Below are 121,896 nucleotides of genomic sequence, written 5' to 3'. Positions count from 1 at the left end.
TCTGCCAAAGTTTGAATATTAGTGCCGAATGAGTCAGAGAATCGTAAGCGCATTTCAAATCAAGTGTAACCAGTATACCGATTTCCTTATTTTGAAAGTTTTTTTGAATAAGAAATTTCATATCGCAAAGTAGAGACAAAGTTCCACTTTTTGGTTTGAATGCATATACGTAGGTTTTTAGGGAAAATCTTGTATTGTGTAGAAATCCAATTAAGTCGTCGAATGATAATACGTTCAAAAATCTTCATGAAACTATTAGTTAATGTTAAGGGTCGATAAGATGTAGCAAATTTTGTGTCCTTGTTGGGTTTCAAAAGAAAAATAATTTTACTCTTTTTCCAATCGATTGGAATTTGACCGGTATCCCAAATATTAAATTCACGACAAAGATTCTGAATACCTTCATAGGATGTGTTTGTATGCTGTAGCGGGAATATGATCTGGTCCCAGTGAATTACTAGGTAAGTGTTGTACTGCCCAAAACACAGCTCAGTATATGTGATCGGTGCATTTACGCAATCCGAAAATTCGTTAGCTGTACTTGCATGGTTCAGAAACTCTCTTTGTAATGGGGTTTTAAAAAGTGAATTTTTCAGTTCTTCGCACTGCCGTTCTGGCTCTGTAACGCTCACTTATACCATTAACATTGAATGTTAAGTGACTTTCCTCATATATTTTAGATGTAATAATTTTAAGACGACGGAGTATTGTATAAATTTTCGGATATGAAGAAAATTTGAAAAATTTGTTTGCCTCATATTCAAGTTTTTTCTGATTTGATTTTTTCGAAAAACCGCATTTGAGTTCTTATAACTTATCCAACAATTAAGACACGGGCATGCAAGGTATCGACGAAATGCTCGTTTTTTATCAATGAGAAGTTTACGCAAATGTTGATCAAAATAATGATATTTGAAACGAGGCACTTCACAGTTGCAAGTATTCTGTTGATATGTTTTAGAAATAAGATAATAAATTAGAAAAAGGAATCGACTGATCAAAGTTACTTAATTCATTGCGGAAATTTTGCCAGTTTGTAATGTTCCTTTTCAGTGAGATTTTTGGGTCGGGATTTTCATCATTAATGGGATAGGTAGATGATCACTACCATACAGTAAATCTTCATTTTCTTATCCATGAAATATACTGATAAAGGCACTCACTACTGAAACAGAGATCAATAGTATTGCAAGACAAAGAGGTAAAAAAGAGAGAGAGATTTGAAAAATAAACGTTAGCTATTGTAATGCTCTTCTGACGGAAAAAACCTGCACAATTAGAATCTCCACTCCTGTGGATAGTTACATTTAAAAGTTATTTGAGATGAAAAATTACTTCGAACACCAATCAGTACACCACCCCGCCTCGGTTCCTCTGTCACATCGAAATATTTGAAAGTTTGGTAAATAAAAATCATCGGATATTGACAGAAACGTTTCCTGTATACAAATAATTTCATATTCATGAATAAATCGTAATATTGAATCTTTTTGTTACGAATGCTTTGAGTATTCCACTGCAATATATTAGCAAATTGACCCATTATAATCAATATATAAATAAATTTTACAGTTTTTGTCCACTTACTGTTCACTTTGAGACCCAACTTCATCTGAAACGTCCATATTATAGACAGTGTTGTTCAAGTTCTTTGAACCACCAATATTCTGGGTCAAAGAAGCAGAAGTATCTACAGTAGGAGGAATTGTAGTTCCATACATGTTTGATTTTTTTTCCCTTGGTGGAGTGAGATTATCGTGTAAGTTCCGAATTTCGCCTACACACGATTCAATAATCGCTTTCGTGTTTGTAGCAATTTCCGACTTCAATGTGTGTGATTCAAACAGTTCATTAAGTTCACTTTTAGTTATAAACGAGCAGAAATTATTTGTGATCGGTGAATTCTCGATATTCACACCTAAATCGTCACGCAACTTGGGAAACATGTCTGTGATCTCAGCTTTGGTGATCCAATTTGACGTATCTGGGTGTATATTGCTTTGCTGTATCGATGATAATTTTGCGCTTTAGGATTTTTGAAGGTCGAAAAAACTCTCAAGTGCATTGGCTAATGTGATACGATTGACACACTTGAAATCCAAAATTTTTGTTCCTATTCAAAGAAATTCCATGATCTGTCACTCACTGCGTGCTCTTCCATGCAATTACTACATTTCAATTTTTGAGAAACACAAATTTCGGTGGGATGGCTTTCTGAACATTATCCACACACAGCAATAGCAGCAGAACAATGCTTCATTGCATGTGTATATTTGTGGCATTTTCGGCATTGTCGAGGATTATCAATAAACAGTATTATGTTGTGGCGTTCAAGCTATAAAATTATTTTTTCTGGAAGGCAATGGCCCAACGATTGAATGAGTATTGTGGTTGTTGGCTTACCTTTATACTTGAACGACGTATCGATAGAACCATCATATCGTTTTTTTTCCCTCAATTTCGTCAACAACATTTCCTAGATCTTCATCAACTTCAACGTTACGCCAGAGAAATCTTGGTGACAATTCCTCCAGCATGAATTTTGGTTTAACTGCAATACCAAAGATTGATTTCAAGTCTAGGAGGTCACTTGCTGTATTAATGTTCATTGTTTCGATTATTGGGTCGCCCTTTGCTTTGTATTTCACGGCCTGTAAATCTTTCGATGATCGAACGCTTTCGGATAATGCCTGGCTGAAGACTTTTGGTTTCGACTTCGGAAACACTTGTTACCAATCGGAACTAACATGATATGAAACGTAGAAAATCCAAGAAAGTCAGTTTTTTTTCAAAATGTCCATATTTGAATGATTGGTTTGGAAACATAACATACGTAACATAATTTATGTTATGTATGAACAATAATAACTCCCCCCGGGGGTATGAACAAAGGTGGATGTATGGCTTTGCCGTCTGCGGGCTATTAAAATTTAGCCGTCCTTCTCCCATTCTAATTCCCATTCGCGCTATAGCTCGCTCAGCCACCTCGTTGGGCATTTTGCCTGTTTTGGCGTTGTATTTGAAGTGACTGCTATTGATAAAGACAAACGTGTAGAGCAGTGGTTCTCAACCTTTTTTTGCCCATGGCCCCCTTTCAACCATCTCTCATTCCTGTGGCCCCCTTGCGAACATGACTAATTTTCTGCTCACCATTTCTCCCCCCCCCCACATTTTCCCATTAGAAGATAGTTATTCAAAAATTGTCTGAAGTATAAATATTTTTGAATTTAATTTGATTAATTTTTAATTTATGAAAATAACGAAAAAGCAAAATAAACATAATAGAATACAGTAAAAATAGAATAAATCCCTTGGGGTCACAAAGTGTCTATCATCGTAATGTTACTTTTTGTGAAGTTTATTGTTTGGTGTTTTTCTCAGTTTGATTTGTATGTTTTATGTGTTGTGTCAGTCCAATTTAAAAAAATATATATTTTCAATCAATATAAACTCTGCGCTTGAAGACGGCACAATGTCATCAAGTCACTGTACTGGATGAAATTTTTATTATTTCCAAATTAGTTTTTTCGTGTAAAAGATTATGGTTTCATTGAGAAATGTCAGGCAACTCTAATTTTAACAAATATCATTATAAGGGAAAAAATATCGTTTCAACGAAAACTTTTCTAATCCCTCGGATACGTTTACATAGGAACAATATAAAAATCTGGAATTCCTTTGTAACGAAATTTCGTTATTACAAAGTGATTTCTCGGGTCTCTTGGAGTTCCGGTCTAATGGGGTTTGACCAAAGCGTATTAATAAAGGGTCTTTAATACGCTTTGGGTTTCACTGTATTTCCCGCCAAAAAAAATCTGACGTTTTTGCAGTAAAGTAATTGAACTTCGGCAATTTGATCTGAAAACAGTCCTTTTTATAATGATTATGTCCTTTTTACTTTTATAAATTTAGGAAGGAAACAAAAGGAAGAAAGGGTGGGGAGAAAAAGGAAAATGTCAAAGAGACGGGCTCGGTTGTGCGTAAATGCCTCGAAATTCCACTTGTGAGCAAGGGGATTCGTGCCTCACTCTCAGTTTTATGACAAAATTTCACATTTATGAGACTTTTGACTGCTGGCATGATTAATCTCTATATATATATAGCTTTCAATATTAAAATATTTAATTTATACGAAGCACAATTTCAATTATTTGACATTTTCATTTTGATTCGAACTCCAAATCTTTGGCATTTAGACATCATTTCCAACTATCAAATCCAAGCAGATTTTGCAGATTGTGAAAACGCGTCGCTGAATTGGTTTTGCATGCGTGTTATCAACACTAAAAACCATAAATTTTAGGTTGACAGATACAAAGAGACGCATTGAGCGGGTTATGGACATTTCAAAGTGAAGACTTACGTGAGAATTTATTGCACTTTTTTAGAAATCAGCAGACGCAGTGAGTCTCTAATAAACGGATTTAAATTGCTTTAAATGTAGTCATACGCCTTTTTAGATTTTTTTTTCTAATGTCCACACAACATTGTTCGTGTAGGATAGGAAAATTGCATTGAAATTATTTAGGATGCTGCAGGCCAGTAGTAGGGCAGTTAAAAGGAAGCATTACAGTATCGATTAAAAAAACTTTAAAGATGTGGTGTCAATCTTGGAGGAAGTCCCAATACAGGGGCGGCTCGAGCTTGCCGCCCGGGTGCGAAGCCTCATGTGCCGCCCCTACTGGCGACCCTGCCAGGAGGCTGATAGGGCTTCGGTGAAGGGCACGTGGAGATAAACCTGATTTTTTTTCACAAGAAAATCGCACATCATTGTTTACAGTGCAAAATCTGCGTGACCATACGTCCCGCTTTTGAAGTAGAAAATTTTTGTCTTTGTTTATGTGTTCTAGAATTATTTTACCATTCTTAATAAATGCCAGATAACTTAATCCTTGAAAGAGCACTTATTTTTGTGAGCCATCATCATGATGATATCAAGATTATATTTAACGGGGTAATTTTTATTAAGAACATTTTTTCAAAGGTGTTTCTGGTATTCCAGGGGCCGGACAAGTGAAAAACCAAATTTTTCCCTGGCCTTCATTTGACTATTGTGGATCAAATTCTAAGTGAGGGTATGGTCCCCTAGGCTGGGATCTTTTGCAGGCCCTCTCATAGTCAGATTTCTCACGGCCCCTTCTATAGTTAATTTATAGCCTGAAAAAGCCAAACAATTATGAGAATTATTCCGGGCTCTTGTGGGGGCCATGGGGAGGGAACCAAAATGCACACATGGTCCTTGTAGAAGAGTACAGGGGTAGCGCTTGGCCATGCGACCCATTGCGGCCACACGGGGCACCGCTTAAGAGGATGCTAAATCCGGGGTGAATGGGTAAAAAAAAAATTCCATTGGCCAAAAAAAACCAAACTGTCGGCTCTGGAGGGGCGCAAAATCCGAAATGAAGGGCCGAAAAAAATGTTTTGTTAGGAATTGTTTGGATAAATTGTGTGGGTGGGGCATGACCTTCTAAGGGTAGGGCTGACAGGGCTCCAGCTTGAGGCCCGGGACAAAATCCTTATAACTTTTCTTTTCTCACTCTATAAATTAACTGTAGAAGGGGCTTCGTGGAAAATCGGGCATGGGCCCCACGAAAGATTCCCTGACGCAGGAGGTAGGGGCTATGGAGGGAGCAATAAGTAGGAGGCGAAAAAAATAAGTCCCTCACGGGTACAGATTTTGTCTCGAGCAGCCCAGATAGCTTACATTCTTGTTTCTGGTATTACGACCAGAGGCCTTGTCTATTTTCTCAACGTTTCCGTTGTCGAGACTCAAAAGCGTGATGTGAATTTTTACTGTGTTAAATTTTGTTGTCTTAAGTAAAGTCTACGCTGCCGCCCCTTACAACCTGTTGCCCGGGTGCGCCGCACCCCTCGCACAAACTGCCCCGTCCCAATACATTATCACAGCAATGTAGTTTTAAAAAATTAAATTTCGCGGGTATTTTTCCCCATGTATGATTTGATCTCTTGGAGTTCGTTATAACTGAATTCGACTTTATTTCTTTTCAGCAGAGGTAATGGATTGGCACCCCCTTTCAAAATTCATAAAAAATACCCCAGAGCAATCATTCGCTCTATTCGATTTTTATAAATATATTCCCCATCAGACCACTCAGTGCTGGCTGAAGATAGCTTTGTTCTAAACTAGATGGCTATCCGTCTGTAATTGCATGAAAACGATGGGTTTTTTTACAATTTAGCTTTCATTTTTCATCCATCTACTTCTTGGATTACATTTACTACCAGCACTGAAAAGAATGTCAATGAATGATCAATAAATCTTTGTGGCAACCCTCTTTGAATGAAAAGTCTGAACACACAATTTTCTGTCTTTACAGTTACTCCATTTTGCTTAAACCTCTTCTATAGTTTGTGTCAGGGCCTACTGTCACCCCCAAGTCGTAAAACCACCGAGATTACATGAACCACTTTTTTTTATTTCCTTCCTCATGTTAATGTTACTTGGATGGGGAAAAGTTACGAAAAAGATATTCTATGCATTTTGTTTGAAATTAAATTTTTTTAGTCAGAGTGACTAAAAAAAATTTAATGTCACAAATTTCTTCGTGGCCCCCGTATCAGTAGCCGTGGCTCCCCTTTTGCAAGATTTTCATCCGTGGGCCCCCCTGGAATATCCTAGGGCCCCCCTGGGGCCATATGGCCCCCGGTTGAGAACCACTGGTGTAGAGTACTGTTTATGGTTTCACGAATTTGTTCGCGGTAATCAGGGCCCGAAATCCCCCAATTTTGCACATCGTTTGATTCATTGATGAAGTATGGTTCTCCACTTTTCGAGATAAGTGAACGCTCACGACATTCCATGATTTGAGCAATTGTAAACCATGAGATTTTTGAATCACCAGTACAACCGGAAAAAATGTGGGGGCTCAGTATTTTTGGTTTACAAATCAATTCATCTTTTTCCAACAAAACGTGAACACCACTACCGTGTTTTTGAATGCATGGAACACTTGAATGCATGGAACACTTGAATGATATGGACTCACACAGGGATTACTTTCAGCAAGATTCGGCAACCTGCCACACGTCCAAAGTGTCCATGAAACTGATTGAGAGCTTATTTTCCCAATGCGTCATACCAAATCTTATGATATCGGGCGCTACATAGATCTGAGTAATTTCAGTATATTGACACTGCTCAGACCTATATAGCGCCCGTTCTGGAGGACGTAAACCATTGAAACTTGAGATAACTGGCTTATATATCCTATATGGGAACAAAGACGGGACCATGTCGGGTTTCTTTAATACAGTAAAACCTCTCTTTTGTAGACAACGGCAGGACAAAAAAATTCATCCGTAAAAGAGGAGTGACCGTTAATTATGAGTTTGAAATTCATACTTTTATTTTTCAAGGGGAAATTATTTGTCCGTAAAAGAGGGGTGTCCGTTAAGAGGGGTTTTACTGTATTAGCAGTGTCCCCATAGATCGCTATGCATTTATCCGCTTATTAATGTTAATACGTACTTTGTTATTTTAGAAGCCGTTTCATTTAGCAAGGATCAAGTTCAAGTAACTTTACAGTCATACGATTCTTATGATTCTGTGATTTGTGATGATTTCTGATACATTTTTGATGATTTTTCACCGTGATTTTTGATGCATTTAATCTAGCTGGGAACACATCTGTGAGGTTGTTGGGGTGTCGTTGAAACGACGTCTCGCAAGACTTTTCTCGAGCCGCCGCTGCTAGGGACCCTCTTTGCCATTAAGATGAAGCCTTGGGACCCTTTACAGAATAATATCCATAAACAAATCAGTTAATATTTTTCTCGTTTGAGCTCGCTGACTCCCCGAAACTCCCTGACTGCTGGCTAAGAAGCACTCACTTAGGGTTACCAGCAAGTGCGGATCTAGGGTGATGTGTTGGGAGGGGTGATTTATTGTTTAGGTTCGTTGAATCGTCCCGTATTTTACGGGACATAACTTTTCCCCTCATTTTTGGCTCTTGAGAGGGGTGATTACCCCATCGCCCCACTCTGATCCACGCATGAGCTGATCCGTGGCTTTGGTCAGTGGGGGACAGAAATTCGGAAAAGCACACATTTTTTGTTCCTGCTTTTAGGCGCAAACATAAAATTATGCATTAGTAGAAAGAACTTGAAATTTTTTAATTTAAAAAATCAAATTAAATTTATTTTGTTTTCTCAGTTGATGTTATTTTTCAAATTGAACTAATTACGTTTCAATTCGTTAATTCATTTTAATTTTTTAATGAATTTAAAAAATGTAAATTACATTTCACGTTTTCTGTACTTATTAATGCAAACACCAAAACAAAACTGGGAAATCGCCCAAAAATGTTGTTGGAAAAAAATTAATTAAAATATGAAAAATGATGGAAAAATAAAAATAAATATTTTCTCTCTTTCTAAAATTAATCCAAGATATGAAAGTGCAGAGACATCTTAATACTTTTATCCAATTGCTTTCATCATGTTACAATGTTATCGTAAGCACATATTTACTTCTACTACTCAATCGAACGTGTTCTTCCAAAACATTTCTCTCATATAATTTCGGGTAAGTGCTGGCAAACCGCACGACGGCAGTCTGTATTAGTAAGTATCGTAAGCCCTCGGATAAGTACTAATTGAAAAACACTGATCTAGATAATCTTTTAAGAATAGACTCAACATTTCGCGAGTACTTTTTGTTTTTCTAAAATAGTATACGTATGTATCTTCAGTTATTTTTAAACTTCCCACGTAATTAATTCATGAGTACAGCCAAGCCCGGTCCGGGTGCTTCAAGTGTAAAAAAGACTTCATGAAGATGAGATTCTGCTAAAATTTGCGAGAGTATATATATACTGTTAAGCAGGTGTTTCTAAAGACGATGATTCTCTCTCTCTCTCTCTCTCGGAGAAAGTCACTTTTTCAACACAAAGTTATGCATTACCAACGTATAATACAGTACAATATAGAGATGACTGTAATTTCCTCTCTCATTCTCTGCATTTCAGAGCGCTATTAACCCAAGATCAGAAGTTTTTTATTTCACAGCCCACCTTTAACAAAAACTCTTCCAGAACCCCTTTTGTGTTTTATCTTGACTGTTTTAGGGCTCAAAAGCTTAGAGCTGTTTTCCAAATTTTCCTAGTTCTTTGACACTGCCTACACAACCTAGTAGCTCTTGCCACGGCACCTGAAGATCACGGGGCATTTCTAAGAACTCTAAATCTATCCAAGTCTCCTTACATAAGGTGGTATTTCTAGGAGCTCGAATCCTACCTATTACTTCATAGATATTTAGAGGTCTCTCTACAATAGGTTCCCGCGCCTAATTTCTTCAGAAGGTGCCTTAATCAAAGCTGTCGATGGCCTTTCACAACAAAACGAGCATTTGGTGAGCACCATATTTCTCAGAACTGAGGCACCTACGAAAGTTATTTCTAAGAGCTCTACCGAGAACGACCCGTAGCGGGGGGGGGGGGAATTACAGCAAGACGCGGGCAAGATTTTGTCCTGTAATAAAGGTGGGAACAAGGCTGCTCTAAACATGCTTCCAGATGAAGAGCTTAAGAGCAATTTTCAAAAATGGTAATTCAATGGTCAATTTAAAATGGTAATTTTGCTTATCTCAAATGAATAGTACAAACCTAATCAATGTGAAACTGCAAGAGGCACATATATAAATGAAGATTTTTATTTTTCATTTTTCTCACTCATCATTTTAGTCAATAAAGGTAGAAAATGAAAAATTCAATGTTTTTTTTTTCATCAAATTTTTTTTCAGATCAAAAGTCATTTAGGAGAATAGGCGCCAATGTATACAAAATTCTAATTAGGGGAGCAATCGCTCTCCCTACTCCCCCCCACCTGGCTACGCCAATGGAGCCAAGGTAACAACTTCAGCTACGAATAAGGCCTGGGCAGATATCTTCAGCAATAGGCGTACGCAGAATTTTCTCTGGGGAGGGGAGATTTTCAGATTTTTTTTCCTTCTGAGGGGGGGGTTTACTTTTTTTCCGGCAAAATAACACTATAATATTGGCTCGGGGGGGGGGGTCCACTTGCGTACGCCAATGTCTCCAGCTACGAATGAAGCGGAGACGGACATCATTAGTAGCAAATTAAGCGGAGGCAGACACCTTCAGCTGGGAAGTAGGTGTAGGCAGACACTACCAGGCGTGAATTAGCCGAGGCAGATATCTCCTGCTCCAAATGGAGTTAAGGCAGACATATTCATCATCGAAATAAATTGAGGTCGTAAATTGAGATACATCGTCAGCTGTGAATAAAACTGGAGATGTCTGCACACAATTAGGTTCGTTTAATCGTATGAGATATCTAATATGAGAAATTTCAGATATTTTTGAAAAGTCATTTTAGAAATATATAAAATGGAAAAAAATGAAGTAAAAATGCGCAAAAGAGTCGCGTAGTAATCTTCAAAGAAACCCGGTTTCAAAAACCAGGGGGGACTATAAGATCTTAAGTCAAACATCTTCTAGCCGAGCTATTTCGGCGGAATACAACCGTAGAAAGAAATGAGTCGCACAGTATTCTCTGCCCAAAACCCGGGATCGGGCCAGGGGTCTTTAGATCTTCAGTCTAACGCTCGCCCAACTGAACAATTTTTGCGAAATTATGGGACGAAATGAATATCTAAAATAAAAAAATATATAAATAAAAAATATATATAAAATTTAAAAAATAAATATATTTTTAAATAAATATCTCAAATAAAAAATTCCACAGCAAAAAATGCGTCAGAAGGTAAAACAAAGTCGTAAAATACACTCTGCCGAATCCCGGGATCGAAACAGCTACCTTTAAATCTTCAAACTAACGCTTTCCCATTTGAGCTATTTCGGCGGAAGGGCTATTTTGCGTTTCTGGATTGCATTTTTCAAGTTTCATAAAATAACTTTTATCAAACTTTTATAGTATAATCCCGGCCTAAAACAAAAAGAAGGAAATTCTACAGTGAAAAATGCATCAGAATGTTAAAAAAGAGTCGCGAAGCATTCTCGGCTAAAACCCGGGTTCGTGATGCAAACAGGTGAATTAATAGTTATTCAAGAGCCTACACTAAAATTTATCATCTTCAACTTATATCGATCACATTCATTCCCAGCAATACTATGTGTTGATGAACTTGATGCAATTTTAATAAATATTAAATGCAGAGATGTGTTATATTAATTGGCGATATAAACATACATTCTTAACACAGGTACTGGTATTCAATCCGATTATCAGGATATGCTATCCAATCACGGATTCACTCCTTCAATACTACAAATTGCATGACCTGACCATAGACGGAGATAGACTTGGAAGTCTGGAGGATACGATGATGATGATGTCAGTTCATCTATACATATATGCATTAGATCAGTCGACTTCACCTTTGATGCTGGGGGAGGGGGCAATGCCTCCCCCCGTATATCCGCCCATGGACCTGACTCTAACTCTTGCATCAATCACATCTTCATTTGTAACTCAATTAAAATAAAGGAAATTTCTTCAACTTTTCACACACACACAGAGAGAGAGAGAGAGAGAGATCGTTATCCAATTTTATGCAAACTGAAATTTTTATCGATTAATCCCAATACTGATTATACTAACAAGAGAAACACTTCAAAAAAACTAATCTGACAGGTATTTCTGATTATCTACAACATTATAATTTTGTTTTTACAAGTGAAGGTCCAGGATTTGTTTTTGATGAAATGATCTTTAAACTTGAAACCATAGTTAATAATCACACAGTATACCCTCAAATTAACCCAACTAAAAAGCAAACATATATCTTGGATTACCCCAGAATTAGTTGATCTGACTACGATAAAACAAAAATGTTTTTTAAAATCTAAAAATTAGTGTAGACCGGGGCTAGTTTACACTCGGCTTATAGTTCACATACCGTTTGTCACAGCATGCCACCAGTCGGGTCAAGAGAATCGCCTCGGACGCCATTTGCACTCACGCCAGTCTGGAGTCAGTCACTAGGCAGTGAAGTGGACAACTTTTACTGATTTTTTACCACGTAAGTAAATTTTCACCCTTATTTATTGGCTTTAATAGAGCTCGTGCTGTTAGAAAATTATAACTTATTATGGATTATTCTTTTAGATTGTTGTTTTGCGGTTATTTTAAGCTATTTAATTGATTATTTGACTTATGAATAAAGCTTATGCTCTGAGTTATAACAAAAAAAATGGCGATGGGGCAAGTTTATACATAGCAGACGGGGCAGTATCAGCATATCACCTATCTGTATAAACCTGCCCTCTTCGTAATACACTGCTCAAAACAATTAGGGGAGCAAGCAAAAAAGTGAAGAAAACCGTGCGAGACAGCCACGTATTGGCATACAATGGATAGTACACGCGTATCAATGCGCAGTACAGAAAAAAGACGTAAAAAAATTTGGAATTAAGCTTTAGTTCTTTGAAAATATGGAAAAAACATGAAAAGATGATTTAGGGCAACAATTTGGTTACATGTAAACGATAAAAAAAAAGTACTGTTTAGACATAATACATGAGTTTTAATAGGGCGTGTGGTCTCCTCGAACAGCTAAGACTGCCGCACACCTGTTTGCCATGGATGCGATGAGGTTATCGATCAGACTTTGGGGAATACTGTTCCACTCCTCAAGAAGTGCAATCTGCAAGTCTCGGACAGTAACAGGCGGCCTTGGTCGCGCAGCAATGCGTCGTCCGATGATTGGATTCAGGTCAGGAGAGCACGCTGGCCATTCCATACGCTGTATTGTTTCAGCTTCAAGCATGTTCTCCACCAGACGAGCTCTATGCGGTCGGGCATTATCATCCTGGAAAACAAAGGAATCTCCAATGGCTCCAGCGTAAGGGATGACATGAGGTCGCAGTATCTCGTCTGCATACCTTCGGGCCGTCAAAGTGCCATTCCGAATGATATGCAGGTCCGTACGTCCGCCTATGCTGATTCCACCCCATACCATCCAACCAACTCGTCTGTATTGTGACCTTTCACGAACGAATGCGGGGTTATTTCGAGTGCCCCTGTCCCTCCATACCAGAACACGTCGGGTGTCACACTCCAGACTGAATCGGGACTCGTCTGTAAACAGCACTTGGCTCCAATCATGTTGCTCCCAATCTCGATGTTCAGCAGCCCATCTTCTTCGGGCCGCACGGTGGCGTGGGGTCAACGGAATGCAGACCATTGGCCTACGTGCATAGAGCCCTCCCTCATGAAGCCGATTACGTACTGTTTGGCTGGACACCCTTCGTCCTGTTGCCAAGAGCAACCGTCTTTGCAGCTGCGTAGCATTCTCTGTTCTGTTTTGACGGGCTGTTAACCGTACATACCGGGTTGACGTCTAACATTTCCTGTTTCTTGGAATCGATTCCACAGCCTTGCAACAACACTTCTGGCGACTCCAACAGCGTCCGCGACACTACGTTGTGTTTGCCCGGATTTCAGTCTGCCTATAACACTCTCTGCCTTTAATAAATGAAAAAAATTCTCAGGAAAGATTTTAGCTTCCACATTCCTGAATTTTATAATAAAATTCACACTCCTCAAATTCACACTTCCTTTGCTACAGATTCATCTCCCGCTCCAACCGGTTAAGTTCTTACTTAAAATTCCCTTGCTATCAACTCTGCTGTATTATTTCAAATCACATTATATAATCTCATGTTGGTTTAAAAATTTTTTTTATAGAAGTAATAAGCCACCCCCCTGCCCGTTGCATCATTTTATTGTATTATGTCTCTTATGCATTATATGTGTGTGTGTATATTTTAATTTTTTCATGATTTTTTTTCTTTCTCCAAAATTACCAAACACTGTAATTATATTTTACATTGTATGACAATAGTAGTGTTTATAAATTAATTATATTGTAACAACCACAGTATGGGACCTAGGCGTCTCCTTGGTGGTTTTCATTAATCAAATGTAATATTTTTTATTAACCTCATATATTAAAAGGATTATTTGATCATTTTTGCCGCACCACGATCATTTTCTGAACACGAGGGCTAATTAGACCGGGACCTACAATTCATTGCCGATTCCGAACGGCAGGCTTGTTTTTATACTCATCGAAAGGTTGGTGCGCTAAACCCTTGATGGGGGACTCCCTGCGGTAGCAATTTTTTTTTTCGGTCATGTCGCCGTTTCTGTTGTACCCCTGTGTAAGGAAAGTTTTCTGACAAAGACAAACCGGTTTTATCGAACTCGCGACACCTTTAAACATCCTTTGAGACACTGGGCTAGTATCTTATCGACCTAGACTACCGGCCCTTAAAACAACTATTATAATAAAATACAATAAAAAGGGGGACCTTTAAATCTTGTCTAAGGCTCTCCCAACTGAGCTATTTCAGAAGCATGAATGAATGAACGCCAGGGTCTCTGCCACCGGACTTATCCCGTTGCCGAGATCTCTTCCAGCCCAGCTTCGTGGCAGAGTCTGGAACAAAGTGAGTGAGTGCACCTAACAGTCTGAGTGTGTAGCGTATGATATTTCAGTGCTGCCATCTATACTTCAAATTGTGAGTGAAGTGTAATGATTGAATATTTGTAACGTTGTAGGCCTGTTGCTCTCTGTGGCGAGACTTTTTAATGGGGAGATCGGCTCGCATTCGCTCCTCGAAGTTGGGAACCACAGAAAACCAACTTCAGCCGACCACCACTGTGGGGTTCGAACCCGGATCCTCGCATCGCGAGTCCGTCACCATGACCACCACAGCGGCCTATTCAGCGGCAGCAAGAAATTGAAAGAAATATATAAAATTTGAAAAAAACGAAATTCTAAAGTAAAGAATGCGACAGAATGTTAAATTGTGTCGCGAAATATTCACTGCCGAAACCCGGGACTTTTAGATCTTCACTCTAACGCTCTCCCAACTGAGCTATTTCGGGGAAAGAGAGTGTCCAAAGATATACCTAAAATAAAAACAACGAAATTCTCTACAATAAAAAATGCGTCAGAATGTGAAAAAGAGTACACAAATGTTATCGGCCGAATCCCAGAACCTTTAGATCTTCAGACTAACGCTATCTCAACTGAGTTATTCCAGTGCAAGGAGGGCGTACAAAGAAATATCTTATATATAAATGTGAAAGTATGTCTGTCTGTATGTATGTCTGTTCCTTATACAAATCTACAGTTTTAGACCGATCGTCGCCAGATTTTGCATATATACAAAACAGGACCGGGATTGAACCATGGGCTATTTTAAAAGTTCGTCAGAGCTAGGCAAATGCTCGAAATGGGCGAAAAAAACTGTCGGGCAACAATGGTTTTGGGGCCTCAACAATTACTTTCGGAACGTTTACTTTGGTTACCGTGGTTTCCAACAATGCGTTTCAGACGTGTATATGTGCCTTTACAATGGTTTGTCACACTTTTAATTCTGTTATTATAACAGTTTATTCCTTTATAACGGTTTGTAACTTTTCCAATCCTCCCAGTAATTGAAGAAAACCCGGGAAGAGCGCCGGGTAAGAGGGGGTTTCAGATTTTTTTTCCGTCTAAAGGGGGGTTTTTACTTTTTTTCCTGCAAAGCAACACTATAATCTTTACTCGGGAGGGGGGGGGGTTGCCAACCTACCCCCTCCCTGCCGTACGCCAATACTAACAACAGACAACAACTACGACGACAAAACTGAGAATAAAAATGTTCAACGCCAGCTGATGAACTCAATGCTTGCCTCAAATCATCAACACTCTGGCACTAAGTTAAAAAATTATCATTATCCACCAACATGCGAGTTCAACTGCAAAATGACTCAGCACTGCTATCATTTTCACATCAGTTGATCAAACTTGGCAATGGAAGAATTCCCGTAGACCCAAGCACTGGACTGATTACGTTCCCAAATGGATTTTGCCAGTTGTTATAAACTCAGTTCAAGAACTTGTAGACAAAGTCTTCCCAAACATTCAACAAAACAATGAGAAAAACAAAAACCGAACCAACAAAACACCGAAACCATGAGTGGCTTTGTGAGAAAGCGATTCTGGCACCGAAAAATGACAGTGTGAACAAGATCAACGACAAGATCCTAAAAGTCATTCCGGGAGACTCCACATCTTACAAATCGGTTAACACTGTCACAGACACAGCGCAGACAGTTCTATATTCTGCAGAATTTCTGAACTCTTTAGATATTCCGGGTGTGCCACCGCCAACTTGACCCTCAAAGTCGGAGCACCTATAATTCTTTTGAGAAATTTGGAGACACAGAGACTGCAATGGCACCAGACTTTGCGTGAAGAAATTGCGCAATTACATCATTGAAGCAACGATTCTAATTGGATGTGCCAAAGGAGACATCTTCATTCCACGTATCCCAATTATCACTGAAGAAATGCCATTCAGTTTCAGGCGATTACAGTTCCCGATTCATTTAGCTTTTGCCATGACAAAGCGCAAGGCCAGTCGTTAGAAGTGGCAAGTATCAACCTACTTGAGCCCTGTATTTCTCACGGACAGCTTTTCGTCGCCTGTTCGCGTGTTGGTAATCCCAAAAATTTGTACATCTACACACCAGATGGAAAAACAAAAAATCCACAAGTGACTGCCCGAAGTTTTTAATTAAAATATTTAAAAGTTAAAGTAATTTTTTCTTACTTGATGCAGAATTTTTTTTTATTAAGAAATAATTAATAAGCTATATACATTTTTTACGGGGCGGGCAACGTCGCCGGGTATCAGCTAGACTAAAATAAGAAATAGGAAATTCTACAGTAAAGAATGCGCCAATATGTTAAATTAAGTCGCAAAATAACCACTGCCGAAACCCGGGACCTTTAGATATTCAGTCTAACGCTATTGCAACTGAGCTATTTAAGCGGAAAAAAAGGCGTATAAAGATATATCTCAAATAGAAAAAAGAAAATTCTACAGAAAAAAATCAGTGAGAATTTGTGAAAAGAATATACAAATATTCTCTGCCGAATCCCGGGACCTTTAGATCTTCAGACTAACGCTCTCTCAACGCAGTTATTTGAGTGAAACGGGGGCGTACAAAGAAATATCTGAAATAGGAAATTCTACAGTAAAGAATACGTCAGAATATTAAATTTAGTCACGAAAAATCCACCGAAGAAACCCGGGAACTTCAGTCTAACGCTCTACCAATTGAGGTATTTCGGAGCAGGCAGAGAGTCCAAAGATATTTCTAAATAAAATCATGAGAATTCTACAGAGAAAATGCGTCTGGAAAAGAGTATACAAATATGTATCTGCCAAATCCCGGAACCTTTAGATCTTCACAGACTAACGCTCTCTCAACTGAGTTATTTCAGTAAAAGGAGGGCGTACAAAGAAATATCTGAAAAAGGAAATTCTACAGTAAGGAATACATCAGAATATTAAATTTAGTCACGAAATATACACTGCCGAAACCCGGGACCTTCAGATCTTCAGTCTAACGCTCTCCCAACTGAGCTACTTCCGCGAAAGACACTCGTCCAAATACATATCTAAAATAAAAACAAGATAATTCTGCAGTAAAAATGCGCCTGAATAATTGTATGCAAAAGTTATCTGCCGAATACCGGGACCTGTAGATCTTCAGATTAACGCTCTCAACTGAGTGATTTCACTGAAAGGAGGGTAGTACAAAGAAATATCTGAAATAATAACTAGGAAATTCTCTACAGTAAAGATTTCGCCAAAATCCGGAATTATGTCGCGAAATATACACTGCCGAAACCCGGGATCGAACCAGGGAGCTTTAGATCTTTAGTCTAACGCTCTCCCATCTGAGCTACACTGCTGGCCACCGTAAATGCGACACCCTGAAGGAAGCATGCAAATAATATGAAATTTACAACATGCATTAGCGGGGGTGAGATATGCAAATGATTAGAATTTCAGCGCAGACGCACATCACGCGCGCCTGTGGCGCCACTTCAAAGCGCTATTTAAGGCTTGGAGATTTCGACGATTTGAAGTACGGCAATTGCGTTTTTCTTGTGGTTTTTTCAAAAAAACGATAAATTATGCCTCGTAGAAAACAGCGATCATCTTTTGATCAAGTATCCGAGTTCGACAGAGGAAGAATAATGGCCTACCGAGCTTGTGGATTATCTTTCAGGGAAATCGGTAGTCGTGTTGGGCGAAACCAAACAACTGTAATGCGTATATGTGATCGTTGGATGCAGGAGTGTATGACGGACCGACGTGTTCGATCGCATCCACCTCAGTGCACCACTTCACGTGATGACAGGCGTATGGCAGTGACGGATCGCTCAGCCACATCACGAACCATAGCACAGCACATTCAGTCCGTACCGCATCATCCAGTGTCTGCGCGTACCATTCGACGCCGTTTACAGCAGAGTGGTCTGTCCGCAAGGCGTCCATTGCTTCGTCTACCCTTGACGCAGAACCACAGATGTCTCCGCCGCCAATGGTGCGATGAAAGAAGGATGTGGACGGCACAATGGAATGAAATTGTCTTTACTGACGAGTCACGCTTCTGTCTGCAACACCACGATGGTCGGATTCGAGTCTGGAGACACCGTGGAGAGAGGATGCTGAACAGCTGCGTTATGCACCGCCACACTGGTCCTGTACCGGGTATTATGGTATGGGGCGGTATTGGATATCACTCTCGCACTCCTCTAGTACGCATTGCCGGTACTTTAAAAAGCCAGCGCTACATCTCCGAGGTGTTGGAACCAGTTGTCCTTCCTTACCTTCAGGGCTTGCCCACAGCCATATTTCAACAGGATAATGCGCGACCACACGTGGCACGCATTGTCCAAAGGTTCTTCGTCAATCGCCAGATTGAATTGCTTCCCTGGCCAGCTCGCTCTCCGGATCTTTCGCCAATAGAAAACATGTGGTCCATGGTTGCTCAACGATTGACCCAGATTACATCCCCAGCTGCGACACCAGACTTTGGCAACGCGTGGAAGCTGCTTGGTCTGCTGTACCCCAAGAACACATCCAAAGTCTCTTTGAATCAATGCCGAGGCGTGTGGCAGCGGTGATCTCCAACAATGGCGGCTACTCTGGCTACTGATTTTGGCAGGAACCACACTTCACAGAAGTCTATAAATTTAATCATTTGATGCTTGGTCAACATGTTATCTACAAAATAAATATTGTTGCGATATCTCTTGTCTTTAATGGTGTTGCAATTTGGGTGGCCAGCAGTGTATTTTCGGAAAGCATGCTCGTCCAAATACATATCTAAAATAAAAACAAGAGAATTCTGCAGTAAAAATGCGTCGGAAATATTGTATGCAAAATTACCTGCCGAATACTGGGACCTGTAGATCTTCAGATTAACCCCCCGGGATCAAATCAGGGACCTTTAGATCTTCAGTCTAACGCTCTCCTAACTGAGCTATTTCGGCTAAAGACATTTGTCCAAATACATATCTAAAATAAAAACAAGAGAATTCTGCAGTAAAAATGCGCCTAAAAAAGTGTATGCAAAAGTTATCTGCCGAATACCGGGACCTGTAGATCTGCAGATTAACGCTCTCCACTAAGTGATTCCACTGAAAGGAGGGTGTAAAAATAAATATCTGAAATAATAAATAGGAAATTCTCTACAGTAAAGATTTCGCCAAAATTCGGAATTATGTCGCGAAATATACACTGCCGAAACCCGGGATCGGATCGAACCAGGAACATTAATATCTTCAGTCTAACGCTCTCTTAACTGAGCTATTTCGGCGAAAGACATTCGTCCAAATACATATCTAAAATAAAAACAAGAGAATTCTGCTGTAAAAATTCGCCTGAAAAATTGTATGCAAAAGTTATCTGCCGAATACCGGGACCTGTAGATCTGCAGATTAACGCTCTCCACTAAGTGATTCCACTGAAAGGAGGGAGTACAAAGAAATATCTGAAATAATAAATAGGAAATAAATTCTCTACAGTAAAGATTTCGCTAAAATTCGGAATTATGTCGCGAAATATACGCTGCCGAAACCCGGGACCTTTAGATCTTCAGTCAAACGGTCTCCCAACTGAGCTATTTCGACGAACGACACTTGTCCAAATATATATCTAGAATAAAAACAACAGAATTCTGCAGTAAAAATGTGTCTGAAAAATTGTATGCAATATTACCTGCCGAATACCGGGACCTGTAGATCTACAGATTAACGCTCTCCACTAAGTGATTCAACTGAAACAAGGGAGTAAAAATAAATATCTGAAATAATAAATAGGAAATTCTCTACAGTAAAGATTTCGCTAAAATTCGGAATTAAGTCGCGAAATATACCCTGCCGAAACCAGGGATCGGACGACGGACCTTTAGATTTTCAGTCTAACGCTCTCCCAACTGAGATATTTCGGCAAACGACACTCGTCCCAATATATATCTAGAATAAAAACAAGAGAATTCTGCAGTAAAAATGCGTCTGAAAAATTGTATGCAATATTACCTGCCGAATACCGGGACCTGTAGATCTACAGATTAACGCTCTCCACTAAGTGATTCCCCTGAAAGGAGGGAGTACAATGAAATATCTGAAATAATAAATAGGAAATAAATTCTCTACAGTAAAGATTTCGCTAAAATTCGGAATCATGTCGCGAAATATACGCTGCCGAAACCCGGGATCGAACCAGGGACATTTAGATCTTCAGTCTAACGCTCTCCCAACTGAGCTATTTCGGCGAACGACGCTCGTCCAAATATATATCTAGAATAAAAACAAGAGAATTCTGCAGTAAAAATGTGTCTGAAAAATTGTATGCAATATTACCTGCCGAATACCGGGACCTGTAGATCTTCAGATTAACGATCTACACTAAGTCATTCCACTGAAACGAGGGAGTGCAAAGAAATATCTGAAATAATAAATGGGAAATAAATTCTCTACAGTAAAGATTTCGCTATAATTCGGAATTATGTCGCGAAATAAACCCTGCCGAAACCCGGGATCGAACCAGGGACCTTCAGACGTTCAGCCTAACGTTTTCCCAACTGAACTATTTCGCGAAAGACATTCGTCCAAATACATATCTAAAATAAAAACAAGAGAATTCTGCAGTAAAAATTCGCCTGAAAAAGTGTATGCAAAATTTATCTGCCGAATACCGGGACCTGTAGATCTGCAGATTAACGCTCTCCACTAAGTGATTCCACTGAAAGGAAGGAGTACAAAGAAATATCTGAAATAATAAATAGGAAATAAATTCTCTATAGTAAAGATTTCGCTAAAATTCGGAATTATGTCACGAAATATACGCTGCCGAAACCCGGGATCGAACCAGGGACCTTTAGATCTTCAGTCTAACGCTCTCCCAACTGAGCTATTTCGGCGAACGACACTCGTCCAAACATATATCTAGAATAAAAACAAGAGAATTCTGCAGTAAAAATGCGTCTGAAAAATTGTATGCAATATTACCTGCCGAATACCGGGACCTGTAGATCTACAGATTAACGCTCTCCACTAAGTGATTCAACTGAAACGACGGTGTAAAAATAAATATCTGAAATAATAAATAGGAAATTCTCTACAGTAAAGATTTCGCCAAAATTCGGAATTATGTCGCGAAATATACATTGCCGAAACCCGGGATCGAACCAGGAACCTTAAGATCTTCAGTCTAACGCTCTCTTAACTGAGCTATTTCGGCGAAAGACATTCGTCCAAAAACATATCTAAAATAAAAACAAGAGAATTCTGCTGTAAAAATTCGCCTGAAAAATTGTATGCAAAAGTTATCTGCCGAATACCGGGACCTGTAGATCTTCAGATTAATGCTCTCCACTAAGTGATTCCACTGAAAGGAGGGAGTACAAAGAAATATCTGAAATAATAAATGGGAAATAAATTCTCTACAGTAAAGATTCCGCGATAATTCGGAATTATGTCACGAAATATACCCTGCCGAAACCCGGGATCTTCAGATCTTCAGCCTAACGTTCTCCCAACTGAGCTACCACGGCGAAAGACAGTCGTCCAAATATATATCTAGAATAAAAACAAGAAAATTCTGCAGGAAAAATGCGTCTGAAAAATTGTATGCAAAAGTTATCTGCCGAATACCGGGCCCTGTAGATCTTCAGATTAACGATCTACACTAAGTCATTCCACTGAAACGAGGGAGTACAAAGAAATATCTGAAATAATAAATAGGAAATAAATTCTCTACAATAAAGATTTCGCTAAAACTCGGAATTATGTCGCGAAAAATACGCTGCCGAAACCCGGGATCGAACCAGGGACCTTTAGATCTTCAGTCTAACGCTCTCCCAACTGAGCTATTTCGGCGTAAGACATTCGTCCAAATATATATCTAGAATAAAAACAAGAGAATTCTGCAGTAAAAATTCGCCTGAAAAAGTGTATGCAAAAGTTATCTGCCGAATACCGGGACCTGTAGATCTGCAGATTAACGCTCTCCACTAAGTGATTCCACTGAAAGGAGGGAGTACAAAGAAATATCTGAAATAATAAATAGGAAATAAATTCTCTACAGTAAAGATTTCGCTAAAATTCGGAATTACGTCGCGAAACATACCCTGCCTTAAACAGGGATCGAACCAGGGACCTTTAGATCTTCAGTCTAACGCTCTCCCAACAGAGCTATTTCGGCGAAAGATATTCGTCCAAATACATATCTAAAATAAAAACAAGATAATTCTGCAGTAAAAATTCGCCTGAAAAAGTGTATGCAAATGTTATCTGCCGAATACCGGGACCTGTAGATCTTGAGATTAACGATCTACACTAAGTGATTCCACTGAAACGAGGGAGTAAAAATAAATATCTGAAATAATAAATAGGAAATTCTCTAAAGTAAAGATTTCGCTAATATTCGGAATTACGTCGCGAAACATACGCTGCCGAAACCCGGGATCGAACCAGGGACCTTCAGATCTTCAGTCTAACGCTCTCCCAACTGAGCTATTTCGGCGAAAGACGATCGTCCAAATACATATCTAAAATAAAAACAAGAGAATTCTGCAGTAAAAATTCGCCTGAAAAAGTGTATGCAAATGTTATCTGCCGAATACCGGGACCTGTAGATCTTGAGATTAACGATCTACACTAAGTGATTCCACTGAAACGAGGGAGTAAAAATAAATATCTGAAATAATAAATAGGAAATTCTCTAAAGTAAAGATTTCGCTAATATTCGGAATTACTTCGCGAAACATACGCTGCCGAAACCCGGGATCGAACCAGGGACCTTCAGATCTTCAGCCTAACGTTCTCCCATCTGAGCTACTTCGGCGAAAGACAGTCGTCAAAATATATATCTAGAATAAAAACAAGAGAATTCTGCAGTAAAAATGCGTCTGAAAAATTGTATGCAAAAGTTATCTGCCGAATACCGGGCCATGTAGATCTTGAGATTAACGATCTACACTAAGTCATTCCACTGAAACGAGGATTAAAAATAAATATCTGAAATAATATATAGGAAATTCTCTACAGTAAAGATTTCGCTAAAATTCGGAATTATGTCGCGAAACATACCCTGCCAAAACCCGGGATCGAACCAGGGACCTTTAGATCTTCAGTCTAACGCTCTCCCAACTGAGCTATTTCGGCGAAAGACATTCGTCCAAATACATATCTAAAATAAGAACAAGAGAATTCTGCAGTAAAAATTCGCCTGAAAAAGTGTATGCAAATGTTATCTGCCGAATACCGGGACCTGTAGATCTTGAGATTAATGATCTACACTAAGTCATTCCACTGAAACGAGGGAGTAAAAATAAATATCTGAAATAATATATAGGAAATTCTCTAAAGTAAAGATTTCGCTAATATTCGGTATTACGTCGCGAAACATACCCTGCCGAAACCCGGGATCGAACCAGGGACCTTTAGATCTTCAGTCTAACGCTCTCCCAACTTAGCTATTTCGGCGAAAGACGTTCGTCCAAATACATATCTAAAATAAAAACAAGAGAATTCTGCAGTAAAAATTCGCCTGAAAAAGTGTATGCAAACTTATCTGCCGAATACCGGGACCGGTAGATCAACGCTCTCCACTAAGTGATTCCACTGAAAGGAGGGAGTACAAAGAAATATCTGAAATAATAAATAGGAAATAAATTCTCTACAGTAAAGATTTCGCTAAAATTCGGAATTACGTCGCGAAACATAACCTGCCTTAAACCGGGATCGAACCAGGGACCTTTAGATCTTCAGTCTAACGCTCTCCCAACTGAGCTATTTCGGCGAAAGACATTCGTCCAAATATATATCTAGAATAAAAACAAGAGAATTCTGCAGTAAAAATGTGTCTGAAAAATTGTATGCAATATTACCTGCCGAATACCGGGACCTGTAGATCTACAGATTAACGATCTACACTAAGTCATTCCACTGAAACGAGGGAGTAAAAATAAATATCTGAAATAATAAATAGGAAATACTCTACATTAAAGATTTCGCCAAAATTCGAAATTATGTCGCGAAACATACACTGCCGAAACCCGGGATCGAACCAGGGACCTTTAGATCTTCAGTCTAACGCTCTCCCAACTGAGCTATTTCGGCGAAAGACGTTCGTCCAAATACATATCTAAAATAAAAACAAGAGAATTCTGCAGTAAAAATTCGCCTGAAAAAGTGTATGCAAATGTTATCTGCCGAATACCGGGACCTGTAGATCTACAGATTAACGATCTACACTAAGTGATTCCACTGAAACGACGGAGTAAAAATAAATATCTGAAATAATAAATAGGAAATTCTCTAAAGTAAAGATTTCGCTAATATTCGGAATTACGTCGCGAAACATACCCTGCCGAAACCCGGGATCGAACCAGGGACCTTTAGAGCTTCAGTCTAACGCTCTCCCAACTTAGCTATTTCCGCGAAAGACATTCGTCCCAATACATATCTAAAATAAAAACAAGAGAATTCTGCAGTAAAAATTCGCCTGAAAAATTGTATGCAAAAGTTATCTGCCGAATACCGGGACCTGTAGATCTGCAGATTAACGCTCTCCACTAAGTGATTCCACTGAAAGGAGGGAGTACAAAGAAATATCTGAAATAATAAATAGGAAATTCTCTACAGTAAAGATTTCGCTATAATTCGGAATTATGTCGCGAAATATACCCTTCCGAAACCCGGGAACGAACCAGGGACCTTCAGATCTTCAGCCTAACGTTCTCCCATCTGAGCTACTTCGGCGAAAGACAGTCGTCAAAATATATATCTAGAATAAAAACAAGAGAATTCTGCAGTAAAAATGCGTCTGAAAAATTGTATGCAAAAGTTATCTGCCGAATACCGGGCCCTGTAGATCTTGAGATTAACGATCTACACTAAGTCATTCCACTGAAACGAGGATTAAAAATAAATATCTGAAATAATATATAGGAAATTCTCTACAGTAAAGATTTCGCTAAAATTCGGAATTATGTCGCGAAACATACGCTGCCGAAACCCGGGATCAAACCAGGGACCTTTAGATCTTCAGTCTAACGCTCTCCCAACTGAGCTATTTCGGCGAAAGACATTCGTCCAAATATATATCTAGAATAAAAACAAGAGAATTCTGCAGTAAAAATGTGTCTGAAAAATTGTATGCAAAACTTATCAGCCGAATACCGGGACCTGTAGATCTACAGATTAATGCTCTCCACAAAGTGATTCCACTGAAAGGAGGGAGTACAAAGAAATATCTGAAATAATATATAGGAAGTAAATTCTCTACAGTAAAGATTCCGCTATAATTCGGAATTATGTCGCGAAATATACCCTTCCGAAACCCGGGAACGAACCAGGGACCTTCAGATCTTCAGCCTAACGTTCTCCCATCTGAGCTACTTCGGCGAAAGACAGTCGTCAAAATATATATCTAGAATAAAAACAAGAGAATTCTGCAGTAAAAATGCGTCTGAAAAATTGTATGCAAAAGTTATCTGCCGAATACCGGGCCCTGTAGATCTTGAGATTTACGATCTACACTAAGTCATTCCACTGAAACGAGGATTAAAAATAAATATCTGAAATAATATATAGGAAATTCTCTACAGTAAAAATTTCGCTAAAATTCGGAATTATGTCGCGAAATATACCCTGCCGAAACCCGGGATCGAACCAGGGACCTTTAGATTTTCAGTCTAACGCTCTCCCAACTGAGCTATCTATATCTAGAATCAAAACAAGAGAATTCTGCAGTAAAAATGCGTCTGAAAAATTGTATGCAAAAGTTATCTGCCGAATACCGGGACCTGTAGATCTTCAGATTAATGCTCTCCACTAAGTGATTCCACTGAAAGAAGGGAGTACAAAGAAATATCTGTAATAATAAATGGGAAATAAATTCTCTACAGTAAAGATTTCGCTAAAATTCGGAATTATGTCGCGAAACATACCCTGCCGAAACCCGGGATCGAACCAGGGACCTTTAGATTTTCAGTCTAACGCTCTCCCAACTGAGCTATTTCGGCGAAAGACATTCGTCCAAATACATATCTAAGATAAAAACAAGAGAAATCTGCAGTAAAAATTCACCTGAAAAATTGTATGCAAAAGTTACTGCCGAATACCGGGACCTGTAGATCTTCAGATTAACGATCTACACTAAGTCATTCCACTGAAACGAGGGAGTAAAAATAAATATCTGAAATAATATATAGGAAATTCTCTACAGTAAAAATTTCGCTAAAATTCGGAATTATGTCGCCAAATATACGCTGCCGAAACCCGGGATCGAACCAGTGACGTTAAGATCTTCCGTCTAACGTTCTCCCAACTGAGTTATTTCTGCGAACGACACTCGTCCAAATATATATCTAGAATAAAAACAAGAGAATTCTGCAGTAAAAATGCGTCTGAAAAATTGTATGCAAAAGTTATCTGCCGAATACCGGGACCTGTAGATCTTCAGATTAACGCTCTCCATTAAGTGATTCCACTGAAAGGAGGGAGTACAAAGAAATATCTGAAATAATAAATAGGAAATAAATTCTCTATAGTAAAGATTTCGCTAAAATTATAAATCATGTCGCGAAATAAACCCTATCGAAACCCGGGATCGAACCAGGGACCTTCAGCCTAACGTTCTCCCAACCGAGCTACTTCGGCGTAAGACAGTCGTCCTAATATATATCTAGAATAAAAAAAAGAGAATTCTGCAGTAAATATGCATCTGAAAAATTGTATGCAAAAGTTATCTGCCGAATACCGGGACCTGTAGATCTTCAGATTAACGATCTACACTAAATAATTCCACTGAAACGAGGGAGTAAAAATAAATGTCTGAAATAATAAATAGGAAATTCTCTACAGTAAAGAATTCGCTTAAATTCGGAGCATGGTCGCAAAACATACACTGCCGAAACCCGGGATCGAACCAGAGACCTTTAGAACTTCAGTCTAACGCTCTCCCAACTGAGCTATTTCGGCGAACGACACTCATCCAAATATATATCTAGAATAAAAACAAGAGAATTCCGCAGTAAAAATGCGTCTGAAAAATTGTATGCAAAAGTTATCTGCCGAATACCGGGACCTGTAGATCTTCAGAATGACGATCTACACTAAGTCATTCCACTGAAACGAGGGAGTAAAAATAAATATCTGAAATAATAAATGGGAAATAAATTCTCTTCAGTAAAGACTTCGCTAAAATTCGGAATTAAGTCGCGAAATATACCCTGCCGAAACCCGGGATCGAACCAGGTACCTTTAGATCTTCAGTCTAACGCTCTCCCAACTGAGCTATTTCGGCGAAAGACGATTGTCCAAATACATACCCAAAATAAAAACAAGAGAATTCTGCAGTAAAAATTCGCCTGAAAAAGTGTATGCAAAAGTTAGCTGCCGAATACCGGGACCGGTAGATCTGCAGATTAACGCTCTCCACTAAGTGATTCCACTGAAAGGAGGGAGTACAAAGAAATATCTGAAATAATAAATAGGAAATAAATTCTCTACAGTAAAGATTTCGCTAAAATTCGGAATTATGTCGCGAAACATACCCTGCCGAAACCCGGGACCTTTAGATCTTCAGTCTAACGCTCTCCCAACAGAGCTATTTCGGCGGAAGACATTCGTCCAAATACATATCTAAAATAAAAACAAGAGAATTCTGCAGTAAAAATGCGTCTGAAAAATTGTATGCAAAATTATCTGCCGAATACCGGGACCTGTAGATCTGCAGATTAACGATCTACACTAAGTGATTCCACTGAAAGGAGGGAGTACAAAGAAATATATGTAATAATAAATGAGAAATAAATTCTCTACAGTAAAGATTTCGCTAAAGTTCGGAATAACGTCGCGAAACATACCCTGCCGAAACCCGGGATCGAACCAGAGACCTTTAGATCTTCAGTCTAACGCTCTCCCAACTGAGCTATTTCGGCGAAAGACATTCGTCCAAATACATATCTAAAATAAAAATAAGAGAATTCTGCAGTAAAAATTCGCCTGAAAAAGTGTATGCAAAATTATCTGCCGAATACCGGGCCCTGTAGATCTTGAGATTAACGATCTACACTAAGTCATTCCACTGAAACGAGGGAGTAAAAATGAATATCTGAAATAATAAATAGGAAATTCTCTACAGTAAAGATTTCGCTAGAATTCGGAATTATGTCGCGAAACATACCCTGCCGAAACCCGGAACCTTTAGATCTTCAGTCTAACGCTCTCCCAACTGAGCTATTTCGGCGAAAGACATTCATCCAAATATATATCTAAAATAAACACAAGAGAATTCTGCAGTAAAAATTCGCCTGAAAAAGTGTATGCAAAAGTTATCTGCCGAATACCGGGACCTGTAGATCTTCAGATTAACGCTCTCCACTAAGTGATTCCACTTTAAGGAGGGAGTACAAAGAAATATCTGAAATAATAAATAGGAAATAAATTCTCTACAGTAAAGATTTCGCTAAAATTCGGAATTATCTCGCGAAACATACCCTGCCGAAACCCGGGACCTTTAGATCTCAGTCTAACGCTCTCTCAACTGAGCTGTTTCGGCGAAAGACATTCGTACAAATACATATCTAAAATAAAAACAAGAGAATTCTGCAGTAAAAATTCGCCTGAAAAAGTGTATGCAAATGTTATCTGCCGAATACCGGGACCTGTAGATCTGCAGATTAACGATCTACACTAAGTCATTCCGCATAAACGAGGGAGTAAAAATAAATATCTGAAATAATAAATGGGAAATAAATTATCTAAAGTAAAGACTTCGCTAAAATTCGGAATTAAGTCGCGAAATATACCCTGCCGAAACCCGGGATCGAACCAGGTACCTTTAGATCTTCAGTCTAACGCTCTCCCAACTGAGCTATTTCGGCGAAAGACGATTGTCCAAATACATACCCAAAATAAAAACAAGAGAATTCTGCAGTAAAAATTCGCCTGAAAAAGTGTATGCAAAAGTTAGCTGCCGAATACCGGGACCGGTAGATCTGCAGATTAACGCTCTCCACTAAGTGATTCCACTTTAAGGAGGGAGTACAAAGAAATATCTGAAATAATAAATAGGAAATAAATTCTCTACAGTAAAGATTTCGCTAAAATTCGGAATTATCTCGCGAAACATACCCTGCCGAAACACGGGACCTTTAGATCTCAGTCTAACGCTCTCTCAACTGAGCTGTTTCGGCGAAAGACATTCGTCCAAATACATATCTAAAATAAAAACAAGAGAATTCTGCAGTAAAAATGCGTCTGAAAAAGTGTATGCAAAATTATCTAACGAATACCGGGACCTGTAGATCTGCAGATTAACGATCTACACTAAGTCATTCCGCATAAACGAGGGAGTAAAAATAAATATCTGAAATAATAAATAGGAAATTCTCTACAGTAAAGATTTCGCTAAAATTGGGAATTAAGTCGCGAAATATACGCTGCCGAAACCCGGGATCGAACCAGGGACCTTCAGATCTTCAGTCTAACGCTCTCCCAACTGAGCTATTTCGGCAAAAGACATTTGTCCAAATACATATCTAAAATAAAAACAAGAGAATTCTGCAGTAAAAATTCGCCTGAAAAAGTGTATGCAAAAGTTATCTGCCGAATACCGGGACCTGCAGATTAACGATCTACACTAAGTGATTCCACTGAAAGGAGGAAGTACAAAGAAATATCTGTAATAATAAATGGGAAATAAATTCTCTACAGTAAAGATTTCGCTAAAATTCGAAATTACGTCGCGAAACATACCCTGCCGAAAACCGGGATCGAACCAGGCACCTTTAGATCTTCAATCTAACGCTCTCCCAACTGAGCAATTTCGGAGAAAGACATCCGTCCAAATACATATCTAAAATAAAAACAAGAGAATTCTGCAGTAAAAATTCGCCTGAAAAATTGTATGCAAAAGTTATCTGCCGAATACCGGGACCTGTAGATCTTCAGATTAACGCTCTCCACTAAGTGATTCCACTGAAAGGAGGGAGTACAAAGAAATATCTGAAATAATAAATAGGAAATAAATTCTCTACAGTAAAGATTTCGCTAAAATTATAAATTATGTCGCGAAATATACCCTATCGAAACCCGGGACCTTCAGATCTTCAGCCTAACGTTCTCCCAAATGAACTACTTCGGCGCAAGACAGTCGTCCTAATATATATCTAGAATAAAAACAAGAGAATTCTGCAGTAAAAATGCGTCTGAAAAATTGTATGCAAAAGTTATCTGCCGAATAATGGGCCCTGTAGATCTTCAGATTAACGATCTACACTAAGTCATTCCACTGAAACGAGGGAGTAAAAATAAATATCTGAAATAATATATAGGAAATTCTCTACAGTAAAGATTTCGCTAAAATTTGGAATAATGTCGCGAAATATACGCTGCCGAAACCCGGGATCGAACCAGGGACCTTCTGATCTACAGCCTAACGTTTTCCCAACTGAGCTACTTCGGCGAAAGAGAGTCGTCAAAATATATATCTAGAATAAAAAAAAGAGAATTCTTCAGTAAAAATGCGTCTGAAAAATTGTATGCAAAAGTTATCTGCCGAATACCGGGTCTGTAGATCTTGAGATTAACGATCTACACTAAGTCATTCCACTGAAACGAGGGAGTAAAAATAAATATCTCAAATAATAAATAGGAAATTCTCTACAGTAAAGATTTCGCTAAAATTCGGAATAATGTCGCGAAACATACCCGGCCGAAACCCGGGATCGAACCAGGGACCTTTAGATCTTCAGTCTAACGCTCTCCCAACAGAGCTATTTCGGTGAAAGACATTCGTCCAAATACATATCTAAAATAAAAACTAGAGAATTCTGCAGTAAAAATTCGCCTGAAAAAGTGTATGCAAAATTATCTGCCGAATACCGGGCCCTGTAGATCTTGAGATTAACGATCTACACTAAGTCATTCCACTGAAACGAGGGAGTAAAAATGAATATCTGAAATAATAAATAGGAAATTCTCTACAGTAAAGATTTCGCTAAAATTCGGAATTATGTCGCGAAACATACCCTGCCAAAACCCGGGACCTTTAGATCTTCAGTCTAACGCTCTCCCAACTGAGCTATTTCGGCGAAAGACATTCATCCAAATATATATCTAAAATAAACACAAGAGTATTCTGCAGTAAAAATTCGCCTGAAAAAGTGTATGCAAAAGTTATCTGCCGAATACCGGGACCTGTAGATCTGCAGATTAACGATCTACACTAAGTCATTCCACTGAAACGAGGGAGTAAAAATAAATATCTCAAATAATAAATAGGAAATTCTCTACAGTAAAGACTTCGCTAAAATTCGGAATTAAGTCGCGAAATATATCCTGCCGAAACCCGGGTTCGAACCAAGGACCTTCAGATCTCAGTCTAACGCTCTCTCAACTGAGCTGTTTCGGAGAAAGACATCCGTCCAAATACATATCTAAAATAAAAACAAGAGAATTCTGCAGTAAAAATGCGTCTGAAAAATTGTATGCAAAAGTTATCTGCCGAATACCGGGCCCTGTAGATCTTCAGATTAACGATCTACACTAAGTCATTCCACTGAAACGAGGGAGTAAAAATAAATATCTGAAATAATAAATGGGAAATAAATTCTCTACAGTAAAGATTTCGCTAAAATTCGGAATTATGTCGCGAAACATACCCTGCCGAAACCCGGGATCTTTAGATCTTCAGTCTAACGCTCTCCCAACTGAGCTATTTCGGCGAAAGACATTCGTCCAAATACATATATAAAATAAAAACAAGAGAATTCTGCAGTAAAATTTCGCCTCAAAAATTGTATGCAAAAGTTATCTGCCGAATACCGGGACCTGTAGATCTTCAGATTAACGCTCTCCACTAAGTGATTCCACTGAAAGGAGGGAGTACAAAGAAATATCTGAAATAATAAATAGGAAATAAATTCTCTACAGTCAAGATTTCGCTAAAATTATAAATTATGTCGCGAAATATACCCTATCGAAACCCGGGATCGAACCAGGGACTTCCAGATTTTCTGCCTAACGTTCTCCCAACAGAGCTACTTCGGCGCAAGACAGTCGTCCTAATATATATCTAGAATAAAAACAAGAGAATTCTGCAGTAAAAATGCGTCTGAAAAATTGTATGCAAAAGTTATCTGCCGAATAATGGGCCCTGTAGATCTTCAGATTAACGATCTACACTAAGTCATTCCACTGAAACGAGGGAGTAAAAATGAATATCTGAAATAATAAATAGGAAATTCTCTACAGTAAAGATTTCGCTAAAATTCGGAATAATGTCGCGAAACATACCCTGCCGAAACCCGGGATCGAACCAGGGACCTTTAGATCTTCAGTCTAACGCTCTCCCAACTGAGCTATTTCGGCGAAAGACGTTCGTCCAAATACATGTTTAAAATAAAAACAAGAGAATTCTGCAGTAAAAATTCCCCTCAAAAATTGTATGCAAAAGTTATCTGCCGAATACCGGGACCTGTAGATCTTCAGATTAACGATCTACACTAAGTCATTCCACTGAAACGAGGGAGTAAAAATAAATATCTGAAATAATAAATGGGAAATAAATTCTCTACAGTCAAGATTTCGCTAAAATTATAAATTATGTCGCGAAATATACCCTATCGAAACCCGGGATCGAACCAGGGACTTCCAGATTTTCTGCCTAACGTTCTCCCAACAGAGCTACTTCGGCGCAAGACAGTCGTCCTAATATATATCTAGAATAAAAACAAGAGAATTCTGCAGTAAAAATGCGTCTGAAAAATTGTATGCAAAAGTTATCTGCCGAATACCGGGCCCTGTAGATCTTCAGATTAACGATCTACACTAAGTCATTCCACTGAAACGAGGGAGTAAAAATAAATATCTGAAATAATAAATAGGAAATACTCTACAGTAAAGATTTCGCTAAAATTCGGAATTATGACGCGAAACATACCCTGCCTTAACCCGGGATCGAACCAGGGACCTTTAGATCTTCAGTCTAACGCTCTCCCAACTGAGCTATTTCGGCGAAAGACGTTCGTCCAAATACATGTCTAAAATAAAAACTAGAGAATTCTGCAGTAAAAATTTGCCTGAAAAAGTGTATGCAAAATTATCTGCCGAATACCAGGTCTGTAGATCTTGAGATTAACGATCTACACTAAGTCATTCCACTGAAACGAGGGAGTAAAAATAAATATCTGAAATAATAAATAGGAAATTCTCTACAGTAAAGATTTCGCTAAAATTGGGAATTAAGTCGCGAAATATACCCTGCCGAAACCCGGGATCGAACCAGGGACCTTCAGATCTTCAGTCTAACGCTCTCCCAACTGAGCTATTTCGGCAAAAGACATTTGTCCAAATACATGTCTAAAATAAAAACAAGAGAATTCTGCAGTAAAAATTCGCCTGAAAAAGTGTATGCAAAAGTTATCTGCCGAATACCGGGACCTGCAGATTAACGATCTACACTAAGTGATTCCACTGAAAGGAGGAAGTACAAAGAAATATCTGTAATAATAAATGGGAAATAAATTCTCTACAGTAAAGATTTCGCTAAAATTCGAAATTACGTCGCGAAACATACCCTGCCGAAAACCGGGATCGAACCAGGCACCTTTAGATCTTCAATCTAACGCTCTCCCAACTGAGCAATTTCGGAGAAAGACATCCGTCCAAATACATATCTAAAATAAAAACAAGAGAATTCTGCAGTAAAAATTCGCCTGAAAAATTGTATGCAAAAGTTATCTGCCGAATACCGGGACCTGTAGATCTTCAGATTAACGCTCTCCACTAAGTGATTCCACTGAAAGGAGGGAGTACAAAGAAATATCTGAAATAATAAATAGGAAATAAATTCTCTACAGTAAAGATTTCGCTAAAATTATAAATTATGTCGCGAAATATACCCTATCGAAACCCGGGACCTTCAGATCTTCAGCCTAACGTTCTCCCAAATGAACTACTTCGGCGCAAGACAGCCGTCCTAATATATATCTAGAATAAAAACAAGAGAATTCTGCAGTAAAAATGCGTCTGAAAAATTGTATGCAAAAGTTATCTGCCGAATAATGGGCCCTGTAGATCTTCAGATTAACGATCTACACTAAGTCATTCCACTGAAACGAGGGAGTAAAAATAAATATCTGAAATAATATATAGGAAATTCTCTACAGTAAAGATTTCGCTAAAATTCGGAATAATGTCGCGAAATATACGCTGCCGAAACCCGGGATCGAACCAGGGACCTTCTGATCTACAGCCTAACGTTTTCCCAACTGAGCTACTTCGGCGAAAGAGAGTCGTCAAAATATATATCTAGAATAAAAAAAAGAGAATTCTTCAGTAAAAATGCGTCTGAAAAATTGTATGCAAAAGTTATCTGCCGAATACCGGGTCTCTAGATCTTGAGATTAACGATCTACACTAAGTCATTCCACTGAAACGAGGGAGTAAAAATAAATATCTCAAATAATAAATAGGAAATTCTCTACAGTAAAGATTTCGCTAAAATTCGGAATAATGTCGCGAAACATACCCTGCCGAAACCCGGGATCGAACCAGGGACCTTTAGATCTTCAGTCTAACGCTCTCCCAACTGAGCTATTTCGGCGAAAGACATTCGTCCAAATACATATCTAAAATAAAAACTAGAGAATTCTGCAGTAAAAATTCGCCTGAAAAAGTGTATGCAAAATTATCTGCCGAATACCGGGCCCTGTAGATCTTGAGATTAACGATCTACACTAAGTCATTCCACTGAAACGAGGGAGTAAAAATAAATATCTGAAATAATAAATGGGAAATAAATTCTCTACAGTAAAGATTTCGCTAAAATTCGGAATTATGTCGCGAAACATACCCTGCCGAAACCCGGGATCGAACCAGGGACCTTTAGATCTTCAGTCTAACGCTCTCCCAACTGAGCTATTTCGGCGAAAGACATTCGTCCAAATACATATCTAAAATAAAAACAAGAGAATTCTGCAGTAAAATTTCGCCTGAAAAATTGTATGCAAAATTATCTGCCGAATACCGGGCCCTGTAGATCTTGAGATTAACGATCTACACTAAGTCATTCCACTGAAACGAGGGAGTAAAAATGAATATCTGAAATAATAAATAGGAAATTCTCTACAGTAAAGATTTCGCTAAAATTCGGAATTATGTCGCGAAACATACCCTGCCGAAACCCGGGACCTTTAGATCTTCAGTCTAACGCTCTCCCAACTGAGCTATTTCGGCGAAAGACATTCATCCAAATATATATCTAAAATAAACACAAGAGAATTCTGCAGTAAAAATTCGCCTGAAAAAGTGTATACAAAAGTTATCTGCCGAATACCAGGACCTGTAGATCTTCAGATTAACGCTCTCCACTAAGTGATTCCACTTTAAGGAGGGAGTACAAAGAAATATCTGAAATAATAAATAGGAAATAAATTCTCTACAGTAAAGATTTCGCTAAAATTCGGAATTATCTCGAGAAACATACCCTGCCGAAACCCGGGACCTTTAGATCTCAGTCTAACGCTCTCACAACTGAGCTGTTTCGGCGAAAGACATTCGTACAAATACATATCTAAAATAAAAACAAGAGTATTCTGCAGTAAAAATTCGCCTGAAAAAGTGTATGCAAAAGTTATCTGCCGAATACCGGGCCCTGTAGATCTGCAGATTAACGATCTACACTAAGTCATTCCGCATAAACGAGGGAGTAAAAATAAATATCTGAAATAATAAATGAGAAATAAATTATCTAAAGTAAAGACTTCGCTAAAATTCGGAATTAAGTCGCGAAATATATCCTGCCGAAACCCGGGTTCGAACCAAGGACCTTCAGATCTCAGTCTAACGCTCTCTCAACTGAGCTGTTTCGGAGAAAGACATCCGTCCAAATACATATCTAAAATAAAAACAAGAGAATTCTGCAGTAAAAATGCGTCTGAAAAATTGTATGCAAAAGTTATCTGCCGAATACCGGGCCCTGTAGATCTTCAGATTAACGATCTACACTAAGTCATTCCACTGAAACGAGGGAGTAAAAATGAATATCTGAAATAATAAATAGGAAATTCTCTACAGTAAAGATTTCGCTAAAATTCGGAATAATGTCGCGAAACATACCCTGCCGAAACCCGGGATCGAACCAGGGACCTTTAGATCTTCAGTCTAACGCTCTCCCAACTGAGCTATTTCGGCGAAAGACGTTCGTCCAAATACATGTTTAAAATAAAAACAAGAGAATTCTGCAGTAAAAATTCCCCTCAAAAATTGTATGCAAAAGTTATCTGCCGAATACCGGGACCTGTAGATCTTCAGATTAACGATCTACACTAAGTCATTCCACTGAAACGAGGGAGTAAAAATAAATATCTGAAATAATAAATGGGAAATAAATTCTCTACAGTAAAGATTTCGCTAAAATTCGGAATTATGTCGCGAAACATACCCTGCCGAAACCCGGGATCGAACCAGGGACCTTTAGATCTTCAGTCTAACGCTCTCCCAACTGAGCTATTTCGGCGAAAGACATTCGTCCAAATACATATCTAAAATAAAAACAAGAGAATTCTGCAGTAAAATTTCGCCTGAAAAATTGTATGCAAAAGTTATCTGCCGAATACCGGGACCTGTAGATCTTCAGATTAACGCTCTCCACTAAGTGATTCCACTGAAAGGAGGGAGTACAAAGAAATATCTGAAATAATAAATAGGAAATAAATTCTCTACAGTCAAGATTTCGCTAAAATTATAAATTATGTCGCGAAATATACCCTATCGAAACCCGGGATCGAACCAGGGACTTCCAGATTTTCTGCCTAACGTTCTCCCAACAGAGCTACTTCGGCGCAAGACAGTCGTCCTAATATATATCTAGAATAAAAACAAGAGAATTCTGCAGTAAAAATGCGTCTGAAAAATTGTATGCAAAAGTTATCTGCCGAATACCGGGTCTCTAGATCTTGAGATTAACGATCTACACTAAGTCATTCCACTGAAACGAGGGAGTAAAAATAAATATCTCAAATAATAAATAGGAAATTCTCTACAGTAAAGATTTCGCTAAAATTCGGAATAATGTCGCGAAACATACCCTGCCGAAACCCGGGATCGAACCAGGGACCTTTAGATCTTCAGTCTAACGCTCTCCCAACTGAGCTATTTCGGCGAAAGACATTCGTCCAAATACATATCTAAAATAAAAACTAGAGAATTCTGCAGTAAAAATTCGCCTGAAAAAGTGTATGCAAAATTATCTGCCGAATACCGGGCCCTGTAGATCTTGAGATTAACGATCTACACTAAGTCATTCCACTGAAACGAGGGAGTAAAAATAAATATCTGAAATAATAAATGGGAAATAAATTCTCTACAGTAAAGATTTCGCTAAAATTCGGAATTATGTCGCGAAACATACCCTGCCGAAACCCGGGATCGAACCAGGGACCTTTAGATCTTCAGTCTAACGCTCTCCCAACTGAGCTATTTCGGCGAAAGACATTCGTCCAAATACATATCTAAAATAAAAACAAGAGAATTCTGCAGTAAAATTTCGCCTGAAAAATTGTATGCAAAATTATCTGCCGAATACCGGGCCCTGTAGATCTTGAGATTAACGATCTACACTAAGTCATTCCACTGAAACGAGGGAGTAAAAATGAATATCTGAAATAATAAATAGGAAATTCTCTACAGTAAAGATTTCGCTAAAATTCGGAATTATGTCGCGAAACATACCCTGCCGAAACCCGGGACCTTTAGATCTTCAGTCTAACGCTCTCCCAACTGAGCTATTTCGGCGAAAGACATTCATCCAAATATATATCTAAAATAAACACAAGAGAATTCTGCAGTAAAAATTCGCCTGAAAAAGTGTATGCAAAAGTTATCTGCCGAATACCGGGACCTGTAGATCTTCAGATTAACGATCTACACTAAGTCATTCCACTGAAACGAGGGAGTAAAAATAAATATCTGAAATAATAAATGGGAAATAAATTCTCTACAGTAAAGATTTCGCTAAAATTCGGAATTATGTCGCGAAACATACCCTGCCGAAACCCGGGATCGAACCAGGGACCTTTAGATCTTCAGTCTAACGCTCTCCCAACTGAGCTATTTCGGCGAAAGACATTCATCCAAATATATATCTAAAATAAACACAAGAGAATTCTGCAGTAAAAATTCGCCTGAAAAAGTGTATGCAAAAGTTATCTGCCGAATACCGGGACCTGTAGATCTTCAGATTAACGCTCTCCACTAAGTGATTCCACTTTAAGGAGGGAGTACAAAGAAATATCTGAAATAATAAATAGGAAATAAATTCTCTACAGTAAAGATTTCGCTAAAATTCGGAATTATCTCGCGAAATATACCCTGCCGAAACCTGGGACCTTTAGATCTCAGTCTAACGCTCTCTCAACTGAGCTGTTTCGGCGAAAGACATTCATCCAAATATATATCTAAAATAAACACAAGAGAATTCTGCAGTAAAAATTCGCCTGAAAAAGTGTATGCAAAAGTTATCTGCCGAATACCGGGACCTGTAGATCTTCAGATTAACGATCTACACTAAGTCATTCCACTGAAACGAGGGAGTAAAAATAAATATCTGAAATAATAAATGGGAAATAATTTCTCTACAGTAAAGATTTCGCTAAAATTCGGAATTATGTCGCGAAACATACCCTGCCGAAACCCGGGATCGAACCAGGGACCTTTAGATCTTCAGTCTAACGCTCTCCCAACTGAGCTATTTCGGCGAAAGACATTCATCCAAATATATATCTAAAATAAACACAAGAGAATTCTGCAGTAAAAATTCGCCTGAAAAAGTGTATGCAAAAGTTATCTGCCGAATACCGGGACCTGTAGATCTTCAGATTAACGCTCTCCACTAAGTGATTCCACTTTAAGGAGGGAGTACAAAGAAATATCTGAAATAATAAATAGGAAATAAATTCTCTACAGTAAAGATTTCGCTAAAATTCGGAATTATCTCGCGAAATATACCCTGCCGAAACCTGGGACCTTTAGATCTCAGTCTAACGCTCTCTCAACTGAGCTGTTTCGGCGAAAGACATTCGTACAAATACATATCTAAAATAAAAACAAGAGAATTCTGCAGTAAAAATTCGCCTGAAAAAGTGTATGCAAAAGTTATCTGCCGAATACCGGGACCTGTAGATCTGCAGATTAACGATCTACACTAAGTCATTCCGCATAAACGAGGGAGTAAAAATAAATATCTGAAATAATAAATGAGAAATAAATTATCTAAAGTAAAGACTTCGCTAAAATTCGGAATTAAGTCGCGAAATATATCCTGCCGAATCCCGGGATCGAACCAAGGACCTTTAGATCTTCAGTCTAACGCTCTCCAACTGAGCTGTTTCGGCGAAAGACATTCATCCAAATATATATCTAAAATAAACACAAGAGAATTCTGCAGTAAAAATTCGCCTGAAAAAGTGTATGCAAAAGTTATCTGCCGAATACCGGGACCTGTAGATCTTCAGATTAACGCTCTCCACTAAGTGATTCCACTTTAAGGAGGGAGTACAAAGAAATATCTGAAATAATAAATAGGAAATAAATTCTCTACAGTAAAGATTTCGCTAAAATTCGGAATTATCTCGCGAAATATACCCTGCCGAAACCTGGGACCTTTAGATCTCAGTCTAACGCTCTCTCAACTGAGCTGTTTCGGCGAAAGACATTCGTACAAATACATATCTAAAATAAAAACAAGAGAATTCTGCAGTAAAAATTCGCCTGAAAAAGTGTATGCAAAAGTTATCTGCCGAATACCGGGACCTGTAGATCTGCAGATTAACGATCTACACTAAGTCATTCCGCATAAACGAGGGAGTAAAAATAAATATCTGAAATAATAAATGAGAAATAAATTATCTAAAGTAAAGACTTCGCTAAAATTCGGAATTAAGTCGCGAAATATATCCTGCCGAAACCCGGGATCGAACCAAGGACCTTTAGATCTTCAGTCTAACGCTCTCCAACTGAGCTGTTTCGGCGAAAGACATTCGTACAAATACATATCTAAAATAAAAACAAGAGAATTCTGCAGTAAAAATGCGTCTGAAAAATTGTATGCAAAAGTTATCTGCCGAATACCGGGACCTGTAGATCTGCAGATTAACGATCTACACTAAGTGATTCCACTGAAAGGAGGGAGTACAAAGAAATATCTGTAATAATAAATGGGAAATAAATTCTCTACAGTAAAGATTTCGCTAAAATTCGGAATTATGTCGCGAAACATACCCTGCCGAAACCCGGGATCGAACCAGGGACCTTTAGATCTTCAGTCTAACGCTCTCCCAACTGAGCTATTTCGGCGAAAGACATTCGTCCAAATACATATCAAAAATAAAAACAAGAGAATTCTGCAGTAAAAATTCCCCTCAAAAATTGTATGCAAAAGTTATCTGCCGAATACCTCGACCTGTAGATCTTGAGATTAACGATCTACACTAAGTCATTCCACTGAAACGAGGGAGTAAAAATAAATATCTGAAATAATAAATAGGAAATTCTCTACAGTAAAGATTTCGCTAATATTCGGAATTATGTCGCGAAACATACCCTGCCTTAACCCGGGATCGAACCAGGGACCTTCAGATCTTCAGTCTAACGCTCTCCCAACTGAGCTATTTCGGCGAAAGACGTTCGTCCAAATACATGTCTAAAATAAAAACAAGAGAATTCTGCAGTAAAAATTCCCCTCAAAAATTGTATGCAAAAGTTATCTGCCGAATACCGGGACCTGTAGATCTTCAGATTAACGATCTACACTAAGTCATTCCACTGAAACGAGGGAGTAAAAATAAATATCTGAAATAATAAATGGGAAATAAATTCTCTACAGTAAAGACTTCGCTAAAATTCGGAATTATCTCGCGAAACATACCCTGCCGAAACCCGGGACCTTTAGATCTCAGTCTAACGCTCTCTCAACTGAGCTGTTTCGGCGAAAGACATTCGTCCAAATACATATCTAAAATAAAAACAAGAGAATTCTGCAGTAAAAATTCGCCTGAAAAATTGTATGCAAAATTATCTGCCGAATACCGGGACCTGTAGATCCGCAGATTAACGATCTACACTAAGTGATTCCACTGAAACGAGGGAGTACAAAGAAATATCTGTAATAATAAATGGGAAATAAATTCTCTACAGTAAAGTTTTCGCTAAAATTCGGAATTATCTCGCGAAACATACCCTGCCGAAACCCGGGACCTTTAGATCTCAGTCTAACGCTCTCTCAACTGAGCTGTTTCGGCGAAAGACATTCGTCCAAATACATATCTAAAATAAAAACAAGAGAATTCTGCAGTAAAAATTCGCCTGAAAAATTGTATGCAAAAGTTATCAGCCGAATACCGGGACCTGTAGATCTTCAGATTAACGCTCTCCACTAAGTGATTCCACTGAAAGGAGGGAGTACAAAGAAATATCTGTAATAATAAATGGGAAATAAATTTTCTACAGTAAAGATTTCGCTAAAATTCGGAATTATGTCGCGAAACATACCCTGCCGAAACCCGGGATCGAACCAGGGACCTTTAGATCTTCAGTCTAACGCTCTCCCAACTGAGCTATTTCGGCGTAAGACATTCGTCCAAATACATATCTAAAATAAAAACAAGAGAATTCTGCAGTAAAATTTCGCCTGAAAAAGTGTATGCAAAATTATCTGCCGAATACCGGGCCCTGTAGATCTTGAGATTAACGATCTACACTAAGTCATTCCACTGAAACGAGGGAGTAAAAATGAATATCTGAAATAATAAATAGGAAATTCTCTACAGTAAAGATTTCGCTAAAATTCGGAATTATGTCGCGAAACATACCCTGCCGAAACCCGGGACCTTTAGATCTTCAGTCTAACGCTCTCCCAACTGAGCTATTTCGGCGAAAGACATTCGTCCAAATATATATCTAAAATAAACACAAGAGAATTCTGCAGTAAAAATTCGCCTGAAAAAGTGTATGCAAAAGTTAACTGCCGAATACCGGGACCTGTAGATCTTCAGATTAACGCTCTCCACTAAGTGATTCCACTTTAAGGAGGGAGTACAAAGAAATATCTGAAATAATAAATAGGAAATAAATTCTCTACAGTAAAGATTTCGCTAAAATTCGGAATTATCTCGCGAAACATACCCTGCCGAAACCCGGGACCTTTAGATCTCAGTCTAACGCTCTCTCAACTGAGCTGTTTCGGCGAAAGACATTCGTACAAATACATATCTAAAATAAAAACAAGAAAATTCTGCAGTAAAAATTCGCCTGAAAAAGTGTATGCAAAAGTTATCTGCCGAATACCGGGAACTGTAGATCTTCAGATTAACGCTCTCCACTAAGTGATTCCACTTTAAGGAGGGAGTACAAAGAAATATCTGAAATAATAAATAGGAAATAAATTCTCTACAGTAAAGATTTCGCTAAAATTCGGAATTATGTCGCGAAACATACCCTGCCGAAACCCGGGATCGAACCAGGGACCTTTAGATCTTCAGTCTAACGCTCTCCCAACTGAGCTATTTCGGCGCAAGACGTTCGTCCAAATACATATCTAAAATAAAAACAAGAGAATTCTGCAGTAAAAATTCCCCTCAAAAATTGTATGCAAAAGTTATCTGCCGAATACCTCGACCTGTAGATCTTGAGATTAACGATCTACACTAAGTCATTCCACTGAAACGAGGGAGTAAAAATAAATATCTGAAATAATAAATGGGAAATAAATTCTCTACAGTAAAGACTTCGCTAAAATTCGGAATTATCTCGCGAAACATACCCTGCCGAAACCCGGGACCTTTAGATCTCAGTCTAACGCTCTCCCAACTGAGTTATTCCGGCGAAAGACATTCGTCCAAATACATGTCTAAAATAAAAACAAGAGAATTCTGCAGTAAAAATTCCCCTCAAAAATTGTATGCAAAAGTTATCTGCCGAATACCGGGACCTGTAGATCTTCAGATTAACGATCTACACTAAGTCATTCCACTGAAACAAGGGAGTAAAAATAAATATCTGAAATAATAAATGGGAAATAAATTCTCTACAGTAAAGACTTCGCTAAAATTCGGAATTAAGTCGCGAAATATACGTTGCCGAAACCCGGGATCGAACCAGGGACCTTCAGATCTTCAGTCTAACGCTCTCCCAACTGAGCTATTTCGGCGGAAGACATTTGTCCAAATACATATCTGAAATAAAAACAACAGAATTCTGCAGAAAAAAATTGCCTGAAAAAGTGTATGCAAAATTATCTGCCGAATACCGGGTCTGTAGATCTTGAGATTAACGATCTACACTAAGTCATTCCACTGAAACGAGGGAGTAAAAATAAATATCTGAAATAATAAATAGGAAATTCTCTACAGTAAAGATTTCGCTAAAATTGGGAATTAAGTCGCGAAATATACCCTGCCGAAACCCGGGATCGAACCAGGGACCTTTAGATCTTCAGTCTAACGCTCTCCCAACTGAGCTATTTCGGCGAAAGACGTTCGTCCAAATACATGTCTAAAATAAAAACAAGAGAATTCTGCAGTAAAAATTCCCCTCAAAAATTGTATGCAAAAGTTATCTGCCGAATACCGGGACCTGTAGATCTTCAGATTAACGATCTACACTAAGCCATTCCACTGAAACGAGGGAGTAAAAATAAATATCTGAAATAATAAATGGGAAATAAATTCTCTACAGTAAAGACTTCGCTAAAATTCGGAATTATCTCGCGAAACATACCCTGCCGAAACCCGGGACCTTTAGATCTCAGTCTAACGCTCTCTCAACTGAGCTGTTTCGGCGAAAGACATTCGTCCAAATACATATCTAAAATAAAAACAAGAGAATTCTGCAGTAAAAATTCGCCTGAAAAATTGTATGCAAAATTATCTGCCGAATACCGGGACCTGTAGATCCGCAGATTAACGATCTACACTAAGTGATTCCACTGAAACGAGGGAGTACAAAGAAATATCTGTAATAATAAATGGGAAATAAATTCTCTACAGTAAAGTTTTCGCTAAAATTCGGAATTATCTCGCGAAACATACCCTGCCGAAACCCGGGATCGAACCAGGGACTTCCAGATTTTCTGCCTAACGTTCTCCCAACAGAGCTACTTCCGCGCAAGACAGTCGTCCTAATATATATCTAGAATAAAAACAAGAGAATTCTGCAGTAAAAATGCGTCTGAAAAATTGTATGCAAAATTTATCTGCCGAATACCGGGACCTGTAGATCTGCAGATTAACGATCTACACTAAGTGATTCCACTGAAAGGAGGGAGTACAAAGAAATATCTGTAATAATAAATGGGAAATAAATTCTCTACAGTAAAGATTTCGCTAAAATTCGGAATTATGTCGCGAAATATACCCTATCGAAACCCGGGATCGAACCAGGGACCTTTAGATCTTCAGTCTAACGCTCTCCCAACTGAGCTATTTCAGCGAAAGACGTTCGTCCAAATACATGTCTAAAATAAAAACTAGAGAATTCTGCAGTAAAAATTTGCCTGAAAAAGTGTATGCAAAATTATCTGCCGAATACCGGGTCTGTAGATCTTGAGATTAACGATCTACACTAAGTCATTCCACTGAAACGAGGGAGTAAAAATAAATATCTGAAATAATAAATAGGAAATTCTCTACAGTAAAGACTTCGCTAAAATTCGGAATTAAGTCGCGAAATATACGTTGCCGAAACCCGGGATCGAACCAGGGACCTTCAGATCTTCAGTCTAACGCTCTCCCAACTGAGCTATTTCGGCGGAAGACATTTGTCCAAATACATATCTGAAATAAAAACAACAGAATTCTGCAGAAAAAAATTGCCTGAAAAAGTGTATGCAAAATTATCTGCCGAATACCGGGTCTGTAGATCTTGAGATTAACGATCTACACTAAGTCATTCCACTGAAACGAGGGAGTAAAAATAAATATCTGAAATAATAAATAGGAAATTCTCTACAGTAAAGATTTCGCTAAAATTGGGAATTAAGTCGCGAAATATACCCTGCCGAAACCCGGGATCGAACCAGGGACCTTTAGATCTTCAGTCTAACGCTCTCCCAACTGAGCTATTTCGGCGAAAGACGTTCGTCCAAATACATGTCTAAAATAAAAACAAGAGAATTCTGCAGTAAAAATTCCCCTCAAAAATTGTATGCAAAAGTTATCTGCCGAATACCGGGACCTGTAGATCTTCAGATTAACGATCTACACTAAGCCATTCCACTGAAACGAGGGAGTAAAAATAAATATCTGAAATAATAAATGGGAAATAAATTCTCTACAGTAAAGACTTCGCTAAAATTCGGAATTATCTCGCGAAACATACCCTGCCGAAACCCGGGACCTTTAGATCTCAGTCTAACGCTCTCTCAACTGAGCTGTTTCGGCGAAAGACATTCGTCCAAATACATATCTAAAATAAAAACAAGAGAATTCTGCAGTAAAAATTCGCCTGAAAAATTGTATGCAAAATTATCTGCCGAATACCGGGACCTGTAGATCCGCAGATTAACGATCTACACTAAGTGATTCCACTGAAACGAGGGAGTACAAAGAAATATCTGTAATAATAAATGGGAAATAAATTCTCTACAGTAAAGTTTTCGCTAAAATTCGGAATTATCTCGCGAAACATACCCTGCCGAAACCCGGGATCGAACCAGGGACTTCCAGATTTTCTGCCTAACGTTCTCCCAACAGAGCTACTTCCGCGCAAGACAGTCGTCCTAATATATATCTAGAATAAAAACAAGAGAATTCTGCAGTAAAAATGCGTCTGAAAAATTGTATGCAAAATTTATCTGCCGAATACCGGGACCTGTAGATCTGCAGATTAACGATCTACACTAAGTGATTCCACTTTAAGGAGGGAGTACAAAGAAATATCTGAAATAATAAATAGGAAATAAATTCTCTACAGTAAAGATTTCGCTAAAATTCGGAATTATGTCGCGAAACATACCCTGCCGAAACCCGGGATCGAACCAGGGACCTTTAGATCTTCAGTCTAACGCTCTCTCAACTGAGCTGTTTCGGCGAAAGACATTCGTCCAAATACATATCTAAAATAAAAACAAGAGAATTCTGCAGTAAAAATTCGCCTGAAAAATTGTATGCAAAATTATCTGCCGAATACCGGGACCTGTAGATCCGCAGATTAACGATCTACACTAAGTGATTCCACTGAAACGAGGGAGTAAAAATAAATATCTGAAATAATAAATGGGAAATAAATTCTCTACAGTAAAGACTTCGCTAAAATTCGGAATTATCTCGCGAAACATACCCTGCCGAAACCCGGGACCTTTAGATCTCAGTCTAACGCTCTCCCAACTGAGTTATTTCGGCGAAAGACATTCGTCCAAATACATGTCTAAAATAAAAACAAGAGAATTCTGCAGTAAAAATTCCCCTCAAAAATTGTATGCAAAAGTTATCTGCCGAATACCGGGACCTGTAGATCTTCAGATTAACGATCTACACTAAGTCATTCCACTGAAACAAGGGAGTAAAAATAAATATCTGAAATAATAAATGGGAAATAAATTCTCTACAGTAAAGACTTCGCTAAAATTCGGAATTAAGTCGCGAAATATACGTTGCCGAAACCCGGGATCGAACCAGGGACCTTCAGATCTTCAGTCTAACGCTCTCCCAACTGAGCTATTTCGGCGGAAGACATTTGTCCAAATACATATCTGAAATAAAAACAACAGAATTCTGCAGAAAAAAATTGCCTGAAAAAGTGTATGCAAAATTATCTGCCGAATACCGGGTCTGTAGATCTTGAGATTAACGATCTACACTAAGTCATTCCACTGAAACGAGGGAGTAAAAATAAATATCTGAAATAATAAATAGGAAATTCTCTACAGTAAAGATTTCGCTAAAATTGGGAATTAAGTCGCGAAATATACCCTGCCGAAACCCGGGATCGAACCAGGGACCTTTAGATCTTCAGTCTAACGCTCTCCCAACTGAGCTATTTCGGCGAAAGACGTTCGTCCAAATACATGTCTAAAATAAAAACAAGAGAATTCTGCAGTAAAAATTCCCCTCAAAAATTGTATGCAAAAGTTATCTGCCGAATACCGGGACCTGTAGATCTTCAGATTAACGATCTACACTAAGCCATTCCACTGAAACGAGGGAGTAAAAATAAATATCTGAAATAATAAATGGGAAATAAATTCTCTACAGTAAAGACTTCGCTAAAATTCGGAATTATCTCGCGAAACATACCCTGCCGAAACCCGGGACCTTTAGATCTCAGTCTAACGCTCTCTCAACTGAGCTGTTTCGGCGAAAGACATTCGTCCAAATACATATCTAAAATAAAAACAAGAGAATTCTGCAGTAAAAATTCGCCTGAAAAATTGTATGCAAAATTATCTGCCGAATACCGGGACCTGTAGATCCGCAGATTAACGATCTACACTAAGTGATTCCACTGAAAGGAGGGAGTACAAAGAAATATCTGTAATAATAAATGGGAAATAAATTCTCTACAGTAAAGATTTCGCTAAAATTCGGAATTATGTCGCGAAATATACCCTATCGAAACCCGGGATCGAACCAGGGACTTCCAGATTTTCTGCCTAACGTTCTCCCAACAGAGCTACTTCCGCGCAAGACAGTCGTCCTAATATATATCTAGAATAAAAACAAGAGAATTCTGCAGTAAAAATGCGTCTGAAAAATTGTATGCAAAATTTATCTGCCGAATACCGGGACCTGTAGATCTGCAGATTAACGATCTACACTAAGTGATTCCACTGAAAGGAGGGAGTACAAAGAAATATCTGTAATAATAAATGGGAAATAAATTCTCTACAGTAAAGATTTCGCTAAAATTCGGAATTATGTCGCGAAATATACCCTATCGAAACCCGGGATCGAACCAGGGACCTTTAGATCTTCAGTCTAACGCTCTCCCAACTGAGCTATTTCAGCGAAAGACGTTCGTCCAAATACATGTCTAAAATAAAAACTAGAGAATTCTGCAGTAAAAATTTGCCTGAAAAAGTGTATGCAAAATTATCTGCCGAATACCGGGTCTGTAGATCTTGAGATTAACGATCTACACTAAGTCATTCCACTGAAACGAGGGAGTAAAAATAAATATCTGAAATAATAAATAGGAAATTCTCTACAGTAAAGATTTCGCTAAAATTGGGAATTAAGTCGCGAAATATACCCTGCCGAAACCCGGGATCGAACCAGGGACCTTTAGATCTTCAGTCTAACGCTCTCCCAACTGAGCTATTTCGGCGAAAGACGTTCGTCCAAATACATGTCTAAAATAAAAACAAGAGAATTCTGCAGTAAAAATTCCCCTCAAAAATTGTATGCAAAAGTTATCTGCCGAATACCGGGACCTGTAGATCTTCAGATTAACGATCTACACTAAGCCATTCCACTGAAACGAGGGAGTAAAAATAAATATCTGAAATAATAAATGGGAAATAAATTCTCTACAGTAAAGACTTCGCTAAAATTCGGAATTATCTCGCGAAACATACCCTGCCGAAACCCGGGACCTTTAGATCTCAGTCTAACGCTCTCTCAACTGAGCTGTTTCGGCGAAAGACATTCGTCCAAATACATATCTAAAATAAAAACAAGAGAATTCTGCAGTAAAAATTCGCCTGAAAAATTGTATGCAAAATTATCTGCCGAATACCGGGACCTGTAGATCCGCAGATTAACGATCTACACTAAGTGATTCCACTGAAACGAGGGAGTACAAAGAAATATCTGTAATAATAAATGGGAAATAAATTCTCTACAGTAAAGTTTTCGCTAAAATTCGGAATTATCTCGCGAAACATACCCTGCCGAAACCCGGGACCTTTAGATCTCAGTCTAACGCTCTCTCAACTGAGCTGTTTCGGCGAAAGACATTCGTCCAAATACATATCTAAAATAAAAACAAGAGAATTCTGCAGTAAAAATTCGCCTGAAAAATTGTATGCAAAAGTTATCTGCCGAATACCGGGACCTGTAGATCTTCAGATTAACGCTCTCCACTAAGTGATTCCACTGAAAGGAGGGAGTACAAAGAAATATCTGTAATAATAAATGGGAAATAAATTTTCTACAGTAAAGATTTCGCTAAAATTCGGAATTATGTCGCGAAACATACCCTGCCGAAACCCGGGATCGAACCAGGGACCTTTAGATCTTCAGTCTAACGCTCTCCCAACTGAGCTATTTCGGCGTAAGACATTCGTCCAAATACATATCTAAAATAAAAACAAGAGAATTCTCCAGTAAAATTTCGCCTGAAAAAGTGTATGCAAAATTATCTGCCGAATACCGGGCCCTGTAGATCTTGAGATTAACGATCTACACTAAGTCATTCCACTGAAACGAGGGAGTAAAAATGAATATCTGAAATAATAAATAGGAAATTCTCTACAGTAAAGATTTCGCTAAAATTCGGAATTATGTCGCGAAACATACCCTGCCGAAACCCGGGACCTTTAGATCTTCAGTCTAACGCTCTCCCAACTGAGCTATTTCGGCGAAAGACATTCGTCCAAATATATATCTAAAATAAACACAAGAGAATTCTGCAGTAAAAATTCGCCTGAAAAAGTGTATGCAAAAGTTAACTGCCGAATACCGGGACCTGTAGATCTTCAGATTAACGCTCTCCACTAAGTGATTCCACTTTAAGGAGGGAGTACAAAGAAATATCTGAAATAATAAATAGGAAATAAATTCTCTACAGTAAAGATTTCGCTAAAATTCGGAATTATCTCGCGAAACATACCCTGCCGAAACCCGGGACCTTTAGATCTCAGTCTAACGCTCTCTCAACTGAGCTGTTTCGGCGAAAGACATTCGTACAAATACATATCTAAAATAAAAACAAGAGAATTCTGCAGTAAAAATTCGCCTGAAAAAGTGTATGCAAAAGTTATCTGCCGAATACCGGGACCTGTAGATCTTCAGATTAACGCTCTCCACTAAGTGATTCCACTTTAAGGAGGGAGTACAAAGAAATATCTGAAATAATAAATAGGAAATAAATTCTCTACAGTAAAGATTTCGCTAAAATTCGGAATTATGTCGCGAAACATACCCTGCCGAAACCCGGGATCGAACCAGGGACCTTTAGATCTTCAGTCTAACGCTCTCCCAACTGAGCTATTTCGGCGCAAGACGTTCGTCCAAATACATATCTAAAATAAAAACAAGAGAATTCTGCAGTAAAAATTCCCCTCAAAAATTGTATGCAAAAGTTATCTGCCGAATACCTCGACCTGTAGATCTTGAGATTAACGATCTACACTAAGTCATTCCACTGAAACGAGGGAGTAAAAATAAATATCTGAAATAATAAATGGGAAATAAATTCTCTACAGTAAAGACTTCGCTAAAATTCGGAATTATCTCGCGAAACATACCCTGCCGAAACCCGGGACCTTTAGATCTCAGTCTAACGCTCTCCCAACTGAGTTATTTCGGCGAAAGACATTCGTCCAAATACATGTCTAAAATAAAAACAAGAGAATTCTGCAGTAAAAATTCCCCTCAAAAATTGTATGCAAAAGTTATCTGCCGAATACCGGGACCTGTAGATCTTCAGATTAACGATCTACACTAAGTCATTCCACTGAAACAAGGGAGTAAAAATAAATATCTGAAATAATAAATGGGAAATAAATTCTCTACAGTAAAGACTTCGCTAAAATTCGGAATTTAGTCGCGAAATATACGTTGCCGAAACCCGGGATCGAACCAGGGACCTTCAGATCTTCAGTCTAACGCTCTCCCAACTGAGCTATTTCGGCGAAAGACATTTGTCCAAATACATATCTGAAATAAAAACAACAGAATTCTGCAGAAAAAATTTGCCTCAAAAAGTGTATGCAAAACTTATTTGCCGAATACCGGGACCTGTAGATCTGCAGATTAACGATCTACACTAAGTGATTCCACTGAAAGGAGGGAGTACAAAGAAATATCTGTAATAATAAATGGGAAATAAATTCTCTACAGTAAAGATTTCGCTAAAATTCGGAATTATGTCGCGAAATATACCCTATCGAAACCCGGGATCGAACCAGGGACTTCCAGATTTTCTGCCTAACGTTCTCCCAACAGAGCTACTTCGGCGCAAGACAGTCGTCCTAATATATATCTAGAATAAAAACAAGAGAATTCTGCAGTAAAAATGCGTCTGAAAAATTGTATGCAAAATTTATCTGCCGAATACCGGGACCTGTAGATCTGCAGATTAACGATCTACACTAAGTGATTCCACTGAAAGGAGGGAGTACAAAGAAATATCTGTAATAATAAATGGGAAATAAATTCTCTACAGTAAAGATTTCGCTAAAATTCGGAATTATGTCGCGAAATATACCCTATCGAAACCCGGGATCGAACCAGGGACCTTTAGATCTTCAGTCTAACGCTCTCCCAACTGAGCTATTTCAGCGAAAGACGTTCGTCCAAATACATGTCTAAAATAAAAACTAGAGAATTCTGCAGTAAAAATTTGCCTGAAAAAGTGTATGCAAAATTATCTGCCGAATACCGGGTCTGTAGATCTTGAGATTAACGATCTACACTAAGTCATTCCACTGAAACGAGGGAGTAAAAATAAATATCTGAAATAATAAATAGGAAATTCTCTACAGTAAAGATTTCGCTAAAATTGGGAATTAAGTCGCGAAATATACCCTGCCGAAACCCGGGATCGAACCAGGGACCTTCAGATCTTCAGTCTAACGCTCTCCCAACTGAGCTATTTCGGCAAAAGACATTTGTCCAAATACATATCTAAAATAAAAACAAGAGAATTCTGAAGTAAAAATTCGCCTGAAAAAGTGTATGCAAAAGTTATCTGCCGAATACCGGGACCTGTAGATCTGCAGATTAACGATCTACACTAAGTGATTCCACTGAAAGGAGGAAGTACAAAGAAATATCTGTAATAATAAATGGGAAATAAATTCTCTACAGTAAAGATTTCGCTAAAATTCGAAATTACGTCGCGAAACATACCCTGCCGAAAACCGGGATCGAACCAGCGACCTTTAGATCTTCAATCTAACGCTCTCCCAACTGAGCAATTTCGGAGAAAGACATCCGTCCAAATACATATCTAAAATAAAAACAAGAGAATTCTGCAGTAAAAATTCCCCTCAAAAATTGTATGCAAAAGTTATCTGCCGAATACCTCGACCTGTAGATCTTGAGATTAACGATCTACACTAAGTCATTCCACTGAAACGAGGGAGTAAAAATAAATATCTGAAATAATAAATAGGAAATTCTCTACAGTAAAGATTTCGCTAATATTCGGAATTATGTCGCGAAACATACCCTGCCTTAACCCGGGAGCGAACCAGGGACCTTTAGATTTTCAGTGTAACGCTCTCCCAACTGAGCTATTACGGCGAAAGACGTTCGTCCAAATACATGTCTAAAATAAAAACAAGAGAATTCTGCAGTAAAAATTCCCCTCAAAAATTGTATGCAAAAGTTATCTGCCGAATACCGGGACCTGTAAATCTTCAGATTAACGATCTACACTAAGTGATTCCACTGAAACGAGGGAGTACAAAGAAATATCTGTAATAATAAATGGGAAATAAATTCTCTACAGTAAAGATTTCGCTAAAATTCGGAATTATCTCGCGAAACATACCCTGCCGAAACCCGGGACCTTTAGATCTCAGTCTAACGCTCTCTCAACTGAGCTGTTTCGGCGAAAGACATTCGTCCAAATACATATCTAAAATAAAAACAAGAGAATTCTGCAGTAAAAATTCGCCTGAAAAATTGTATGCAAAAGTTATCTGCCGAATACCGGGACCTGTAGATCTTCAGATTAACGCTCTCCACTAAGTGATTCCACTGAAAGGAGGGAGTACAAAGAAATATCTGTAATAATAAATGGGAAATAAATTCTCTACAGTAAAGATTTCGCTAAAATTCGGAATTATGTCGCGAAACATACACTGCCGAAACCCGGGATCGAACCAGGGACCTTTAGATCTTCAGTCTAACGCTCTCCCAACTGAGCTATTTCGGCGAAAGACATTCGTCCAAATACATATCTAAAATAAAAACAAGAGAATTCTGCAGTAAAATTTCGCCTGAAAAAGTGTATGCAAAATTATCTGCCGAATACCGGGCCCTGTAGATCTTGAGATTAACGATCTACACTAAGTCATTCCACTGAAACGAGGGAGTAAAAATGAATATCTGAAATAATAAATAGGAAATTCTCTACAGTAAAGATTTCGCTAAAATTCGGAATTATGTCGCGAAACATACCCTGCCGAAACCCGGGACCTTTAGATCTTCAGTCTAACGCTCTCCCAACTGAGCTATTTCGGCGAAAGACATTCATCCAAATATATATCTAAAATAAACACAAGAGAATTCTGCAGTAAAAATTCGCCTGAAAAAGTGTATGCAAAAGTTAACTGCCGAATACCGGGACCTGTAGATCTTCAGATTAACGCTCTCCACTAAGTGATTCCACTTTAAGGAGGGAGTACAAAGAAATATCTGAAATAATAAATAGGAAATAAATTCTCTACAGTAAAGATTTCGCTAAAATTCGGAATTATCTCGCGAAACATACCCTGCCGAAACCCGGGACCTTTAGATCTCAGTCTAACGCTCTCTCAACTGAGCTGTTTCGGCGAAAGACATTCGTACAAATACATATCTAAAATAAAAACAAGAGAATTCTGAAGTAAAAATTCGCCTGAAAAAGTGTATGCAAAAGTTATCTGCCGAATACCGGGACCTGTAGATCTGCAGATTAACGATCTACACTAAGTGATTCCACTGAAAGGAGGAAGTACAAAGAAATATCTGTAATAATAAATGGGAAATAAATTCTCTACAGTCAAGATTTCGCTAAAATTCGAAATTACGTCGCGAAACATACCCTGCCGGAAACCGGGATCGAACCAGGCACCTTTAGATCTTCAATCTAACGCTCTCCCAACTGAGCAATTTCGGAGAAAGACATCCGTCCAAATACATATCTAAAATAAAAACAAGAGAATTCTGCAGTAAAAATTCGCCTGAAAAATTGTATGCAAAAGTTATCTGCCGAATACCGGGACCTGTAGATCTTCAGATTAACGCTCTCCACTAAGTGATTCCACTGAAAGGAGGGAGTACAAAGAAATATCTGAAATAATAAATAGGAAATAAATTCTCTACAGTAAAGATTTCGCTAAAATTATAAATTATGTCGCGAAATATACCCTATCGAAACCCGGGACCTTCAGATCTTCAGCCTAACGTTCTCCCAAATGAACTACTTCGGCGTAAGACAGTCGTCCTAATATATATCTAGAATAAAAACAAGAGAATTCTGCAGTAAAAATGCGTCTGAAAAATTGTATGCAAAAGTTATCTGCCGAATAATGGGCCCTGTAGATCTTCAGATTAACGATCTACACTAAGTCATTCCACTGAAACGAGGGAGTAAAAATGAATATCTGAAATAATAAATAGGAAATTCTCTACAGTAAAGATTTCGCTAAAATTCGGAATAATGTCGCGAAACATACCCTGCCGAAACCCGGGATCGAACCAGGGACCTTTAGATCTTCAGTCTAACGCTCTCCCAACTGAGCTATTTCGGCGAAGACATTCGTGCAAATACATATCAAAAATAAAAACAAGAGAATTCTGCAGTAAAAATTCGCCTGAAAAATTGTATGCAAAAGTTATCTGCCGAATACCGGGCCCTGTAGATCTTGAGATTAACGATCTACACTAAGTCATTGCACTGAAACGAGGGAGTAAAAATATATATCTGAAATAATAAATGGGAAATAAATTCTCTACAGTAAAGATTTCGCTAAAATTCGGAATTATGTCGCGAAACATACCCTGCCGAAACCCGGGATCGAACCAGGGACCTTTAGATCTTCAGTCTAACGCTCTCCCAACTGAGCTATTTCGGCGAAAGACATTCGTCCAAATACATATCTAAAATAAAAACAAGAGAATTCTGCAGTAAAATTTCGCCTGAAAAACTGTATGCCAAAGTTATCTGCCGAATACCGGGACCTGTAGATCTTCAGATTAACGCTCTCCACTAAGTGATTCCACTGAAAGGAGGGAGTACAAAGAAATATCTGAAATAATAAATAGGAAATAAATTCTCTACAGTCAAGATTTCGCTAAAATTATAAATTATGTCGCGAAATATACCCTATCGAAACCCGGGATCGAACCAGGGACTAACAGATTTTCTGCCTAACGTTCTCCCAACAGAGCTACTTCGGCGCAAGACAGTCGTCCTAATATATATCTAGAATAAAAACAAGAGAATTCTGCAGTAAAAAGGCGTCTGAAAAATTGTATGCAAAAATTATCTGCCGAATACCGGGCCCTGTAGATCTTCAGATTAACGATCTACACTAAGTCATTCCACTGAAACGAGGGAGTAAAAATAAATATCTGAAATAATAAATAGGAAATACTCTACAGTAAAGATTTCGCTAAAATTCGGAATTATGACGCGAAACATACCCTGCCTTAACCCGGGATCGAACCAGGGACCTTTAGATCTTCAGTCTAACGCTCTCCCAACTGAGCTATTTCGGCGAAAGACGTTCGTCCAAATACATGTCTAAAATAAAAACTAGAGAATTCTGCAGTAAAAATTTGCCTGAAAAAGTGTATGCAAAATTATCTGCCGAATACCAGGTCTGTAGATCTTGAGATTAACGATCTACACTAAGTCATTCCACTGAAACGAGGGAGTAAAAATAAATATCTGAAATAATAAATAGGAAATTCTCTACAGTAAAGATTTCGCTAAAATTGGGAATTAAGTCGCGAAATATACCCTGCCGAAACCCGGGATCGAACCAGGGACCTTCAGATCTTCAGTCTAACGCTCTCCCAACTGAGCTATTTCGGCAAAAGACATTTGTCCAAATACATATCTAAAATAAAAACAAGAGAATTCTGCAGTAAAAATTCGCCTGAAAAAGTGTATGCAAAAGTTATCTGCCGAATACCGGGACCTGCAGATTAACGATCTACACTAAGTGATTCCACTGAAAGGAGGAAGTACAAAGAAATATCTGTAATAATAAATGGGAAATAAATTCTCTACAGTAAAGATTTCGCTAAAATTCGAAATTACGTCGCGAAACATACCCTGCCGAAAACCGGGATCGAACCAGGCACCTTTAGATCTTCAATCTAACGCTCTCCCAACTGAGCAATTTCGGAGAAAGACATCCGTCCAAATACATATCTAAAATAAAAACAAGAGAATTCTGCAGTAAAAATTCGCCTGAAAAATTGTATGCAAAAGTTATCTGCCGAATACCGGGACCTGTAGATCTTCAGATTAACGCTCTCCACTAAGTGATTCCACTGAAAGGAGGGAGTACAAAGAAATATCTGAAATAATAAATAGGAAATAAATTCTCTACAGTAAAGATTTCGCTAAAATTATAAATTATGTCGCGAAATATACCCTATCGAAACCAGGGACTTTTAGATCTTCAGTCTAACGCTCTCCCAGCAGAGCTATTTCGGCGTAAGACATTAGTCCTAATATATATCTAGAATAAAAACAAGAGAATTCTGCAGTAAAAATGCGTCTGAAAAATTGTATGCAAAAGTTATCTGCCGAATAATGGGCCCTGTAGATCTTCAGATTAACGATCTACACTAAGTCATTCCACTGAAACGAGGGAGTAAAAATAAATATCTGAAATAATATATAGGAAATTCTCTACAGTAAAGATTTCGCTAAAATTCGGAATAATGTCGCGAAATATACGCTGCCGAAACCCGGGATCGAACCAGGGACCTTCTGATCTACAGCCTAACGTTTTCCCAACTGAGCTACTTCGGCGAAAGAGAGTCGTCAAAATATATATCTAGAATAAAAAAAAGAGAATTCTTCAGTAAAAATGCGTCTGAAAAATTGTATGCAAAAGTTATCTGCCGAATACCGGGTCTGTAGATCTTGAGATTAACGATCTACACTAAGTCATTCCACTGAAACGAGGGAGTAAAAATAAATATCTCAAATAATAAATAGGAAATTCTCTACAGTAAAGATTTCGCTAAAATTCGGAATAATGTCGCGAAACATACCCGGCCGAAACCCGGGATCGAACCAGGGACCTTTAGATCTTCAGTCTAACGCTCTCCCAACAGAGCTATTTCGGCGAAAGACATTCGTCCAAATACATATCTAAAATAAAAACTAGAGAATTCTGCAGTAAAAATTCGCCTGAAAAAGTGTATGCAAAATTATCTGCCGAATACCGGGCCCTGTAGATCTTGAGATTAACGATCTACACTAAGTCATTCCACTGAAACGAGGGAGTAAAAATGAATATCTGAAATAATAAATAGGAAATTCTCTACAGTAAAGATTTCGCTAAAATTCGGAATTATGTCGCGAAACATACCCTGCCGAAACCCGGGACCTTTAGATCTTCAGTCTAACGCTCTCCCAACTGAGCTATTTCGGCGAAAGACATTCATCCAAATATATATCTAAAATAAACACAAGAGAATTCTGCAGTAAAAATTCGCCTGAAAAAGTGTATGCAAAAGTTATCTGCCGAATACCAGGACCTGTAGATCTTCAGATTAACGCTCTCCACTAAGTGATTCCACTTTAAGGAGGGAGTACAAAGAAATATCTGAAATAATAAATAGGAAATAAATTCTCTACAGTAAAGATTTCGCTAAAATTCGGAATTATCTCGCGAAACATACCCTGCCGAAACCCGGGACCTTTAGATCTCAGTCTAACGCTCTCTCAACTGAGCTGTTTCGGAGAAACACATTCGTACAAATACATATCTAAAATAAAAACAAGAGTATTCTGCAGTAAAAATTCGCCTGAAAAAGTGTATGCAAAAGTTATCTGCCGAATACCGGGACCTGTAGATCTGCAGATTAACGATCTACACTAAGTCATTCCGCATAAACGAGGGAGTAAAAATAAATATCTGAAATAATAAATGAGAAATAAATTATCTAAAGTAAAGACTTCGCTAAAATTCGGAATTAAGTCGCGAAATATATCCTGCCGAAACCCGGGTTCGAACCAAGGACCTTCAGATCTCAGTCTAACGCTCTCTCAACTGAGCTGTTTCGGAGAAAGACATCCGTCCAAATACATATCTAAAATAAAAACAAGAGAATTCTGCAGTAAAAATGCGTCTGAAAAATTGTATGCAAAAGTTATCTGCCGAATACCGGGCCCTGTAGATCTTCAGATTAACTATCTACACTAAGTCATTCCACTGAAACGAGGGAGTAAAAATGAATATCTGAAATAATAAATAGGAAATTCTCTACAGTAAAGATTTCGCTAAAATTCGGAATAATGTCGCGAAACATACCCTGCCGAAACCCGGGATCGAACCAGGGACCTTTAGATCTTCAGTCTAACGCTCTCCCAACTGAGCTATTTCGGCGAAAGACGTTCGTCCAAATACATGTTTAAAATAAAAACAAGAGAATTCTGCAGTAAAAATTCCCCTCAAAAATTGTATGCAAAAGTTATCTGCCGAATACCGGGACCTGTAGATCTTCAGATTAACGATCTACACTAAGTCATTCCACTGAAACGAGGGTGTAAAAATAAATATCTGAAATAATAAATGGGAAATAAATTCTCTACAGTAAAGATTTCGCTAAAATTCGGAATTATGTCGCGAAACATACCCTGCCGAAACCCGGGATCGAACCAGGGACCTTTAGATCTTCAGTCTAACGCTCTCCCAACTGAGCTATTTCGGCGAAAGACCTTCGTCCAAATACATATCTAAAATAAAAACAAGAGAATTCTGCAGTAAAATTTCGCCTGAAAAATTGTATGCAAAAGTTATCTGCCGAATACCGGGACCTGTAGATCTTCAGATTAACGCTCTCCACTAAGTGATTCCACTGAAAGGAGGGAGTACAAAGAAATATCTGAAATAATAAATAGGAAATAAATTCTCTACAGTCAAGATTTCGCTAAAATTATAAATTATGTCGCGAAATATACCCTATCGAAACCCGGGATCGAACCAGGGACTTCCAGATTTTCTGCCTAACGTTCTCCCAACAGAGCTACTTCGGCGCAAGACAGTCGTCCTAATATATATCTAGAATAAAAACAAGAGAATTCTGCAGTAAAAATGCGTCTGAAAAATTGTATGCAAAAGTTATCTGCCGAATACCGGGCCCTGTAGATCTTCAGATTAACGATCTACACTAAGTCATTCCACTGAAACGAGGGAGTAAAAATAAATATCTGAAATAATAAATAGGAAATACTCTACAGTAAAGATTTCGCTAAAATTCGGAATTATGTCGCGAAACATACCCTGCCTTAACCCGGGATCGAACCAGGGACCTTTAGATCTTCAGTCTAACGCTCTCCCAACAGAGCTATTTCGGCGAAAGACGTTCGTCCAAATACATGTCTAAAATAAAAACTAGAGAATTCTGCAGTAAAAATTTGCCTGAAAAAGTGTATGCAAAATTATCTGCCGAATACCAGGTCTGTAGATCTTGAGATTAACGATCTACACTAAGTCATTCCACTGAAACGAGGGAGTACAAAGAAATATCTGAAATAATAAATAGGAAATAAATTCTCTACAGTAAAGATTTCGCTAAAATTATAAATTATGTCGCGAAATATACCCTATCGAAACCCGGGATCGAACCAGGGACTTCCAGATTTTCAGCCTAACGTTCTCCCAACAGAGCTACTTCGGCGCAAGACAGCTGTCCTAATATATATCTAGAATAAAAACAAGAGAATTCTGCAGTAAAAATGCGTCTGAAAAATTGTGTGCAAAATTTATCTGCCGAATACCGGGCCCTGTAGATCTTCAGATTAACGATCTACACTAAGTCATTCCACTGAAACGAGGGAGTAAAAATAAATATCTGAAATAATAAATAGGAAATACTCTACAGTAAAGATTTCGCTAAAATTCGGAATTATGTCGCGAAAGATACCCTGCCTTAACCCGGGATCGAACCAGGGACCTTTAGATCTTCAGTCTAACGCTCTCCCAACTGAGCTATTTCGGCGAAAGACGTTCGTCCAAATACATGTCTAAAATAAAAACAAGAGAATTCTGCAGTAAAAATTCGCCTGAAAAAGTGTATGCAAAAGTTATCTGCCGAATACCGGGACCTGCAGATTAACGATCTACACTAAGTGATTCCACTGAAAGGAGGAAGTACAAAGAAATATCTGTAATAATAAATGGGAAATAAATTCTCTACAGTAAAGATTTCGCTAAAATTCGAAATCACGTCGCGAAACATACCCTGCCGGAAACCGGGATCGAACCAGGCACCTTAAGATCTTCAATCTAACGCTCTCCCAACTGAGCAATTTCGGAGAAAGACATCCGTCCAAATACATATCTAAAATAAAAACAAGAGAATTCTGCAGTAAAAATTCGCCTGAAAAATTGTATGCAAAAGTTATCTGCCGAATACCGGGACCTGTAGATCTTCAGATTAATGCTCTCCACTAAGTGATTCCACTGAAAGGAGGGAGTACAAAGAAATATCTGAAATAATAAATAGGAAATAAATTCTCTACAGTAAAGATTTCGCTAAAATTATAAATTATGTCGCGAAATATACCCTATCGAAACCCGGGACCTTCAGATCTTCAGCCTAACGTTCTCCCAAATGAACTACTTCGGCGCAAGACAGTCGTCCTAATATATATCTAGAATAAAAACAAGAGAATTCTGCAGTAAAAATGCGTCTGAAAAATTGTATGCAAAAGTTATCTGCCGAATAATGGGCCCTGTAGATCTTCAGATTAACGATCTACACTAAGTCATTCCACTGAAACGAGGGAGTAAAAATAAATATCTGAAATAATATATAGGAAATTCTCTACAGTAAAGATTTCGCTAAAATTCGGAACAATGTCGCGAAACATACCCTGCCGAAACCCGGGATCGAACCAGGGACCTTTAGATCTTCAGTCTAACGCTCTCCCAACTGAGCTATTTCGGCGAAAGACATTCGTCCAAATACATATCTAAAATAAAAACTAGAGAATTCTGCAGTAAAAATTCGCCTGAAAAAGTGTATGCAAAATTATCTGCCGAATACCGGGACCTGTAGATCTTGAGATTAACGATCTACACTAAGTCATTCCACTGAAACGAGGGAGTAAAAATAAATATCTCAAATAATAAATAGGAAATTCTCTACAGTAAAGATTTCGCTAAAATTCGGAATAATGTCGCGAAACATACCCTGCCGAAACCCGGGATCGAACCAGGGACCTTTAGATCTTCAGTCTAACGCTCTCCCAACTGAGCTATTTCGGCGAAAGACATTCGTCCAAATACATATCTAAAATAAAAACAAGAGAATTCTGCAGTAAAAATTCGCCTGAAAAATTGTATGCAAAATTATCTGCCGAATACCGGGCCCTGTAGATCTTGAGATTAACGATCTACACTAAGTCATTCCACTGAAACGAGGGAGTAAAAATGAATATCTGAAATAATAAATGGGAAATTCTCTACAGTAAAGATTTCGCTAAAATTCGGAATTATGTCGCGAAACATACGCTGCCGAAACCCGGGACCTTTAGATTTTCAGTCTAACGCTCTCCCAACTGAGCTATTTCGGCGAAAGACATTCATCCAAATATATATCTAAAATAAACACAAGAGAATTCTGCAGTAAAAATTCGCCTGAAAAAGTGTATGCAAAAGTTATCTGCCGAATACCGGGACCTGTAGATCTTCAGATTAACGCTCTCCACTAAGTGATTCCACTTTAAGGAGGGAGTACAAAGAAATATCTGAAATAATAAATAGGAAATAAATTCTCTACAGTAAAGATTTCGCTAAAATTCGGAATTATCTCGCGAAATATACCCTGCCGAAACCTGGGACCTTTAGATCTCAGTCTAACGCTCTCTCAACTGAGCTGTTTCGGCGAAAGACATTCGTACAAATACATATCTAAAATAAAAACAAGAGAATTCTGCAGTAAAAATTCGCCTGAAAAAGTGTATGCAAAAGTTATCTGCCGAATACCGGGACCTGTAGATCTGCAGATTAACGATCTACACTAAGTCATTCCGCATAAACGAGGGAGTAAAAATAAATATCTGAAATAATAAATGAGAAATAAATTATCTAAAGTAAAGACTTCGCTAAAATTCGGAATTAAGTCGCGAAATATATCCTGCCGAAACCCGGGATCGAACCAAGGACCTTTAGATCTTCAGTCTAACGCTCTCCAACTGAGCTGTTGCGGCGAAAGACATTCGTACAAATACATATCTGAAATAAAAACAAGAGAATTCTGCAGTAAAAATGCGTCTGAAAAATTGTATGCAAAAGTTATCTGCCGAATACCGGGACCTGTAGATCTGCAGATTAACGATCTACACTAAGTGATTCCACTGAAAGGAGGGAGTACAAAGAAATATCTGTAATAATAAATGGGAAATAAATTCTCTACAGTAAAGATTTCGCTAAAATTCGGAATTATGTCGCGAAACATACCCTGCCGAAACCCGGGATCGAACCAGGGAACTTTAGATCTTCAGTCTAACGCTCTCCCAACTGAGCTATTTCGGCGAAAGACGTTCGTCCAAATACATGTCTAAAATAAAAACAAGAGAATTCTGCAGTAAAAATTCCCCTCAAAAATTGTATGCAAAAGTTATCTGCCGAATACCGGGACCTGTAGATCTTCAGATTAACGATCTACACTAAGTCATTCCACTGAAACGAGGGAGTAAAAATAAATATCTGAAATAATAAATGGGAAATAAATTCTCTACAGTAAAGACTTCGCTAAAATTCGGAATTATCTCGCGAAACATACCCTGCCGAAACCCGGGACCTTTAGATCTCAGTCTAACGCTCTCTCAACTGAGCTGTTTCGGCGAAAGACATTCGTCCAAATACATATCTAAAATAAAAACAAGAGAATTCTGCAGTAAAAATTCGCCTGAAAAATTGTATGCAAAATTATCTGCCGAATACCGGGACCTGTAGATCCGCAGATTAACGATCTACACTAAGTGATTCCACTGAAACGAGGGAGTACAAAGAAATATCTGTAATAATAAATGGGAAATAAATTCTCTACAGTAAAGTTTTCGCTAAAATTCGGAATTATCTCGCGAAACATACCCTGCCGAAACCCGGGACCTTTAGATCTCAGTCTAACGCTCTCTCAACTGAGCTGTTTCGGCGAAAGACATTCGTCCAAATACATATCTAAAATAAAAACAAGAGAATTCTGCAGTAAAAATTCGCCTGAAAAATTGTATGCAAAAGTTATCTGCCGAATACCGGGACCTGTAGATCTTCAGATTAACGCTCTCCACTAAGTGATTCCACTGAAAGGAGGGAGTACAAAGAAATATCTGTAATAATAAATGGGAAATAAATTTTCTACAGTAAAGATTTCGCTAAAATTCGGAATTATGTCGCGAAACATACCCTGCCGAAACCCGGGATCGAACCAGGGACCTTTAGATCTTCAGTCTAACGCTCTCCCAACTGAGCTATTTCGGCGTAAGACATTCGTCCAAATACATATCTAAAATAAAAACAAGAGAATTCTGCAGTAAAATTTCGCCTGAAAAAGTGTATGCAAAATTATCTGCCGAATACCGGGCCCTGTAGATCTTGAGATTAACGATCTACACTAAGTCATTCCACTGAAACGAGGGAGTAAAAATGAATATCTGAAATAATAAATAGGAAATAAATTCTCTACAGTAAAGATTTCGCTAAAATTCGGAATTATCTCGCGAAACATACCCTGCCGAAACCCGGGACCTTTAGATCTCAGTCTAACGCTCTCTCAACTGAGCTGTTTCGGCGAAAGACATTCGTACAAATACATATCTAAAATAAAAACAAGAGAATTCTGCAGTAAAAATTCGCCTGAAAAAGTGTATGCAAAAGTTATCTGCCGAATACCGGGACCTGTAGATCTTCAGATTAACGCTCTCCACTAAGTGATTCCACTTTAAGGAGGGAGTACAAAGAAATATCTGAAATAATAAATAGGAAATAAATTCTCTACAGTAAAGATTTCGCTAAAATTCGGAATTTTGTCGCGAAACATACCCTGCCGAAACCCGGGATCGAACCAGGGACCTTTAGATCTTCAGTCTAACGCTCTCCCTACTGAGCTATTTCGGCGCAAGACGTTCGTCCAAATACATATCTAAAATAAAAACAAGAGAATTCTGCAGTAAAAATTCCCCTCAAAAATTGTATGCAAAAGTTATCTGCCGAATACCTCGACCTGTAGATCTTGAGATTAACGATCTACACTAAGTGATTCCACTGAAACGAGGGAGTACAAAGAAATATCTGTAATAATAAATGGGAAATAAATTCTCTACAGTAAAGTTTTCGCTAAAATTCGGAATTATCTCGCGAAACATACCCTGCCGAAACCCGGGACCTTTAGATCTCAGTCTAACGCTCTCTCAACTGAGCTGTTTCGGCGAAAGACATTCGTCCAAATACATATCTAAAATAAAAACAAGAGAATTCTGCAGTAAAAATTCGCCTGAAAAATTGTATGCAAAAGTTATCTGCCGAATACCGGGACCTGTAGATCTTCAGATTAACGCTCTCCACTAAGTGATTCCACTGAAAGGAGGGAGTACAAAGAAATATCTGTAATAATAAATGGGAAATAAATTTTCTACAGTAAAGATTTCGCTAAAATTCGGAATTATGTCGCGAAACATACCCTGCCGAAACCCGGGATCGAACCAGGGACCTTTAGATCTTCAGTCTAACGCTCTCCCAACTGAGCTATTTCGGCGTAAGACATTCGTCCAAATACATATCTAAAATAAAAACAAGAGAATTCTGCAGTAAAATTTCGCCTGAAAAAGTGTATGCAAAATTATCTGCCGAATACCGGGCCCTGTAGATCTTGAGATTAACGATCTACACTAAGTCATTCCACTGAAACGAGGGAGTAAAAATGAATATCTGAAATAATAAATAGGAAATAAATTCTCTACAGTAAAGATTTCGCTAAAATTCGGAATTATCTCGCGAAACATACCCTGCCGAAACCCGGGACCTTTAGATCTCAGTCTAACGCTCTCTCAACTGAGCTGTTTCGGCGAAAGACATTCGTACAAATACATATCTAAAATAAAAACAAGAGAATTCTGCAGTAAAAATTCGCCTGAAAAAGTGTATGCAAAAGTTATCTGCCGAATACCGGGACCTGTAGATCTTCAGATTAACGCTCTCCACTAAGTGATTCCACTTTAAGGAGGGAGTACAAAGAAATATCTGAAATAATAAATAGGAAATAAATTCTCTACAGTAAAGATTTCGCTAAAATTCGGAATTTTGTCGCGAAACATACCCTGCCGAAACCCGGGATCGAACCAGGGACCTTTAGATCTTCAGTCTAACGCTCTCCCTACTGAGCTATTTCGGCGCAAGACGTTCGTCCAAATACATATCTAAAATAAAAACAAGAGAATTCTGCAGTAAAAATTCCCCTCAAAAATTGTATGCAAAAGTTATCTGCCGAATACCTCGACCTGTAGATCTTGAGATTAACGATCTACACTAAGTCATTCCACTGAAACGAGGGAGTAAAAATAAATATCTGAAATAATAAATGGGAAATAAAGACTTCGCTAAAATTCGGAATTTTCTCGCGAAACATACCCTGCCGAAACCCGGGACCTTTAGATCTCAGTCTAACGCTCTCCCAACTGAGTTATTTCGGCGAAAGACATTCGTCCAAATACATGTCTAAAATAAAAACAAGAGAATTCTGCAGTAAAAATTCCCCTCAAAAATTGTATGCAAAAGTTATCTGCCGAATACCGGGACCTGTAGATCTTCAGATTAACGATCTACACTAAGTCATTCCACTGAAACAAGGGAGTAAAAATAAATATCTGAAATAATAAATGGGAAATAAATTCTCTACAGTAAACACTTCGCTAAAATTCGGAATTATGTCGCGAAATATACGTTGCCGAAACCCGGGATCGAACCAGGGACCTTCAGATCTTCAGTCTAACGCTCTCCCAACTGAGCTATTTCGGCGAAAGACATTTGTCCAAATACATATCTGAAATAAAAACAACAGAATTCTGCAGAAAAAATTTGCCTGAAAAAGTGTATGCAAAAGTTATCTGCCGAATACCGGGACCTGTAGATCTGCAGATTAACGATCTACACTAAGTGATTCCACTGAAAGGAGGGAGTACAAAGAAATATCTGTAATAATAAATGGGAAATAAAATCTCTACAGTAAAGATTTCGCTAAAATTCCGAATCATGTCGCGAAACATACCCTGCCGAAACCCGGGATCGAACCAGGGACCTTTAGATCTTCAGTCTAACGCTCTCCCAGCTGAGCTATTTCGGCGAAAGACATTCGTCCAAATACATATCTAAAATAAAAACAAGAGAATTCTGCAGTAAAATTTCGCCTGAAAAATTGTACGCAAATGTTATCTGCCGAATACCGGGACCTGTAGATCTTCAGATTAACGCTCTCCACTAAGTGATTCCACTGAAAGGAGGGAGTACAAAGAAATATCTGAAATAATAAATAGGAAATAAATTCTCTACAGTCAAGATTTCGCTAAAATTATAAATTATGTCGCGAAATATACCCTATCGAAACCCGGGATCGAACCAGGGACTTCCAGATTTTCTGCCTAACGTTCTCCCAACAGAGCTACTTCGGCGCAAGACAGTCGTCCTAATATATATCTAGAATAAAAACAAGAGAATTCTGCAGTAAAAATGCGTCTGAAAAATTGTATGCAAAAGTTATCTGCCGAATACCGGGCCCTGTAGATCTTCAGATTAACGATCTACACTAAGTCATTCCACTGAAACGAGGGAGTAAAAATAAATATCTGAAATAATAAATAGGAAATTCTCTACAGTAAAGATTTCGCTAAAATTCGGAATTATGTCGCGAAACATACCCTGCCTTAACCCGGGTTCGAACCAGGGACCTTTAGATCTTCAGTCTAACGCTCTCCCAACTGAGCTATTTCAGCGTAAGACGTTCGTCCAAATACATGTCTAAAATAAAAACTAGAGAATTCTGCAGTAAAAATTTGCCTGAAAAAGTGTATGCAAAATTATCTGCCGAATACCGGGTCTGTAGATCTTGAGATTAACGATCTACACTAAGTCATTCCACTGAAACGAGGGAGTAAAAATAAATATCTGAAATAATAAATAGGAAATTCTCTACAGTAAAGATTTCGCTAAAATTGGGAATTAAGTCGCGAAATATACCCTGCCGAAACCCGGGATCGAACCAGGGACCTTCAGATCTTCAGTCTAACGCTCTCCCAACTGAGCTATTTCGCCGGAAGACATTCGTCCAAATACATATCTAAAATAAAAACAAGAGGATTCTGCAGTAAAAATGCGTCTGAAAAATTGTATGCAAAAGTTATCTGCCGAATACCGGGACCTGTAGATCTGCAGATTAACGATCTACACTAAGTGATTCCACTGAAAGGAGGGAGTACAAAGAAATATCTGAAATAATAAATAGGAAATAAATTCTCTACAGTCAAGATTTCGCTAAAATTATAAATTATGTCGCGAAATATACCCCATTGAAACTGGGATCGAACCAGGGACTTCCAGATTTTCAGCCTAACGTTCTCCCAACAGAGCTACTTCGGCGCAAGACAGTTGTCCTAATATATATCTAGAATAAAAACAAGAGAATTCTGCAGTAAAAATGCGTCTGAAAAATTGTATGCAAAAGTTATCTGCCGAATACCGGGCCCTGTAGATCTTCAGATTAACGATCTACACTAAGTCATTCCACTGAAACGAGGGAGTAAAAATAAATATCTGAAATAATAAATAGGAAATTCTCTACAGTAAAGATTTCGCTAAAATTCGGAATTATGTCGCGAAACATACCCTGCCTTAACCCGGGATCGATCCAGGGACCTTCAGATCTTCAGTCTAACGCTCTCCCAACTGAGCTATTTCGGCAAAAGACGTTCGTCCAAATACATATCTAAAATAAAAACAAGAGAATTCTGCAGTAAAAATTCGCCTGAAAAAGTGTATGCAAAAGTTATCTGCCGAATACCGGGACCTGTAGATCTTCAGATTAACGCTCTCCACTAAGTCATTCCACTTTACGGAGGGAGTACAAAGAAATATCTGAAATAATAAATAGGAAATAAATTCTATACAGTAAAGATTTCGCTAAAATTCGGAATTATCTCGCGAAACATACCCTGCCGAAACCCGGGACCTTTAGATCTTCAGTCTAACGCTCTCCCAACTGAGCTATTTCGGCGAAAGACATTTGTCCAAATACATATCTAAAATAAAAACAAGAGAATTCTGCAGTAAAAATTCGCCTGAAAAATTGTATGCAAAAGTTATCTGCCGAATACCGGGACCTGTAGATCTTCAGATTAATGCTCTCCACTAAGTGATTCCACTGAAAGGAGGGAGTACAAAGAAATATCTGTAATAATAAATGGGAAATAAATTCTCTACAGTAAAGATTTCGCTAAAATTCGGATATATGTCGCGAAACATACCCTGCCGAAACCCGGGACCTTTAGATCTCAGTCTAACGCTCTCTCAACTGAGCTATTTTGGCGGAAGACATTCGTACAAATACATATCTAAAATAAAAACAAGAGTATTCTGCAGTAAAAATTCGCCTGAAAAAGTGTATGCAAAAGTTATCTGCCGAATACCGGGACCTGTAGATCTGCAGATTAACGATCTACACTAAGTCATTCCGCATAAACGAGGGAGTAAAAATAAATATCTGAAATAATAAATGGGAAATAAATTATCTAAAGTAAAGACTTCGCTAAAATTCGGAATTAAGTCGCGAAATATATCCTGCCGAAACCCGGGATCGAACCAAGGACCTTTAGATCTTCAGACTAACGCTCTCCCAACTGAGCTATTTCGGCGAAAGACGTTTGTCCAAATACATATCTAAAATAAATACAAGAGAATTCTGCAGTAAAAATTCGCCTGAAAAATTGTATGCAAAAGTTATCTGCCGAATACCGGGACCTGTAGATCTTCAGATTAATGCTCTCCACTAAGTGATTCCACTGAAAGGAGGGAGTACAAAGAAATATCTGTAATAATATATGGGAAATAAATTCTCTACAGTAAAGATTTCGCTAAAATTCGGATATATGTCGCGACACATACCCTGCCGAAACCCAGGATCGAACCAGGGACCTTTAGATCTTCAGTCTAACGCTCTCCCAACTGAGCCATTTCGACGAAAGACATTCGTCCAAATACATATCTAAAATAAAAACAAGAGAATTCTGCAGTAAAAATGCGTCTGAAAAAGTGTATGCAAAAGTTATCTAACGAATACCGGGACCTGTAGATCTTCAGATTAACGATCTACATTAAGTCATTCCACTGAAACGAGGGAGTAAAAATAAATATTTGAAATAATAAATGGGAAATAAATTCTCTACAGTAAAGATTCCGCTATAATTCGGAATCATGTCGCGAAATATACGCTGCCGAATACCGGGACCTGTAGATCTTCAGATTAATGCTCTCCACTAAGTGATTCCACTGAAAGGAGGGAGTACAAAGAAATATCTGTAATAATAAATGGGAAATAAATTCTCTACAGTAAAGATTTCGCTAAAATTCGGATATATGTCGCGAAACATACCCTGCCGAAACCCGGGACCTTTAGATCTCAGTCTAACGCTCTCTCAACTGAGCTATTTTGGCGGAAGACATTCGTACAAATACATATCTAAAATAAAAACAAGAGTATTCTGCAGTAAAAATTCGCCTGAAAAAGTGTATGCAAAAGTTATCTGCCGAATACCGGGACCTGTAGATCTGCAGATTAACGATCTACACTAAGTCATTCCGCATAAACGAGGGAGTAAAAATAAATATCTGAAATAATAAATGGGAAATAAATTATCTAAAGTAAAGACTTCGCTAAAATTCGGAATTAAGTCGCGAAATATATCCTGCCGAAACCCGGGATCGAACCAAGGACCTTTAGATCTTCAGACTAACGCTCTCCCAACTGAGCTATTTCGGCGTAAGACATTCGTCCAAATACATATCTAAAATAAAAACAAGAGAATTCTGCAGTAAAAATTCGTCTCAAAAATTGTATGCAAATGTTATCTGCCGAATACCGGGACCTGTAGATCTTCAGATTAACGCTCTCCACTAAGTGATTCCACTGAAAGGAGGGAGTACAAAGAAATATCTGAAATAATAAATAGGAAATAAATTCTCTACAGTAAAGATTCCGCTATAATTCGGAATCATGTCGCGAAGTATACGCTGCCGAAACCCGGGATCGAACCAGGGACCTTCTGATCTTCAGCCTAATGTTTTCCCAACTGAGCTACTTCGGCGAAAGACAGTCGTCAAAATATATATCTAGAATAAAAAAAAGATAATTCTGCAGTAAAAATGCGTCTGAAAAATTGTATGCAAAAGTTATCTGCCGAATACCGGGCCCTGTAGATCTTGAGATTAACAATCTACACTAAGTCATTCCACTGAAACGAGGGAGTAAAAATAAATATCTGAAATAATAAATAGGAAATTCTCTACAGTAAAGATTTCGCTAAAATTCGGAATAATGTTGCGAAACATACCCTGCCGAAACCAGGGATCGAACCAGGGACCTTTAGATCTTCAGTCTAACGCTCTCCCAACTGAGCTATTTCGGCGAAAGACGTTCGTCCAAATACATATCTAAAATAAAAACAAGAGAATTCTACAGTAAAAATTCCCCTGAAAAATTGTATGCAAAAGTTATCTGCCGAATACCTCGACCTAAAGATCTTGAGATTAACGATCTACACTAAGTCATTCCACTGAAACGAGGGAGTAAAATAAATATCTGAAATAATAAATCTGAAATAAATTCTCTAAAGTAAAGACTTCGCTAAAATTCGGAATTAAGTCGCGAAATATATCCTGCCGAAACCCGGAATCGAACCAGGGACCTTTAGATTTTCAGTCTAACGCTCTCCCAACTGAGCTATTTCGCCGGAAGACATTCGTCCAAATACATAACTAAAATAAAAACAAGAGAATTCTGCAGTAAAATTGCGTCTGAAAAATTGTATGCAAAATTATCTGCCGAATACCGGAACCTGTAGATCTTCAGATTAATGATCTACACTAAGTCATTCCACTGAAACGAGGGAGTAAAAATAAATATCTGAAATAATAAATGGGAAATAAATTCTCTACAGTAAAGACCTCGCTAAAATTCGGAATTAAGTCGCGAAATATACCCTGCCGAAACCCGGGATAGAACCAGGGACCTTTAGATCTTCAGTCGAACGCTCTCCCAACTGAGCTATTTCGGAGAAAGACATTTGTCCAAATGCATATCTAAAATAAAAAAAAGAGAATTCTGCAGTAAAAATGCGTCTGAAAAAGTGTATGCAAAAGTTATCTGCCAAACACCGGGACCTGTAGATCTTCAGATTAATGATCTACACTAAGTCATTCCACTGAAACGAGGGAGTAAAAATAAATATCTGAAATAATAAATGGGAAATAAATTCTCTACAGTAAAGACCTCGCTAAAATTCGGAATTAAGTCGCGAAATACACCCTGCCGAAACCCGGGATAGAACCAGGGACCTTTAGATCTTCAGTCGAACGCTCTCCCAACTGAGCTATTTCGGAGAAAGACATTTGTCCAAATGCATATCTAAAATAAAAAAAAGAGAATTCTGCAGTAAAAATGCGTCTGAAAAATTGTATGCAAAAGTTATCTGCCGAATACCGGGCCCTGTAGATCTTGAGATTAACGATCTACACTAAGTCATTCCACTGAAACGAGGGAGTAAAAATAAATATCTGAAATAATAAATAGGAAATTCTCTACAGTAAAGATTTCGCTAAAATTCGGAATAATGTTGCGAAACATACCCTGCCGGAACCCGGGATCGAACCAGGGACCTTTATATCATCAGTCTAACGCTCTCCCAACAGAGCTATTTCGGCGAAAGACGTTCGTCCAAATACATATCTAAAATAAAAACAAGAGAATTCTGCAGTAAAAATTCCCCTCAAAAATTGTTCGCAAAAGTTATCTGCCGAATACCTCGACCTGTAGATCTTGAGATTAACGATCTACACTAAGTCATTCCACTGAAACGAGGGAGTAAAATAAATATCTGTAATAATAAATGGGAAATAAATTCTCTACAGTAAAGATTTCGCTAAAATTCGGATATATGTCGCGAAACATACCCTGCCGAAACCCGGGATCGAACCAGGGATCTTTAGATCTTCAGTCTAACGATCTCTCAACTGAGCTACTTCGGAGTAAGACAGCCGTCCTAATATATATCTAGAATAAAAACAAGAGAATTCTGCAGTAAAAATGCGTCTGAAAAATTGTATGCAAAAGTTATCTGCCGAATACCGGGACCTGTAGATCTGCAGATTAACGATCTACACTAAGTGATTCCACTGAAACGAGGGAGTACAAAGAAATATCTGTGATAATAAATGGGAAATAAATTCTCTACACTAAAGATTTCGCTAAAATTCGGAATTATCTCGCGAAACATACCCTGCCGAAACCCGGGACCTTTAGATCTCAGTCTAACGCTCTGTCAACTGAGCTACTTCGGCGCATGACAGTCGTCCTAATATATATCTAGAATAAAAACAAGAGAATTCTGCAGTAAAAATGCGTCTGAAAAATTGTATGCAAAAGTTATCTGCCGAATACCGGGTCCTGTAGATCTTCAGATTAACGATCTACACTAAGTCATTCCACTGAAACGAGGGAGTAAAAATAAATATCTGAAATAATAAATAGGAAATTCTCTACAGTAAAGATTTCGCTAAAATTCGGAATTATGTCGCGAAACATACCCTGCCTTAACCCGGGATCGAACCAGGGACCTTTAAATCTTCAGTCTAACGCTCTCCCAACTGAGCTATTTCGGCGAAAGACGTTCGTCCAAATACATGTCTAAAATAAAAACAAGAGAATTCTGCAGTAAAAATTCCCCTCAAAAATTGTATGCAAAAGTTATCTGCCGAATACCTCGACCTAAAGATCTTGAGATTAACGATCTACACTAAGTCATTCCACTGAAACGAGGGAGTAAAATAAATATCTGAAATAATAAATCTGAAATAAATTCTCTAAAGTAAAGACTTCGCTAAAATTCGGAATTAAGTCGCGAAATATATCCTGCCGAAACCCGGAATCGAACCAGGGACCTTTAGATTTTCAGTCTAACGCTCTCCCAACTGAGCTATTTCGCCGGAAGACATTCGTCCAAATACATATCTAAAATAAAAACAAGAGAATTCTGCAGTAAAATTGCGTCTGAAAAATTGTATGCAAAATTATCTGCCGAATACCGGAACCTGTAGATCTGCAGATTAACGATCTACACTAAGTGATTCCACTGAAACGAGGGAGTACAAAGAAATATCTGTAATAATAAATGGGAAATAAATTCTCTACAGTAAAGTTTTCGCTAAAATTCGAAATTACGTCGCGAAACATACCCTGCCGAAACCCGAGATCGAACCAGGGACCTTTAGATCTTCAGTCTAACGCTCTCCCAACTGAGCTATTTCGGCGAAAGACATTTGTCCAAATGCATATCTAAAATAAAAACAAGAGAATTCTGCAGTAAAAATTCGCCTGAAAAAGTGTATGCAAAAGTTATCTGCCAAACACCGGGACCTGTAGATCTTCAGATTAATGATCTACACTAAGTCATTCCACTGAAACGAGGGAGTAAAAATAAATATCTGAAATAATAAATGGGAAATAAATTCTCTACAGTAAAGACCTCGCTAAAATTCGGAATTAAGTCGCGAAATACACCCTGCCGAAACCCGGGATAGAACCAGGGACCTTTAGATCTTCAGTCGAACGCTCTCCCAACTGAGCTATTTCGGAGAAAGACATTTGTCCAAATGCATATCTAAAATAAAAAAAAGAGAATTCTGCAGTAAAAATGCGTCTGAAAAATTGTATGCAAAAGTTATCTGCCGAATACCGGGCCCTGTAGATCTTGAGATTAACGATCTACACTAAGTCATTCCACTGAAACGAGGGAGTAAAAATAAATATCTGAAATAATAAATAGGAAATTCTCTACAGTAAAGATTTCGCTAAAATTCGGAATAATGTTGCGAAACATACCCTGCCGGAACCCGGGATCGAACCAGGGACCTTTATATCATCAGTCTAACGCTCTCCCAACAGAGCTATTTCGGCGAAAGACGTTCGTCCAAATACATATCTAAAATAAAAACAAGAGAATTCTGCAGTAAAAATTCCCCTCAAAAATTGTTCGCAAAAGTTATCTGCCGAATACCTCGACCTGTAGATCTTGAGATTAACGATCTACACTAAGTCATTCCACTGAAACGAGGGAGTAAAATAAATATCTGTAATAATAAATGGGAAATAAATTCTCTACAGTAAAGATTTCGCTAAAATTCGGATATATGTCGCGAAACATACCCTGCCGAAACCCGGGATCGAACCAGGGATCTTTAGTCTAACGATCTCTCAACTGAGCTACTTCGGAGTAAGACAGCCGTCCTAATATATATCTAGAATAAAAACAAGAGAATTCTGCAGTAAAAATGCGTCTGAAAAATTGTATGCAAAAGTTATCTGCCGAATACCGGGACCTGTAGATCTGCAGATTAACGATCTACACTAAGTGATTCCACTGAAACGAGGGAGTACAAAGAAATATCTGTGATAATAAATGGGAAATAAATTCTCTACACTAAAGATTTCGCTAAAATTCGGAATTATCTCGCGAAACATACCCTGCCGAAACCCGGGACCTTTAGATCTCAGTCTAACGCTCTGTCAACTGAGCTACTTCGGCGCATGACAGTCGTCCTAATATATATCTAGAATAAAAACAAGAGAATTCTGCAGTAAAAATGCGTCTGAAAAATTGTATGCAAAAGTTATCTGCCGAATACCGGGTCCTGTAGATCTTCAGATTAACGATCTACACTAAGTCATTCCACTGAAACGAGGGAGTAAAAATAAATATCTGAAATAATAAATAGGAAATTCTCTACAGTAAAGATTTCGCTAAAATTCGGAATTATGTCGCGAAACATACCCTGCCTTAACCCGGGATCGAACCAGGGACCTTTAAATCTTCAGTCTAACGCTCTCCCAACTGAGCTATTTCGGCGAAAGACGTTCGTCCAAATACATGTCTAAAATAAAAACAAGAGAATTCTGCAGTAAAAATTCCCCTCAAAAATTGTATGCAAAAGTTATCTGCCGAATACCGGGACCTGTAGATCTTCAGATTAACGCTCTCCACTAAGTGATTCCACTGAAAGGAGGGAGTACAAAGAAATATCTGAAATAATAATTAGGAAATAAATTCTCTACAGTAAAGATTTCGCTAAAATTATAAATTATGTCGCGAAACTTACCCTGCCGAAACCCGGGATCGAACCAGGGACCTTTAGATCTTCAGTCTAACGCTCTCCCAGCAGAGCTATTTCGGCGTAAGACATTCGTCCAAATACATATCTAAAATAAAAACAAGAGAATTCTGCAGTAAAAATTGGTCTCAAAAATTGTATGCAAATGTTATCTGCCGAATACCGGGACCTGTAGATCTTCAGATTAACGCTCTCCACTAAGTGATTCCACTGAAAGGAGGGAGTACAAAGAAATATCTGAAATAATAAATAGGAAATAAATTCTCTACAGTAAATATTCCGCTATAATTCGGAATCATGTCGCGAAATATACGCTGCCGAAACCCGGGATCGAACCAGGGACCTTCTGATCTTCAGCCTAATGTTTTCCCAACTGAGCTACTTCGGCGAAAGACAGTCGTCAAAATATATATCTAGAATAAAAAAAAGAGAATTCTGCAGTAAAAATGCGTCTGAAAAATTGTATGCAAAAGTTATCTGCCGAATACCGGGCCCTGTAGATCTTGAGATTAACAATCTACACTAAGTCATTCCACTGAAACGAGGGAGTAAAAATAAATATCTGAAATAATAAATAGGAAATTCTCTACAGTAAAGATTTCGCTAAAATTCGGAATAATGTTGCGAAACATACCCTGCCGAAACCCGGGATCGAACCAGGGACCTTTAGATCTTCAATCTAACGCTCTCCCAACTGAGCTATTTCGGCGAAAGACGTTCGTCCAAATACATATCTAAAATAAAAACAAGAGAATTCTACAGTAAAAATTCCCCTGAAAAATTGTATGCAAAAGTTATCTTCCGAATACCTCGACCTGTAGATCTTGAGATTAACGATCTACACTAAGTCATTCCACTGAAACGAGGGAGTAAAATAAATATCTGAAATAATAAATGGGAAATAAATTCTCTAAAGTAAAGACTTCGCTAAAATTCGGGATTAAGTCGCGAAATATATCCTGCCGAAACCCGGAATCGAACCAGGGACCTTTAGATCTTCAGTCTAACGCTCTCCCAACTGAGCTATTTCGGCGAAAGACATTTGTCCAAATACATATCTAAAAGAAAAAAAAGAGAATTCTGCAGTAAAAATGCGTCTGAAAAATTGTATGCAAACTTATCTGCCGAATACCGGGTCCTGTAGATCTTCAGATTAACGATCTACACTAAGTCATTCCACTGAAACGAGGGAGTAAAAATAAATATCTGTAATAATAAATGGGAAATAAATTCTCTACAGTAAAGATTTCGCTAAAATTCGGAATAATGTTGCGAAACATACCCTGCCGAAACCCGGGATCGAACCAGGGACCTTTAGATCTTCAATCTAACGCTCTCCCAACTGAGCTATTTCGGCGAAAGACGTTCGTCCAAATACATATCTAAAATAAAAACAAGAGAATTCTACAGTAAAAATTCCCCTGAAAAATTGTATGCAAAAGTTATCTTCCGAATACCTCGACCTGTAGATCTTGAGATTAACGATCTACACTAAGTCATTCCACTGAAACGAGGGAGTAAAATAAATATCTGAAATAATAAATGGGAAATAAATTCTCTAAAGTAAAGACTTCGCTAAAATTCGGGATTAAGTCGCGAAATATACCCTGCCGAAACCCGGAATCGAACCAGGGACCTTTAGATTTTCAGTCTAACGCTCTCCCAACTGAGCTATTTCGCCGGAAGACATTCGTCCAAATACATATCTAAAATAAAAACAAGAGAATTCTGCAGTAAAAATGCGTCTGAAAAATTGTATGCAAAATTATCTGCCGAATACCGGGACCTGTAGATCTGCAGATTAACGATCTACACTAAGTGATTCCACTGAAACGAGGGAGTACAAAGAAATATCTGTAATAATAAATGGGAAATAAATTCTCTACAGTAAAGATTTCGCTAAAATTCGGAATTACGTCGCGAAACATACCCTGCCGAAACCCGGGATCGAACCAGGGACCTTTAGATCTTCAGTCTAAGGCTCTCCCAACTGAGCTATTTCGGCGAATGACATTTGTCCAAATGCATATCTAAAATAAAAACAAGAGAATTCTGCAGTAAAAATTCGCCTGAAAAAGTGTATGCAAAAGTTATCTGCCAAACACCGGGACCTGTAGATCTTCAGATTAATGATCTACACTAAGTCATTCCACTGAAACGAGGGAGTAAAAATAAATATCTGAAATAATAAATGGGAAATAAATTCTCTACAGTAAAGACCTCGCTAAAATTCGGAATTAAGTCGCGAAATACACCCTGCCGAAACCCGGGATAGAACCAGGGACCTTTAGATCTTCAGTCTAACGCTCTCCCAACTGAGCTATTTCGGCGAAAGACATTTGTCCAAATACATATCTAAAAGAAAAAAAAGAGAATTCTGCAGTAAAAATGCGTCTGAAAAATTGTATGCAAAAGTTATCTGCCGAATACCGGGTCCTGTAGATCTTCAGATTAACGATCTACACTAAGTCATTCCACTGAAACGAGGGAGTAAAAATAAATATCTGAAATAATAAATAGGAAATTCTCTACAGTAAAGATTTCGCTAAAATTCGGAATTATGTCGCGAAACATACCCTGCCTTAACCCGGGATCGAACCAGGGACCTTTAGATCTTCAGTCTAACGCTCTCCCAACTGAGCTATTTCAGCGAAAGACGTACGTCCAAATACATGTCTAAAATAAAAACAAGAGAATTCTGCAGTAAAAATTCCCCTCAAAAATTGTATGCAAAAGTTATCTGCCGAATACCGGGACCTGTAGATCTTCAGATTAACGCTCTCCACTAAGTGATTCCACTGAAAGGAGGGAGTACAAAGAAATATCTGAAATAATAAATAGGAAATAAATTCTCTACAGTAAAGATTTCGCTAAAATTATAAATTATGTCGCGAAACTTACCCTGCCGAAACCCGGGATCGAACCAGGGATCGTTAGATTTTCAGTCTAACGATCTCTCAACTGAGCTACTTCGGCGTAAGAAAGTCGTCCTAATATCTATCTAGAATAAAAACAAGAGAATTCTGCAGTAAAAATGCGTCTGAAAAATTGTATGCAAAAGTTATCTGCCGAATACCGGGACCTGTAGATCTGCAGATTAACGATCTACACTAAGTGATTCCACTGAAAGGAGGAAGTACAAAGAAATATCTGAAATAATAAATAGGAAATAAATTCTCTACAGTAAAGATTTCGCTAAAATTCGGAATTATCTCGCGAAACATACCCTGCCGAAACCCGGGACGTTTAGATCTCAGTCTAACGCTCTCTCAACTGAGCTGTTTCGGCGAAAGACATTCGTACAAATACATATCTAAAATAAAAACAAGAGAATTCTGAAGTAAAAATTCGCCTGAAAAAGTGTATGCAAAAGTTATCTGCCGAATACCGGGACCTGTAGATCTGCAGATTAACGATCTACACTAAGTGATTCCACTGAAAGGAGGAAGTACAAAGAAATATCTGTAATAATAAATGGGAAATAAATTCTCTACAGTCAAGATTTCGCTAAAATTATAAATAATGTCGCGAAATATACCCTATCGAAACCCGGGATCGAACCAGGGACTTCCAGATTTTCAGCCTAACGTTCTCCCAAAAGAGCTACTTCGGCGCAAGACAGCTGTCCTAATATATATCTAGAATAAAAACAAGAGAATTCTGCAGTGAAAATGCGTCTGAAAAATTGTATGCAAAAGTTATCTGCCGAATACCGGGCCCTGTAGATCTTCAGATTAACGATCTACACTAAGTCATTCCACTGAAACGAGGGAGTAAAAATAAATATCTGAAATAATAAATAGGAAATTCTCTACAGTAAAGATTTCGCTAAAATTCGGAATTATGTCGCGAAAGATACCCTGCCTTAACCCGGGATCGAACCAGGGACCTTTAGATCTTCAGTCTAACGCTCTCCCAACTGAGCTATTTCGGCGAAAGACGTTCGTCCAAATACATGTCTAAAATAAAAACAAGAGAATTCTGCAGTAAAAATTCCCCTCAAAAATTGTATGCAAAAGTTATCTGCCGAATACCGGGACCTGTAGATCTTCAGATTAACGCTCTCCACTAAGTGATTCCACTGAAAGGAGGGAGTACAAAGAAATATCTGAAATAATAAATAGGAAATAAATTCTCTACAGTCAAGATTTCGCTAAAATTATAAATTATGTCGCGAAATATACCCTATCGAAACTGGGATCGAACCAGGGACTTCCAGATTTTCAGCCTAACGTTCTCCCAACAGAGCTACTTCGGCGCAAGACAGTTGTCCTAATATATATCTAGAATAAAAACAAGAGAATTCTGCAGTAAAAATGCGTCTGAAAAATTGTATGCAAAAGTTATCTGCCGAATACCGGGCCCTGTAGATCTTCAGATTAACGATCTACACTAAGTCATTCCACTGAAACGAGGAAGTACAAAGAAATATCTGTAATAATAAATGGGAAATAAATTCTCTACAGTAAAGATTTCGCTAAAATTCGGAATTATGTCGCGAAACATACCCTGCCGAAACCCGGGACCTTTAGATCTTCAGTCTAACGCTCTCCCAACTGAGCTATTTCGGCGAAAGACATTCATCCAAATATATATCTAAAATAAACACAAGAGAATTCTGCAGTAAAAATTCGCCTGAAAAAGTGTATGCAAAAGTTATCTGCCGAATACCGGGACCTGTAGATCTGCAGATTAACGATCTACACTAAGTCATTCCGCATAAACGAGGGAGTAAAAATAAATATCTGAAATAATAAATGAGAAATAAATTATCTAAAGTAAAGACTTCGCTAAAATTCGGAATCAAGTCGCGAAATATATCCTGCCGAAACCCGGAACGAACCAAGGACCTTTAGATCTTCAGTCTAACGCTCTCCCAACTGAGCTATTTCGGCGAAAGACATTTGTCCAAATACATATCTAAAATAAAATCAAGAGAATTCTGCAGTAAAAATTCGCCTGAAAAAGTGTATGCAAAATTATCTGCCGAATACCGGGCCCTGTAGATCTTGAGATTAACGATCTACACTAAGTCATTCCACTGAAACGAGGGAGTAAAAATGAATATCTGAAATAATAAATAAGAAATTCTCTACAGTAAAGATTTCGCTAAAATTCGGAATAATGTCGCGAAACATACCCTGCCGAAACCCGGGATCGAACCAGGGACCTTTAGATCTTCAGTCTAACGCTCTCCCAACTGAGCTATTTCGGCGAAAGACATTCGTCCAAATTCATATCTAAAATAAAAACAAGAGAATTCTGCAGTAAAAATTCGCCTGAAAAAGTGTATGCAAAATTATCTGCCGAATACCGGGCCCTGTAGATCTTGAGATTAACGATCTACACTAAGTCATTCCACTGAAACGAGGGAGTAAAAATGAATATCTGAAATAATAAATAGGAAATTCTCTACAGTAAAGATTTCGCTAAAATTCGGAATTATGTCGCGAAACATACCCTGCCGAAACCCGGGACCTTTAGATCTTCAGTCTAACGCTCTCTCAACTGAGCTATTTTGGCGGAAGACATTCGTACAAATACATATCTAAAATAAAAACAAGAGTATTCTGCAGTAAAAATTCGCCTGAAAAAGTGTATGCAAAAGTTATCTGCCGAATACCGGGACCTGTAGATCTGCAGATTAACGATCTACACTAAGTCATTCCGCATAAACGAGGGAGTAAAAATAAATATCTGAAATAATAAATGGGAAATAAATTATCTAAAGTAAAGACTTCGCTAAAATTCGGAATTAAGTCGCGAAATATATCCTGCCGAAACCCGGGATCGAACCAAGGACCTTTAGATCTTCAGACTAACGCTCTCCCAACTGAGCTATTTCGGCGAAAGACATTTGTCCAAATACATATCTAAAATAAATACAAGAGAATTCTGCAGTAAAAATTCGCCTGAAAAAGTGTATGCAAAAGTTATCTGCCGAATACCGGGACCTGTAGATCTTCAGATTAACGCTCTCCACTAAGTGATTCCACTTTAAGGATGGAGTACAAAGAAATATCTGAAATAATAAATAGGAAATAAATTCTCTACAGTAAAGATTTCGCTAAAATTCGGAATTATCTCGCGAAACATACCCTGCCGAAACACGGGACCTTTAGATCTTCAGTCTAACGCTCTCCCAACTGAGCTATTTCGGCGAAAGACATTTGTCCAAATACATATCTAAAATAAAAACAAGAGAATTCTGCAGTAAAAATTCGCCTGAAAAATTGTATGCAAAAGTTATCTGCCGAATACCGGGACCTGTAGATCTTCAGATTAATGCTCTCCACTAAGTGATTCCACTGAAAGGAGGGAGTACAAAGAAATAACTGTAATAATAAATGGGAAATAAATTCTCTACAGTAAAGATTTCGCTAAAATTCGGATATATGTCGCGAAACATACCCTGCCGAAACCCGGGACCTTTAGATCTCAGTCTAACGCTCTCTCAACTGAGCTATTTTGGCGGAAGACATTCGTACAAATACATATCTAAAATAAAAACAAGAGTATTCTGCAGTAAAAATTCGCCTGAAAAAGTGTATGCAAAAGTTATCTGCCGAATACCGGGACCTGTAGATCTGCAGATTAACGATCTACACTAAGTCATTCCGCATAAACGAGGGAGTAAAAATAAATATCTGAAATAATAAATGGGAAATAAATTATCTAAAGTAAAGACTTCGCTAAAATTCGGAATTAAGTCGCGAAATATATCCTGCCGAAACCCGGGATCGAACCAAGGACCTTTAGATCTTCAGACTAACGCTCTCCCAACTGAGCTATTTCGGCGAAAGACATTTGTCCAAATACATATCTAAAATAAATACAAGAGAATTCTGCAGTAAAAATTCGCCTGAAAAATTGTATGCAAAAGTTATCTGCCGAATACCGGGACCTGTAGATCTTCAGATTAACGATCTACATTAAGTCATTCCACTGAAACGAGGGAGTAAAAATAAATATTTGAAATAATAAATGGGAAATAAATTCTCTACAGTAAAGACTTCGCTAAAATTCGGAATTAAGTCGCGAAATACACGCTGCCGAAACCCGGGATCGAACCAGGGACCTTTAGATCTTCAGTCTAACGCTCTCCCAACTGAGCTATTTCGGCGTAAGACATTCGTCCAAATACATATCTAAAATAAAAACAAGAGAATTCTGCAGTAAAAATTCGTCTCAAAAATTGTATGCAAATGTTATCTGCCGAATACCGGGACCTGTAGATCTTCAGATTAACGCTCTCCACTAAGTGATTCCACTGAAAGGAGGGAGTACAAAGAAATATCTGAAATAATAAATAGGAAATAAATTCTCTACAGTAAATATTCCGCTATAATTCGGAATCATGTCGCGAAATATACGCTGCCGAAACCCGGGATCGAACCAGGGACCTTCTGATCTTCAGCCTAATGTTTTCCCAACTGAGCTACTTCGGCGAAAGACAGTCGTCAAAATATATATCTAGAATAAAAAAAAGAGAATTCTGCAGTAAAAATGCGTCTGAAAAATTGTATGCAAAAGTTATCTGCCGAATACCGGGCCCTGTAGATCTTGAGATTAACAATCTACACTAAGTCATTCCACTGAAACGAGGGAGTAAAAATAAATATCTGAAATAATAAATAGGAAATTCTCTACAGTAAAGATTTCGCTAAAATTCGGAATAATGTTGCGAAACATACCCTGCCGAAACCCGGGATCGAACCAGGGACCTTTAGATCTTCAGTCTAACGCTCTCCCAACTGAGCTATTTCGGCGAAAGACGTTCGTCCAAATACATATCTAAAATAAAAACAAGAGAATTCTACAGTAAAAATTCCCCTGAAAAATTGTATGCAAAAGTTATCTTCCGAATACCTCGACCTGTAGATCTTGAGATTAACGATCTACACTAAGTCATTCCACTGAAACGAGGGAGTAAAATAAATATCTGAAATAATAAATGGGAAATAAATTCTCTAAAGTAAAGACTTCGCTAAAATTCGGGATTAAGTCGCGAAATATATCCTGCCGAAACCCGGAATCGAACCAGGGACCTTTAGATTTTCAGTCTAACGCTCTCCCAACTGAGCTATTTCGCCGGAAGACATTCGTCCAAATACATATCTAAAATAAAAACAAGAGAATTCTGCAGTAAAAATGCGTCTGAAAAATTGTATGCAAAATTATCTGCCGAATACCGGGACCTGTAGATCTGCAGATTAACGATCTACACTAAGTGATTCCACTGAAACGAGGGAGTACAAAGAAATATCTGTAATAATAAATGGGAAATAAATTCTCTACAGTAAAGATTTCGCTAAAATTCGGAATTACGTCGCGAAACATACCCTGCCGAAACCCGGGATCGAACCAGGGACCTTTAGATCTTCAGTCTAACGCTCTCCCAACTGAGCTATTTCGGCGAATGACATTTGTCCAAATGCATATCTAAAATAAAAACAAGAGAATTCTGCAGTAAAAATTCGCCTGAAAAAGTGTATGCAAAAGTTATCTGCCGAATACCGGGACCTGTAGATCTGCAGATTAACGCTCTCCACTAAGTGATTCCACTGAAACGAGGGAGTACAAAGAAATATCTGTAATAATAAATGGGAAATAAATTCTCTACAGTAAAGATTTCGCTAAAATTCGGAATTACGTCGCGAAATATACCCTATCGAAACCCGGGATCGAACCAAGGACTTTCTGATCTTCAGCCTAACGTTCTCCCAACTGAGCTATTTCGGCGTAAGACAGTCGTCCTAATATATATCTAGAATAAAAACAAGAGAATTCTGCAGTAAAAATTCGCCTGAAAAAGTGTATGCAAAAGTTATCTGCCAAACACCGGGACCTGTAGATCTTCAGATTAATGATCTACACTAAGTCATTCCACTGAAACGAGGGAGTAAAAATAAATATCTGAAATAATAAATGGGAAATAAATTCTCTACAGTAAAGACCTCGCTAAAATTCGGAATTAAGTCGCGAAATACACCCTGCCGAAACCCGGGATAGAACCAGGGACCTTTAGATCTTCAGTCTAACGCTCTCCCAACTGAGCTATTTCGGCGAAAGACATTTGTCCAAATACATATCTAAAAGAAAAAAAAGAGAATTCTGCAGTAAAAATGCGTCTGAAAAATTGTATGCAAAAGTTATCTGCCGAATACCGGGTCCTGTAGATCTTCAGATTAACGATCTACACTAAGTCATTCCACTGAAACGAGGGAGTAAAAATAAATATCTGAAATAATAAATAGGAAATTCTCTACAGTAAAGATTTCGCTAAAATTCGGAATTATGTCGCGAAACATACCCTGCCTTAACCCGGGATCGAACCAGGGACCTTTAGATCTTCAGTCTAACGCTCTCCCAACTGAGCTATTTCAGCGATAGACGTTCGTCCAAATACATGTCTAAAATAAAAACAAGAGAATTCTGCAGTAAAAATTCCCCTCAAAAATTGTATGCAAAAGTTATCTGCCGAATACCGGGACCTGTAGATCTTCAGATTAACGCTCTCCACTAAGTGATTCCACTGAAAGGAGGGAGTACAAAGAAATATCTGAAATAATAAATAGGAAATAAATTCTCTACAGTAAAGATTTCGCTAAAATTATAAATTATGTCGCGAAACTTACCCTGCCGAAACCCGGGATCGAACCAGGGATCTTTAGATCTTCAGTCTAACGATCTCTCAACTGAGCTACTTCGGCGTAAGAAAGCCGTCCTAATATATATCTAGAATAAAAACAAGAGAATTCTGCAGTAAAAATGCGTCTGAAAAATTGTATGCAAAAGTTATCTGCCGAATACCGGGACCTGTAGATCTGCAGATTAACGATCTACACTAAGTGATTCTACTGAAACGAGGGAGTACAAAGAAATATCTGTAATAATAAATGGGAAATAAATTCTCTACAGTAAAGATTTCGCTAAAATTCGGAATTATCTCGCGAAACATACCCTGCCGAAACCCGGGACCTTTAGATCTCAGTCTAACGCTCTCTCAACTGAGCTACTTCGGCGCATGACAGTCGTCCTAATATATATCTAGAATAAAAACAAGAGAATTCTGCAGTAAAAATGCGTCTGAAAAATTGTATGCAAAAGTTATCTGCCGAATACCGGGTCCTGTAGATCTTCAGATTAACGATCTACACTAAGTCATTCCACTGAAACGATTGAGTAAAAATAAATATCTGAAATAATAAATAGGAAATTCTCTACAGTAAAGATTTCGCTAAAATTCGGAATTATGTCGCGAAACATACCCTGCCTTAACCCGGGATCGAACCAGGGACCTTTAGATCTTCAGTCTAACGCTCTCCCAACTGAGCTATTTCGGCGAAAGACGTTCGTCCAAATACATGTCTAAAATAAAAACAAGAGAATTCTACAGTAAAAATTCCCCTGAAAAATTGTATGCAAAAGTTATCTTCCGAATACCTCGACCTGTAGATCTTGAGATTAACGATCTACACTAAGTCATTCCACTGAAACGAGGGAGTAAAATAAATATCTGAAATAATAAATGGGAAATAAATTCTCTAAAGTAAAGACTTCGCTAAAATTCGGAATGAAGTCGCGAAATACATCCTGCCGAAACCCGAAATCGAACCAGGGACCTTTAGATTTTCAGTCTAACGCTCTCCCAACTGAGCTATTTCGCCGGAAGACATTCGTCCAAATACATATCTAAAATAAAAACAAGAGAATTCTGCAGTAAAAATGCGTCTGAAAAATTGTATGCAAAATTATCTGCCGAATACCGGGACCTGTAGATCTGCAGATTAACGATCTACACTAAGTGATTCCACTGAAACGAGGGAGTACAAAGAAATATCTGTAATAATAAATGGGAAATAAATTCTCTACAGTAAAGATTTCGCTAAATTTCGGAATTACGTCGCGAAACATACCCTGCCGAAACCCGGGATCGAACCAGGGACCTTTAGATCTTCAGTCTAACGCTCTCCCAACTGAGCTATTTCGGCGAAAGACATTTGTCCAAATGCATATCTAAAATAAAAACAAGAGAATTCTGCAGTAAAAATTCGCCTGAAAAAGTGTATGCAAAAGTTATCTGCCGAATACCGGGACCTGTAGATCTGCAGATTAACGCTCTCCACTAAGTGATTCCACTGAAAGGAGGGAGTACAAAGAAATATCTGAAATAATAAATAGGAAATAAATTCTCTACAGTAGAGATTTCGCTAAAATTATAAATTATGTCGCGAAATATACCCTATCGAAACCCGGGATCGAACCAAGGACTTTCTGATCTTCAGCCTAACGTTCTCCCAACTGAGCTATTTCGGCGTAAGATAGTCGTCCTAATATATATCTAGAATAAAAACAAGAGAATTCTGCAGTAAAAATTCGCCTGAAAAAGTGTATGCAAAAGTTATCTGCCAAACACCGGGACCTGTAGATCTTCAGATTAATGATCTACACTAAGTCATTCCACTGAAACGAGGGATTAAAAATAAATATCTGAAATAATAAATGGGAAATAAATTCTCTACAGTAAAGACCTCGCTAAAATTCGGAATTAAGTCGCGAAATATACCCTGCCGAAACCCGGGATAGAACCAGGGACCTTTAGATCTTCAGTCTAACGCTCTCCCAACTGAGCTATTTCGGCGAAAGACATTTGTCCAAATACATATCTAAAATAAAAACAAGAGAATTCTGCAGTAAAAATTCGCCTGAAAAAGTGTATGCAAAAGTTATCTGCCGAATACCGGGACCTGTAGATCTGCAGATTAACGATCTACACTAAGTGATTCCACTGAAAGGAGGAAGTACAAAGAAATATCTGTAATAATAAATGGGAAATAAATTCTCTACAGTAAAGATTTCGCTAAAATTCGGAATTATGTCGCGAAACATACCGTGCCGAAACCCGGGACCTTTAGATCTTCAGTCTAACGCTCTCCCAACTGAGCTATTTCGGCGAAAGACATTCATCCAAATATATATCTAAAATAAACACAAGAGAATTCTGCAGTAAAAATTCGCCTGAAAAAGTGTATGCAAAAGTTATCTGCCGAATACCGGGACCTGTAGATCTGCAGATTAACGATCTACACTAAGTCATTCCGCATAAACGAGGGAGTAAAAATAAATATCTGAAATAATAAATGAGAAATAAATTATCTAAAGTAAAGACTTCGCTAAAATTCGGAATCAAGTCGCGAAACATACCCTGCCGAAACCCGGGATCGAACCAGGGACCTTTAGATCTTCAGTCTAACGCTCTCCCAACTGAGCTATTTCGGCGAAAGACATTCGTCCAAATTCATATCTAAAATAAAAACAAGAGAATTCTGCAGTAAAAATTCGCCTGAAAAAGTGTATGCAAAATTATCTGCCGAATACCGGGCCCTGTAGATCTTGAGATTAACGATCTACACTAAGTCATTCCACTGAAACGAGGGAGTAAAAATGAATATCTGAAATAATAAATAGGAAATTCTCTACAGTAAAGATTTCGCTAAAATTCGGAATTATGTCGCGAAACATACCCTGCCGAAACCCGGGACCTTTAGATCTTCAGTCTAACGCTCTCCCAACTGAGCTATTTCGGCGAAAGACATTCATCCAAATATATATCTAAAATAAACACAAGAGAATTCTGCAGTAAAAATTCGCCTGAAAAAGTGTATGCAAAAGTTATCTGCCGAATACCGGGACCTGTAGATCTTCAGATTAACGCTCTCCACTAAGTGATTCCACTTTAAGGAGGGAGTACAAAGAAATATCTGAAATAATAAATAGGAAATAAATTCTCTACAGTAAAGATTTCGCTAAAATTCGGAATTATCTCGCGAAACATACCCTGCCGAAACCCGGGACCTTTAGATCTTCAGTCTAACGCTCTCCCAACTGAGCTATTTCGGCGAAAGACATTTGTCCAAATACATATCTAAAATAAAAACAAGAGAATTCTGCAGTAAAAATTCGCCTGAAAAATTGTATGCAAAAGTTATCTGCCGAATACCGGGACCTGTAGATCTTCAGATTAATGCTCTCCACTAAGTGATTCCACTGAAAGGAGGGAGTACAAAGAAATATCTGTAATAATAAATGGGAAATAAATTCTCTACAGTAAAGATTTCGCTAAAATTCGGATATATGTCGCGAAACATACCCTGCCGAAACCCGGGACCTTTAGATCTCAGTCTAACGCTCTCCCAACTGAGCTATTTCGGCGAAAGACATTTGTCCAAATACATATCTAAAATAAAAACAAGAGAATTCTGCAGTAAAAATTCGCCTGAATAATTGTATGCAAAAGTTATCTGCCGAATACCGGGACCTGCAGATCTTCAGATTAATGCTCTCCACTAAGTGATTCCACTGAAAGGAGGGCGTACAAAGAAATATCTGTAATAATAAATGGGAAATAAATTCTCTACAGTAAAGATTTCGCTAAAATTCGGATATATGTCGCGAAACATACCCTGCCGAAACCCGGGACCTTTAGATCTCAGTCTAACGCTCTCTCAACTGAGCTATTTTGGCGGAAGACATTCGTACAAATACATATCTAAAATAAAAACAAGAGTATTCTGCAGTAAAAATTCGCCTGAAAAAGTGTATGCAAAAGTTATCTGCCGAATACCGGGACCTGTAGATCTGCAGATTAACGATCTACACCAAGTCATTCCGCATAAACGAGGGAGTAAAAATAAATATCTGAAATAATAAATGGGAAATAAATTATCTAAAGTAAAGACTTCGCTAAAATTCGGAATTAAGTCGCGAAATATATCCTGCCGAAACCCGGGATCGAACCAAGGACCTTTAGATCTTCAGACTAACGCTCTCCCAACTGAGCTATTTCGGCGAAAGACATTTGTCCAAATACATATCTAAAATAAATACAAGAGAATTCTGCAGTAAAAATTCGCCTGAAAAATTGTATGCAAAAGTTATCTGCCGAATACCGGGACCTGTAGATCTTCAGATTAACGATCTACATTAAGTCATTCCACTGAAACGAGGGAGTAAAAATAAATATTTGAAATAATAAATGGGAAATAAATTCTCTACAGTAAAGACTTCGCTAAAATTTGGAATTATCTCGCGAAACATACCCTGCCGAAACCCGGGACCTTTAGATCTTCAGTCTAACGCTCTCCCAACTGAGCTATTTCGGCGAAAGACATTTGTCCAAATACATATCTAAAATAAAAACAAGAGAATTCTGCAGTAAAAATTCGCCTGAAAAATTGTATGCAAAAGTTATCTGCCGAATACCGGGACCTGTAGATCTTCAGATTAATGCTCTCCACTAAGTGATTCCACTGAAAGGAGGGAGTACAAAGAAATATCTGTAATAATAAATGGGAAATAAATTCTCTACAGTAAAGATTTCGCTAAAATTCGGATATATGTCGCGAAACATACCCTGCCGAAACCCGGGACCTTTAGATCTCAGTCTAACGCTCTCCCAACTGAGCTATTTCGGCGAAAGACATTTGTCCAAATACATATCTAAAATAAAAACAAGAGAATTCTGCAGTAAAAATTCGCCTGAATAATTGTATGCAAAAGTTATCTGCCGAATACCGGGACCTGCAGATCTTCAGATTAATGCTCTCCACTAAGTGATTCCACTGAAAGGAGGGCGTACAAAGAAATATCTGTAATAATAAATGGGAAATAAATTCTCTACAGTAAAGATTTCGCTAAAATTCGGATATATGTCGCGAAACATACCCTGCCGAAACCCGGGACCTTTAGATTTCAGTCTAACGCTCTCTCAGCTGAGCTATTTTGGCGGAAGACATTCGTACAAATACATATCTAAAATAAAAACAAGAGTATTCTGCAGTAAAAATTCGCCTGAAAAAGTGTATGCAAAAGTTATCTGCCGAATACCGGGACCTGTAGATCTGCAGATTAACGATCTACACCAAGTCATTCCGCATAAACGAGGGAGTAAAAATAAATATCTGAAATAATAAATGGGAAATAAATTATCTAAAGTAAAGACTTCGCTAAAATTCGGAATTAAGTCGCGAAATATATCCTGCCGAAACCCGGGATCGAACCAAGGACCTTTAGATCTTCAGACTAACGCTCTCCCAACTGAGCTATTTCGGCGAAAGACATTTGTCCAAATACATATCTAAAATAAATACAAGAGAATTCTGCAGTAAAAATTCGCCTGAAAAATTGTATGCAAAAGTTATCTGCCGAATACCGGGACCTGTAGATCTTCAGATTAACGATCTACATTAAGTCATTCCACTGAAACGAGGGAGTAAAAATAAATATTTGAAATAATAAATGGGAAATAAATTCTCTACAGTAAAGACTTCGCTAAAATTCGGAATTAAGTCGCGAAATACACGCTGCCGAAACCCGGGATCGAACCAGGGACCTTTAGATCTTCAGTCTAACGCTCTCCCAGCAGAGCTATTTCGGCGTAAGACATTCGTCCAAATACATATCTAAAATAAAAACAAGAGAATTCTGCAGTAAAAATTCGTCTCAAAAATTGTATGCAAATGTTATCTGCCGAATACCGGGACCTGTAGATCTTCAGATTAACGCTCTCCACTAAGTGATTCCACTGAAAGGAGGGAGTACAAAGAAATATCTGAAATAATAAATAGGAAATAAATTCTCTACAGTAAAGATTCCGCTATAATTCGGAATCATGTCGCGAAATATACGCTGCCGAAACCCGGGATCGAACCAGGGACCTTCTGATCTTCAGCCTAATGTTTTCCCAACTGAGCTACTTCGGCGAAAGACAGTCGTCAAAATATATATCTAGAATAAAAAAAAGAGAATTCTGCAGTAAAAATGCGTCTGAAAAATTGTATGCAAAAGTTATCTGCCGAATACCGGGCCCTGTAGATCTTGAGATTAACAATCTACACTAAGTCATTCCACTGAAACGAGGGAGTAAAAATAAATATCTGAAATAATAAATAGGAAATTCTCTACAGTAAAGATTTCGCTAAAATTCGGAATAATGTTGAGAAACATACCCTGCCGAAACCCGGGATCGAACCAGGGACCTTTAGATCTTCAGTCTAACGCTCTCCCAACTGAGCTATTTCGGCGAAAGACGTTCGTCCAAATACATATCTAAAATAAAAACAAGAGAATTCTACAGTAAAAATTCCCCTGAAAAATTGTATGCAAAAGTTATCTGCCGAATACCTCGACCTAAAGATCTTGAGATTAACGATCTACACTAAGTCATTCCACTGAAACGAGGGAGTAAAATAAATATCTGAAATAATAAATCTGAAATAAATTCTCTAAAGTAAAAACTTCGCTAAAATTCGGAATTAAGTCGCGAAATATATCCTGCCGAAACCCGGAATCGAAGCAGGGACCTTTAGATTTTCAGTCTAACGCTCTCCCAACTGAGCTATTTCGCCGGAAGACATTCGTCCAAATACATATCTAAAATGAAAACAAGAGAATTCTGCAGTAAAATTGCGTCTGAAAAATTGTATGCAAAATTATCTGCCGAATACCGGAACCTGTAGATCTGCAGATTAACGATCTACACTAAGTGATTCCACTGAAAGGAGGGAGTACAAAGAAATATCTGTAATAATAAATGGGAAATAAATTCTCTACAGTAAAGATTTCGCTAAAATTCGAAATTACGTCGCGAAACATACCCTGCCGAAACCCGGGATCGAACCAGGGACCTTTAGATCTTCAGTCTAACGCTCTCCCAACTGAGCTATTTCGGCGAAAGACATTTGTCCAAATGCATATCTAAAATAAAAACAAGAGAATTCTGCAGTAAAAATTCGCCTGAAAAAGTGTATGCAAAAGTTATCTGCCAAACACCGGGACCTGTAGATCTTCAGATTAATGATCTACACTAAGTCATTCCACTGAAACGAGGGAGTAAAAATAAATATCTGAAATAATAAATGGGAAATAAATTCTCTACAGTAAAGACCTCGCTAAAATTCGGAATTAAGTCGCGAAATATACCCTGCCGAAACCCGGGATAGAACCAGGGACCTTTAGATCTTCAGTCTAACGCTCTCCCAACTGAGCTATTTCGGAGAAAGACATTTGTCCAAATGCATATCTAAAATAAAAAAAAGAGAATTCTGCAGTAAAAATGCGTCTGAAAAATTGTATGCAAAAGTTATCTGCCGAATACCGGGCCCTGTAGATCTTGAGATTAACGATCTACACTAAGTCATTCCACTGAAACGAGGGAGTAAAAATAAATATCTGAAATAATAAATAGGAAATTCTCTACAGTAAAGATTTCGCTAAAATTCGGAATAATGTTGCGAAACATACCCTGCCGGAACCCGGGATCGAACCAGGGACCTTTATATCATCAGTCTAACGCTCTCCCAACAGAGCTATTTCGGCGAAAGACGTTCGTCCAAATACATATCTAAAATAAAAACAAGAGAATTCTGCAGTAAAAATTCCCCTCAAAAATTGTTCGCAAAAGTTATCTGCCGAATACCTCGACCTGTAGATCTTGAGATTAACGATCTACACTAAGTCATTCCACTGAAACGAGGGAGTAAAATAAATATCTGTAATAATAAATGGGAAATAAATTCTCTACAGTAAAGATTTCGCTAAAATTCGGATATATGTCGCGAAACATACCCTGCCGAAACCCGGGATCGAACCAGGGATCTTTAGATCTTCAGTCTAACGATCTCTCAACTGAGCTACTTCGGCGTAAGACAGCCGTCCTAATATATATCTAGAATAAAAACAAGAGAATTCTGCAGTAAAAATGCGTCTGAAAAATTATATGCAAAAGTTATCTGCCGAATACCGGGACCTGTAGATCTGCAGATTAACGATCTACACTAAGTGATTCCACTGAAACGAGGGAGTACAAAGAAATATCTGTGATAATAAATGGGAAATAAATTCTCTACAGTAAAGATTTCGCTAAAATTCGGAATTATCTCGCGAAACATACCCTGCCGAAACCCGGGACCTTTAGATCTCAGTCTAACGCTCTCTCAACTGAGCTACTTCGGCGCATGACAGTCGTCCTAATATATATCTAGAATAAAAACAAGAGAATTCTGCAGTAAAAATGCGTCTGAAAAATTGTATGCAAAAGTTATCTGCCGAATACCGGGTCCTGTAGATCTTCAGATTAACGATCTACACTAAGTCATTCCACTGAAACGAGGGAGTAAAAATAAATATCTGAAATAATAAATAGGAAATTCTCTACAGTAAAGATTTCGCTAAAATTCGGAATTATGTCGCGAAACATACCCTGCCTTAACCCGGGATCGAACCAGGGACCTTTAAATCTTCAGTCTAACGCTCTCCCAACTGAGCTATTTCGGCGAAAGACGTTCGTCCAAATACATGTCTAAAATAAAAACAAGAGAATTCTGCAGTAAAAATTCCCCTCAAAAATTGTATGCAAATGTTATCTGCCGAATACCGGGACCTGTAGATCTTCAGATTAACGCTCTCCACTAAGTGATTCCACTGAAAGGAGGGAGTACAAAGAAATATCTGAAATAATAAATAGGAAATAAATTCTCTACAGTAAATATTCCGCTATAATTCGGAATCATGTCGCGAAATATACGCTGCCGAAACCCGGGATCGAACCAGGGACCTTCTGATCTTCAGCCTAATGTTTTCCCAACTGAGCTATTTCGGCGAAAGACGTTCGTCCAAATACATATCTAAAATAAAAACAAGAGAATTCTACAGTAAAAATTCCCCTGAAAAATTGTATGCAAAAGTTATCTTCCGAATACCTCGACCTGTAGATCTTGAGATTAACGATCTACACTAAGTCATTCCACTGAAACGAGGGAGTAAAATAAATATCTGAAATAATAAATGGGAAATAAATTCTCTAAAGTAAAGACTTCGCTAAAATTCGTTATTAAGTCGCGAAATATATCCTGCCGAAACCCGGAATCGAACCAGGGACCTTTAGATTTTCAGTCTAACGCTCTCCCAACTGAGCTATTTCGCCGGAAGACATTCGTCCAAATACATATCTAAAATAAAAACAAGAGAATTCTGCAGTAAAAATGCGTCTAAAAAATTGTATGCAAAATTATCTGCCGAATACCGGGACCTGTAGATCTGCAGATTAACGATCTACACTAAGTGATTCCACTGAAACGAGGGAGTACAAAGAAATATCTGTAATAATAAATGGGAAATAAATTCTCTACAGTAAAGATTTCGCTAAAATTCGGAATTACGTCGCGAAACATACCCTGCCGAAACCCGGGATCGAACCAGGGACCTTTAGATCTTCAGTCTAACGCTCTCCCAACTCAGCTATTTCGGCGAATGACATTTGTCCAAATGCATATCTAAAATAAAAACAAGAGAATTCTGCAGTAAAAATTCGCCTGAAAAAGTGTATGCAAAAGTTATCTGCCGAATACCGGGACCTGTAGATCTGCAGATTAACGCTCTCCACTAAGTGATTCCACTGAAAGGAGGGAGTACAAAGAAATATCTGAAATAATAAATAGGAAATAAATTCTCTACAGTAGAGATTTCGCTAAAATTATAAATTATGTCGCGAAATATACCCTATCGAAACCCGGGATCGAACCAAGGACTTTCTGATCTTCAGCCTAACGTTCTCCCAACTGAGCTATTTCGGCGTAAGACAGTCGTCCTAATATATATCTAGAATAAAAACAAGAGAATTCTGCAGTAAAAATTCGCCTGAAAAAGTGTATGCAAAAGTTATCTCCCAAACACCGGGACCTGTAGATCTTCAGATTAATGATCTACACTAAGTCATTCCACTGAAACGAGGGAGTAAAAATAAATATCTGAAATAATAAATGGGAAATAAATTCTCTACAGTAAAGACCTCGCTAAAATTCGGAATTAAGTCGCGAAATACACCCTGCCGAAACCCGGGATAGAACCAGGGACCTTTAGATCTTCAGTCTAACGCTCTCCCAACTGAGCTATTTCGGCGAAAGACATTTGTCCAAATACATATCTAAAAGAAAAAAAAGAGAATTCTGCAGTAAAAATGCGTCTGAAAAATTGTATGCAAAAGTTATCTGCCGAATACCGGGCCCTGTAGATCTTGAGATTAACAATCTACACTAAGTCATTCCACTGAAACGAGGGAGTAAAAATAAATATCTGAAATAATAAATAGGAAATTCTCTACAGTAAAGATTTCGCTAAAATTCGGAATAATGTTGAGAAACATACCCTGCCGAAACCCGGGATCGAACCAGGGACCTTTAGATCTTCAGTCTAACGCTCTCCCAACTGAGCTATTTCGGCGAAAGACGTTCGTCCAAATACATATCTAAAATAAAAACAAGAGAATTCTACAGTAAAAATTCCCCTGAAAAATTGTATGCAAAAGTTATCTGCCGAATACCTCGACCTAAAGATCTTGAGATTAACGATCTACACTAAGTCATTCCACTGAAACGAGGGAGTAAAATAAATATCTGAAATAATAAATCTGAAATAAATTCTCTAAAGTAAAGACTTCGCTAAAATTCGGAATTAAGTCGCGAAATATATCCTGCCGAAACCCGGAATCGAAGCAGGGACCTTTAGATTTTCAGTCTAACGCTCTCCCAACTGAGCTATTTCGCCGGAAGACATTCGTCCAAATACATATCTAAAATGAAAACAAGAGAATTCTGCAGTAAAATTGCGTCTGAAAAATTGTATGCAAAATTATCTGCCGAATACCGGAACCTGTAGATCTGCAGATTAACGATCTACACTAAGTGATTCCACTGAAAGGAGGGAGTACAAAGAAATATCTGTAATAATAAATGGGAAATAAATTCTCTACAGTAAAGATTTCGCTAAAATTCGAAATTACGTCGCGAAACATACCCTGCCGAAACCCGGGATCGAACCAGGGACCTTTAGATCTTCAGTCTAACGCTCTCCCAACTGAGCTATTTCGGCGAAAGACATTTGTCCAAATGCATATCTAAAATAAACACAAGAGAATTCTGCAGTAAAAATTCGCCTGAAAAAGTGTATGCAAAAGTTATCTGCCGAATACCGGGACCTGTAGATCTTCAGATTAACGCTCTCCACTAAGTGATTCCACTTTAAGGAGGGAGTAAAAAGAAATATCTGAAATAATAAATAGGAAATAAATTCTCTACAGTAAAGATTTCGCTAAAATTCGGAATTATCTCGCGAAACATACCCTGCCGAAACCCGGGACCTTTAGATCTTCAGTCTAACGCTCTCCCAACTGAGCTATTTCGGCGAAAGACATTTGTCCAAATACATATCTAAAATAAAAACAAGAGAATTCTGCAGTAAAAATTCGCCTGAAAAATTGTATGCAAAAGTTATCTGCCGAATACCGGGACCTGTAGATCTTCAGATTAATGCTCTCCACTAAGTGATTCCACTGAAAGGAGGGAGTACAAAGAAATATCTGTAATAATAAATGGGAAATAAATTCTCTACAGTAAAGATTTCGCTAAAATTCGGATATATGTCGCGAAACATACCCTGCCGAAACCCGGGACCTTTAGATCTCAGTCTAACGCTCTCCCAACTGAGCTATTTCGGCGAAAGACATTTGTCCAAATACATATCTAAAATAAAAACAAGAGAATTCTGCAGTAAAAATTCGCCTGAATAATTGTATGCAAAAGTTATCTGCCGAATACCGGGACCTGCAGATCTTCAGATTAATGCTCTCCACTAAGTGATTCCACTGAAAGGAGGGCGTACAAAGAAATATCTGTAATAATAAATGGGAAATAAATTCTCTACAGTAAAGATTTCGCTAAAATTCGGATATATGTCGCGAAACATACCCTGCCGAAACCCGGGACCTTTAGATCTCAGTCTAACGCTCTCTCAACTGAGCTATTTTGGCGGAAGACATTCGTACAAATACATATCTAAAATAAAAACAAGAGTATTCTGCAGTAAAAATTCGCCTGAAAAAGTGTATGCAAAAGTTATCTGCCGAATACCGGGACCTGTAGATCTGCAGATTAACGATCTACACCAAGTCATTCCGCATAAACGAGGGAGTAAAAATAAATATCTGAAATAATAAATGGGAAATAAATTATCTAAAGTAAAGACTTCGCTAAAATTCGGAATTAAGTCGCGAAATATATCCTGCCGAAACCCGGGATCGAACCAAGGACCTTTAGATCTTCAGACTAACGCTCTCCCAACTGAGCTATTTCGGCGAAAGACATTTGTCCAAATACATATCTAAAATAAATACAAGAGAATTCTGCAGTAAAAATTCGCCTGAAAAATTGTATGCAAAAGTTATCTGCCGAATACCGGGACCTGTAGATCTTCAGATTAACGATCTACATTAAGTCATTCCACTGAAACGAGGGAGTAAAAATAAATATTTGAAATAATAAATGGGAAATAAATTCTCTACAGTAAAGACTTCGCTAAAATTTGGAATTATCTCGCGAAACATACCCTGCCGAAACCCGGGACCTTTAGATCTTCAGTCTAACGCTCTCCCAACTGAGCTATTTCGGCGAAAGACATTTGTCCAAATACATATCTAAAATAAAAACAAGAGAATTCTGCAGTAAAAATTCGCCTGAAAAATTGTATGCAAAAGTTATCTGCCGAATACCGGGACCTGTAGATCTTCAGATTAATGCTCTCCACTAAGTGATTCCACTGAAAGGAGGGAGTACAAAGAAATATCTGTAATAATAAATGGGAAATAAATTCTCTACAGTAAAGATTTCGCTAAAATTCGGATATATGTCGCGAAACATACCCTGCCGAAACCCGGGACCTTTAGATCTCAGTCTAACGCTCTCCCAACTGAGCTATTTCGGCGAAAGACATTTGTCCAAATACATATCTAAAATAAAAACAAGAGAATTCTGCAGTAAAAATTCGCCTGAATAATTGTATGCAAAAGTTATCTGCCGAATACCGGGACCTGCAGATCTTCAGATTAATGCTCTCCACTAAGTGATTCCACTGAAAGGAGGGCGTACAAAGAAATATCTGTAATAATAAATGGGAAATAAATTCTCTACAGTAAAGATTTCGCTAAAATTCGGATATATGTCGCGAAACATACCCTGCCGAAACCCGGGACCTTTAGATTTCAGTCTAACGCTCTCTCAACTGAGCTATTTTGGCGGAAGACATTCGTACAAATACATATCTAAAATAAAAACAAGAGTATTCTGCAGTAAAAATTCGCCTGAAAAAGTGTATGCAAAAGTTATCTGCCGAATACCGGGACCTGTAGATCTGCAGATTAACGATCTACACCAAGTCATTCCGCATAAACGAGGGAGTAAAAATAAATATCTGAAATAATAAATGGGAAATAAATTATCTAAAGTAAAGACTTCGCTAAAATTCGGAATTAAGTCGCGAAATATATCCTGCCGAAACCCGGGATCGAACCAAGGACCTTTAGATCTTCAGACTAACGCTCTCCCAACTGAGCTATTTCGGCGAAAGACATTTGTCCAAATACATATCTAAAATAAATACAAGAGAATTCTGCAGTAAAAATTCGCCTGAAAAATTGTATGCAAAAGTTATCTGCCGAATACCGGGACCTGTAGATCTTCAGATTAACGATCTACATTAAGTCATTCCACTGAAACGAGGGAGTAAAAATAAATATTTGAAATAATAAATGGGAAATAAATTCTCTACAGTAAAGACTTCGCTAAAATTCGGAATTAAGTCGCGAAATACACGCTGCCGAAACCCGGGATCGAACCAGGGACCTTTAGATCTTCAGTCTAACGCTCTCCCAGCAGAGCTATTTCGGCGTAAGACATTCGTCCAAATACATATCTAAAATAAAAACAAGAGAATTCTGCAGTAAAAATTCGTCTCAAAAATTGTATGCAAATGTTATCTGCCGAATACCGGGACCTGTAGATCTTCAGATTAACGCTCTCCACTAAGTGATTCCACTGAAAGGAGGGAGTACAAAGAAATATCTGAAATAATAAATAGGAAATAAATTCTCTACAGTAAAGATTCCGCTATAATTCGGAATCATGTCGCGAAATATACGCTGCCGAAACCCGGGATCGAACCAGGGACCTTCTGATCTTCAGCCTAATGTTTTCCCAACTGAGCTACTTCGGCGAAAGACAGTCGTCAAAATATATATCTAGAATAAAAAAAAGAGAATTCTGCAGTAAAAATGCGTCTGAAAAATTGTATGCAAAAGTTATCTGCCGAATACCGGGCCCTGTAGATCTTGAGATTAACAATCTACACTAAGTCATTCCACTGAAACGAGGGAGTAAAAATAAATATCTGAAATAATAAATAGGAAATTCTCTACAGTAAAGATTTCGCTAAAATTCGGAATAATGTTGAGAAACATACCCTGCCGAAACCCGGGATCGAACCAGGGACCTTTAGATCTTCAGTCTAACGCTCTCCCAACTGAGCTATTTCGGCGAAAGACGTTCGTCCAAATACATATCTAAAATAAAAACAAGAGAATTCTACAGTAAAAATTCCCCTGAAAAATTGTATGCAAAAGTTATCTGCCGAATACCTCGACCTAAAGATCTTGAGATTAACGATCTACACTAAGTCATTCCACTGAAACGAGGGAGTAAAATAAATATCTGAAATAATAAATCTGAAATAAATTCTCTAAAGTAAAGACTTCGCTAAAATTCGGAATTAAGTCGCGAAATATATCCTGCCGAAACCCGGAATCGAAGCAGGGACCTTTAGATTTTCAGTCTAACGCTCTCCCAACTGAGCTATTTCGCCGGAAGACATTCGTCCAAATACATATCTAAAATGAAAACAAGAGAATTCTGCAGTAAAATTGCGTCTGAAAAATTGTATGCAAAATTATCTGCCGAATACCGGAACCTGTAGATCTGCAGATTAACGATCTACACTAAGTGATTCCACTGAAAGGAGGGAGTACAAAGAAATATCTGTAATAATAAATGGGAAATAAATTCTCTACAGTAAAGATTTCGCTAAAATTCGAAATTACGTCGCGAAACATACCCTGCCGAAACCCGGGATCGAACCAGGGACCTTTAGATCTTCAGTCTAACGCTCTCCCAACTGAGCTATTTCGGCGAAAGACATTTGTCCAAATGCTTATCTAAAATAAAAACAAGAGAATTCTGCAGTAAAAATTCGCCTGAAAAAGTGTATGCAAAAGTTATCTGCCAAACACCGGGACCTGTAGATCTTCAGATTAATGATCTACACTAAGTCATTCCACTGAAACGAGGGAGTAAAAATAAATATCTGAAATAATAAATGGGAAATAAATTCTCTACAGTAAAGACCTCGCTAAAATTCGGAATTAAGTCGCGAAATATACCCTGCCGAAACCCGGGATAGAACCAGGGACCTTTAGATCTTCAGTCTAACGCTCTCCCAACTGAGCTATTTCGGAGAAAGACATTTGTCCAAATGCATATCTAAAATAAAAAAAAGAGAATTCTGCAGTAAAAATGCGTCTGAAAAATTGTATGCAAAAGTTATCTGCCGAATACCGGGCCCTGTAGATCTTGAGATTAACGATCTACACTAAGTCATTCCACTGAAACGAGGGAGTAAAAATAAATATCTGAAATAATAAATAGGAAATTCTCTACAGTAAAGATTTCGCTAAAATTCGGAATAATGTTGCGAAACATACCCTGCCGGAACCCGGGATCGAACCAGGGACCTTTATATCATCAGTCTAACGCTCTCCCAACAGAGCTATTTCGGCGAAAGACGTTCGTCCAAATACATATCTAAAATAAAAACAAGAGAATTCTGCAGTAAAAATTCCCCTCAAAAATTGTTCGCAAAAGTTATCTGCCGAATACCTCGACCTGTAGATCTTGAGATTAACGATCTACACTAAGTCATTCCACTGAAACGAGGGAGTAAAATAAATATCTGTAATAATAAATGGGAAATAAATTCTCTACAGTAAAGATTTCGCTAAAATTCGGATATATGTCGCGAAACATACCCTGCCGAAACCCGGGATCGAACCAGGGATCTTTAGATCTTCAGTCTAACGATCTCTCAACTGAGCTACTTCGGCGTAAGACAGCCGTCCTAATATATATCTAGAATAAAAACAAGAGAATTCTGCAGTAAAAATGCGTCTGAAAAATTATATGCAAAAGTTATCTGCCGAATACCGGGACCTGTAGATCTGCAGATTAACGATCTACACTAAGTGATTCCACTGAAACGAGGGAGTACAAAGAAATATCTGTGATAATAAATGGGAAATAAATTCTCTACAGTAAAGATTTCGCTAAAATTCGGAATTATCTCGCGAAACATACCCTGCCGAAACCCGGGACCTTTAGATCTCAGTCTAACGCTCTCTCAACTGAGCTACTTCGGCGCATGACAGTCGTCCTAATATATATCTAGAATAAAAACAAGAGAATTCTGCAGTAAAAATGCGTCTGAAAAATTGTATGCAAAAGTTATCTGCCGAATACCGGGTCCTGTAGATCTTCAGATTAACGATCTACACTAAGTCATTCCACTGAAACGAGGGAGTAAAAATAAATATCTGAAATAATAAATAGGAAATTCTCTACAGTAAAGATTTCGCTAAAATTCGGAATTATGTCGCGAAACATACCCTGCCTTAACCCGGGATCGAACCAGGGACCTTTAAATCTTCAGTCTAACGCTCTCCCAACTGAGCTATTTCGGCGAAAGACGTTCGTCCAAATACATGTCTAAAATAAAAACAAGAGAATTCTGCAGTAAAAATTCCCCTCAAAAATTGTATGCAAATGTTATCTGCCGAATACCGGGACCTGTAGATCTTCAGATTAACGCTCTCCACTAAGTGATTCCACTGAAAGGAGGGAGTACAAAGAAATATCTGAAATAATAAATAGGAAATAAATTCTCTACAGTAAATATTCCGCTATAATTCGGAATCATGTCGCGAAATATACGCTGCCGAAACCCGGGATCGAACCAGGGACCTTCTGATCTTCAGCCTAATGTTTTCCCAACTGAGCTATTTCGGCGAAAGACGTTCGTCCAAATACATATCTAAAATAAAAACAAGAGAATTCTACAGTAAAAATTCCCCTGAAAAATTGTATGCAAAAGTTATCTTCCGAATACCTCGACCTGTAGATCTTGAGATTAACGATCTACACTAAGTCATTCCACTGAAACGAGGGAGTAAAATAAATATCTGAAATAATAAATGGGAAATAAATTCTCTAAAGTAAAGACTTCGCTAAAATTCGTTATTAAGTCGCGAAATATATCCTGCCGAAACCCGGAATCGAACCAGGGACCTTTAGATTTTCAGTCTAACGCTCTCCCAACTGAGCTATTTCGCCGGAAGACATTCGTCCAAATACATATCTAAAATAAAAACAAGAGAATTCTGCAGTAAAAATGCGTCTAAAAAATTGTATGCAAAATTATCTGCCGAATACCGGGACCTGTAGATCTGCAGATTAACGATCTACACTAAGTGATTCCACTGAAACGAGGGAGTACAAAGAAATATCTGTAATAATAAATGGGAAATAAATTCTCTACAGTAAAGATTTCGCTAAAATTCGGAATTACGTCGCGAAACATACCCTGCCGAAACCCGGGATCGAACCAGGGACCTTTAGATCTTCAGTCTAACGCTCTCCCAACTCAGCTATTTCGGCGAATGACATTTGTCCAAATGCATATCTAAAATAAAAACAAGAGAATTCTGCAGTAAAAATTCGCCTGAAAAAGTGTATGCAAAAGTTATCTGCCGAATACCGGGACCTGTAGATCTGCAGATTAACGCTCTCCACTAAGTGATTCCACTGAAAGGAGGGAGTACAAAGAAATATCTGAAATAATAAATAGGAAATAAATTCTCTACAGTAGAGATTTCGCTAAAATTATAAATTATGTCGCGAAATATACCCTATCGAAACCCGGGATCGAACCAAGGACTTTCTGATCTTCAGCCTAACGTTCTCCCAACTGAGCTATTTCGGCGTAAGACAGTCGTCCTAATATATATCTAGAATAAAAACAAGAGAATTCTGCAGTAAAAATTCGCCTGAAAAAGTGTATGCAAAAGTTATCTGCCAAACACCGGGACCTGTAGATCTTCAGATTAATGATCTACACTAAGTCATTCCACTGAAACGAGGGAGTAAAAATAAATATCTGAAATAATAAATGGGAAATAAATTCTCTACAGTAAAGACCTCGCTAAAATTCGGAATTAAGTCGCGAAATACACCCTGCCGAAACCCGGGATAGAACCAGGGACCTTTAGATCTTCAGTCTAACGCTCTCCCAACTGAGCTATTTCGGCGAAAGACATTTGTCCAAATACATATCTAAAAGAAAAAAAAGAGAATTCTGCAGTAAAAATGCGTCTGAAAAATTGTATGCAAAAGTTATCTGCCGAATACCGGGCCCTGTAGATCTTGAGATTAACAATCTACACTAAGTCATTCCACTGAAACGAGGGAGTAAAAATAAATATCTGAAATAATAAATAGGAAATTCTCTACAGTAAAGATTTCGCTAAAATTCGGAATAATGTTGAGAAACATACCCTGCCGAAACCCGGGATCGAACCAGGGACCTTTAGATCTTCAGTCTAACGCTCTCCCAACTGAGCTATTTCGGCGAAAGACGTTCGTCCAAATACATATCTAAAATAAAAACAAGAGAATTCTACAGTAAAAATTCCCCTGAAAAATTGTATGCAAAAGTTATCTGCCGAATACCTCGACCTAAAGATCTTGAGATTAACGATCTACACTAAGTCATTCCACTGAAACGAGGGAGTAAAATAAATATCTGAAATAATAAATCTGAAATAAATTCTCTAAAGTAAAGACTTCGCTAAAATTCGGAATTAAGTCGCGAAATATATCCTGCCGAAACCCGGAATCGAAGCAGGGACCTTTAGATTTTCAGTCTAACGCTCTCCCAACTGAGCTATTTCGCCGGAAGACATTCGTCCAAATACATATCTAAAATGAAAACAAGAGAATTCTGCAGTAAAATTGCGTCTGAAAAATTGTATGCAAAATTATCTGCCGAATACCGGAACCTGTAGATCTGCAGATTAACGATCTACACTAAGTGATTCCACTGAAAGGAGGGAGTACAAAGAAATATCTGTAATAATAAATGGGAAATAAATTCTCTACAGTAAAGATTTCGCTAAAATTCGAAATTACGTCGCGAAACATACCCTGCCGAAACCCGGGATCGAACCAGGGACCTTTAGATCTTCAGTCTAACGCTCTCCCAACTGAGCTATTTCGGCGAAAGACATTTGTCCAAATGCATATCTAAAATAAAAACAAGAGAATTCTGCAGTAAAAATTCGCCTGAAAAAGTGTATGCAAAAGTTATCTGCCAAACACCGGGACCTGTAGATCTTCAGATTAATGATCTACACTAAGTCATTCCACTGAAACGAGGGAGTAAAAATAAATATCTGAAATAATAAATGGGAAATAAATTCTCTACAGTAAAGACCTCGCTAAAATTCGGAATTAAGTCGCGAAATATACCCTGCCGAAACCCGGGATAGAACCAGGGACCTTTAGATCTTCAGTCTAACGCTCTCCCAACTGAGCTATTTCGGAGAAAGACATTTGTCCAAATGCATATCTAAAATAAAAAAAAGAGAATTCTGCTGTAAAAATGCGTCTGAAAAATTGTATGCAAAAGTTATCTGCCGAATACCGGGCCCTGTAGATCTTGAGATTAACGATCTACACTAAGTCATTCCACTGAAACGAGGGAGTAAAAATAAATATCTGAAATAATAAATAGGAAATTCTCTACAGTAAAGATTTCGCTAAAATTCGGAATAATGTTGCGAAACATACCCTGCCGGAACCCGGGATCGAACCAGGGACCTTTATATCATCAGTCTAACGCTCTCCCAACAGAGCTATTTCGGCGAAAGACGTTCGTCCAAATACATATCTAAAATAAAAACAAGAGAATTCTGCAGTAAAAATTCCCCTCAAAAATTGTATGCAAAAGTTATCTTCCGAATACCTCGACCTGTAGATCTTGAGATTAACGATCTACACTAAGTCATTCCACTGAAACGAGGGAGTAAAATAAATATCTGTAATAATAAATGGGAAATAAATTCTCTACAGTAAAGATTTCGCTAAAATTCGGATATATGTCGCGAAACATACCCTGCCGAAACCCGGGATCGAACCAGGGATCTTTAGATCTTCAGTCTAACGATCTCTCAACTGAGCTACTTCGGCGTAAGACAGCCGTCCTAATATATATCTAGAATAAAAACAAGAGAATTCTGCAGTAAAAATGCGTCTGAAAAATTATATGCAAAAGTTATCTGCCGAATACCGGGACCTGTAGATCTGCAGATTAACGATCTACACTAAGTGATTCCACTGAAACGAGGGAGTACAAAGAAATATCTGTGATAATAAATGGGAAATAAATTCCCTACAGTAAAGATTTCGCTAAAATTCGGAATTATCTCGCGAAACATACCCTGCCGAAACCCGGGACCTTTAGATCTCAGTCTAACGCTCTCTCAACTGAGCTACTTCGGCGCACGACAGTCGTCCTAATATATATCTAGAATAAAAACAAGAGAATTCTGCAGTAAAAATGCGTCTGAAAAATTGTATGCAAAAGTTATCTGCCGAATACCGGGTCCTGTAGATCTTCAGATTAACGATCTACACTAAGTCATTCCACTGAAACGAGGGAGTAAAAATAAATATCTGAAATAATAAATAGGAAATTCTCTACAGTAAAGATTTCGCTAAAATTCGGAATTATGTCGCGAAACATACCCTGCCTTAACCCGGGATCGAACCAGGGACCTTTAAATCTTCAGTCTAACGCTCTCCCAACTGAGCTATTTCGGCGAAAGACGTTCGTCCAAATACATGTCTAAAATAAAAACAAGAGAATTCTGCAGTAAAAATTCCCCTCAAAAATTGTATGCAAATGTTATCTGCCGAATACCGGGACCTGTAGATCTTCAGATTAACGCTCTCCACTAAGTGATTCCACTGAAAGGAGGGAGTACAAAGAAATATCTGAAATAATAAATAGGAAATAAATTCTCTACAGTAAATATTCCGCTATAATTCGGAATCATGTCGCGAAATATACGCTGCCGAAACCCGGGATCGAACCAGGGACCTTCTGATCTTCAGCCTAATGTTTTCCCAACTGAGCTATTTCGGCGAAAGACGTTCGTCCAAATACATATCTAAAATAAAAACAAGAGAATTCTACAGTAAAAATTCCCCTGAAAAATTGTATGCAAAAGTTATCTTCCGAATACCTCGACCTGTAGATCTTGAGATTAACGATCTACACTAAGTCATTCCACTGAAACGAGGGAGTAAAATAAATATCTGAAATAATAAATGGGAAATAAATTCTCTAAAGTAAAGACTTCGCTAAAATTCGGGATTAAGTCGCGAAATATATCCTGCCGAAACCCGGAATCGAACCAGGGACCTTTAGATTTTCAGTCTAACGCTCTCCCAACTGAGCTATTTCGCCGGAAGACATTCGTCCAAATACATATCTAAAATAAAAACAAGAGAATTCTGCAGTAAAAATGCGTCTAAAAAATTGTATGCAAAATTATCTGCCGAATACCGGGACCTGTAGATCTGCAGATTAACGATCTACACTAAGTGATTCCACTGAAACGAGGGAGTACAAAGAAATATCTGTAATAATAAATGGGAAATAAATTCTCTACAGTAAAGATTTCGCTAAAATTCGGAATTACGTCGCGAAACATACCCTGCCGAAACCCGGGATCGAACCAGGGACCTTTAGATCTTAAGTCTAACGCTCTCCCAACTCAGCTATTTCGGCGAATGACATTTGTCCAAATGCATATCTAAAATAAAAACAAGAGAATTCTGCAGTAAAAATTCGCCTGAAAAAGTGTATGCAAAAGTTATCTGCCGAATACCGGGACCTGTAGATCTGCAGATTAACGCTCTCCACTAAGTGATTCCACTGAAAGGAGGGAGTACAAAGAAATATCTGAAATAATAAATAGGAAATAAATTCTCTACAGTAGAGATTTCGCTAAAATTATAAATTATGTCGCGAAATATACCCTATCGAAACCCGGGATCGAACCAAGGACTTTCTGATCTTCAGCCTAACGTTCTCCCAACTGAGCTATTTCGGCGTAAGACAGTCGTCCTAATATATATCTAGAATAAAAACAAGAGAATTCTGCAGTAAAAATTCGCCTGAAAAAGTGTATGCAAAAGTTATCTGCCAAACACCGGGACCTGTAGATCTTCAGATTAATGATCTACACTAAGTCATTCCACTGAAACGAGGGAGTAAAAATAAATATCTGAAATAATAAATGGGAAATAAATTCTCTACAGTAAAGACCTCGCTAAAATTCGGAATTAAGTCGCGAAATACACCCTGCCGAAACCCGGGATAGAACCAGGGACCTTTAGATCTTCAGTCTAACGCTCTCCCAACTGAGCTATTTCGGCGAAAGACATTTGTCCAAATACATATCTAAAAGAAAAAAAAGAGAATTCTGCAGTAAAAATGCGTCTGAAAAATTGTATGCAAAAGTTATCTGCCGAATACCGGGTCCTGTAGATCTTCAGATTAACGATCTACACTAAGTCATTCCACTGAAACGAGGGAGTAAAAATAAATATCTGAAATAATAAATAGGAAATTCTCTACAGTAAAGATTTCGCTAAAATTCGGAATTATGTCGCGAAACATACCCTGCCTTAACCCGGGATCGAACCAGGGACCTTTAGATCTTCAGTCTAACGCTCTCCCAACAGAGCTATTTCAGCGAAAGACGTTCGTCCAAATACATGTCTAAAATAAAAACAAGAGAATTCTGCAGTAAAAATTCCCCTCAAAAATTGTATGCAAAAGTTATCTGCCGAATACCGGGACCTGTAGATCTTCAGATTAACGCTCTCCACTAAGTGATTCCACTGAAAGGAGGGAGTACAAAGAAATATCTGAAATAATAAATAGGAAATAAATTCTCTACAGTAAAGATTTCGCTAAAATTATAAATTATGTCGCGAAACTTACCCTGCCGAAACCCGGGATCGAACCAGGGATCTTTAGATCTTCAGTCTAACGATCTCTCAACTGAGCTACTTCGGCGTAAGAAAGCCGTCCTAATATATATCTAGAATAAAAACAAGAGAATTCTGCAGTAAAAATGCGTCTGAAAAATTGTATGCAAAAGTTATCTGCCGAATACCGGGACCTGTAGATCTGCAGATTAACGATCTACACTAAGTGATTCCACTGAAACGAGGGAGTACAAAGAAATATCTGTAATAATAAATGGGAAATAAATTCTCTACAGTAAAGATTTCGCTAAAATTCGGAATTATCTCGCGAAACATACCCTGCCGAAACCCGGGACCTTTAGATCTCAGTCTAACGCTCTCTCAACTGAGCTACTTCGGCGCATGACAGTCGTCCTAATATATATCTAGAATAAAAACAAGAGAATTCTGCAGTAAAAATGCGTCTGAAAAATTGTATGCAAAAGTTATCTGCCGAATACCGGGTCCTGTAGATCTTCAGATTAACGATCTACACTAAGTCATTCCACTGAAACGATTGAGTAAAAATAAATATCTGAAATAATAAATAGGAAATTCTCTACAGTAAAGATTTCGCTAAAATTCGGAATTATGTCGCGAAACATACCCTGCCTTAACCCGGGATCGAACAAGGGACCTTTAGATCTTCAGTCTAACGCTCTCCCAACTGAGCTATTTCGGCGAAAGACGTTCGTCCAAATACATGTCTAAAATAAAAACAAGAGAATTCTACAGTAAAAATTCCCCTGAAAAATTGTATGCAAAAGTTATCTTCCGAATACCTCGACCTGTAGATCTTGAGATTAACGATCTACACTAAGTCATTCCACTGAAACGAGGGAGTAAAAATAAATATCTGAAATAATAAATGGGAAATAAATTCTCTACAGTAAAGACTTCGCTAAAATTCGGAATTAAGTCGCGAAATATACGCTGCCGAAACCCGGGATCGAACCAGGGACCTTCAGATCTTCAGTCTAACGCTCTCCCAACTAAGCTATTTCGGCGGAAGACATTTGTCCAAATACATATCTGAAATAGAAACAACAGAATTCTGCAGAAAAAATTTGCCTGAAAAAGTGGATGCAAAAGTTATCTGCCGAATAACGGGACCTGTAGATCTTCAGATTAACGCTCTCCACTAAGTGATTCCACTGAAAGGAGGGAGTACAAAGAAATATCTGAAATAATAAATAGGAAATAAATTCTCTACAGTCAAGATTTCGCTAAAATTATAAATTATGTCGCGAAATATACCCTATCGAAACCCGGGATCGAACCAGGGACTTCCAGATTTTCAGCCTAACGTTCTCCCAACAGAGCTACTTCGGCGTAAGACAGCCGTCCTAATATATATCTAGAATAAAAACAAGAGAATTCTGCAGTAAAAATGCGTCTGAAAAATTGTATGCAAAAGTTATCTGCCGAATACCGGGAACTGTAGATCTGCAGATTAACGATCTACACTAAGTGATTCCACTGAAACGAGGGAGTACAAAGAAATATCTGTCATAATAAATGGGAAATAAATTCTCTACAGTAAAGATTTCGCTAAAATTCGGAATTATCTCGCGAAACATACCCTGCCGAAACCCGGGACCTTTAGATCTCAGTCTAACGCTCTCTCAACTGAGCTACTTCGGCGCATGACAGTCGTCCTAATATATATCTAGAATAAAAACAAGAGAATTCTGCAGTAAAAATGCGTCTGAAAAATTGTATGCAAAAGTTATCTGCCGAATACCGGGCCCTGTAGATCTTCAGATTAACGATCTACACTAAGTCATTCCACTGAAACGAGGGAGTAAAAATAAATATCTGAAATAATAAATAGGAGATTCTCTACAGTAAAGATTTCGCTAGAATTCGGAATTATGTCGCGAAACATACCCTGCCTTAACCCGGGCCCGAACCAGGGACCAATAGATCTTCAGTCTAACGTTCTCCCAACTGAGCCATTTCGGCGAAAGACCTTCGTCCAAATACATATCTAAAATAAAAACAAGAGAATTCTGCAGTAAAAATTCGCCTGAAAAAGTGTATGCAAATGTTATCTGCCGAATACCGGGACCTGTAGATCTTGAGATTAATGATCTACACTAAGTCATTCCACTGAAACGAGGGAGTAAATATAAATATCTGAAATAATATATAGGAAATTCTCTACAGTAAAGATTTCGCTAAAATTCGGAATTATGTCGCGAAACATACGCTGCCGAAACCCGGGATCGAACCAGGGACCTTCAGATCTTCAGTCTAACGCTCTCCCAACTGAGCTATTTCGGCGAACGACATTCGTCCAAATACATATCTAAAATAAAAACAAGAGAATTCTGCAGTAAAAATTCGCCTGAAAAAGTGTATGCAAACTTATCTGCCGAATACCGGGACCGGTAGATTAACGCTCTCCACTAAGTGATTCCACTGAAAGGAGGGAGTACAAAGAAATATCTGAAATAATAAATAGGAAATAAATTCTCTACAGTAAAGATTTCGCTAAAATTCGGAATTACATCGCGAAACATACCCTGCCTTAAACCGGGATCGAACCAGGGACCTTTAGATCTTCAGTCTAACGCTCTCCCAACTGAGCTATTTCGGCGAAAGACATTCGTCCAAATACATATCTAAAATAAGAACAAGAGAATTCTGCAGTAAAAATGTGTCTGAAAAATTGTATGCAAAAGTTATCTGCCGAATACCGGGCCCTGTAGATCTTCAGATTAACGATCTACACTAAGTCATTCCACTGAAACGAGGGAGTAAAAATAAATATCTGAAATTATAAATGGGAAATAGATATTCTACAGTAAAGACTTCGCTAAAATTCGGAATTAAGTCGCGAAATATACACTGCCGAAACCCGGGATAGAACCAGGGACCTTTAGATCTTCAGTCTAACGCTCTCCCAACTGAGCTATTTCGGCGAAAGACATTTGTCCAAATACATATCTAAAATAAAAACAACAGAATTCTGCAGTAAAAATTCGCCTGAAAAATTGTATGCAAAATTTATCTGCCGAATACCGGGCCCTGTAGATCTTGAGATTAACGCTCTCCACTAAGTCATTCCACTGAAACGAGGGAATAAAAATAAATATCTGAAATAATAAATAGGAAATTCTCTACAGTAAAGATTCGGGTGGGGTGCATCGCCCCCCACCCCCCCTCCACCCGTATTGTCAAATCATCACAACCGGAAAATATATCGTCAACATACGTGTCGTTCTTGATGACGTCAGCAACAGATGATAAGCTCTCCTCACAGTTCAAGGCCATCTGATGCAATGATCTATTAGGCCTCAGTCCCACGATAGTGGACTAGGGGACCCTTGTTAAGATAATTAAAGTTAAAGATAATAAAACTCTTTGTCAGGATATGCGGTCGTCTCGGGCCTCGGGGAAGCAATAATTTTTATGTCTTTCAATACAAAGGTAGCGGAACGAGCGTCTTCCTTTGAAAATGACCGAACAAGTACGGATTACTTCACGCCGGCCGTGGTTTTTTCTGTTTATGTTCAACAAAGACTTTTATTAACTTTAATTATCTTACCAAGGGTCCCTTAGCCCACTCTCGTGGGACTGATCCTTTAGCGGGGAAGGGGGCTGATGATGTCGCGTAAGTTATCGTGCACGGTTGATATTCCCTTATCTCTGCACTCTTATAACCTCTCCACACTATTCCTTGTTACCTTTGGTCAGTGGGATCAACTAAGATTTGACGATACACTTTTTCGATGTTCGATCCGTAAGCAAATTTGTGAATAGGGAAATTGAGAAGAATAGGGAAAATGTTACGTTTCATAGTACTTCCTACACCGAGAATAGCAATCAAAGATGCTGATGTGGATGGCTGACAAGAGTTATCAAAGACTACTCTTATTTACTAGTGGGGCTTGAAGGTTTCAGTACATCATGATGAGGCAGGTAAAAAATCTTTGTACTATCTGCAGCAAGGTCTCTCGAAGATACCTCCACCATATGCCCCAAAGCTTCATATTCCTCCATGAAATGTTTATATTGAATACCCATTTCTGGATTTTTCTCAAACTCCCTTTCCATACTCAATGAACGAGATATCACGAGTATCTGGAGAATTCTTTAATGGTAATTTTACCACATATCTGCCATGCTCGCTGATACGATAATTGTCCTGAAAATGTCTCTCACAAAATTCCTCTTCATGAGACACTATAGAAATCTCTTCAGACTCCCAAAAGCGTTTCAGTGTTTTATCGATACCCAATTCAGATTGAAGACATATCAAATTAGTATTAGGCTGACAGTTATTATTAGCTTCATTATATTTTTTAGGAATCTTTCCTGACAGCACCCAACCAAACAATGTATTTTTGGCGATAGTCGTTAGCACTATCGTTAGTCCGTATTTTCCCTGGGCGTATCAAAGAGAAAAATGCTCAGCTCCAATAATAATGTCAATATTTTTTACACTTATCAAAGTAAAGATCAGCTAATTTGAGCGAATCAGCATAAGAATTCGGTTCATCCGAATGGACAAACTCAGTAGGCAATGGAGCCGTTAACTTTCTCAAGATATACGAATCAATGTCAATATAATGATTATCTATGAGGGTTCACTCACCTCTAGTGGTACCGGCGTCCACAGCTGCCACTTCTTTCACAGTAAAACAGGCATTTTTGCGGGGAATTTTCAATGATTGAACACATGCCTCACTAATAAAGAAACATTGAGAGCCCGAGTCGAGAAGTGCATGGATAATATGGCGATTACCCGACGTATCCAAGACGCACACTTGAGCCGTAGGTAATAGAGCACAGAACAAAACTTTAGCGGAAACATTTGATCACAACACTGTGGGATCGTGCACATCAGACTCGGTAGCTACAGGCGCATCTGATAACGCAGAGGTAACACTAGTGGAAACAATTTCGTGCAGAGTATAATGGCATCGCGAACACCTGAACGACAAGGAGCATTCATAAATCTTGTGAGAGCTGGAGGAAACAGTTGTAGCTGTTTCTTGCGAACGTAGTTTTTCTCTCGGCCACTGACCAGGACTTGAAAATCTGACACCTATGAAGCCCGTGAGGTCCGTTGCATGATGGACAGCTTTTGGTGATACCGCTAGGTGACGATGTTGATTTCTGTTGCGCCTTGATTCCACTTGCTCACCTTTCAGGATTGAAGATCTCGAGGGCAGCGCATCTTGAACTGAGAAACTCAAGGAAGTTTCCTAACTTTGGAAAATCTTGTTCTGCTGTCTTTTGAGACCAAAACTGTCGCTTTTCCGGATCAACCTTCTCCAGCTGAGTTTGAATGAGCCAAGGGTTCAGAGTAGCAGCTTCATCAGCAATGGTACGCGAACTTCGAATAATCTCATCCGAAGTATCGGCAATGTGTCTCAGTTTCGGTTTATCAGGAGTAGAAACCGGTTGCTGTTCGAGGAACGTCTTTATCAGGGACGAAATTATGACCTTCTTCCTATCAAAACGAAGCCATAATTTTTCCCACGCCCCTATGTATGTGGCCTCTGACACTGGCATGTGTTTGATCAGCGCCGCTGCATCAAACAAGGCAAGAGGCCCTTCAAGTAGCTGAATTTCTGGGCGTTCGTCAAATGCTCGTTTTTTGTGAATCATTGATTCGTAAAGGTAATTGAAACTTTTATCACAAAAATTAGAACTTTGCCTGGTTTTAATTTATACAAAAAATTGACACGATTTGAAGACAAATAAAACGCGTGTCGGCTCTACAATGAGTGGCTTTCGGCTCATCTGACCAAGAGGTCCTGATGACGGCTCTCCATTGTAGAGCCGAAACGCGTCGACCATTCGACCAATTAAATTTTATTTATCTTAAAAACGTGTAAATTTTTTGTATGAAAGTAATTGAAACTGTCCCTGTTTATATACGACCCCGTAAATGATGGAATGCTTATGCGAGACAAATAACTGTCTTTTACCTCAGTAGTAGTAGACAGTGAACATGTCATAAACTGCGAAAGCACTCGTTGCTGTTCCTCCAGCTGCAGCAGAATTCTTTCAGTACGGGTGTTCGCGTCGAAAAACTCAACCGTTGTCGTGGGCACCTCCGTCACGGCGGCCAGAGCTCGTCCTTAGTTGACATGATATCAGGGCTACTATATGCAGTGAGTCCCTGTTCAGGCGCCAAAAAAAGTATACGAACGAAGAACGCGCCGTTATATGCGGAGAACGCAAAGGTTTCAATTATAATAAAACGTTTATTTAGACATGAGAAAGGAACAAAGGTACGACTGACTCGAGCCGATGCAAAAAAAACATCTGCCTCAAAAGGCGGGAAAAGTAACATAGATAATAATTGTGTAAGCGGTGCCATCTAGTGGCGATACAGAGAAATCACTGCCTCCACGGGCACTTGAACCCCGGTCTCTCGCTTGCCGGACGAGTGCTCTACCATCTAAGCTATGGAAGCAGATAGAATGTTTCAACCTTGGAGCGTATATATATGTTGAAAAGCACCATACATGGACGGCGTCAACAATCAACTAATAGCTCGTGAATGACATGCATATGGAAATGTCCTCTCCACTTGTCAATACAAGATTCATTGAGAGACTGGTTATTTGTGTAGATGAAGATTACAAGGAAGAAAATTCATCACTGCTCCCACGGGGACTAGAGTTCCCAAAGGTTTAGTTCCCAAAAAAGTAACCAATCAAGCGAGAAAAGTGAAGTTTAGGCAAAATGCCACACACAAATGCCTTTTTTTGCCTATTTTCACACTTTTATGGTAAAAATGCCTTTTTTGACATTTCCGGGCCATAAATGGCTATTTTAACATATTTTTAAGTTTATTAGTGAACTGCAGAGGCCATAATCTGTAAAACTTGAGCATTGCGAACTTCAAAAGAATTGCTCTTTTTGAAATTTTCCAACTCTCTCAGTATTAATTATCATCAGAGAGCCCCCCTTTCCCTTCCCACATCCATTTAGACGCAAACAAGTGATCTGAGAGATTGGTGTCACCGATGGCGTTAGACGTGAATTAATCTGTTTCAGATGAGCGCAGCCAGTGTTAGAGAAGCAGAGAAAATTAGAAATTTTTTTTGCTCTACGTCTACATGCTTCACATATGTTTCGCTCAGGCATTGGACTTCGTTGTATAGCGGGCCGATGATTGTCCGAAGAGGTCATGAATTGAATTCATGGCTCACACAAGTAGGGGGGGGGGGGAAGGAGTAGACAGAGCTCTGGGCCACATGTTGTTTTGATTTTCTTTTTCACCATAAATGCACTGCAAACAACCATGGCTATTTATTAGACATGCATATTTGGTATTCGATTAAATTGACCAGAGTCGCTGTAAGAGGTGTGTGACAGATGCGGCCACACAGGGCACCGCGCTTGAAGGGGTCCCGCATAAGTGGCAATATAAAAACAAAAGGTTTGTTTTTTCAGAAAAATCTAACAAGGTAGCCATGTTTCAACTATAGAAATGATAACGGTTATTCCAAATAATACAACAAATAAACGAGAATTATTAGCAACTCGAGGTAGCCCCACAGATCATTTTCTCTATCGACTCCGCGTCTTTCTGTAATGGTGGCTCAGGAATTGGCCTAATCCTAATGGTCTACTAACATTTTATTTTAGGCTTGAAATAAATTTAACTAGGATAATAGTGCAGTTATTATAGACTATAATTAAAACAATAGACGGATTAAGTGCAACCAATTTTTCAGGTAGTATATATTTGGACCCTTAATATCTTTGTTTTCAGTTATTTTTTCTTCCTTCCAAAAATTAGAAATGATTTTTAGTGCCTATTTTAGGCATTTTTATTGCCGTTTTGCCTGCCTATTTTGCCCATTTTTAGTGCCTAAACTTCTGGGCTCTACTGATGATGATTCTGACGTCTATTCAAAAAGTCTAATTACTGGGAGTATTCAAAAAGTGACAAACCCTTGTAAAGGCATATACACGTCTGAAACGCAATGCTAGGGAACCACGGTAACCAAAGTAAACGTTCGGAAAGTGATTGTTGAGGCCCAAAAACCATTGTTGCCGGACAGTTTTTTGGCCCATTTGGGGCATTTGCCCTGGTCTGACGAAATTTTAAAGTAGCCTATCGTTCAAGTCGGGTCCCATTTGGTATATATGCAAAATTTGGTGACGATCGATCTAAAATTGTAGATTTGTATAGAGAACATACACACACACACAGAAAATCAATTTTATATATGTAGATTTTGTAAGCAAAAAACATTCTGCATCAAGTAAAAAAAATTAATTTTAATTTAAAATTTCAGGCAATCGCTTTTGGTAATTTTTTTCTCCAGCTGGTGTGTAGGTGTACAAATTTTTGGGATTACGAACAGGTGACGTAAAGCCTGTCCGTGTGAAAATCAGGGCTCAAGTAGGTTGATACCTGCCACAGCTAACGACTGGCCTTGTGCTTTGTTGATTGCCGTGGCAAACGCTAAACGAATCGGGAACTGTAATCGCTTGCAAGTGAATGACATTTCTCTTCAGTGATAATTGGGATTCGTGAAATGAAGATGTCTTCTCCTTTGGCACATCTAGTTAGAATCGTTGGTTCAATGATGTAATTTTACAATTTCTTCTCGCAGAGTCTCGGTGTCTCCAAATTTTTTAAAAGCATTATAGCGTGCTCCGACTTTGAGGGTCAAGTTGTGTGGTGGCACACCTAGAACATCCAAAGAATTCACAAAAAAAGGGCTTTAAATACAAAATGTCACCGTTTTAAAAAAGAAGCCTAACTTTGTGTTGTTTGTCTGTCGATGATAAAATGTGTCACGAATCAGGAAATTGACGCTAAATTTTTCGTGGATTTATTATAAAAATCCTATATTTTAACCAAAGATTATACTCAAACAGGGGCGCTGATATGAAGGAAACATTGGGGGACTGAAAGTTTCTGGTCGTCCCGTAAATCCGTGATTCAAGCACGTACACAGGAGAAGGAATGTGCATTCCATTGTTTTTTCAGAAATTATTGGGAGGGGGTTCTGCTCTCTTGCAAAATTTATTGTGGGGGGAGCTCAAATGGCCTCAGCCCCTACGTTCCGGCGCCTAAGTACTCAAATACACACTAAAGATTTATTCACGTTATTGTATTTGATTTTTGCTCATAACACAGCAGAAAATAATACACTGATCACAATGCATCACTTGTTTTTTAAAAAAAGTACACTGATCGCAGCAACATTTTTGTACTCATAAATTAAGATTTGGTGTGGAACAAAAACCTATTTCACTCCGTTATTTGTTAACCGATTTTTAAAATCCAAATTGCAATGGTAAACCCATTAAAATGCCCATCTTTTGTATAGAAAACATTTTGGGGGAAAAAAATTTCATCTGGTTGAAAACATGGGAAAACGGGAGGTTTGAGAAATTTCTGTAATAAAAAATAATTGATAAAATATTTTTTGGCGGGAATATGCTTACTCCTTGCACACATTAGCGAAGAATCCTAAAAAAATTGGAGTGATACGATCAACAGTGTGGATTTGTATAAAGAACAAACATTCATACATACTTTCACATTCATATCGATATATATAAAATTGATTTTGTGTGTGTGTGTCTGTGTGTATGTTCTCTGTACAAATCTACAATTTTAAATCTATCGTCGCCAAATTTTGCATATATGTTACCAATAAAGCTCGAAAGCCGTTAATGTGCACATTACCTAGCTAATCTGCAAATTAATTGACTTGATACCTAGATAATCTGTAGAATAACTGATTTCTGCACTTTAGCGGTAACATATATACCAAACAGGACCGACATGAACGATAGGCTACTTTAAAAGTTCGTCAGAGCTGGGCAAATGCCCGAAATGGGAGAAAAACCATCGGGCAATAATGGTTCCTGGGCCTCAATAATTACTTTCGGAATGTTTACTTTGGTTACCGTGGTTCCCTAACATTGCGTTTCAGACATGCATATGCCTTTACAATGGTTTGTCACTTTTTCGATCCTCCCAGTAATTGAAGAAAATCCGGGCAAGCGTCGGGTATCATAGCTAAAGAAGATAATGGCATGGATGTCTACTAACACTAACAAATTCCCTGGACAGATAGTAACGATCTCTTGGGAATACGTGCTGATCACGACACGAAATCGGAAAATTTCATAGTTTTGCTCTTTTTGACTTTTTTTTTATGAAAAAGCCCCCCCCCCCCTCCCCTATTTTCAAAGAAGAAGGAAAAAAAGCTTACTTTAATTCATAACTTTACTAAACTCAGAGAGAGATAATTTTGATAATTTATAGATTATATTATGGTAATTATGACTATAAATGTCAATATTGATCTCGCATATTCGCAGTGTTTTCAGTGCCGTCTCAAAGCATGGGCCCATCCGGGGACGGCCCAAGGTCCTCGTGAAAATGAGATCCGGATCCCTTGTTTTCCAGGTTACTCATTTGACCACTCATGGATCTGGTCCCTCGCTCTTTGGGTCACTCTTTCGGTCACTCACTAACCTGGCTCCTTAGCTGTCCAAGTCACTCTTTTTATCAGTCATTGATCTGGTGCGTGCCTCGCTCGAAAGGTCACTCTTTTTATCAGTCATTGATCTGGTGCCTCGCTCGAAAGGTCACTCTTTTAGTCGGCCACTAACCTGGTCTGTCGCTCTTTAGGTCACTCACTAATCTGGTCCATCACTCTCTAGGTAACTCATTGATCTGGTCTTTCTCTCTTATGGTCGCTCACTGGCCTAGTCTCTCGATTTTTACAGGGTGATTCAGAAAAGATGGGAAAAACTTTAAAAGGTGATAGTACACAGCAATAGAAACAATTAGCATCAAAGAACGCATGCTCTTTTCCTAATGATGAAACTAGAGTATTCCACCGATGCGTCGGGACGGAAAAAATGAATGTAGGCCCTGAATGAAGCCAAAAAATTTTACAAGATTGCAGAGAACTCTCTACCGCTTTAACTCCAATCAAATTCAGGCTGTGCCCAGCACAAGGGACATAAATAGCAAATTTATTAAGCTCTCTGATGCGTGCTTGCAACCCAGTGTATCGTCCAGACATATTTGACGCGTTATCATACGATTGGCCTCGGCTGTTTGATAGCGGAATTTCGTTCTTGTCGAGAAAACTTATGACAGTAAAGCCTCGGCACCGTGATCAAATATTGGAATGAATTTTAAAAAACGTTCCACAGATTCCCATCCTTGAATATATCTAGCAACAAATGTTAGTTGATCGACATGTGAAATGTCTGGAGTGGAATCCACACACACACACTTATTTAATAATACTTAGAGAGAATCTTTTATTTCTTTAAGCATAACACTTGAGAACGTGTTGTCCCAATTTAACCAATTGGTTTCAGTCTTCAATCTTTTCACCTGCGATTGTAGTTTAAACAGTGTTGGCGAATACGGCCGTAAGTAATCTTTATTTGTGCGCTAAGAGTATTTTTCAGCATGGTTTTGTACAGTGATATTGCCATCAAAAAAAGAAAAACCACAGAGAATAACGACGAACTTTTAGTATGTCTTTAGTACCAGTATAAAGCACTCTGATGTGAAATCGAAAGAATCGAAAAGAAACAATACGTGAAGGCTTCTTTTAAAATACGTGAAAAAACGAGACATTTTTTTTACAAAAAATCTGGATGGTCAAAATTACGTGAAAATACAGAAAAATGTCACCCTATTTCTCTACCTCAATTACAGACGAAACGTTTGGAATCCTAAATTTTCTTATCTAGAAAGCCATTTAACTAGTCATCTGGCTACGACGGAATATGACATCGTTGCCGATTTTCGAATTTCATCGTTTTACATCGTTATTTTCATCGTTGCCGATAATTATTTCAGTTTTTGAAAACTAATTAGTAATGACTTCAATTATCATAATTTTTTGTTGATGATTTAAAAACATAATGAAGTCAGTTTCAATATGTATTCATAAAAAATTAATATTTATAAAATATTCACAGGAAAAAATATATTTCATTCGCTTCAAATTTTTAGAAAAGGGGGGAAAGGAGAAATTAATTGTCCAGATGACTGGTTAATCTATCTGATTGCATTTTAAAACGTACCAAACCCGAATCACAAAAACTAATTTAGCCTTCGATAAGAAATTCAATTTATCTCTGGTACACGTTGAGACAACATCCTCTCCTTTACTTCATAGCCTAGCGAGTTAAGTAATCTTTATTTGTGTGCCAAGGGTATTTTTGAACATGGTTTTGTACAGTGATATAAAAAAAACCCCCCACAGAGAATAGCGACGAACTTTAGTCCAAAGTATGTCTTTACTACCAGCATAAAAGCACTCGGATGTGAAATCGTAAGAATCTAAAAGAAACAAAACGAAACGCTATAGCGAAACGCACTCAGTCCAATAAGCTTAAAAGGATTGAGAAACACACACACACACAGGAGATCTTTTTGGAATTTAGTTGTTACCTTTAGTGTTGCGCGGTATCCCAGGTGAAAAAAAAAATGCTAGTAAAAAGCCCAAACGATTCTCGAGACTTTCCAGATGCTCTAATAACAAGGGATTTTGGTAATGAGGAGGGAACGTGGCAATTATACAATGGCCTTTAAGCGATCTCTAGCAACAGAAGTTTTGGTCGTTGAGTCTTTTTGATTCCGTCGGTAATGTTATGTTTCTCAGAGTGATTTCGATTGCCTTCTCTTTCTTGGTAGATGTTACCGGAGATATAAGAGTGTAGAAAATTGGGGAATCTAACGGGTTCTCTCTAGAGCAGATTCTGGCTCCTCTTAGCCATTATGGATTTCTATGCACTATGTAGTTCATTCTATGTTGTTTTCGGTCTTTGCACAGAGTAAAGCCATTTTGTTCACTTACACTTTATGTTGTTTATTCTTTTAGTACAAATTGATTTCTTTTCTAATC

At 38.2% G+C, this 121,896-nt stretch overlaps 176 non-coding genes across 176 annotated transcripts; all 176 read right to left on the bottom strand.

Moving 5' to 3' along the window:
• Window positions 1–17,688: 17,688 nt before the first annotated feature.
• TRNAF-AAA (transfer RNA phenylalanine (anticodon AAA)) lies at window positions 17,689–17,764 on the bottom strand. The gene has a single exon. It is a non-coding gene; the product is annotated as a tRNA-Phe (tRNA).
• A 2,797-nt stretch (window positions 17,765–20,561) lies between these two features.
• On the bottom strand, window positions 20,562–20,634 carry TRNAF-GAA (transfer RNA phenylalanine (anticodon GAA)). The gene has a single exon. It is a non-coding gene; the product is annotated as a tRNA-Phe (tRNA).
• Window positions 20,635–21,209: 575 nt separating this feature from the next.
• On the bottom strand, window positions 21,210–21,282 carry TRNAF-GAA (transfer RNA phenylalanine (anticodon GAA)). Its single transcript has one exon. It is a non-coding gene; the product is annotated as a tRNA-Phe (tRNA).
• Window positions 21,283–21,529: 247 nt separating this feature from the next.
• Window positions 21,530–21,602, bottom strand: TRNAF-GAA (transfer RNA phenylalanine (anticodon GAA)). The gene has a single exon. It is a non-coding gene; the product is annotated as a tRNA-Phe (tRNA).
• A 565-nt stretch (window positions 21,603–22,167) lies between these two features.
• TRNAF-GAA (transfer RNA phenylalanine (anticodon GAA)) lies at window positions 22,168–22,240 on the bottom strand. Its single transcript has one exon. It is a non-coding gene; the product is annotated as a tRNA-Phe (tRNA).
• Window positions 22,241–22,813: 573 nt separating this feature from the next.
• TRNAF-GAA (transfer RNA phenylalanine (anticodon GAA)) lies at window positions 22,814–22,886 on the bottom strand. The gene has a single exon. It is a non-coding gene; the product is annotated as a tRNA-Phe (tRNA).
• Window positions 22,887–23,134: 248 nt separating this feature from the next.
• Window positions 23,135–23,207, bottom strand: TRNAF-GAA (transfer RNA phenylalanine (anticodon GAA)). The gene has a single exon. It is a non-coding gene; the product is annotated as a tRNA-Phe (tRNA).
• Window positions 23,208–23,454: 247 nt separating this feature from the next.
• Window positions 23,455–23,527, bottom strand: TRNAF-GAA (transfer RNA phenylalanine (anticodon GAA)). Its single transcript has one exon. It is a non-coding gene; the product is annotated as a tRNA-Phe (tRNA).
• Window positions 23,528–23,775: 248 nt separating this feature from the next.
• On the bottom strand, window positions 23,776–23,848 carry TRNAF-GAA (transfer RNA phenylalanine (anticodon GAA)). The gene has a single exon. It is a non-coding gene; the product is annotated as a tRNA-Phe (tRNA).
• Window positions 23,849–24,091: 243 nt separating this feature from the next.
• TRNAF-GAA (transfer RNA phenylalanine (anticodon GAA)) lies at window positions 24,092–24,164 on the bottom strand. The gene has a single exon. It is a non-coding gene; the product is annotated as a tRNA-Phe (tRNA).
• Window positions 24,165–24,411: 247 nt separating this feature from the next.
• Window positions 24,412–24,484, bottom strand: TRNAF-GAA (transfer RNA phenylalanine (anticodon GAA)). The gene has a single exon. It is a non-coding gene; the product is annotated as a tRNA-Phe (tRNA).
• A 248-nt stretch (window positions 24,485–24,732) lies between these two features.
• Window positions 24,733–24,805, bottom strand: TRNAF-GAA (transfer RNA phenylalanine (anticodon GAA)). The gene has a single exon. It is a non-coding gene; the product is annotated as a tRNA-Phe (tRNA).
• Window positions 24,806–25,373: 568 nt separating this feature from the next.
• TRNAF-GAA (transfer RNA phenylalanine (anticodon GAA)) lies at window positions 25,374–25,446 on the bottom strand. The gene has a single exon. It is a non-coding gene; the product is annotated as a tRNA-Phe (tRNA).
• An 872-nt stretch (window positions 25,447–26,318) lies between these two features.
• On the bottom strand, window positions 26,319–26,391 carry TRNAF-GAA (transfer RNA phenylalanine (anticodon GAA)). The gene has a single exon. It is a non-coding gene; the product is annotated as a tRNA-Phe (tRNA).
• An 885-nt stretch (window positions 26,392–27,276) lies between these two features.
• On the bottom strand, window positions 27,277–27,349 carry TRNAF-GAA (transfer RNA phenylalanine (anticodon GAA)). The gene has a single exon. It is a non-coding gene; the product is annotated as a tRNA-Phe (tRNA).
• A 252-nt stretch (window positions 27,350–27,601) lies between these two features.
• On the bottom strand, window positions 27,602–27,674 carry TRNAF-GAA (transfer RNA phenylalanine (anticodon GAA)). Its single transcript has one exon. It is a non-coding gene; the product is annotated as a tRNA-Phe (tRNA).
• Window positions 27,675–28,238: 564 nt separating this feature from the next.
• On the bottom strand, window positions 28,239–28,311 carry TRNAF-GAA (transfer RNA phenylalanine (anticodon GAA)). The gene has a single exon. It is a non-coding gene; the product is annotated as a tRNA-Phe (tRNA).
• Window positions 28,312–29,183: 872 nt separating this feature from the next.
• Window positions 29,184–29,256, bottom strand: TRNAF-GAA (transfer RNA phenylalanine (anticodon GAA)). The gene has a single exon. It is a non-coding gene; the product is annotated as a tRNA-Phe (tRNA).
• A 559-nt stretch (window positions 29,257–29,815) lies between these two features.
• On the bottom strand, window positions 29,816–29,888 carry TRNAF-GAA (transfer RNA phenylalanine (anticodon GAA)). The gene has a single exon. It is a non-coding gene; the product is annotated as a tRNA-Phe (tRNA).
• A 244-nt stretch (window positions 29,889–30,132) lies between these two features.
• TRNAF-GAA (transfer RNA phenylalanine (anticodon GAA)) lies at window positions 30,133–30,205 on the bottom strand. Its single transcript has one exon. It is a non-coding gene; the product is annotated as a tRNA-Phe (tRNA).
• An 881-nt stretch (window positions 30,206–31,086) lies between these two features.
• Window positions 31,087–31,159, bottom strand: TRNAF-GAA (transfer RNA phenylalanine (anticodon GAA)). Its single transcript has one exon. It is a non-coding gene; the product is annotated as a tRNA-Phe (tRNA).
• A 1,514-nt stretch (window positions 31,160–32,673) lies between these two features.
• TRNAF-GAA (transfer RNA phenylalanine (anticodon GAA)) lies at window positions 32,674–32,746 on the bottom strand. The gene has a single exon. It is a non-coding gene; the product is annotated as a tRNA-Phe (tRNA).
• Window positions 32,747–33,319: 573 nt separating this feature from the next.
• On the bottom strand, window positions 33,320–33,392 carry TRNAF-GAA (transfer RNA phenylalanine (anticodon GAA)). The gene has a single exon. It is a non-coding gene; the product is annotated as a tRNA-Phe (tRNA).
• Window positions 33,393–33,638: 246 nt separating this feature from the next.
• On the bottom strand, window positions 33,639–33,711 carry TRNAF-GAA (transfer RNA phenylalanine (anticodon GAA)). Its single transcript has one exon. It is a non-coding gene; the product is annotated as a tRNA-Phe (tRNA).
• Window positions 33,712–33,955: 244 nt separating this feature from the next.
• On the bottom strand, window positions 33,956–34,028 carry TRNAF-GAA (transfer RNA phenylalanine (anticodon GAA)). The gene has a single exon. It is a non-coding gene; the product is annotated as a tRNA-Phe (tRNA).
• An 881-nt stretch (window positions 34,029–34,909) lies between these two features.
• On the bottom strand, window positions 34,910–34,982 carry TRNAF-GAA (transfer RNA phenylalanine (anticodon GAA)). The gene has a single exon. It is a non-coding gene; the product is annotated as a tRNA-Phe (tRNA).
• A 251-nt stretch (window positions 34,983–35,233) lies between these two features.
• On the bottom strand, window positions 35,234–35,306 carry TRNAF-GAA (transfer RNA phenylalanine (anticodon GAA)). Its single transcript has one exon. It is a non-coding gene; the product is annotated as a tRNA-Phe (tRNA).
• A 1,192-nt stretch (window positions 35,307–36,498) lies between these two features.
• On the bottom strand, window positions 36,499–36,571 carry TRNAF-GAA (transfer RNA phenylalanine (anticodon GAA)). Its single transcript has one exon. It is a non-coding gene; the product is annotated as a tRNA-Phe (tRNA).
• Window positions 36,572–36,823: 252 nt separating this feature from the next.
• On the bottom strand, window positions 36,824–36,896 carry TRNAF-GAA (transfer RNA phenylalanine (anticodon GAA)). The gene has a single exon. It is a non-coding gene; the product is annotated as a tRNA-Phe (tRNA).
• Window positions 36,897–37,468: 572 nt separating this feature from the next.
• On the bottom strand, window positions 37,469–37,541 carry TRNAF-GAA (transfer RNA phenylalanine (anticodon GAA)). The gene has a single exon. It is a non-coding gene; the product is annotated as a tRNA-Phe (tRNA).
• A 251-nt stretch (window positions 37,542–37,792) lies between these two features.
• Window positions 37,793–37,865, bottom strand: TRNAF-GAA (transfer RNA phenylalanine (anticodon GAA)). Its single transcript has one exon. It is a non-coding gene; the product is annotated as a tRNA-Phe (tRNA).
• A 560-nt stretch (window positions 37,866–38,425) lies between these two features.
• Window positions 38,426–38,498, bottom strand: TRNAF-GAA (transfer RNA phenylalanine (anticodon GAA)). Its single transcript has one exon. It is a non-coding gene; the product is annotated as a tRNA-Phe (tRNA).
• A 564-nt stretch (window positions 38,499–39,062) lies between these two features.
• TRNAF-GAA (transfer RNA phenylalanine (anticodon GAA)) lies at window positions 39,063–39,135 on the bottom strand. Its single transcript has one exon. It is a non-coding gene; the product is annotated as a tRNA-Phe (tRNA).
• A 564-nt stretch (window positions 39,136–39,699) lies between these two features.
• Window positions 39,700–39,771, bottom strand: TRNAF-GAA (transfer RNA phenylalanine (anticodon GAA)). Its single transcript has one exon. It is a non-coding gene; the product is annotated as a tRNA-Phe (tRNA).
• Window positions 39,772–40,335: 564 nt separating this feature from the next.
• On the bottom strand, window positions 40,336–40,407 carry TRNAF-GAA (transfer RNA phenylalanine (anticodon GAA)). Its single transcript has one exon. It is a non-coding gene; the product is annotated as a tRNA-Phe (tRNA).
• A 252-nt stretch (window positions 40,408–40,659) lies between these two features.
• TRNAF-GAA (transfer RNA phenylalanine (anticodon GAA)) lies at window positions 40,660–40,732 on the bottom strand. The gene has a single exon. It is a non-coding gene; the product is annotated as a tRNA-Phe (tRNA).
• Window positions 40,733–40,980: 248 nt separating this feature from the next.
• Window positions 40,981–41,053, bottom strand: TRNAF-GAA (transfer RNA phenylalanine (anticodon GAA)). Its single transcript has one exon. It is a non-coding gene; the product is annotated as a tRNA-Phe (tRNA).
• An 875-nt stretch (window positions 41,054–41,928) lies between these two features.
• TRNAF-GAA (transfer RNA phenylalanine (anticodon GAA)) lies at window positions 41,929–42,001 on the bottom strand. Its single transcript has one exon. It is a non-coding gene; the product is annotated as a tRNA-Phe (tRNA).
• Window positions 42,002–42,873: 872 nt separating this feature from the next.
• TRNAF-GAA (transfer RNA phenylalanine (anticodon GAA)) lies at window positions 42,874–42,946 on the bottom strand. Its single transcript has one exon. It is a non-coding gene; the product is annotated as a tRNA-Phe (tRNA).
• A 564-nt stretch (window positions 42,947–43,510) lies between these two features.
• On the bottom strand, window positions 43,511–43,583 carry TRNAF-GAA (transfer RNA phenylalanine (anticodon GAA)). The gene has a single exon. It is a non-coding gene; the product is annotated as a tRNA-Phe (tRNA).
• A 246-nt stretch (window positions 43,584–43,829) lies between these two features.
• On the bottom strand, window positions 43,830–43,902 carry TRNAF-GAA (transfer RNA phenylalanine (anticodon GAA)). The gene has a single exon. It is a non-coding gene; the product is annotated as a tRNA-Phe (tRNA).
• An 888-nt stretch (window positions 43,903–44,790) lies between these two features.
• Window positions 44,791–44,863, bottom strand: TRNAF-GAA (transfer RNA phenylalanine (anticodon GAA)). The gene has a single exon. It is a non-coding gene; the product is annotated as a tRNA-Phe (tRNA).
• Window positions 44,864–45,109: 246 nt separating this feature from the next.
• TRNAF-GAA (transfer RNA phenylalanine (anticodon GAA)) lies at window positions 45,110–45,182 on the bottom strand. The gene has a single exon. It is a non-coding gene; the product is annotated as a tRNA-Phe (tRNA).
• A 246-nt stretch (window positions 45,183–45,428) lies between these two features.
• TRNAF-GAA (transfer RNA phenylalanine (anticodon GAA)) lies at window positions 45,429–45,501 on the bottom strand. The gene has a single exon. It is a non-coding gene; the product is annotated as a tRNA-Phe (tRNA).
• An 888-nt stretch (window positions 45,502–46,389) lies between these two features.
• Window positions 46,390–46,462, bottom strand: TRNAF-GAA (transfer RNA phenylalanine (anticodon GAA)). The gene has a single exon. It is a non-coding gene; the product is annotated as a tRNA-Phe (tRNA).
• Window positions 46,463–47,025: 563 nt separating this feature from the next.
• On the bottom strand, window positions 47,026–47,098 carry TRNAF-GAA (transfer RNA phenylalanine (anticodon GAA)). Its single transcript has one exon. It is a non-coding gene; the product is annotated as a tRNA-Phe (tRNA).
• Window positions 47,099–47,344: 246 nt separating this feature from the next.
• Window positions 47,345–47,417, bottom strand: TRNAF-GAA (transfer RNA phenylalanine (anticodon GAA)). Its single transcript has one exon. It is a non-coding gene; the product is annotated as a tRNA-Phe (tRNA).
• Window positions 47,418–48,305: 888 nt separating this feature from the next.
• On the bottom strand, window positions 48,306–48,378 carry TRNAF-GAA (transfer RNA phenylalanine (anticodon GAA)). The gene has a single exon. It is a non-coding gene; the product is annotated as a tRNA-Phe (tRNA).
• A 246-nt stretch (window positions 48,379–48,624) lies between these two features.
• TRNAF-GAA (transfer RNA phenylalanine (anticodon GAA)) lies at window positions 48,625–48,697 on the bottom strand. Its single transcript has one exon. It is a non-coding gene; the product is annotated as a tRNA-Phe (tRNA).
• An 875-nt stretch (window positions 48,698–49,572) lies between these two features.
• TRNAF-GAA (transfer RNA phenylalanine (anticodon GAA)) lies at window positions 49,573–49,645 on the bottom strand. The gene has a single exon. It is a non-coding gene; the product is annotated as a tRNA-Phe (tRNA).
• Window positions 49,646–50,517: 872 nt separating this feature from the next.
• On the bottom strand, window positions 50,518–50,590 carry TRNAF-GAA (transfer RNA phenylalanine (anticodon GAA)). Its single transcript has one exon. It is a non-coding gene; the product is annotated as a tRNA-Phe (tRNA).
• A 564-nt stretch (window positions 50,591–51,154) lies between these two features.
• On the bottom strand, window positions 51,155–51,227 carry TRNAF-GAA (transfer RNA phenylalanine (anticodon GAA)). Its single transcript has one exon. It is a non-coding gene; the product is annotated as a tRNA-Phe (tRNA).
• Window positions 51,228–51,804: 577 nt separating this feature from the next.
• On the bottom strand, window positions 51,805–51,877 carry TRNAF-GAA (transfer RNA phenylalanine (anticodon GAA)). Its single transcript has one exon. It is a non-coding gene; the product is annotated as a tRNA-Phe (tRNA).
• Window positions 51,878–52,123: 246 nt separating this feature from the next.
• On the bottom strand, window positions 52,124–52,196 carry TRNAF-GAA (transfer RNA phenylalanine (anticodon GAA)). Its single transcript has one exon. It is a non-coding gene; the product is annotated as a tRNA-Phe (tRNA).
• A 252-nt stretch (window positions 52,197–52,448) lies between these two features.
• On the bottom strand, window positions 52,449–52,521 carry TRNAF-GAA (transfer RNA phenylalanine (anticodon GAA)). Its single transcript has one exon. It is a non-coding gene; the product is annotated as a tRNA-Phe (tRNA).
• A 248-nt stretch (window positions 52,522–52,769) lies between these two features.
• Window positions 52,770–52,842, bottom strand: TRNAF-GAA (transfer RNA phenylalanine (anticodon GAA)). The gene has a single exon. It is a non-coding gene; the product is annotated as a tRNA-Phe (tRNA).
• Window positions 52,843–53,406: 564 nt separating this feature from the next.
• TRNAF-GAA (transfer RNA phenylalanine (anticodon GAA)) lies at window positions 53,407–53,479 on the bottom strand. The gene has a single exon. It is a non-coding gene; the product is annotated as a tRNA-Phe (tRNA).
• Window positions 53,480–54,351: 872 nt separating this feature from the next.
• Window positions 54,352–54,424, bottom strand: TRNAF-GAA (transfer RNA phenylalanine (anticodon GAA)). The gene has a single exon. It is a non-coding gene; the product is annotated as a tRNA-Phe (tRNA).
• Window positions 54,425–54,985: 561 nt separating this feature from the next.
• TRNAF-GAA (transfer RNA phenylalanine (anticodon GAA)) lies at window positions 54,986–55,058 on the bottom strand. Its single transcript has one exon. It is a non-coding gene; the product is annotated as a tRNA-Phe (tRNA).
• A 251-nt stretch (window positions 55,059–55,309) lies between these two features.
• TRNAF-GAA (transfer RNA phenylalanine (anticodon GAA)) lies at window positions 55,310–55,382 on the bottom strand. Its single transcript has one exon. It is a non-coding gene; the product is annotated as a tRNA-Phe (tRNA).
• Window positions 55,383–55,955: 573 nt separating this feature from the next.
• Window positions 55,956–56,028, bottom strand: TRNAF-GAA (transfer RNA phenylalanine (anticodon GAA)). Its single transcript has one exon. It is a non-coding gene; the product is annotated as a tRNA-Phe (tRNA).
• Window positions 56,029–56,274: 246 nt separating this feature from the next.
• TRNAF-GAA (transfer RNA phenylalanine (anticodon GAA)) lies at window positions 56,275–56,347 on the bottom strand. Its single transcript has one exon. It is a non-coding gene; the product is annotated as a tRNA-Phe (tRNA).
• A 244-nt stretch (window positions 56,348–56,591) lies between these two features.
• TRNAF-GAA (transfer RNA phenylalanine (anticodon GAA)) lies at window positions 56,592–56,664 on the bottom strand. Its single transcript has one exon. It is a non-coding gene; the product is annotated as a tRNA-Phe (tRNA).
• Window positions 56,665–57,545: 881 nt separating this feature from the next.
• On the bottom strand, window positions 57,546–57,618 carry TRNAF-GAA (transfer RNA phenylalanine (anticodon GAA)). Its single transcript has one exon. It is a non-coding gene; the product is annotated as a tRNA-Phe (tRNA).
• Window positions 57,619–58,810: 1,192 nt separating this feature from the next.
• TRNAF-GAA (transfer RNA phenylalanine (anticodon GAA)) lies at window positions 58,811–58,883 on the bottom strand. The gene has a single exon. It is a non-coding gene; the product is annotated as a tRNA-Phe (tRNA).
• A 252-nt stretch (window positions 58,884–59,135) lies between these two features.
• On the bottom strand, window positions 59,136–59,208 carry TRNAF-GAA (transfer RNA phenylalanine (anticodon GAA)). The gene has a single exon. It is a non-coding gene; the product is annotated as a tRNA-Phe (tRNA).
• Window positions 59,209–59,781: 573 nt separating this feature from the next.
• On the bottom strand, window positions 59,782–59,854 carry TRNAF-GAA (transfer RNA phenylalanine (anticodon GAA)). Its single transcript has one exon. It is a non-coding gene; the product is annotated as a tRNA-Phe (tRNA).
• Window positions 59,855–60,425: 571 nt separating this feature from the next.
• On the bottom strand, window positions 60,426–60,498 carry TRNAF-GAA (transfer RNA phenylalanine (anticodon GAA)). The gene has a single exon. It is a non-coding gene; the product is annotated as a tRNA-Phe (tRNA).
• Window positions 60,499–61,376: 878 nt separating this feature from the next.
• On the bottom strand, window positions 61,377–61,449 carry TRNAF-GAA (transfer RNA phenylalanine (anticodon GAA)). The gene has a single exon. It is a non-coding gene; the product is annotated as a tRNA-Phe (tRNA).
• A 247-nt stretch (window positions 61,450–61,696) lies between these two features.
• Window positions 61,697–61,769, bottom strand: TRNAF-GAA (transfer RNA phenylalanine (anticodon GAA)). The gene has a single exon. It is a non-coding gene; the product is annotated as a tRNA-Phe (tRNA).
• An 872-nt stretch (window positions 61,770–62,641) lies between these two features.
• TRNAF-GAA (transfer RNA phenylalanine (anticodon GAA)) lies at window positions 62,642–62,713 on the bottom strand. The gene has a single exon. It is a non-coding gene; the product is annotated as a tRNA-Phe (tRNA).
• Window positions 62,714–62,965: 252 nt separating this feature from the next.
• TRNAF-GAA (transfer RNA phenylalanine (anticodon GAA)) lies at window positions 62,966–63,038 on the bottom strand. The gene has a single exon. It is a non-coding gene; the product is annotated as a tRNA-Phe (tRNA).
• Window positions 63,039–63,913: 875 nt separating this feature from the next.
• On the bottom strand, window positions 63,914–63,986 carry TRNAF-GAA (transfer RNA phenylalanine (anticodon GAA)). Its single transcript has one exon. It is a non-coding gene; the product is annotated as a tRNA-Phe (tRNA).
• A 563-nt stretch (window positions 63,987–64,549) lies between these two features.
• Window positions 64,550–64,622, bottom strand: TRNAF-GAA (transfer RNA phenylalanine (anticodon GAA)). The gene has a single exon. It is a non-coding gene; the product is annotated as a tRNA-Phe (tRNA).
• Window positions 64,623–65,186: 564 nt separating this feature from the next.
• On the bottom strand, window positions 65,187–65,259 carry TRNAF-GAA (transfer RNA phenylalanine (anticodon GAA)). The gene has a single exon. It is a non-coding gene; the product is annotated as a tRNA-Phe (tRNA).
• A 563-nt stretch (window positions 65,260–65,822) lies between these two features.
• TRNAF-GAA (transfer RNA phenylalanine (anticodon GAA)) lies at window positions 65,823–65,895 on the bottom strand. Its single transcript has one exon. It is a non-coding gene; the product is annotated as a tRNA-Phe (tRNA).
• A 550-nt stretch (window positions 65,896–66,445) lies between these two features.
• TRNAF-GAA (transfer RNA phenylalanine (anticodon GAA)) lies at window positions 66,446–66,518 on the bottom strand. The gene has a single exon. It is a non-coding gene; the product is annotated as a tRNA-Phe (tRNA).
• Window positions 66,519–66,770: 252 nt separating this feature from the next.
• On the bottom strand, window positions 66,771–66,843 carry TRNAF-GAA (transfer RNA phenylalanine (anticodon GAA)). Its single transcript has one exon. It is a non-coding gene; the product is annotated as a tRNA-Phe (tRNA).
• A 573-nt stretch (window positions 66,844–67,416) lies between these two features.
• TRNAF-GAA (transfer RNA phenylalanine (anticodon GAA)) lies at window positions 67,417–67,489 on the bottom strand. Its single transcript has one exon. It is a non-coding gene; the product is annotated as a tRNA-Phe (tRNA).
• Window positions 67,490–67,735: 246 nt separating this feature from the next.
• On the bottom strand, window positions 67,736–67,808 carry TRNAF-GAA (transfer RNA phenylalanine (anticodon GAA)). Its single transcript has one exon. It is a non-coding gene; the product is annotated as a tRNA-Phe (tRNA).
• Window positions 67,809–68,380: 572 nt separating this feature from the next.
• TRNAF-GAA (transfer RNA phenylalanine (anticodon GAA)) lies at window positions 68,381–68,453 on the bottom strand. The gene has a single exon. It is a non-coding gene; the product is annotated as a tRNA-Phe (tRNA).
• Window positions 68,454–69,330: 877 nt separating this feature from the next.
• On the bottom strand, window positions 69,331–69,403 carry TRNAF-GAA (transfer RNA phenylalanine (anticodon GAA)). Its single transcript has one exon. It is a non-coding gene; the product is annotated as a tRNA-Phe (tRNA).
• A 252-nt stretch (window positions 69,404–69,655) lies between these two features.
• Window positions 69,656–69,728, bottom strand: TRNAF-GAA (transfer RNA phenylalanine (anticodon GAA)). The gene has a single exon. It is a non-coding gene; the product is annotated as a tRNA-Phe (tRNA).
• A 726-nt stretch (window positions 69,729–70,454) lies between these two features.
• Window positions 70,455–70,527, bottom strand: TRNAF-GAA (transfer RNA phenylalanine (anticodon GAA)). The gene has a single exon. It is a non-coding gene; the product is annotated as a tRNA-Phe (tRNA).
• A 252-nt stretch (window positions 70,528–70,779) lies between these two features.
• TRNAF-GAA (transfer RNA phenylalanine (anticodon GAA)) lies at window positions 70,780–70,852 on the bottom strand. The gene has a single exon. It is a non-coding gene; the product is annotated as a tRNA-Phe (tRNA).
• Window positions 70,853–71,100: 248 nt separating this feature from the next.
• TRNAF-GAA (transfer RNA phenylalanine (anticodon GAA)) lies at window positions 71,101–71,173 on the bottom strand. The gene has a single exon. It is a non-coding gene; the product is annotated as a tRNA-Phe (tRNA).
• A 251-nt stretch (window positions 71,174–71,424) lies between these two features.
• Window positions 71,425–71,497, bottom strand: TRNAF-GAA (transfer RNA phenylalanine (anticodon GAA)). The gene has a single exon. It is a non-coding gene; the product is annotated as a tRNA-Phe (tRNA).
• Window positions 71,498–71,748: 251 nt separating this feature from the next.
• On the bottom strand, window positions 71,749–71,821 carry TRNAF-GAA (transfer RNA phenylalanine (anticodon GAA)). Its single transcript has one exon. It is a non-coding gene; the product is annotated as a tRNA-Phe (tRNA).
• A 252-nt stretch (window positions 71,822–72,073) lies between these two features.
• Window positions 72,074–72,146, bottom strand: TRNAF-GAA (transfer RNA phenylalanine (anticodon GAA)). The gene has a single exon. It is a non-coding gene; the product is annotated as a tRNA-Phe (tRNA).
• A 248-nt stretch (window positions 72,147–72,394) lies between these two features.
• Window positions 72,395–72,467, bottom strand: TRNAI-GAU (transfer RNA isoleucine (anticodon GAU)). Its single transcript has one exon. It is a non-coding gene; the product is annotated as a tRNA-Ile (tRNA).
• A 251-nt stretch (window positions 72,468–72,718) lies between these two features.
• On the bottom strand, window positions 72,719–72,791 carry TRNAF-GAA (transfer RNA phenylalanine (anticodon GAA)). The gene has a single exon. It is a non-coding gene; the product is annotated as a tRNA-Phe (tRNA).
• Window positions 72,792–73,351: 560 nt separating this feature from the next.
• TRNAF-GAA (transfer RNA phenylalanine (anticodon GAA)) lies at window positions 73,352–73,424 on the bottom strand. The gene has a single exon. It is a non-coding gene; the product is annotated as a tRNA-Phe (tRNA).
• A 251-nt stretch (window positions 73,425–73,675) lies between these two features.
• TRNAF-GAA (transfer RNA phenylalanine (anticodon GAA)) lies at window positions 73,676–73,748 on the bottom strand. Its single transcript has one exon. It is a non-coding gene; the product is annotated as a tRNA-Phe (tRNA).
• Window positions 73,749–73,999: 251 nt separating this feature from the next.
• TRNAF-GAA (transfer RNA phenylalanine (anticodon GAA)) lies at window positions 74,000–74,072 on the bottom strand. Its single transcript has one exon. It is a non-coding gene; the product is annotated as a tRNA-Phe (tRNA).
• Window positions 74,073–74,324: 252 nt separating this feature from the next.
• TRNAF-GAA (transfer RNA phenylalanine (anticodon GAA)) lies at window positions 74,325–74,397 on the bottom strand. Its single transcript has one exon. It is a non-coding gene; the product is annotated as a tRNA-Phe (tRNA).
• Window positions 74,398–74,645: 248 nt separating this feature from the next.
• On the bottom strand, window positions 74,646–74,718 carry TRNAI-GAU (transfer RNA isoleucine (anticodon GAU)). Its single transcript has one exon. It is a non-coding gene; the product is annotated as a tRNA-Ile (tRNA).
• Window positions 74,719–75,594: 876 nt separating this feature from the next.
• On the bottom strand, window positions 75,595–75,667 carry TRNAF-GAA (transfer RNA phenylalanine (anticodon GAA)). The gene has a single exon. It is a non-coding gene; the product is annotated as a tRNA-Phe (tRNA).
• Window positions 75,668–75,919: 252 nt separating this feature from the next.
• TRNAF-GAA (transfer RNA phenylalanine (anticodon GAA)) lies at window positions 75,920–75,992 on the bottom strand. Its single transcript has one exon. It is a non-coding gene; the product is annotated as a tRNA-Phe (tRNA).
• A 252-nt stretch (window positions 75,993–76,244) lies between these two features.
• On the bottom strand, window positions 76,245–76,317 carry TRNAF-GAA (transfer RNA phenylalanine (anticodon GAA)). Its single transcript has one exon. It is a non-coding gene; the product is annotated as a tRNA-Phe (tRNA).
• Window positions 76,318–76,565: 248 nt separating this feature from the next.
• TRNAF-GAA (transfer RNA phenylalanine (anticodon GAA)) lies at window positions 76,566–76,638 on the bottom strand. The gene has a single exon. It is a non-coding gene; the product is annotated as a tRNA-Phe (tRNA).
• A 251-nt stretch (window positions 76,639–76,889) lies between these two features.
• TRNAF-GAA (transfer RNA phenylalanine (anticodon GAA)) lies at window positions 76,890–76,962 on the bottom strand. The gene has a single exon. It is a non-coding gene; the product is annotated as a tRNA-Phe (tRNA).
• Window positions 76,963–77,213: 251 nt separating this feature from the next.
• Window positions 77,214–77,286, bottom strand: TRNAF-GAA (transfer RNA phenylalanine (anticodon GAA)). The gene has a single exon. It is a non-coding gene; the product is annotated as a tRNA-Phe (tRNA).
• A 251-nt stretch (window positions 77,287–77,537) lies between these two features.
• On the bottom strand, window positions 77,538–77,610 carry TRNAF-GAA (transfer RNA phenylalanine (anticodon GAA)). The gene has a single exon. It is a non-coding gene; the product is annotated as a tRNA-Phe (tRNA).
• Window positions 77,611–77,861: 251 nt separating this feature from the next.
• TRNAF-GAA (transfer RNA phenylalanine (anticodon GAA)) lies at window positions 77,862–77,934 on the bottom strand. The gene has a single exon. It is a non-coding gene; the product is annotated as a tRNA-Phe (tRNA).
• A 252-nt stretch (window positions 77,935–78,186) lies between these two features.
• Window positions 78,187–78,259, bottom strand: TRNAF-GAA (transfer RNA phenylalanine (anticodon GAA)). Its single transcript has one exon. It is a non-coding gene; the product is annotated as a tRNA-Phe (tRNA).
• A 248-nt stretch (window positions 78,260–78,507) lies between these two features.
• Window positions 78,508–78,580, bottom strand: TRNAF-GAA (transfer RNA phenylalanine (anticodon GAA)). The gene has a single exon. It is a non-coding gene; the product is annotated as a tRNA-Phe (tRNA).
• Window positions 78,581–78,832: 252 nt separating this feature from the next.
• On the bottom strand, window positions 78,833–78,905 carry TRNAF-GAA (transfer RNA phenylalanine (anticodon GAA)). The gene has a single exon. It is a non-coding gene; the product is annotated as a tRNA-Phe (tRNA).
• An 885-nt stretch (window positions 78,906–79,790) lies between these two features.
• TRNAF-GAA (transfer RNA phenylalanine (anticodon GAA)) lies at window positions 79,791–79,863 on the bottom strand. Its single transcript has one exon. It is a non-coding gene; the product is annotated as a tRNA-Phe (tRNA).
• An 889-nt stretch (window positions 79,864–80,752) lies between these two features.
• On the bottom strand, window positions 80,753–80,824 carry TRNAF-GAA (transfer RNA phenylalanine (anticodon GAA)). Its single transcript has one exon. It is a non-coding gene; the product is annotated as a tRNA-Phe (tRNA).
• Window positions 80,825–81,071: 247 nt separating this feature from the next.
• Window positions 81,072–81,144, bottom strand: TRNAF-GAA (transfer RNA phenylalanine (anticodon GAA)). Its single transcript has one exon. It is a non-coding gene; the product is annotated as a tRNA-Phe (tRNA).
• A 560-nt stretch (window positions 81,145–81,704) lies between these two features.
• Window positions 81,705–81,777, bottom strand: TRNAF-GAA (transfer RNA phenylalanine (anticodon GAA)). The gene has a single exon. It is a non-coding gene; the product is annotated as a tRNA-Phe (tRNA).
• An 877-nt stretch (window positions 81,778–82,654) lies between these two features.
• On the bottom strand, window positions 82,655–82,727 carry TRNAF-GAA (transfer RNA phenylalanine (anticodon GAA)). Its single transcript has one exon. It is a non-coding gene; the product is annotated as a tRNA-Phe (tRNA).
• Window positions 82,728–82,979: 252 nt separating this feature from the next.
• TRNAF-GAA (transfer RNA phenylalanine (anticodon GAA)) lies at window positions 82,980–83,052 on the bottom strand. Its single transcript has one exon. It is a non-coding gene; the product is annotated as a tRNA-Phe (tRNA).
• A 252-nt stretch (window positions 83,053–83,304) lies between these two features.
• Window positions 83,305–83,377, bottom strand: TRNAF-GAA (transfer RNA phenylalanine (anticodon GAA)). Its single transcript has one exon. It is a non-coding gene; the product is annotated as a tRNA-Phe (tRNA).
• Window positions 83,378–83,625: 248 nt separating this feature from the next.
• On the bottom strand, window positions 83,626–83,698 carry TRNAF-GAA (transfer RNA phenylalanine (anticodon GAA)). Its single transcript has one exon. It is a non-coding gene; the product is annotated as a tRNA-Phe (tRNA).
• A 251-nt stretch (window positions 83,699–83,949) lies between these two features.
• TRNAF-GAA (transfer RNA phenylalanine (anticodon GAA)) lies at window positions 83,950–84,022 on the bottom strand. Its single transcript has one exon. It is a non-coding gene; the product is annotated as a tRNA-Phe (tRNA).
• Window positions 84,023–84,273: 251 nt separating this feature from the next.
• TRNAF-GAA (transfer RNA phenylalanine (anticodon GAA)) lies at window positions 84,274–84,346 on the bottom strand. Its single transcript has one exon. It is a non-coding gene; the product is annotated as a tRNA-Phe (tRNA).
• Window positions 84,347–84,923: 577 nt separating this feature from the next.
• TRNAF-GAA (transfer RNA phenylalanine (anticodon GAA)) lies at window positions 84,924–84,996 on the bottom strand. Its single transcript has one exon. It is a non-coding gene; the product is annotated as a tRNA-Phe (tRNA).
• A 248-nt stretch (window positions 84,997–85,244) lies between these two features.
• Window positions 85,245–85,317, bottom strand: TRNAF-GAA (transfer RNA phenylalanine (anticodon GAA)). The gene has a single exon. It is a non-coding gene; the product is annotated as a tRNA-Phe (tRNA).
• Window positions 85,318–85,569: 252 nt separating this feature from the next.
• Window positions 85,570–85,642, bottom strand: TRNAF-GAA (transfer RNA phenylalanine (anticodon GAA)). Its single transcript has one exon. It is a non-coding gene; the product is annotated as a tRNA-Phe (tRNA).
• Window positions 85,643–86,202: 560 nt separating this feature from the next.
• On the bottom strand, window positions 86,203–86,275 carry TRNAF-GAA (transfer RNA phenylalanine (anticodon GAA)). Its single transcript has one exon. It is a non-coding gene; the product is annotated as a tRNA-Phe (tRNA).
• A 251-nt stretch (window positions 86,276–86,526) lies between these two features.
• TRNAF-GAA (transfer RNA phenylalanine (anticodon GAA)) lies at window positions 86,527–86,599 on the bottom strand. Its single transcript has one exon. It is a non-coding gene; the product is annotated as a tRNA-Phe (tRNA).
• Window positions 86,600–86,850: 251 nt separating this feature from the next.
• TRNAF-GAA (transfer RNA phenylalanine (anticodon GAA)) lies at window positions 86,851–86,923 on the bottom strand. Its single transcript has one exon. It is a non-coding gene; the product is annotated as a tRNA-Phe (tRNA).
• A 577-nt stretch (window positions 86,924–87,500) lies between these two features.
• TRNAF-GAA (transfer RNA phenylalanine (anticodon GAA)) lies at window positions 87,501–87,573 on the bottom strand. The gene has a single exon. It is a non-coding gene; the product is annotated as a tRNA-Phe (tRNA).
• A 565-nt stretch (window positions 87,574–88,138) lies between these two features.
• On the bottom strand, window positions 88,139–88,211 carry TRNAF-GAA (transfer RNA phenylalanine (anticodon GAA)). The gene has a single exon. It is a non-coding gene; the product is annotated as a tRNA-Phe (tRNA).
• A 1,497-nt stretch (window positions 88,212–89,708) lies between these two features.
• On the bottom strand, window positions 89,709–89,781 carry TRNAF-GAA (transfer RNA phenylalanine (anticodon GAA)). The gene has a single exon. It is a non-coding gene; the product is annotated as a tRNA-Phe (tRNA).
• A 1,189-nt stretch (window positions 89,782–90,970) lies between these two features.
• TRNAF-GAA (transfer RNA phenylalanine (anticodon GAA)) lies at window positions 90,971–91,043 on the bottom strand. The gene has a single exon. It is a non-coding gene; the product is annotated as a tRNA-Phe (tRNA).
• Window positions 91,044–91,295: 252 nt separating this feature from the next.
• Window positions 91,296–91,368, bottom strand: TRNAF-GAA (transfer RNA phenylalanine (anticodon GAA)). The gene has a single exon. It is a non-coding gene; the product is annotated as a tRNA-Phe (tRNA).
• Window positions 91,369–91,620: 252 nt separating this feature from the next.
• Window positions 91,621–91,693, bottom strand: TRNAF-GAA (transfer RNA phenylalanine (anticodon GAA)). The gene has a single exon. It is a non-coding gene; the product is annotated as a tRNA-Phe (tRNA).
• Window positions 91,694–91,941: 248 nt separating this feature from the next.
• TRNAF-GAA (transfer RNA phenylalanine (anticodon GAA)) lies at window positions 91,942–92,014 on the bottom strand. Its single transcript has one exon. It is a non-coding gene; the product is annotated as a tRNA-Phe (tRNA).
• A 251-nt stretch (window positions 92,015–92,265) lies between these two features.
• On the bottom strand, window positions 92,266–92,338 carry TRNAF-GAA (transfer RNA phenylalanine (anticodon GAA)). Its single transcript has one exon. It is a non-coding gene; the product is annotated as a tRNA-Phe (tRNA).
• A 251-nt stretch (window positions 92,339–92,589) lies between these two features.
• Window positions 92,590–92,662, bottom strand: TRNAF-GAA (transfer RNA phenylalanine (anticodon GAA)). Its single transcript has one exon. It is a non-coding gene; the product is annotated as a tRNA-Phe (tRNA).
• A 252-nt stretch (window positions 92,663–92,914) lies between these two features.
• TRNAF-GAA (transfer RNA phenylalanine (anticodon GAA)) lies at window positions 92,915–92,987 on the bottom strand. The gene has a single exon. It is a non-coding gene; the product is annotated as a tRNA-Phe (tRNA).
• A 248-nt stretch (window positions 92,988–93,235) lies between these two features.
• On the bottom strand, window positions 93,236–93,308 carry TRNAI-GAU (transfer RNA isoleucine (anticodon GAU)). Its single transcript has one exon. It is a non-coding gene; the product is annotated as a tRNA-Ile (tRNA).
• Window positions 93,309–93,559: 251 nt separating this feature from the next.
• On the bottom strand, window positions 93,560–93,632 carry TRNAF-GAA (transfer RNA phenylalanine (anticodon GAA)). Its single transcript has one exon. It is a non-coding gene; the product is annotated as a tRNA-Phe (tRNA).
• A 560-nt stretch (window positions 93,633–94,192) lies between these two features.
• TRNAF-GAA (transfer RNA phenylalanine (anticodon GAA)) lies at window positions 94,193–94,265 on the bottom strand. Its single transcript has one exon. It is a non-coding gene; the product is annotated as a tRNA-Phe (tRNA).
• Window positions 94,266–94,517: 252 nt separating this feature from the next.
• On the bottom strand, window positions 94,518–94,590 carry TRNAF-GAA (transfer RNA phenylalanine (anticodon GAA)). Its single transcript has one exon. It is a non-coding gene; the product is annotated as a tRNA-Phe (tRNA).
• Window positions 94,591–94,841: 251 nt separating this feature from the next.
• Window positions 94,842–94,914, bottom strand: TRNAF-GAA (transfer RNA phenylalanine (anticodon GAA)). Its single transcript has one exon. It is a non-coding gene; the product is annotated as a tRNA-Phe (tRNA).
• A 251-nt stretch (window positions 94,915–95,165) lies between these two features.
• TRNAF-GAA (transfer RNA phenylalanine (anticodon GAA)) lies at window positions 95,166–95,238 on the bottom strand. Its single transcript has one exon. It is a non-coding gene; the product is annotated as a tRNA-Phe (tRNA).
• Window positions 95,239–95,815: 577 nt separating this feature from the next.
• Window positions 95,816–95,888, bottom strand: TRNAF-GAA (transfer RNA phenylalanine (anticodon GAA)). The gene has a single exon. It is a non-coding gene; the product is annotated as a tRNA-Phe (tRNA).
• Window positions 95,889–96,136: 248 nt separating this feature from the next.
• Window positions 96,137–96,209, bottom strand: TRNAF-GAA (transfer RNA phenylalanine (anticodon GAA)). The gene has a single exon. It is a non-coding gene; the product is annotated as a tRNA-Phe (tRNA).
• A 251-nt stretch (window positions 96,210–96,460) lies between these two features.
• On the bottom strand, window positions 96,461–96,533 carry TRNAF-GAA (transfer RNA phenylalanine (anticodon GAA)). Its single transcript has one exon. It is a non-coding gene; the product is annotated as a tRNA-Phe (tRNA).
• A 251-nt stretch (window positions 96,534–96,784) lies between these two features.
• TRNAF-GAA (transfer RNA phenylalanine (anticodon GAA)) lies at window positions 96,785–96,857 on the bottom strand. The gene has a single exon. It is a non-coding gene; the product is annotated as a tRNA-Phe (tRNA).
• A 1,189-nt stretch (window positions 96,858–98,046) lies between these two features.
• TRNAF-GAA (transfer RNA phenylalanine (anticodon GAA)) lies at window positions 98,047–98,119 on the bottom strand. The gene has a single exon. It is a non-coding gene; the product is annotated as a tRNA-Phe (tRNA).
• Window positions 98,120–99,308: 1,189 nt separating this feature from the next.
• On the bottom strand, window positions 99,309–99,381 carry TRNAF-GAA (transfer RNA phenylalanine (anticodon GAA)). Its single transcript has one exon. It is a non-coding gene; the product is annotated as a tRNA-Phe (tRNA).
• A 252-nt stretch (window positions 99,382–99,633) lies between these two features.
• Window positions 99,634–99,706, bottom strand: TRNAF-GAA (transfer RNA phenylalanine (anticodon GAA)). The gene has a single exon. It is a non-coding gene; the product is annotated as a tRNA-Phe (tRNA).
• Window positions 99,707–99,958: 252 nt separating this feature from the next.
• On the bottom strand, window positions 99,959–100,031 carry TRNAF-GAA (transfer RNA phenylalanine (anticodon GAA)). The gene has a single exon. It is a non-coding gene; the product is annotated as a tRNA-Phe (tRNA).
• Window positions 100,032–100,279: 248 nt separating this feature from the next.
• Window positions 100,280–100,352, bottom strand: TRNAF-GAA (transfer RNA phenylalanine (anticodon GAA)). Its single transcript has one exon. It is a non-coding gene; the product is annotated as a tRNA-Phe (tRNA).
• Window positions 100,353–100,603: 251 nt separating this feature from the next.
• TRNAF-GAA (transfer RNA phenylalanine (anticodon GAA)) lies at window positions 100,604–100,676 on the bottom strand. The gene has a single exon. It is a non-coding gene; the product is annotated as a tRNA-Phe (tRNA).
• Window positions 100,677–100,927: 251 nt separating this feature from the next.
• On the bottom strand, window positions 100,928–101,000 carry TRNAF-GAA (transfer RNA phenylalanine (anticodon GAA)). Its single transcript has one exon. It is a non-coding gene; the product is annotated as a tRNA-Phe (tRNA).
• A 252-nt stretch (window positions 101,001–101,252) lies between these two features.
• TRNAF-GAA (transfer RNA phenylalanine (anticodon GAA)) lies at window positions 101,253–101,325 on the bottom strand. The gene has a single exon. It is a non-coding gene; the product is annotated as a tRNA-Phe (tRNA).
• A 248-nt stretch (window positions 101,326–101,573) lies between these two features.
• On the bottom strand, window positions 101,574–101,646 carry TRNAI-GAU (transfer RNA isoleucine (anticodon GAU)). The gene has a single exon. It is a non-coding gene; the product is annotated as a tRNA-Ile (tRNA).
• Window positions 101,647–101,897: 251 nt separating this feature from the next.
• TRNAF-GAA (transfer RNA phenylalanine (anticodon GAA)) lies at window positions 101,898–101,970 on the bottom strand. The gene has a single exon. It is a non-coding gene; the product is annotated as a tRNA-Phe (tRNA).
• A 560-nt stretch (window positions 101,971–102,530) lies between these two features.
• Window positions 102,531–102,603, bottom strand: TRNAF-GAA (transfer RNA phenylalanine (anticodon GAA)). Its single transcript has one exon. It is a non-coding gene; the product is annotated as a tRNA-Phe (tRNA).
• Window positions 102,604–102,855: 252 nt separating this feature from the next.
• TRNAF-GAA (transfer RNA phenylalanine (anticodon GAA)) lies at window positions 102,856–102,928 on the bottom strand. Its single transcript has one exon. It is a non-coding gene; the product is annotated as a tRNA-Phe (tRNA).
• A 251-nt stretch (window positions 102,929–103,179) lies between these two features.
• TRNAF-GAA (transfer RNA phenylalanine (anticodon GAA)) lies at window positions 103,180–103,252 on the bottom strand. The gene has a single exon. It is a non-coding gene; the product is annotated as a tRNA-Phe (tRNA).
• A 251-nt stretch (window positions 103,253–103,503) lies between these two features.
• On the bottom strand, window positions 103,504–103,576 carry TRNAF-GAA (transfer RNA phenylalanine (anticodon GAA)). The gene has a single exon. It is a non-coding gene; the product is annotated as a tRNA-Phe (tRNA).
• Window positions 103,577–104,153: 577 nt separating this feature from the next.
• On the bottom strand, window positions 104,154–104,226 carry TRNAF-GAA (transfer RNA phenylalanine (anticodon GAA)). The gene has a single exon. It is a non-coding gene; the product is annotated as a tRNA-Phe (tRNA).
• A 248-nt stretch (window positions 104,227–104,474) lies between these two features.
• Window positions 104,475–104,547, bottom strand: TRNAF-GAA (transfer RNA phenylalanine (anticodon GAA)). The gene has a single exon. It is a non-coding gene; the product is annotated as a tRNA-Phe (tRNA).
• Window positions 104,548–104,798: 251 nt separating this feature from the next.
• TRNAF-GAA (transfer RNA phenylalanine (anticodon GAA)) lies at window positions 104,799–104,871 on the bottom strand. Its single transcript has one exon. It is a non-coding gene; the product is annotated as a tRNA-Phe (tRNA).
• A 251-nt stretch (window positions 104,872–105,122) lies between these two features.
• On the bottom strand, window positions 105,123–105,195 carry TRNAF-GAA (transfer RNA phenylalanine (anticodon GAA)). Its single transcript has one exon. It is a non-coding gene; the product is annotated as a tRNA-Phe (tRNA).
• Window positions 105,196–105,447: 252 nt separating this feature from the next.
• On the bottom strand, window positions 105,448–105,520 carry TRNAF-GAA (transfer RNA phenylalanine (anticodon GAA)). Its single transcript has one exon. It is a non-coding gene; the product is annotated as a tRNA-Phe (tRNA).
• Window positions 105,521–105,768: 248 nt separating this feature from the next.
• On the bottom strand, window positions 105,769–105,841 carry TRNAI-GAU (transfer RNA isoleucine (anticodon GAU)). Its single transcript has one exon. It is a non-coding gene; the product is annotated as a tRNA-Ile (tRNA).
• Window positions 105,842–106,092: 251 nt separating this feature from the next.
• On the bottom strand, window positions 106,093–106,165 carry TRNAF-GAA (transfer RNA phenylalanine (anticodon GAA)). Its single transcript has one exon. It is a non-coding gene; the product is annotated as a tRNA-Phe (tRNA).
• A 560-nt stretch (window positions 106,166–106,725) lies between these two features.
• TRNAF-GAA (transfer RNA phenylalanine (anticodon GAA)) lies at window positions 106,726–106,798 on the bottom strand. Its single transcript has one exon. It is a non-coding gene; the product is annotated as a tRNA-Phe (tRNA).
• A 252-nt stretch (window positions 106,799–107,050) lies between these two features.
• On the bottom strand, window positions 107,051–107,123 carry TRNAF-GAA (transfer RNA phenylalanine (anticodon GAA)). The gene has a single exon. It is a non-coding gene; the product is annotated as a tRNA-Phe (tRNA).
• Window positions 107,124–107,374: 251 nt separating this feature from the next.
• TRNAF-GAA (transfer RNA phenylalanine (anticodon GAA)) lies at window positions 107,375–107,447 on the bottom strand. The gene has a single exon. It is a non-coding gene; the product is annotated as a tRNA-Phe (tRNA).
• Window positions 107,448–107,698: 251 nt separating this feature from the next.
• On the bottom strand, window positions 107,699–107,771 carry TRNAL-UAA (transfer RNA leucine (anticodon UAA)). Its single transcript has one exon. It is a non-coding gene; the product is annotated as a tRNA-Leu (tRNA).
• A 577-nt stretch (window positions 107,772–108,348) lies between these two features.
• On the bottom strand, window positions 108,349–108,421 carry TRNAF-GAA (transfer RNA phenylalanine (anticodon GAA)). Its single transcript has one exon. It is a non-coding gene; the product is annotated as a tRNA-Phe (tRNA).
• Window positions 108,422–108,669: 248 nt separating this feature from the next.
• On the bottom strand, window positions 108,670–108,742 carry TRNAF-GAA (transfer RNA phenylalanine (anticodon GAA)). Its single transcript has one exon. It is a non-coding gene; the product is annotated as a tRNA-Phe (tRNA).
• Window positions 108,743–108,994: 252 nt separating this feature from the next.
• TRNAF-GAA (transfer RNA phenylalanine (anticodon GAA)) lies at window positions 108,995–109,067 on the bottom strand. Its single transcript has one exon. It is a non-coding gene; the product is annotated as a tRNA-Phe (tRNA).
• A 560-nt stretch (window positions 109,068–109,627) lies between these two features.
• TRNAF-GAA (transfer RNA phenylalanine (anticodon GAA)) lies at window positions 109,628–109,700 on the bottom strand. The gene has a single exon. It is a non-coding gene; the product is annotated as a tRNA-Phe (tRNA).
• A 252-nt stretch (window positions 109,701–109,952) lies between these two features.
• Window positions 109,953–110,025, bottom strand: TRNAF-GAA (transfer RNA phenylalanine (anticodon GAA)). The gene has a single exon. It is a non-coding gene; the product is annotated as a tRNA-Phe (tRNA).
• Window positions 110,026–111,231: 1,206 nt separating this feature from the next.
• TRNAF-GAA (transfer RNA phenylalanine (anticodon GAA)) lies at window positions 111,232–111,304 on the bottom strand. Its single transcript has one exon. It is a non-coding gene; the product is annotated as a tRNA-Phe (tRNA).
• Window positions 111,305–111,547: 243 nt separating this feature from the next.
• TRNAF-GAA (transfer RNA phenylalanine (anticodon GAA)) lies at window positions 111,548–111,620 on the bottom strand. The gene has a single exon. It is a non-coding gene; the product is annotated as a tRNA-Phe (tRNA).
• Window positions 111,621–111,872: 252 nt separating this feature from the next.
• Window positions 111,873–111,945, bottom strand: TRNAF-GAA (transfer RNA phenylalanine (anticodon GAA)). Its single transcript has one exon. It is a non-coding gene; the product is annotated as a tRNA-Phe (tRNA).
• Window positions 111,946–121,896: the final 9,951 nt, after the last annotated feature.

The sequence above is a fragment of the Pholcus phalangioides genome, unplaced genomic scaffold (genome assembly GCF_987345545.1).
Source record: "Pholcus phalangioides strain wild (caught in Gottingen) unplaced genomic scaffold, Ppha-v1.0 ptg000017l_1, whole genome shotgun sequence".
NCBI classification, from domain to species: domain Eukaryota; kingdom Metazoa; phylum Arthropoda; class Arachnida; order Araneae; family Pholcidae; genus Pholcus; species Pholcus phalangioides.
This window is presented reverse-complemented; position numbering and strand designations above follow the sequence as displayed.